This window comes from Bufo gargarizans, chromosome 2 (assembly GCF_014858855.1).
Source record: "Bufo gargarizans isolate SCDJY-AF-19 chromosome 2, ASM1485885v1, whole genome shotgun sequence".
NCBI classification, from domain to species: Eukaryota; Metazoa; Chordata; class Amphibia; order Anura; family Bufonidae; genus Bufo; species Bufo gargarizans.
The window spans coordinates 678861117-678970289 of NC_058081.1; the positions used below are offsets into that span (position 1 = coordinate 678861117).

The 109173-nt window shown below is 45.3% G+C and overlaps 1 protein-coding gene across 3 annotated transcripts; it reads left to right on the forward strand.

Annotated features, from left to right (window-relative positions):
• The first annotated feature begins 20532 nt into the window (after positions 1–20532).
• HOATZ (HOATZ cilia and flagella associated protein) lies at positions 20533–84021 on the forward strand. 3 transcript variants are annotated; one of them, XM_044278470.1, is made up of 6 exons: positions 20533–20728; positions 36644–36679; positions 41080–41150; positions 68650–68709; positions 73715–73767; positions 83523–84021. In XM_044278470.1, exons 1-6 carry the CDS (start codon positions 20557–20559, stop codon positions 83581–83583), a joined length of 453 nt encoding a protein of 150 aa, XP_044134405.1. In that variant the 5' UTR covers positions 20533–20556; the 3' UTR covers positions 83584–84021. The 3 variants fall into 3 exon arrangements, with proteins under 3 accessions (XP_044134405.1, XP_044134407.1, XP_044134406.1); XM_044278472.1 differs by lacking the exon at positions 68650–68709; XM_044278471.1 differs by lacking the exon at positions 36644–36679.
• Positions 84022–109173: the final 25152 nt, after the last annotated feature.

Below are 109173 nucleotides of genomic sequence, written 5' to 3' on the forward strand. Positions count from 1 at the left end.
CAAAACAGAGAGGTTTATATGATCTTACTTGAAAATTATGTTCAAAGGCCATATTAAAACAAATTGTGGACGACACTATTATGGGGGATCTGTGGACGACACTATTATGGGGGATCTGTGGACGACACTATTATGGGGGATCTGTGGACGACACTATTATGGGGGATCTGTGGACGACACTATTATGGGGGATCTGTGGACGACACTATTATGGGGGATCTGTGGACGACACTATTATGGGGGATCTGTGGACGACACTTATGGGGGATCTGTGGACGACACTATTATGGGGGATCTGTGGACGACACTTATGGGGGATCTGTGGACGACACTTATGGGGGATCTGTGGACGACACTTATGGGGGATCTGTGGACGACACTATTATGGGGGATCTGTGGACGACACTATTATGGGGGATCTGTGGACGACACTATTATGGGGGATCTGTGGACGACACTATTATGGGGGATCTGTGGACGACACTATTATGGGGGATCTGTGGACGACACTATTATGGGGGATCTGTGGACGACACTATTATGGGGGATCTGTGGACGACACTATTATGGGGGATCTGTGGACGACACTATTATGGGGGATCTGTGGACGACACTATTATGGGGGATCTGTGGACGACACTATTATGGGGGATCTGTGGACGACACTATTATGGGGGATCTGTGGACGACACTATTATGGGGGATCTGTGGACGACACTATTATGGGGGATCTGTGGACGACACTATTATGGGGGATCTGTGGACGACACTATTATGGGGGATCTGTGGACGACACTATTATGGGGGATCTGTGGACGACACTATTATGGGGGATCTGTGGACGACACTATTATGGGGGATCTGTGGACGACACTATTATGGGGGATCTGTGGACGACACTATTATGGGGGATCTGTGGACGACACTATTATGGGGGATCTGTGGACGACACTATTATGGGGGATCTGTGGACGACACTATTATGGGGGATCTGTGGACGGCGTAGTTATGGAGAGGGGGATCTGTGGACGGCGTAGTTATGGAGAGGGGGATCTGTGGACGGCGTAGTTATGGAGAGGGGGATCTGTGGACGGCGTAGTTATGGAGAGGGGGATCTGTGGACGGCGTAGTTATGGAGAGGGGGATATGTGCACTGTTATGGGCATAACAGTGCACAGATCCCTTTCCTCATAACAGTGCACAGACCCCCCTTCCCATAGCAGTGCCATACACAGACCCCCCCTCCTCCCCATAGCAGTGCCATAGACAGATCCTCCCCCCTCCCCATAGCAGTGCTATACACAGAACCCCCTTCCCATAGCAGTGCCATAGACAGATCCCCCCTCCCCCTTCCCCCTAACAGCCCCGGCCCCGATGCTTGCATCTTTATTTTACCTTTTTACAATGACGCTCCCGCTCCTGTAACAGCCAGGCAGAGCGGACGGCGGCGTAACGTCACTCAATCACGTGACGCGCCTACTCCGCCCACTTCATGAATGAAGGAGGCGGAGCAGGCGTGTCACGTCACGTGAGTGAGTGACGTTACGCCGCCGTCCGCTCTGCCTGGCTGTTACAGGAGCGGGAGCGTCATTGTAAAAAGGTAAAATAAAGATGCAGCGACCGCCCGCCCGCCCGAATAGCAACGAATCTATAACTCTTTATATATAATCGCTGCATTTTCGGGTCGGCCAAATCGCCATATCGCATTTGCCGATTATCGCGATTCGATTATTTTTTCGATTTATCGTGCAGCCCTAGGACAGATTCTATTATCACAGGGGCTCAGGCTGGATGATACATTTGGGGCATGGCTAAATACTTTTCTCTAACATTATACAACCTATTGGCTTACTTTGCACCAACATTTTGTGCACATTGGGGTGGATTTACTAATTCATTGCACTGTCTAAGAATACGAATCCAATTCTTCTTGTTAGACAAATATACGATTCAGGTGCATGAACCTTTATAACTTTGGGGGGACATTTATTTATGAATTGTAAGCCACTTTTTGGCGTATTATTGTCACAGATTTTGTTGCAATGGTTATTTGTGGCAAAATCTGCAACATTTTGTCGCTTATGCCACGTTTCCTGAGTACTGAGAAATGAGGTGTGACTTGGGAGGGGAAGAGGCAGACAGGTAGGCCCATCTCATTTATCATTTTCCACACCAGTTTTTGGCGTGGAAAATTACTTAAAGAGGACCTTTCACTGGATTTTATTAATTGACCAGCTGAAGGACCCGGCTTCGCTCGGGTATATTTAATCTATTTCATTTAATGTTTGTATGTGTCATTAAAAGATATCAACACTATCCACGATAAGGCCTCTTTCACACTGGGCGAGATTTCCGCGCAGGTGCAATGCGTGAGGTGAACGCATTAAACCCGCACTGAATCCGGACCCATTCATTTCTATGGGGCTGTGCACATGAGCGGTGATTTTCACGCATCACTTGTGCGTTGTGTGAAAATCGCAGCATGCTCTATTTTGGGTGTTTTTCACGTTGCAACGCAGGCCCCATAAAAGTGAATGGGGCTGCGTGAAAATCGCAAGCATCCGCAAGCAAGTGCGGATGCGGTGCAATTTTCACGGATGGTTGCTAGGAGATGATCGGAATGGGGACCCGATCTTTATTATTTTCCCTTATAACATGGTTATAAGCGGGACCTAGAAGTTAATTTTTAATTTCATTTTTTCAATCTCATTCGGCTGAGTGGGAGGAGGCGTGGCCTAACCAGATCGGGGGCGTGCCCTTTTGAACAGCTCAGCACTGTGCTGTCTGAGTGTAAGCTGCAGGGAGAAAGTCACTCTGCCTCCCACCCCTGCAGCTGATAGAAGTTGATTTTTACCTTCATTTTTTCAATCCCCGTTGGCTCAGGAGTGGGAGGGGCGTGGCCTAACCAGATTATGGGCGTTGCTTAGCGGGACCTGGGGGCGTGATTTTAAGTCTTTTGAGGGTGGACACATTGTGGCAGGGGGCGTGTCTGGGCTCCTTCCTGCAAGAGTGACGCCCCTCTGGGCACCTTACTGGCTCATTTGTATACCAAATAAACAGGATTTTTTTAGGATAAAAACATCTATTGCTTGAACAAATGCATATCTTGAAAAAGGTACTAAGTGCTGTTAGGCCATGGCTTTACTTCAATAGCGATTATCCTGGTGAAAGATTTCCTTAAAGCTTTCCCACAGCAGTGAAGAAAAATGCTGGGTTGTTATGGAAACCTTGGGTAAAACTGTGTATGTGGCGACTGGAGGACCTGCAAGCTTCTATTGGCTGATAAGAGTCATGTGACCAAGCTTCTATTGGCTAATGCATTTTTTGGGAACATCTCAGGAACGGTACGTCCTAGAGAGCTGAGACCCGGTCTAAAACCTTCCCGGACACCTGATGTACCTGTGTGCTGAATTTTGTGATTGTAAATGCGACGGTGCGGATTCCTTTAGCGGACATACACACACATACACTTAGCTTTATATATTAGATAAGTACATTTACTTGCAGCTGATGCTGCCACCTTGCCTGTTTTGTTAAAATAGCGCTCCTACGCCGCGCTGTGCCCCCCTGGTATTTTCCCCACTCAAAGCAATGGGGAGGACACGTAGTCTGTCTCTGTAGAAGTCTCCTTCTCCCCTGGCTGTAGCGCTGTCCAATCACAGCGCAGAGTGTCACAGCTAGGGAGGTGTACTTATCTCAATTAATAAAATCTGCTGAAAGGTCCTCTTTAAAGGGGTTATCCAATAGTAGAAATACCCCCGCACAATGCCTAAGCCCTTCCTATAGACATACCCGGTTCCCTGCACGTCCGCAGCTGCATCTCTCTGTCACACGGATCAAAACATGCAGCTACAGGGGGAGCAGCCAATAGCAGGCTGCGATGGGGGCGACCCTCCCTAGCGTCACCAGCAATGCTAGGGAGGCTGGTCACTGTTGTGTTCATCAGCGGATGTTTCGTCTATAGGAGGGGCCCGGGCATTGTGCAGGGGTATTTCTACTATTGGATAGGCTCTTTAAATCTACGCAAGCAAGGGAGCTGGCGTAGATATAAGTATGTTGCATGGTCTGCTGGAAGAAGCGCCATAGTCATGTAGAGACTTGCATCTCCACGTATAGTAGCTTTGGTGCATCCACCGGCAGTGCAGAGGGACTAAATCGCCGGTCTTAATAAATGTCCCCCTTGGTGTGTGTATCACCCCAGAGTTGTGTTACTAAACTCTTTTACCCCGCTACAATCTGTTAAAAGCATTAACCTTGTCACCTGATGTAATTTTACATTATATCCTCACAACTGTGCATTAAAAACCACGTTAAATGTATAGTGCTGTAATTTCCATGTTCACCAGCGGGTGGCAGCAATGTGTTGGTAAGGAGCTAGGTTTAGTTTAATACATCTAGGCTGGAAGTTCATTCCAGCTTAGCTCCCCCCTCTGTGAGCAGAGTGGGCTGTGCCCACATCCTGTAGCATGGGGAGAGAAGGAAGTTAGAGTGAGTGTAGCCCACCCCCTGCTAGGGGTAGGGTGTGCATGTTAGGAGCTCCCAGATATAGGGAACCAAACCAGGATCTTGTCTCGGCTGAGACATTGATCATCATCCCCAGCCTGAGCCTTGCAGCCTCGGCTGGATGAAGCAAGCAGACAAAGTCCAGAATTACAGGAAGAAAGCATAACCTGTGAAGATAACTGTGAGTACAGTCCAGAGACCCAGGGAAAGCCATATTCCTCCTCAGCTAGTCAGTCCCCATACAGCAGAAGATAGAAAGTGCAGAAGCCAAATTCCTGCCACAGTATAGAGCTAACAAGCAGCTGTCCTGCGAGCTCCAGGTTGATAGAGCAGAAGATAAATTCCTGCCATCCATTGCCAATACCTGCTGGGACCTAAGACTAAAGCTGTATCTTGTTTGGATGAAAGTTACCCCAGTAAAGACAAGTTTGAATTGCATCTAAAGGTCTAGATCTCAATTTCTGCTGCAAAAACCCTCTATTACTACTAGCACTACACAAAATTTATTGCAAGTGAGCCAGGAGTCGAAGCCGTACCCAGGTAGGAGACACCGTTGACACCATTACCACTACCATACAGAGACATTACACCACTCTGGCATTCCTAACCTGGGGCGTGAGTTATAACACCTTAAAAGGGCCCTGTGACAATACCCTGCACATGCTGCAATTGGCGCCACGACCAAAACCATAGACTATCACCTACACCTTACCCAGCCATTGCATAAATTGGCGTCAGAGTGCATACCCCGGTCTGGCTCATTGCATGTATAGTTAATCCAGAGCCAGATTTATGTCAGAATTCTGTCCAGGTTTCTGAAATGTGGTATTTTTGCCACTAGCTGAGGAGACTGGGGAAGTCAGTGCGGTGATAACTCATACCGCCTAAGAGTAAGACAGTCTTAAACTACGCCAGATTTATCACAGTGACTGATGCTGGATGATAAATCTGTTGCATCTTTAGAATATACTTTTATGTCACCTATAATATGGCTTAGTTTTACTCCAAAAATGCACCTAAATCAGAGGTGCATTGAAGCCATGTCCCATCTCCTGTAAAGCCATGCAAGCCTTTCACTAAACCCTGCCTTCTTGTCAGATAGGGCATAAAAATGCATCAAAAACTGGTGTATTTTCAATCGTAAAATCTGCTCCACTGTCAAGCTTCATAAATGTCCTGAAAGGTGTGTGGGTCCTCTGCTATACTGCAGTATACGTCCAAATTCATACACAGGTGGACAGTTTCTCTCCCCTGACACCGGTATCAAAATTTCAGAACCATAAACAAGATAAACAACTTGGTTGTACAAATTCCACATGGTACAGACATGAGCGGCTCCAGATTGTGCCCTATCGAGCAGTGGTTACGATGCAGCTACAGGGAGGTGTATGAAGGTCGCACCAGCACAAGTAAGACCGCGGCACAGGGACCGAACACAGTGATTGTGCTGGTAAAAGGCAAGAGGTGCTGCCAACACATAGGGCATGCTGCAAATATGAAATTGATTTAATTTCTGCCACTTGTGATTGTGGTTCTGGAAAATCCTAATTACTAGCACTGCACTGTAATCTGTATCATATCCACCACATCTAAACGTGACCCTAGAATTTTACAGAAGGGCCTCATTCACACATCCGTCTTCATGACAGCATGGTCCATGTTTTATTTGTTACACTGTCCATGATCCATCTGTGGCTCTGTGATTTTCAGTCCATGTGTCATCTGTGTTTCAATACACTCCTAAGCTGAAAATTGGTCTCCCGAGTATATTCTAGTAACGATCCGTGAAAACCACCAGACACGGTTGGCATGCAGAATATGTCTGTGGTTTTCACCGACACATAGACTCCCATAGCATTGGGGGTGACACTAGGGAGGCTGGTCACTGTTGTGGCTTGCTGTTGACTGTTGCCCCCGTCGCCAGATGTTTTGATCCACCCGACAGGGAGATGGAGCGGTGGCCGTCCGGAGGGACACTGGGACAAGGTAAGTATTGTCTATAGGCATATTGGGGGGTATTTATACTATTAGATAGCCCCTTCATAAATAATTTAAAATAGCAATTTGAACTGGGCATCAGTACTGGCTGGTACCACGGAGCCAATACATTTTAACACTACGGATACAGCATTAAAATGTAAGTATTTGAACTAATCGACTTTGGATCTATGATCTGAAGGTCGATTCGCTCAAGCCTAAGGGCTCATGCACACGACAGTATTTTGCGTTCAGTATACTGGCCGTTTTTTTAGTTCAGTATTCGGTACATATACTGAACCATTCATTTCAATGGTTCAGCAAAAAAAACGGAAGTGTCTCCGTGTGCATTCCGTTTCAGTATTTCCGTTCCGTGAAAAGATAGTCCTATTGTCCGCAAATTACAGTGCTTGGCTCCATTCAAGTCAATGGTTCCGCAAAAAAACGGAACACATACGGAAATGCATCCGTATGTTTTCCGTATCCGTTCCGTTTTTGCTAAACCATCTATTGAAAATGTTATGCCCAGCCCAATTTTTTCTATGTAATTACTGTATATGGCATGCGGAAAAACGGAAATAAAAAAACGGAACAGCGGATCCGTAAAAAACGGACCGCAAAACACTAAAAAAAGATATACTGTCGTGTGCATGAGCCCTAATTGTGAGCGAAAACCAGGAATGAAGCCTACACAGAGATAAGATATAAGGGAAAGAACTGCAACTGTTTGTCTGCAGACAAACTAGTATTCCACGCAGGTGCAATGCATGATGCGAACACATTGCGCCTGCACGGAATACAGACCAATTAATTTCAATGGGGCTGTGTACATGTGCGTTGGTTTTCACGCATCACTTGTGTGCTGCGTGAAAATTGCAGCATGTTCTATATAAAAGTGAATGGAGCTGCGTGAAAATCGCATCCACAAGCAAGTGCGGATGCGGTGCGTTTTTCATGGATGGTTGCTAAGAGATGTTTGTAAATATTCAGTTTTTTATCACGCACGTGCAAAACGCATTGCACCCGCGCGATAAAAACTGAACGCGATCGCAGGCAAAACTAAATGACTTTGCCTGCGAAATCGCGCATTTTTCACTAAACGCATTCGCAACGCATCCGGACCTAATCTGGACACGCCCGTCTGCAAGGGGCCTAACTGATAGAGATCACTGTGTGAATGAGGCATAATAGCAGAGAATGGAGAGGTGGCCATGCGGTGTGCCCTCCTTCACTTTAGATACCCTTGGGGTCATTTATCAAACTGGTGTAAAGTAGAACTGTCTTAGTTGCCCATAGCAACCAATCAGATTCCTTCTTTCATTTTCCAAAGAAGCTGTGTAAAATGAAGGTGGAGTCTGATTGGTTGCTATGGGCAAATAAGCCAGTTCTACTTTACACCAGTTTGATAAATGACCCCACCTGTTCTCTAGATAGGAGTAAGTCTTAGAGGTGGGACCCGCACCTATCGGACATTAATGCCATATTCTAGTAATATGCCATCAACAATAGGCCACCCCCTTTAACAGAACATCCACAAATGATGGGAAAAAATCTGTTACGGATTTTACCCTATGTATTGCAGAGTCAAATCCATGGTGGAGAGCTGCTGAAAGAATGGACATGCTGTGGATTTAAAATCTGCATTGAATGTCAATTTTCGCTCTGACTTTCCCCCCACAGTGTGTGGACGGAACATCACCAGCGTAGTCAAAAACACTAGAGGTAGTCTCAACGACAGACGCATCCAAGCAGGCTGTGCTACAGTGTTTCTGTAGCGCCCATACAAGTCCCTGCAGCACATGAAGCTTCAACCCCCTAATGCAAAATGATGAACATGTACAGACGTGGACAAAATTGTTGGTACCCTTTGGTCAATGAAAGAAAAAGTCACAATGGTCACAGAAATAACTTTAATCTGACAAAAGTAATAATAAATTAAAATTCTATAAATGTTAACCAATGAAAGTCAGACATTGTTTTTCAACCATGCTTCAACAGAATTATGTAAAAAAATAAACTCATGAAACAGGCATGGACAAAAATGATGGTACCCCTAGAAAACACAGAACATAATGTGACCAAAGGGACATGTTAATTCAAGGTGTGTCCACTAATTAGCATCACAGGTGTCTACAACCTTGTAATCAGCCATTGGGCCTATATATATGGCTCCAGGTAATCACTGTGTTGTTTGGTGATATGGTGTGTACCACACTCGACATGGACCAGAGGAAGCAAAGGAAAGAGCTGTCTCAAGAGATCAGAAAGAAAATTATAGACAAGCATGTTAAAGGTAAAGGCTATAAGACCATCTCCAAGCAACTAGATGTTCCTGTGAGTACAGTTGCACATATTATTCATAAGTTTAAGATCCATGGGACTGTAGCCAACCTCCCTGGACGTGGCCGCAGGAGGAAAATTGATGACAAATCTAAGAGACGGATAATCCGAATGGTAACAAAAGAGCCTAGAAAGACTTCTAAAGAGATTCAAGGTGAACTTCATGCTCAAGGAACATCAGTGTCAGATCGCACCATCCGTCGTTGTTTGAGCCAAAGTGGACTACATGGGAGACGACCAAGGAGGACACCATTGTTGAAAACGAATCATAAAAAAGCAAGACTGGAATATGCCAAACTACATGTTGACAAGCCACAAAGCTTCTGGGAGAATGTCCTGTGGACAGATGAGACAAAAATCGAAGTTTTTGCCAAGGCACATCAGCTGTATGTTCACAGACGAAAAAATGAAGCATATCAAGAAAAGAACACTGTCCCTACTGTGAAACATGGAGGAGGCTCTGTTATGTTCTGGGGCTGCTTTGCTGCGTCTGGCACAGGGTGTCTTGAATCTGTGCAGGGTACAATGAAATCTCAAGACTATCAAGGAATTCTAGAGAGAAATGTACTAGCCAGTGTCAGAAAGCTTGGTCTCAGTCGCAGGTCATGGGTCTTGCAACAGGACAATGACCCAAAACACACCGCTAAAAACACCCAAGAATGGCTAAGAGGAAAAAATTGGACTATTCTAAAGTGGCCTTCTATGAGCCCTGACCTCAATCCTATTGAGCATCTTTGGAAGGAGCTGAAACATGCAGTCTGGAAAAGGCACCCTTCAAACCGGACACAACTGGAGCAGTTTGCTCATGAGGAGTGGGCCAAAATACCTGCTGAGAGGTGCAGATGTCTCATTGACAGTTACAGGAAGCGTTTGATTGCAGTGATTGCCTCAAAAGGTTGCACAACAAAATATTAAGTTAGGGGTACCATCATTTTTGTCCATGCCTGTTTCATGAGTTTATTTTTTTACATAATTCTGTTGAAGCATGGTTGAAAAACAATGTCTGACTTTCATTGGTTAACATTTATAGAATTTTAATTTATTATTACTTTTGTCAGATTAAAGTTATTTCTGTGACCATTGTGACTTTTTCTTTCATTGACCAAAGGGTACCAACAATTTTGTCCACGTCTGTATGTCATTGGTGTGGAGTATGTATGAAGCTGAGCCCACTCCATATGCAGGGGGTGCCAGCTCTGTAATACAGCCAACACCCGGCTTCAGTGACTGGGATCGGACGTAAGGCTGAGTTTACACTTCAGTTATTTTGTCAGTTATTTCCATCAATTAGGCCTCTTGCACACGACCGTATGTATTTTGCGGTCTGCAAAAAAAGGATTAGCAAAAACTACGGATGACATCCGTGTGCATTCCGTATTTTGCGGAAAAGCTGGCCCCTAATAGAACAGTCCTATCCTTGTCTGTAATGCGGACAATAATAGAACATGTTCTATTTTTTTGCGGAAAAGAAACGGAATACACACGGAGTACCTTACTTTTTTTTGCGGACCTATTGAAACCCTGGAACGGACACGGAATGAAAATGCGTTCGTGTGCAAGAGGCCTTATTGTGATCCTAAGGCCTCTTTCACACTACCGTATGGCTATTTCAGTGTTTTGCGGTCCGTTTTTCACTGATCCGTTTTTTTGTTTCCGTTCCGTTGTTCCGTTCTGTTTTTCCGTATGGCATATACAATATACAGTAAATACATAGAAAAAATTGGGCTGGGCATAACATTTTCAATAGAGGGTTCAGAGAAAACGGAACGGATACGGAAGACATATGGATGCATTTCCGTATGTGTTCCGTTTTTTTTGCGGACCCATTGACTTGAATGGAGCCACGGAACGTGATTTGCGGGCAATAATAGGACATGTTCTATCTTTCAACGGAACGGAAACGGAATGCATACGGAGTACATTCCGTTTTTTATGCGGAACCATTGAAATGAATGGTTCCGTATACGGACCGCAAAAAACGGAGCGCAAAACGGAAACAAAAAACGGTAGTGTGAAAGAGGCCTAAACCAGTAGTGAAGCCTCTACAGAGATCAGGTGTAATGGAAAGATCTGCTCCTGTTCTGTGTTTTTGACCTGCATCTGGTTTTGGCTCACAATAACTGATGGAAATCACTGATCAAATAACTGAAGTGTGAACTGTGCCTAAGGGCTCATACATACGAACATTGTTCGAGTCCACATGCGAGCTGCACTTTTTTTGTGGCTTGGATGCGAACAGATTCACTTTAAAAAAAATAGAACATGTCCTTTTCCTGTCTGTTTTGTGGACAAGAATAGGCATTTTTATTATGGACGGCCCGTTCCGTTCCACAAATTGCGTAACGCACACAGGCGGCATGAGCACGGTTGTGTACATGAGGCTTAACTTAGATCCTGGACATTTAACGCCTCAGATGATATAGCCAATAGCGACCGCGATATCTGGGACTTCCTCTGTCTTCCTATTAAACAATTTATATATATAAAAAAGGACGTATGTATGTATGTGTTGTAGGAAGGCGCAAGGGGCCGTCGTTGACGGAAGGTATGTGTCACCGAGATTCCTGGCCTCGGTGAGGTAAGAGACGGTAATTTTAAGTGTCAGCGGCAGTTAGTGCTGACTGACACTATTTGTTATTTAGTATGGCTGTAGTGGGTGGCTTCTCCCCACGATCCAGGCCGGGTTTTGGTTAGGGATATAAAAACCCAGCCAGCAGTCTCAGCTGTGAGGATTATCCGCCATTTCACAGTGAATCTGTGGAGATGCTGTGGTTTGAGAGCTGCATGATGTGTGCCGTACTAAAGGGCTGAGAGCCGCATTGCTGGGAAGCAGGCCCTAAAGCCTGTTGGGGACTGCTACTGCCAAAACCGCTGACAAGGTGAATGCTTTTTGTTCTGTGGACTTGCCATGGTGTGAATGAACACCAAGATGACGAACTGTCATTTTTGTTTATGTGTGAATAAACACTGCACTGTTTAAGTCAAAGACTTCGTTTTTGCCTCTGTACTGCGTCCGCTAATCTGCCTACCAGAGTGAAACCCCACAATTTGGTTTCGGATGCGGGCAAACACAGTGAGGCTGGCCTGCCCCGTGTGGATGCCCCGAGTGGATGAGCTTATTGAGAAGTTAGGCCAAGCCCGGTATTTTTCTGTGTTGGACCTTACCAAAGGGTACTGGTAGGTACCCTTAGTGGAGGCTGCCAAGGAAAAAACGGCTTTCATCACACTGGAGGGCTGTATCCGTACAAGGTATTACCCTTTGGTCTACATGCCGCTCCCGCCACATTTCAAAGGCTAATAGACACTGTACTCCGTCCACATCGTTGGTACACTTTAGCGTACCCGGACAATATCGTTGTCCATAGCACCAACTGGGAAAGTCACCTACCTAAAGTACAGGCTGTAGTTGACTGCCTTAGGGAGGCTGGCTTAACTGCTAACCTAAAAAAGTGCACGATAGGGTTAGAAGAGACCAAGTACCGCTGGGGCAGAGATCGCGCTACATTTTTTCTGGAAGAGTAAAAATACTCCTTACCATTTTTGAGGAGTACGAAAGTTACAGTAATTCAAATAGTTAATACGAAGGCCTACATAACATTAAGGGGTTGCTATTTATGCAGGGAAACCATTACTAGTATCTAGAACTGTCTTCCATGCATAAATAGAAAATTTAGACAATTTAAAATTTAGCTGAGGTCACTGTTGCTCTGAGGGGGTCGGCACCACTGAGGTCACTGTTGCACTGATTTTATGAGGTTTAAAGGGTTTGTCCTAAGATTGATATTTATCACCGGTCGTTAAAAAGGACCCCTCACCTCTCCGGATTTGTCTGTTTCGGAAACTACTTGCACCCCCCCATGTAATAACAATCCTGGAGCATCTATTCTTATGACTTTATGTTGCACCATTCCTCTTATTTCTGCTATTAGTTATGAATGACTTGCTAGCAGTTTGCAGTGAAGGTCCAGATTGGCACTGTTCTGGGGGTAATGTGGCTGATGGGGTTATGACTTATGAACTGACTGTGGCTGCTTCCTCTAATTACAGAACAGGCGGTCTCCGGTTGCTATAGGTAACAGCTGTACTGTACTCCTCAGTCCTCATGACGCACGCCGCCTGCACATTAGGAGCTGTACACTACAGATAAGCGCGGGAAACTGAAACGTTGTCGGTGACACAACACTCACCATGCTGCCGGCTGTCACTTATGAATAACCTGTGCGAACTGTGGAGTTACCGAACAGTTACTACTAGCAGGGCTGGTCCCTGACAGGGCGCACACCGCGGACGAGCACCACTATAGTTCACATATCCATATGTGTTCATAGCCGGATTAGCCTCATACAGCATGTGAGGCTTAACAAGTTAAAACAAGGCGCTGCAGCAAGGCCACTTACCCTGCCAGTGACGATCATGCGCCTCCTTCCTTACTTTAGAGCGGTGTGCCATAAGCTCCGGCAGCCCGCTCAAACTGACCAATCACTAAGCTCCTTACTATAAGACGCTTTGTCACTGGTTTTAGGCAGCAGCAGCATCGCTGCGCTGCCCTTGCCATTCACAGCGCTCACTGCGCTGATGAATGGCGGGGAAAAGTCTAAGGTGTATTGGCATGCCTTAGACTTTTTCCAGAGAGTAAAATGGCCTGAACAAGCATCTGCGATGCTTGTACAGGCGTTATTGCGACCTCTGACCTGGGGTATGTAATTGGGTGCGGAATAATCAAGCCTCAGGTGAACAAAATTAAGGCAATTAGGAATTGGCCCCGACCTGTCACTACTCGGCAAGTAAAGTCATTCCTGGGTATGGTGGGGTACTACGAGGTTTGTCCCCAATTTTGCTACAGTTGCCGCACCATTGACAGGCCTTTTGAAGGGACGCAAGTCAGTGACGGTCCAGTGGAATGAGCAGGCGGAAAAGGCTTTCTCCGCTTTAAAGCCAGCCCTGTGTGGGTCCCCGGTGTTGGTGACGCCCGACTTCAAGAGGGAGTTTGTGGTACAGACCGATGCCTCAGAGCTGTACTCTCTCAGGACATCAATGGGGAGGAACATCCCGTTGTTTTCCTGAGCCGAAAGCTTACCCCAGCCGAGACTAGGTACAGTATAGTGGAGAGAGAGCGCCTGGCCATCAAATGGGCCCTCGAGTCTCTCCGCTATTATCTGTTGGGGAGAAAGTTCAGTCTGGTGACCGACCACTCCCTTCTCAAGTGGATGAGCCAAGCCAAAGAGGAATGCTCGGGTCACCGGGTGGCTTTTGTCTTTACAAAACTTAATGTTTTCCGTGGAACATAGGGCAGGCAGGTTACAGGGAAACACAGATGCGCTGTCCCAACTCAAGCACCCAGTGTCTGCAGCCCTTGTGCACAGGGTAGGCCTCTGCCCTCCTCTCCCTGTGGCACTGTCATATAGCAGCACTTCATGTCGCTGCTGCTGCACAGTCACCAGCATTTCTGCAGTTCTCGCACGGTTGTGTCTAAACTCCATACACGCTACGGACCTAGTCCTTACCAGGCATGGGGAAATAGCCGACGCTACATGAGCTGTCCAAGCTCCGTGCATGGTACGGACCTCTCGGCCCCTACTGGACAGGTCCGGAACAGAGCTAGTGTTTAGCCAGCTCACATTGATTTGGCTAAACTCCCATGCATGATACAGACCTGGTCCTTACCAAGTAGGGGGAATAGCCGACTCTGCAGCAGCTATTTCCCATGCCTGGTAGGGACCTCTCATGTCCGGAACTATTATGGGATTTAGCTGATTCACTGTGAATTATCTAAGCTCTATAAATGTAGCAAAGAAAAGATAAATCCAGCACCAAGAGGATGTTTGTGAGTTATTAGTTCCTTTATTCAGCGATAAAATTCATGCAGCGTCTACATCATAGTCTTGTAATCAACCAGATCTACGCGTTTCAAACAAAACTGTTCTTACTCATGACAAACAGGAGATGCCCGAACAACCGAACTTAAAGAGTGAGATCATCTACCTCCCTTCAAGGAGAGGAAAAAAAGTTCAGGTGCAGGCTCTAATTAGGCCGATCCGGGCATCACCCATAAAACTACCCTTATTACATACAAATTAGAATTGAGACAAAATACAACATCCAATAAAAAAAACTGTTAGATATTCAGGGGGATTATGAGACTGGAAAAATATATATAAATCTGACCATATAAGGAAAATATATGGTTGACGTTGTCGGCCTTAAAAAGGCAGAAATCCAATATGCTATAAAAACGCACCGTCTGCACACTACCCTGGAAATAACAATAACTATAGCATATGCACATGGGACATAAAGTAGGTTGAACATGACCAATAATGATAAATTAAACATGACAAATCCAGATAATCTAATAAAAATACATCAACTCTTTAATTAAATTGAGGCCAGCTGGATGTCTGGTTTTCAATCTGAAAATCCAGAAAGCCTCTCTTTGTAATATTAACCTCCCCTTGTGGGGAAGAACACCTTTTCCATTCCATATGCACGGAAAGAGTGTAAGTTCCTATTATGTTTAGTAATGAAGTGTCCGGCTGCGTTAGAAATATTACAAGACACATTGGTAACATAATTGAGATGTTCCAGGATTCTGTTTTTTAATTTCCTAGTAGTATGGTCTGAATCATGGAATGTTTTAGTTCTACAGGCGTGACTACCGCAACGTGTGAATCTCGTGTATTTCAACCACATGCTTCGTTTATTGCCATTGGGAATGGTGATGAATGATGAGGGAGACATGTTTGCCAAGGTAGGAGAGCGTCTAGAAACTAGCCTATGTGCATTTCTAAGTAAATCATATAAAATGTTATCCTCATAGAGGATAGAAATGGCCTGCTGAATCTGTCCAAGTTGTTTGCTGTACGTTAGGACCAGTGTGGGGAGTTCTCTAGAGACCTTTTTATTACTGCTGTTTTCAGAGGTGTCACCAAACAGTAGCTCTTTGTGATTATTATTAGAAGCCATTTTCTCTGCCCTTGTGATCCTCCATTGCGGATACCCTCTGTTTAGCAAACGCATCAAAATTATTTTACATTCCTCGAACAGGTCATCATCAGTACAATTCCTTCTAGCTCTAATCCATTCTCCAACAGGAATGGCTTTAATGGTGTGGATGGGATGGGGGCTGTTTGCTCTAAGGATTGTGTTGCCTGCACTGGATTTGCGATATGTATGTGAACGCACAGTATGATTAGGGACGCCCATCAGAGTTAGATCAAGAAAATGAATGGTGTGGGACATCATATGAACCGACAAACCTCAAATTATAAGGATTGTCGTTGAGAACTGATAAAAGAGGGTATGGCAGGCACATCACCGCTCCAAATAATGATCAAATCGTCGATGTACCTGCCATACCACTCCACAGCCTCCATGAACGGATTAGCAACGGTATAAATATACCGCTCCTCCCAATAACACATAACCAAATTGGCAAACTTGGCCCCCATTGAAACTACCTGTATTTGCAAAAAGAAAAAATTAAAGGAAAAATAATTATGGATTAAAAGAAATTCTGTGACCTCCAAAACATAACTGAGTTTCAGAGAATGCTGACTATATTTGTGTAAATGAAACTCCAGAGCAAGAAGAGCTGTCTGATGGGGAATGGACGGACAAACCGATACCACATCTGTGGTTAACCAAATGAAATTTGTCGACCATTTTCTATCACAGAAACTTCTTAATACATCACCCGTGTCCTTGACGAACCCAGGGACACGTTTGACTAATGGCTGTAAAATCGCATCCAGCCATTCTCCAAGTTTTTCCGTAAGGGAGCCAACGCCGGACACTATGGGGCACAGGGGTGGGGGGTTCAAACCTTTATGAATTTTAGGTAGCGCATGGATGATGGGTGCGACGGGCGATTCCACATTTAAATAGGCAAATTGTTTATGACCCCAAAAAAAATACAAAAAACTGATCTCTGCCTTTATACACAGAAGATCTAAATATTGTTTTGAATACACCTCAATAGGGTTTCGTTCTAATGTTTGATATGTAGAAATGTCCATCACAATATCCATCACTTGCTGTTTGTGGACTGATTTATTCAAAACCACTACTGCGCCCCCCTTGTCCGCCATTTTTATGATGATATCCTCCCTATTTTGCAGCTCATCTAAGGCATCTCTCTGCAATTTAGTTCAAATATGGGATTTACCATCTTTTATTTTTGCTTTATGTATAGAAAAAAGCTCCCTTTCAATGACTTCCTGAAATACTTCTATTCCTGTTGTACGTGATTGAAGGGGATAGAAACGCGGGTTTGCGGTTTTAAAATCTTTCACCACAGAATTAAGGATAAAGCAGGTGAGCTGCACTATTAGGCCTCATGCACACGACCGTTGTGTGCATCCGTGGCCGTTGTGCCGTTTTCCGTTTTTTTTCACGGACCCATTGACTTTCAATGGGTCCGTGGAAAAATCGGAAAATGCACCGTTTGGCAGCCGCATCCGTGAGCCGTGTTTCCTGGCCGTGAAAAAAATATGACCTGTCCTATTTTTTTCACGGCCAACGGTTCACGGGCCCATTCAAGTCAATGGGTCCGTGAAAGAACACGGATGCACACAAGATTGGCATCCGTGTCCGTGATCCGTGGCCGTAGGTTAGTTTCATACAGACGGATCCGAAGATCCGTCTGCATAAAAGCTTTTTCAGAGCTGAGTTTTCACTTCGTGAAAACTCAGATCCGACAGTATATTCTAACACAGAGGCGTTCCCATGGTGATGGGACGCTTCTAGTTAGAATACACTACAAACTGTGTACAAGACTGCCCCCTGCTGCCTGGCACCACCCGATCTCTTACAGGGGGATATGATAGTACAATTAACCCCATCATATCCCCCTGTAAGAGATCAGGGCTGCCAGGCAGCAGGGGGCAGACCCCCCCCCTCCCCAGTTTGAATATCATTGTGCGGCCCCCCCCTCCCCTGTTGTTAACTCGTTGGTGGCCAGTGTGCGCACCCCCCTCCCTCCCTCTATTGTTTTAATACATTGGGGCCAGTGTGCGCGCGCCCCCCCAACCCCCCCTCCCTCCCTCTATTGTTTTAATACATTGGGGCCAGTGTGCGCACCCCCCCAACCCCCCCCCCCCTCCCTCCCTCTATTGTAATCATCATCGGTGGCAGCGGAGTAGAAGATTTTCATACTTACCTGGCTGCTGGCTGCTGCGATGTCTGCGTCCGGCCGGGAGCTCCTCCTACTGGTAAGTGACAGGTCTGTGCGGCGCATTGCTGTCACTTACCAGTAGGAGGAGCTCCCGGCCGGACGCAGACATCGCAGCAGCCAGCAAAGTATGAAAATCTTCTACTCCGCTGCCACCGATGATGATTACAATGGGGGGAGGGAGGGGGGGGGGGGTGCGCACACTGGCCCCAATGTATTAAAACAATAGAGGGAGGGAGGGGGGGTTGGGGGGGCGCGCGCACACTGGCCCCAATGTATTAAAACAATAGAGGGAGGGAGGGGGGGTTGGGGGGGCGCGCGCACACTGGCCCCAATGTATTAAAACAATAGAGGGAGGGAGGGGGTGGGGGCACGCGCACACTGGCCCCAATGTATTAAAACAATAGAGGGAGGGAGGGGGGGTTGGGGGGGCGCGCGCACACTGGCCCCAATGTAATAAAACAATAGAGGGAGGGAGGGGGGGTTGGGGGGCGCGCGCACACTGGCCCCAATGTATTAAAACAATAGAGGGAGGGAGGGAGGGAGGGGGGTGTGCACACTGGCCACCAACGAGTTAACAACAGGGGAGGGGGGCCCACTGGCCACCAATGAGTTAAAAACAGGGGGGGGGGGGTCTGCCCCCTGCTGCCTGGCAGCACCTGCCAGGCAGCAGGGGGCAGTCATGTACACAGTTTTTTTGTATATTCTAACCTGAAGCGTCTCCATCACCATGGGAACGCCTCTGTGTTAGAATATACTGTCGGAAATGAGTTTCACGATGTAGCTCATATTCGACAGTATATTCTAACATAGAGGCGTTCCCATGGTGATGGGGACGCTACAAGTTAAAATATACCATCGGATTGGAGAAAACTCCAATCCGATGGTATAACAGAACTCCAGACTTTACATTGAAAGTCAATGGGGACGGATCCGTTTGAAATGGCACATATTGTGTCAACATCAAACGGATCCGTCCCTATTGACTTGCATTGTAATTCAGGACGGATCCGTTTGGCTCCGCACGGCCAGGCGGACACCAAAATGACTTTTTTTTCATGTCCGTGGATCCTCCAAAAATCAAGGAAGACCCACGGACGGAAAAACGGTCACGGATCACGGACCAACGGAACCCCGTTTTGCGGACCGTAAAAAAAAAACGTCCGTGTGCATGAGGCCTTAGGCCTAAGTTTTTATTAAAAATAGTAAAACCGGCAGCTTTGACTTGTACAGTAGAAACACACACACACACACACACACACACACACACACACACACACACACACACACACCAGCCTGCATAGAAAATTACATGGCAGCAGCACCCCCCTACCCAGTTCCTCCACTTCTGCACACAATATTACATGGCGCCCACCCCTGCACACAATATTACATGGCCCCTGCACACAATATTACATGGCCCCCGCCTCTGCACACAATATTACATGGCCCCCGCACACAATATACATGGCCCCCGCCCCTGCACACAATATTACATGGCCCCCCGCCTCTGCACACAATATTACATGGCCCCCGGCTCTGCACACAATATTACATGGCCCCCGCCTCTGCACACAATATTACATGGCCCCCGCCTCTGCACACAATATTACATGGCTTCCGCCCCTGCAACACAATATACATGGCTTCCGCCCCTGCACACAATATTACATGGCCCCCGCCTCTGCACCAATATTACATGGCCTTCCGCCCCTGCACACATATTACATGGCCCCCGCCCCTGCACACAATATTACATGGCCCCCGCACACAATATTACATGGCCCCCGCCCCTGCACACAATATTACATGGCCCCCGCCTCTGCACACAATATTACATGGCCCCCGTCTCTGCACACAATATTACATGGCCCCCGCCTCTGCACACAATATTACATGGCCCCCGCCTCTGCACACAATATTACATGGCTTCCGCCCCTGCACACAATATTACATGGCTTCCGCCCCTGCACACAATATTACATGGCCCCCGCCTCTGCACACAATATTACATGGCTTCCGCCCCTGCACACAATATTACATGGCCCCCGCCCCTGCACACAATATTACATGGCCCCCGCCCCTGCACACAATATTACATGGCCCCCGCCCCTGCACACAATATTACATGGCCCCCGCCCCTGCACACAATATTACATGGCCCCCGCACACAATATTACATGGCCCCCGCCTCTGCACACAATATTAAATGGCCCCCGCCCCTGCACACAATATTACATGGCCCCCGCACACAATATTACATGGCCCCCGCCCCTGCACACAATATTACATGCCCCCCCTGCATACAGACTGACACACTCTCTCCCCGCGATGAGCGATGAGCAGCCATCCGTGACCTGCTCTGCATACAGCCTGAGCTCTACAGCTTCTGACCCTTCTATTCAAGCTGCCGATTCACGTGACCCGGTGACGTCAGGAGGTCCGGTTCCTGTATGGAGTTTAGCCGCTACCGTTCTCGCACACTTCGCTCTTTCCAATCTCTCTCTCTGCGCACGCGCGGCGTTCTGTTTCCATGGTGACGAACATTTCCAGGTAAACAAGGCAGCATGGAGGAGCCCGGGGACAACGATTACACGGTGTTCGTCGGGTCCTCAGAGCAGGACGTGATGTGCAGTAAGATTTTCTGGAACTCGGTCACCCTGCAGCCGCCGCTGGAGTCCAGGCTGGTGTCCGGGGACGTGGAGCAAAGGCTGAGAGCCGCCGGGGGGGCCAAGCCGCGTGAGTAACAGCCTGTTCACACCTTGCGTTCCTGCCCACTCTGATTACGATTGATAAGATCAGCCAGGAGGAGGCTTTACTGCTCCCCGCCTGCAAGTAGTGTCTGGTGTGGAAGTGATGCTCTGTCCTCCATAGTATGATGGTCCCCTATAAAGCCTCATGTACAGCAGTTACCCCCATAGTGGTCCCCTATAAAGCCTCATGTACAGCAGTTACCCCCATAGTGGTCCTCTATAAAGCCTCATGTACAGCAGTTACCCCCATAGTGGTCCTCTATAAATCCTCATGTACAGCAGTTACCCTCATAGTGGTCCTCTATAAAGCCTCATGTACAGCACAGTTACCCCCCAGAGTGGTCCCTCTATAAAGCCTCATGTACAGCACAGTTACCCCCCCAGGAGTGGTCCTCTATTAAAGCCTCATGTACAGCAGTTACCCCCCATAGTGTCCTCTATAAATCCTCATGTACAGCAGTTACCCTCATAGTGGTCCTCTATAAAGCCTCATGTACAGCACAGTTACCCCCCAGAGTGGTCCTCTATAAAGCCTCATGTACAGCACAGTTACCCCCCAGAGTGGTCCTCTATAAAGCCTCATGTACAGCACAGTTACCCCCCAGAGTGGTCCTCTATAAAGCCTCATGTACAGCAGTTACCCCCATAGTGGTCCTCTGTAACTCCTCATGTACAGCACAGTTACCCCCGTAGTGGTCCTTTGTAAAGCCTCATGTACAGCAGTTACCCCCGTAGTGGTCCTCTATAAATCCTCATGTACAGCAGTTACCCCCATAGTGGTCCCCTATAAAGCCTCATGTACAGCACAGTTACCCCCAGAGTGGTCCTCTATAAAGCCTCATGTACAGCAGTTACCCCCATAGTGGTCCCCTATAAATCCTCATGTACAGCAGTTACCCCCATAGTGGTCCCCTATAAAGCCTCATGTACAGCAGTTACCCCCATAGTGGTCCCCTATAAATCCTCATGTACAGCAGTTACCCCCATAGTGGTCCTCTGTAACTCCTCATGTACAGCACAGTTACCCCCGTAGTGGTCTTTTGTAAAGCCTCATGTGTGGCACAGTTACCCCCATAGTGGTCCCCTATAAATCCTCATGTACAGCAGTTACCCCCATAGTGGTCCCCTATAAATCCTCATGTACAGCAAAGTTACCCCCATAGCGGTCCTCTGTAAATCCTCATGTACAGCACAGTTACCCCCGTAGTGGTCCTCAATAAATCCTCCTGCATGTCACAGTTACCCCCCATAGTGGTCCTCAGTAAATCCTCTTGTATGTCACAGTTACCCCCGTAGTGCTCTGGTGCTTTTCACTGTTGGGTATCTGTAATAATGGGAATGTGAGATGTCCATGCAGGGCCGGGATCGCAAAGCAGCCCTGGCACACAAACCCCAGCAGCCCACATATGATGCCATGTACAGATAGTGGTGCACGATGAATTCTGCTGTAAATGTAGCTTTACTTGGCCAGGCTCCTATGTAATGCATCAATGCAGAAAAGAAAAGACAAGTGCCGGACAGAAATGCCCAATCACATGGTCAGGGACATACCACAGCCACATACCCTGACAAAGCAGAAAACACCTCCTCAGCGGGGTCTGATACCGCTGTGGAGTACAAAATATCTCCCTAAGGGCTCTTTCACACCTGCGTTATTGTCTTCCGGCATAGAGTTCCGTCGTCGGGGCTCTATGCCGGAAGAATCCTGATCAGGCTTATCCTAATGCATTCTGAATGGAGTGAAATCCGTTCAGGATGCATCAGGATGTCTTCAGTTCCGGAACGGAACGTTTTTTGGCCGGAGAAAATACAGCAGCATGCTGCGCTTTTTGCTCCGGCCAAAAAAACTGAAGACTTGCCGCAAGGCCGGATCCGGAATGAATGACCATTGAAAGGCATTGATCCGGATCCAGCCTTAAGCTAAACGTCGTTTCGGCGCATTGCCGGATACGACGTTTAGCTTTTTTAGAGTGGTTACTATGGCTGCCGGGACGCTAAAGTCCCGGCAGCCATGGTAAAGTGTAGCGGGGAGCGGGGGGCAGGGCCGGCCTTTGGGGTGTGCGGGCTGTGCGGCCGCACAGGGCGCCATAGCAACAGGGGCGCTGGGCGGCCGACAGCTCGCAATGTAATATGCGGCAGACGAGGCTGCACTTGTGTTCTCCCTCGGGGCGCCCCCTCCATCTCCTCCTCCCCTGTGTCTGACCTGCCTGCTGCCCCCGCAGCTGCCAATAAGAAGAGACATGGGAGGAGGAGGGGAGGGGCTGAGGCCACTGCGCCACCAATGAAGATAACTGACCTGTAATACAAATACAGGAGGCGGGTGCCCGGAATCAAATAGCCGGCACCCGACCTCTATGACAGGGAGCTGCGATCAGCTGCAGTTGAGTTAACCCTTCAGGTGCGGTACCTGAGGGGTTAACTGCCGCTGATCGCAGCTCCCTGTCACAGAGGTCGGGTGCCGGTGTTCCGGAATTTTCTGCTACCCGGAAAATTTTGCTACCCACGTCACTTCCGGTAGTGACGTGGGAGGTGTGTCACCTACCTCGGCTCCTCATTGGCTCTGCCGGGGGTTGGTGGCGCAGGCGCAGAGGATTCCCAAGTAGCGTGAACGCGCCGAAGGTAGCAGAAAATTCCGGGCCACTGCGCATGCGCGAAAAAGACGGCCGAACGTAGCAGAAAATTCCGGCTTCGCGCGTGCGCAGTGGGCCGGAATTTTCTGCTACCTTCGGCTCCTACTGCGCCTGCGCCGAGCCGTCTTGTTTAGCAAGCAGAAGGTAGCAGAAGATTCCGGTCTACTGCGCATGCACGAAGCCGGAATTTTCAGCTACCTTCGACACCTACTGCGCCTGCGCCCAGGACCAATAACATTTGAACTACTTTAGGCGTGCATGCGCCGTGGCCTGTCATTTTAACCTCAGTACAGAAAGCGAGCCTGTTATACTTGCGCATGGACATGTACAAATTTGCAAACCATTTAATTGACTCGGCGCTACTGCGCCTGCGCCAAGTCGTCTTTTTGGCGCAGGCGCAGTAGCGCCGAGTCAGTTAAATGGTTTGCAAATTTGTACATGTCCATGCGCAAGCGCGAGTATAACAGGCTCGCTTTCTGTACTGAGGTTAAAATGACAGGCCACGGCGCATGCACGCCTAAAGTAGCTCAAATCTTATTGGTCCTGGGCGCAGGCGCAGTAGGGGCCGAAGGTAGCAGAAAATTCCGGCTTCGTGCATGCGCAGTAGACCGGAATCTTCTGCTACCTTCCGCTTGCTAAACAAGATGGTTCGGCGCAGGCGCAGTAGGAGCCGAAGGTAGCAGAAAATTCCGGCCCACTGCGCATGCGCGAAGCCGGAATTTTCTGCTACCTTCGGCGCGTTCACGCTACTTGGGAATCCTCTGCGCCTGCGCCACCAACCCCCGGCAGAGCCAATGAGGAGCCGAGGTAGGTGACACACCTCCCACGTCACTACCGGAAGTGACGTGGGTAGCAAAATTTTCCGGGTAGCAGAAAATTCCGGAACACCGGCTATTTGATTCCGGCACCCGCCTCCTGTATTTGTATAAGAAACGTTGGTGGCACAGTGCGCCCCCCCCCCCTCAACACCCCAGTATAAGAAACATTGGTGGCACAGTGCGGCCCCCTCCCCCCCAACACCCCAGTATAAGAAACGTTGGTGGCACAGTGGGAAGTGCCAATGAGGGTTAAAAAAAAATAAAAAAAAATTAACTCACCTCCTCCAGTTGATCGGGTAGCTGCCGGTCTCCTGTTTCTTCAGGACCTGTGGTGACGTCACTGAGCTCATCACATGGCCCATTACCATGGTGATGGATCATGTGATGGATCATGTGATGCATCATGTGATGAGCACAGTGATGTCACCAAAGGTCCTTTGACAGGTTCTGAAGAAAGAACAGGAGACGATCAATTGGAGGAGGTGAGTTAATTATTTTTTTATTTTTTAACCCTCATTGGCACTGCCCACTGCGCCACCAATGTTTATTATATGGGGGGTGCACTGCGCCACCAATGTTTATTATACTGGGGTGTTGGGGGGGCACACTGAACCACCAATGTTTATTATATTGGGGGGCGCACTGCGCTCATGTTTGTTATATTGGGGGGGCGCACTGCGCTCATGTTTGTTATATTGGGGGGCGCACTGCGCTCATGTTTGTTATATTGGGGGGCGCACTGCGCCCATGTTTGCTATATTGGGGGGGCGCACTGCGCCAATGTTTATTATATTGGGGGGGCGCACTGCGCCACCAATGTTTATTATACTGGGGTGTTGGGGGGGCACACTGAACCACCAATGTTTATTATATTGGGGGGCGCACTGCGCTCATGTTTGTTATATGGGGGGGCGCACTGCGCTCATGTTTGTTATATTGGGGGGGCGCACTGCGCTCATGTTTGTTATATTGGGGGGCGCACTGCGCTCATGTTTGCTATATTGGGGGGGCACACTGCGCCAATGTTTATTATATTGGGGGGGGGCGCACTGCGCCACCAATGTTTATTATACTGGGGTGTTGGGGGGGCGCACTGCGCCACCAATGTTTATTATACTGGGGTGTTGGTAGGGGCGCACTGCGCCACCAATGTTTATTATATTGGGGGGGGGGGGCGCACTGCGCACAACGACGGGTTAGGGAAATTTCACAGCAGAGTGCGCATGCGCTGGGAGCCTCGCCGGCGGTTAGGGTAGGGAAAAATTATGGGCCAGTGCACAGGTGCGGTGATCGGATGGATGTTCTCAGCTGGACACCGGCCGACACTGCGCATGCGCTGGGAGCCTCACCAGCGGTTAGGGTAGGGAAAAAGCACTGGCCCGTACGTAATTTTTCCCTTCCCTAACCGCTGGTGAGGCTCCCGGTGCATGCGCAGTGTCGGCCGGTGTCCAGCTGAGAACATCCATCCGATCACTGCGCCTGCGCACTGGCCCATAGTTTTTCCCTACCCTAACCGCTGGCGAGGCTCCTGGCGCATGCGCACTCTGCTGTGAAATTTCCCTAACCTGTCGTTGTGCGCCTGCGTGGCGCTGCACACCTCCTCACGTCATGTCCGGTGCGACCGGAAGTGACGAGGGTAGGGAGATCTCACGAAGTAGGGAAGTATAACATTACACCGGCCTTTGGGGTGTGCGGGCTGGTAACTACTTGGTTGGATAGTCAGCCAGCCTATGCCATGATGCCAGCAACAAGCAGTGTTTTTTTTTTTGGGGGGGGGGGGGGGGGGCGCCACAAGGTTAGCTCGCACAGGGCGCCTGAACACCTAAGGCCGGCCCTGGGGGGAGCAGCATACTTACCATCCGTGCAGCTCCCGGGGCGCTCCAGAGTGACGTCAGGGCGCCCCAGGCGCATGGATGACCTGATCGCATGGCACGTCATCCATGCGCATGGGGCGCTCTGACGTCATTCTGGAGCGCCCCGGGAGCCGCACGGACGGTAAGTATACCGCTCCCCTGCTCCTACTTGGCAACCAGGACTTTAATAGCGTCCTGGGTGCCATAGTAACACTGAACGCATTTTATTTATTTTTTTTATAAATGTATTTATCATTTTTCATACATCTCTTAAAACTGGAAGCCAAAAAAATCCCCAAGTACACAGGGGGATATACATTGCAAAATACTAAAATATACATCATCATGTATTACATAATTGCTAAATACACTACCTTTGCTAAATACACTCCCCTTATCTAACTTAATTTTGCTTCGCAGAAAAAAATACATCCGAAAGGAAACCATAACCTCGCCCCCCGTTTGACGCGCGTTTGTGTGATTGACTGCAGTGTCCTATGGCCACAAACGCGCGTCAAAACGCCCCAAAGAAGCTCAAGAACTTTTTTAAGCGTAGGGCGTTTTTCATCGCGTTTGAACGCGCTGTAAAACGCTCAAGTGTGAACCAGGGCCATAGGGAAGCATTGGTTTTCATGTGTTGAGCGTTTTACAGCGCGTTTGAATGCGCTGTAAAACGCTCAAGTGTGAACCCAGCCTTATAGACCCTTGAGACTCTATTACCACTACTATCAACATAAGGTCATCTAGAGAAACAGCAGCTTTTTAAAAAAATAATAATTTTCCTTTAGGTATTAGAGCAATCAAATGAAAGTTATGTTTTAACATAAGGGTCAGAAACAGGGTTTTGTTTAGCCTCTTGGTTATTAGTTTTTCTATGTAAGTTCTCTGGATCAATGAGATTTTTTCCCTGTATGGTTTTTATATGGAGAGCAATGTCCAGTGATAACAGAGAGGACTATACTGTATATTGTACGGGATGGTGCAGGGGTTATACTGTATATTGTACGGGATGGTGCAGGGGTTATACTGTATATTGTACGGGATGGTGCAGGGGTTATACTGTATATTGTACGGGATGGTGCAGGGGTTATACTGTATATTGTACGGGATGGTGCAGGGGTTATACTGTATTGTACGGGATGGCGCAGAGGTTTTTATGCTCTTTGATGTGACAATTATCTTAGGTTTTCCTATCGCCCACCTTTGATGGCGCTGTATTCATATTTTTTGGGGAGTGGACATGGGTGCGGGGGGGCCGGGGCGGGTGTCCCTGAATGGCAGTTTGGAAATGTGGTCACCCTACCCCGCAAGCATTAAACCTTTTTCCCATTTCCTTTCACTTTCTTTGTTCACCCCAATTCTTCTAGTGTCTCCCAACACTGCTATACTAATCTCCAGTGGGGCATAATGCCCCGTTGCTCTACTAAGGTCCTGGAATACTTGCATCCAGTAGCCCTGCACAATGGGGCAATACCAAATCAGATGAACAAAATCGGCCCCCTCCTTACTGCAGTTCCAACATTTTGCCTCCCCTGTTTTATACATCTTGCTCAATGCCCAGGGAGTAATATAGGTCCGGTGGAGGATAAAAAACTGCATCAGTCGGAAATTACTAGAAATGTTACTCCTTTTTATATTTTTATAGATTCTTCTCCAGTCCAGAATAGACGGTGCCACCTCTTGTGCCCACGGATCCGTCTTCAAATGCTTTCAGTACACTTGCGTTTTTCCGGATCCGGCGTGTAATTCAGGCAAGTGGAGTACACGCCGAATCCGGACAACGCAAGTGTGAAAGAGGCCTAACAGCACCAAATAAATGCCACCATGCAGCACAAAATACCACACCAAATGGAAAAGGACTTAGGAAAACTAGAGGAATGGTAAAAAATCTGGCAACTAAAATGTAATGTTGATAAGTGCAAGATAATGCACCTGGGGGGGTAAAAGCCCAAGAGCAGAATATAAAATCAGTGATACAGTCCTAACCTCAGTATCTGAGGAAAGGGATTTAGGGATCATTATTTCAGAAGACTTAAAGGTGGGAAGACAATGTAATAGAGCAGCAGGAAATGCTAGCAGAATGCTTGGGTGTATAGGGAGAGGCATTACTAGTAGAAAGAGGGAGGCGCTCATGCCGCTCTACAGAGCACTAGTGAGACCTCATTTGGGGTATTGTGCTCAGTACTGGAGACCATATCTCCAGAAGGATATTGATACTTTGGAGAGAGTTCAGAGAAGAGCTACTAAACTGGTCCATGGATTGCAGGATAAAACTTACCAGGAAAGACTAAAGGACCTTAACATGTATAGCTTGGAAGAAAGACGAGACAGAGGGGATATGATAGAAACTGCTAAATACATAAAGGGAATCAACAAGGTAAAAGAGGAGAGAATATTTAAAAGAAGAAAAACTGCTACAAGAGGACATAGTTTTAAATTAGAGGGACAAAGGTTTAAAAGTAATATCAGGAAGTATTACTTTACTGAGAGAGTAGTGGATGCATGGAATATCCTTCCTGCAGAAGTGGTAGCTGCAAATACAGTGAAGGAGTTTAAGCATGCATGGGATAGGCATAAGGCCATCCTTCATATAAGATAGGGCCAGGGGCTATCCATAGTATTCAGTATATTGGGCAGACTAGATGGGCCAAATGGTTCTTATCTGCCGACACATTCTATGTTTCTATGTGGTAAAAACAATGTTTCCTTCATTCTGCAGGTCAGCAATACCACATTTATATAGTTTTTTTTTTTGTGTGTTTTAATACCTTAAAAAAATATATATATATTTTTCTTTGAATCACCATTTTCTGAGCCTCATACCCTTGGCACTGCTCTGATCATCAGTAGGTTGTGTCTAAACTCCAAGCGCCATAAGGAAGTTGTGATGTCACAGGGTCACATGACATGCTAAAGTCAGGTGGGTTTGAAGCAGCTGCAGGATGTAGCAACAGGGTAGTATCTACATCCCATGGTACCATATTTTTCGCCCCATAAGACGCACTTTTTCTTCCCCCAAAATGGGGGAGAAATGCCCCTGCGTCTTATGGGGCGAATGCTGTCAGTTTTACATCGCAAGCTGCGATGTAGGAGCGAGCGGGGACTCGGGGAGGGACTGGGAGGAGGATCTGGGGGCCGGCAATAGCGGCGGGGCGGTGCAGTCAGTGTAGTATAGCACCACCCCGCCGCTCTGGTATACTAATATACGATGTCATATTCAATTAATAATTATCAAACATGCCCCCTCACTCCTATTACTACCTTACATCCTAATCGCTGCTGTTGAATTCATGCAGGCCGGGCGGGCGGCAGCGTAACTCTTGTCACGTGCCTGCGCCGCCTACTTTATGAATGAAGCAGGCGGCGCAGGCAAGTGACGTCAGTGAGACGCGCCGGCCTCCCTGAAAACAGCAGCGATTAGGATGTAAGGTAGTAATAGGAGACAGTGAGGGGGCATGTTTGATAATTATTAATTGAATATCACATCTTATATTTGTATGGTGGCGGCGACGGCGGCGGCAAGGGGGGGGGGTGCGGCGGCGATCTGTGGATGGCACAGTTATGGGCTGGGGGGTCTGTGGATGGCACTGTTATGGGCTGGGGGTCTGTGGATGGCACATATACAACAGTGCCAGCCACAGATCCCCCCCCCTGTAACAGTGCCAGCCACAGATCCCCCCCTGTAACTGCCAGCCACAGATCCCCCCCCCCCTGTAACAGTGCAAGCCACAGATCCCCCTGTAACAGTGACCGTCATCCACAGATTCCCCCCATAACAGTGACCGTCATCGACAGATCTCCCCCATAACAGTGTCCGTCATCCACAGATCCCCCCCATAACAGTGTCCGTCATCCACAGATCCCCCCCATAACAGTGTCCGTCATCCACAGATCCCCCCCATAACAGTGTCCGTCATCCACAGATCCCCCCCATAACAGTGTCCGTCATCCACAGATCCCCCCCATAACAGTGTCCGTCATCCACAGATCCCCCCCATAACAGTGTCCGTCATCCACAGATCCCCCCCATAACAGTGTCCGTCATCCACAGATCCCCCCATAACAGTGTCCGTCATCCACAGATCCCCCCCATAACAGTGTCCGTCATCCACAGATCCCCCCCATAACAGTGTCCGTCATCCACAGATCCCCCCCATAACAGTGTCCGTCATCCACAGATCCCCCCCATAACAGTGTCCGTCATCCACAGATCCCCCCCATAACAGTGTCCGTCATCCACAGATCCCCCCCATAACAGTGTCAGTCATCCACAGATCCCCAGTAATAGTGCCATCCAAAAACCTAGGTGCGTCTTATGGGCCGGTGTGTCCTATAGGGCGAAAAATACGGTAATAAAGAGTAGTATTATAATACAAGAATAATAATAATATTAATAATTAACCTTAAAGGGAACCTGTCATGTGGATATTTGAATATAATCTAACTAATTATATACAATCATTAACTACTAAAAGGTGCCTTAGATGTATTCACTTACTGGTGTGACAGATGGTTACCTCATAATATACACACAAAGATGCCGCATGCTAATGAGCTGATTCGAATCCAGCGTGATGTCATTGAGTCCAGCATATATTTAATTCAGAGCTATAGCCTCTCCCCCGCCCACCTGCTGCTGATTCATATGGAAACAAACTGTCATTCAGCAGCAGGTGGGCGGGGAGAGTCAGGAGCTCATAAATATTCATGACTCATCATTATCAGCTGGAGCTTTTCTATACAAGATGTTGGCAGATTGACTGGGTCAATTAAAGAAAGTGACCCAGCATTTTGCTAAGAGAATCAGTCACTTATTTATGTTGCCCTTAGTTAGGACACCATAAAACTGGTGACAGGTTCCCTTTAACGATGATGTGGCGCATGGTCACTCTGAAGTTGAGTCTTTGAATGTCACATGATCCTGTGAGATCAGATGGTCCTTATGGTGCGTGGAGTTTAGACAGTACCTATCAGTGCAGTTCCTGTACTCTCAGGGGATTAAGGGTAAAGACAAAAAGACACAGGCCGGAAAAGACCTACATGTCGGCCTGTGTCTTTTTGGTCCCTAAGAAATCTTTTTCAGTTTTTTCATAAATGCCAAAAACAGAAGCCCTGTTCTCCTGATCAGTGAGGCTCTCATTCGTTAGAATATTCTTTTAAAGGGATTCTCCGGGCTTTGGGGAAAATTCTCCTAGTAAGGCCTCATGCACATGACCGTTGTGTGCATCCGTGGCCGTTTTCCGTTTTTTTTCGCGGACCCATTGACTTTCAATGGGTCCGTGGAAAAATCGGAAAATGCACCGTTTGGCAGCCGCATCCGTGATCCGTGTTTCCTGGCCGTGAAAAAAATATGACCTGTCCTATTTTTTTCACGGCCAACGGTTCACGGACCCATTCAAGTCAATGGGTCCGTGAAAAAACACGGATGCACACAAGATTGTCATCCGCGTCCGTGATCCGTGTCCGTTTTTTCCTATCATTTCAATGGCAAACTTGACTTAGATTTTTTTTTCATTTTTCATGTCCGTAGATCCTCCAAAAATCAAGGAAGACCCACGGATGAAAAAACGGTCACGGACCTACGGACCCCGTTTTTGCGGACCTTAAAAATAAACGGTCGTGTGCATGAGGCCTTACGCTGATTAGGGATGAGCTGGCGGTGTAAATGCATCGCAGGTTACCCGATGAACAAGCAAAAACGCATGTTCACCGGGTAATTATATATTTTGCAAAGCACAAAAGATTATTGTTTCCCAGTGGCAGATAGAGCTGTGTAAACAATGAGTCAGTATGAGGAAGAGTGATGGCAGTAGAGATCACTGCATGTAAATGCACCGGTCTCCTCCACCAGGGATCAGCAGATTGTCGGGAAGGAACGGACCCATTGAAGTCATTGGGGCACATTTATAAACACTGGCTTTTACGCTGGTCTTAATTAGGGATCGACCGATTATCGGTTTTACAGATATTATTGGCTGATACTCAGGATTTTCAAATTTATCAGTATCAGCATCTATTTTGCCGATAACGAATTGGGAACAAGGATCGCGCTGCTGTCAGCGCGATCAGTGTTCCCCCAGCAACACAGGGGAGAAGGAAGCAGTGTCTCCCTCCCCCTGTGCCGCTGCCACAAATGAGAGGAGAAGAGGAGGCGAGGGGCTGTGGTCACTGCGCCACCAATGTTAACTCACTCATTCATTCAAATTCAACAGGAGGCGGGAGCTGGCTGCAGAATCATAAAGCCGCACCCGACCTCTATGACAAGTAGCTGCCATCCACAGCAGTTAACCCCTGCCGCCCCTGAGGGGTTAACTGCCGCAGATCGCAGCTACCGCTCATAGAGGTCAGGTGCAGCTATATGATTCTGCAGCCAGCACCCACCTCCTGTATATGAATTAATGGGCGAGTTGTCTTCATTGGTGGCGCAGGTCGCCCCAACCCAAGCCCCCCAGTATTAATCATTGGTGGCAGTGGCCACAGGATCCCCTCCTCCTCATTGGTGGTGCAGTGGCAGCTTCTGATCGGAGCCCCAGCAGTGTAATTGCAGGGCTCTGGTTACCATGGCAGCCAGGACGCTACTGAAGCCCTGGCTGCCATGGTAAGCTCCCTGCTGCTGTGTGCACAGAGCACAGGTAGAGTGTGAAGTCCTATTCACCCTAATAGAGCTCTATCAGGGTGAATAGGACAAGGGTTCTAGCCCCTAAGGGGGCTAAAAGTTAGTAAAAATAAAAATAAAAAAAACACAAACAGCAAAATATTAAGTATAAATGAAAAATAAAGATTTACAAAAATTTTTAAAAAAAGCTACACGTTAACAATAAACATGTTCATTTTCAGCAGATTTGTGTAGGAATTTTTAGTTTTTTCAAAAATGAAAATACACAGAATATCGGCATGAATCTATCGGCCTTAAAAGTTTGCAGATTATCGGTATAGGGTCTAAAAAATCAATATCGTTCCATCCCTAGTCTTAATTGCCCCTCCTGCGCTGCCATAGTACATGGCTAATTTATGACGAGGCACGCGCCTCATCATAAATTAGGTGCGCATATATATATATATATATATATATATATAATATAGCAGTCGGCATTCACTATTGAGAAGGCAGGGAGACACGGAACAGCTGTTCTACACTGTATAGGGACAGTTCTAATATACAGCTTTCCGTATCCTCCTGCCTTCTCCATAGCGAGCGCTCACCGTAGCTGCCGCCCCGGTTACACATCGCTCCCGACATACAGGCTTACACAGGAACGGTACAGAAACAGCAGGGAGCTATGTATGTATATCTATATACATATAGGATAGAGGCAGTGAGGGCAGCAGTCAGCCTGGAGCACGTCTCCACAGTTCAGCAAATAGAAGACGGGGAGCTCTGCTGATGCAAGAAATGGGCCACTTCAGAGCTATTTTTCTAATAGAAATGTACAATTTCAGTAATTAAAGTATATTACAAAAATAGTCAGTATCACTGCCCGTACACATTACAGAAAGAAAAAAGAATGACAGTTACACTTTAACCACCTCAGCTCCCCTAGCTTAAACACCCTTAATGACCAGGCCACTTTTTACACTTCTGCACTACACTACTTTCACCGTTTATTGCTCGGTCATGCAACTTACCACCCAAATGAACTTTACCTCCTTTTCTTCTCACTAATAGAGCTTTCATTTGGTGGTATTTCATTGCTGCTGATATTTTTACTTTTTTTGTTATTAATCGAAATTTTATGAAATTTTTGCAAAAAAATGACATTTTTCACTTGTAAATTTTTTTTTTAAACGACATCCATATATAAATTTTTCTCTAAATTTATTGTTCTACATGTCTTTGATAAAAAAAAAAAAATTTGGGATTAAAAAAAATGGTTTGGGTAAAAGTTATAGCGTTTACAAACTATGGTACAAAAATGTGAATTTCCGCTTTTTGAAGCAGCTCTGACTTTCTGAGCACCTGTCATGTTTCCTGAGGTTCTACAATGCCCAAACAGTAGAAAACCCCCACAAAGTAGTTTGAAATCAAAATGGATTTCACAGGATTTTTTTCACAGACTTTGATTTCAAACTACTTTGCACGCATTTGAGCCCCTAAAATGCCTGGGCAGTATAACTACCCCACAATGGGTTCGTGGACCAATTTGACCGCAATTCATGCTTTTTGGTTAGACCCATGTTGAAAAATTTTAAATTTGGAAACTTGGACGGGTTTTCACCGGAAAGACTGGGCATAATAGCTTCCCGGGTTGGCGGATATAAATTGAGTGGCATACCAATTTGTTTCAGCCACAACTAAGTCTAAGAGCTCCGCAGTCAAGAACAGCTCAAAAAATCCCAGTGCCGAACCGATCTGAGCTGTCTCAACCCAAACTCCAGACTGGGCGGTGAAAGGGGGAACTAATGGTGCGGCTAAAGTTGGGGGACTGCCAATCAGGGTTTGCCAGCACCTCAGGGACTCTAGGGGGTCTACAGGCCTGTCTGTGCGGTGGCTGCGACGGGGTAACTATTGCACGTGCCACCGTACCAGCTTCAACTGCCCTTCTGGTGCTCGCCACTTCACCATGTTGTACGGCAGTGCTGGTACTAGGTCCAGGATAGGCTGCGCTGCTGGTGTATGCCTCACCACGTAATCCGACAGCGCCAGCCCCACTCTGCTGCCTTTGAAGCGGATCCTGCGCAACCTGTGGTCTAGTAACACGGGGCCGGATACGCCTGGTGGTATTAGGGACCTCAACCTCCTCGTCCGAACTTTGGGTCAGACTGCCACTGCTTTCTACAGGCTCATATTGTGACCCGCTAGATTCGTCAGATGAGGGTTCCCATTCCTCATCCGACTGGGTCAGAAGCCTGTAGGCCTCTTCAGAAGAATACCCCCTGTTTGACATTTGGGCAACTAAATTTAGAGGGTATTCCCTGAGACTACCCAAGAAAAAAAGCAAGCCTGTCTTACAAATGGGAGGCTAGCAAAGTACCAGAGGCCGCTGCGGTTGATAAAAAATATCAAAACAGATTTTTTTATCGCCGCAGCGCTTGTAAAGTGATTGTGCAGTGATAAAAAAAATATATATTGTCACTGCGGTGGGGCGGGCGTGGGTGAACGCACGTGTGGGCGACCGATCAGGCCTGATCGGGCAAACACTGCGTTTTGGGTGGAGGGCGAACTAAGGTGACACTAATACTATTATAGATCTGACTGTGATCAGTTTTGATCACTTCCAGATACTATAAAAGTACAAATGCTGATTAGCGATACGCTAATCAGCGAATAACGGACTGCGATGCGGTGGGCTGGGCGCTAACTGATCCCTAAACTACCTAACCAAGGGGCCTAAACTATCCTAAAACTATCAGTCAATACCAGTGAAAAAAAAGTGACACACTGATCACTTTTTTCCCTTTCACTAGGTGATTGACAGGGGCGATCAAAGGGGTGATCAAGGGGTTAATTGGGGTGCAGGGGGTGATCTGGGGCTAAAGTGTAGTGTTTGGTGTACTCACTGTGTAGCCTGCTCCTCTGCTGGATCCAACCAACGAAAAGGACCAGCAGAGGAGCAGGGCAGCCATAGAACACATCATATTTACTAATATAAAGTGTTAGCTTGCTTCTGATTTGATTTTTTTTTTTTAATCGCCAGCCTGCCAGCAACGATCATTGGCTGGCAGGCTGGTGACGAAATACAGCTCAAACTTTTGCTGGCCCGTGATGCGCATGCGCGGGCCGGCTTTGACCGAAATCAGGCCGGCGCGTCCAGGAGGAATTACAGGGCTGCCGCCAGGACGCGATCCTGCGCGGTCCTGTAGCGGTTAAAATAGTCACCAAAAGCCCTTTGGGACTATTTTTACACCAGCCAAACATAATAAATGACCCTCCAATGAGTCCGCAAAAAAATATGCGGACAGCACACGGACTACTTCTGTATTTTCAGGATCCACTGTTTCCCGACCACAAAATGTTTAGTGTCATATACATGAGACCTAATAAGAAAAAGAGACCGGCACTCACTTCTGGATTGCAGTGTATCTTCAGCCATCCAGAAGTGAGTGGCGGTGCCTTTTTTCTTATTTGTTGGGGGACGCGATCACCACACCAGCCAAAAAACCGGAGTGCCGACTTATTTATATACATATGACAGCCGTACATTTGCAAGTAAAGTCTGGGCACTGTAGACTTTTCAGTTTAAAGTATTGATTCCCTGTCCAATATGAACATGAGGTGCGGTGTATGCCGAGGTCCACCTGTCTAGCCGCACTGTATGCAGACCTTGTGTAGGCCTCGTCGGGCCATAAATCCTCTAATCGCCACATTAAATAGGCCCTGAGTTCATGAAAATGACACTTGAGCAGAAACCGCCTTGTCAGGAATACATAATTAAAGGGATCAATACACATTTGCTTTTACTCATTGATCACATATCATTAATTATTGTAAATGAAAAGTCCAGTCATTATGATGAGAAATGGTTTATGAGAACGGAGAGATCCTGGTACCTGCATAGTCATTATGGGGGGGGGGGCTTGGCTGATGTATCGCTGATGGGGGATTATTGTGTTCAGTGCGTCTGGGGCAATAGTTACCAGTATTTCTCATTTTCATTGCTAGGCAAGAATTACACAGGACAAGAACTGGAGGATCTCAGTAAGTATGAAACACGAGCATTATTACTGTGTACAGGATGAGTGACCATAATGCAATATATACACTTATTGGCAAAAAAAATAACGCACGAGAAGGAGTTGTTGGCTTTGAATGAAATCGTGCATGTTCCCGCAACGCACCCGCACCTTTTCCCGCAACGCCCGTCTGAAAGAGGCCTAATAGTTACCCCACATGGGTCTACATAGAAGCTGTGGACATAACAAAAGAGGAAATTTTCACTGGCTTCATATAAAAAAAAATGAAATAAAAAATATATGGCAAACATGTAGATGGCATATAAGGTTATGTTACTAATACAGTGTAAGGACAAATCACATGTATTTTCAGAAACCTACGGAAAACATCTCAACTTATTTACTTGAGGGGTTGTCCCACGAAAATTACTCAACATTTTTTGAACCAGCAATTGGATTTAAATAGTTTTGTAATTGCATGTAGTGAAAAATGTTGTATACTATGCTTAACCACTGAGTTATTTAACCCCTTGGGGACACTTTTCACCAAGTTGCTACGGACGTGATAATATCAAATATGTCTACTTTTATATATATTTTTTTTTTTGTTTCAGCTTTACACGATAAAGCATTTTTTCTGAAAACAATAATTTTGTATTTTTCTGCCGATTTTCACTTTATGTTGTATCCCTCCAAACCTTAAAGTGTTCCATTGGGGGTTCAACCTGCAGCACGAACACTGTCCGCACCTGCGGCTTCCTTTAGGTCCGCAATTCTCCAGCCATGTAATAGGTTTCTTCTCTAGAAATCTGCTGCGGACTAACTTGTCCCTCAGGGTGTGACATCTCCTGAAAGCTATAATGGGTGCCATCAAGGACAACTGGTCCATACTTGAAAGAGACGAATCAATAAAGGAGATAAAAAATGTGGCACCCATTATAGCTTTCAGGAGATGTCACACCCTGAGGGACAAGTTAGTCCGCAGCAGATTTCTAGAAAAGAAACCTATTACATGGCTGGAGAATTGGAGACCTAAGGGAAACCGCAGGTGCGGACATTGTTCGTGCTGCAGGTTGAACCCCCAATGGAACACTTTAAGGTTTGGAGGGATACAACATAAAGTCAATACCCTCATTACCTGTAAAAGTAATAGCGTGGTGTACCTTATTAAGTGTGTATGCGGCAGGTTCTATATGGGCAAAACGATCAGGTGTCTCCAGGAGAGGATCAGGGAACATATAAACTCACTGTCCACGGGAAAAGGCTGCACACGGCTGATAGATCATGTGAGGGAGGAGCACACAGGTAACCATCTCACCCTTAGCTTTGCTGGTATAGAGGTAGTACAGAGTTTACCGCAAGGGGGCGATAGACACAAGGAGCTTCTCAGAGAAAGCAAGTGGATCCTACGTGCGGACGCAATGGGACCCCTGGGCCTAAACGATAAGATCGATGTGGGTGTGTTCCTATAGGGACCCGATCTCTCTCATTAACATGTTGCATATATAACTGTAAGATTATGGTACTATTTAAAAGTTTTGTTTTTTTGTATGTCTTTCACTATGACGCGATTTACTCTGACGCACAGGGGCAGGCGCCGGTCCGGTGCAGTACCTGTTGGGCGCAGGTAATACCACGTCATAGTCTGAATCTCTTTAAGAGCAGGTGAAGGGCTTCACTTGATTAAGGGCCAGATGAAGCACTAAGGTGCGTAACGGCCGTCGCCTAATTCAGCTGGAACACACTCATATATGTTGTCCGCTTTCTACCGAGAATAAAATAATTTGCGTTACAGCGCAAAGTGGTGAGTGCCGTCCTTTTGTCTGTACCTGTATATATAATTATCGAAGCGTACCCGCCTGGTTACATGTGGGACAGAGCACCGCCGGCAGCGCTCACCATGCAAGTTTGGCCTCATGCACACGACATTGACTTTCAATGGGTCCGTGGAAAAATCGGAAAATGCACCGTTTGGCAGCCGCATCCGTGATCCGTGTTTCCTGGCCGTGAAAAAAATATGACCTGTCCTATTTTTTTCACGGCCAACGGTTCACGGACCCATTCAAGTCAATGGGTCCGTGAAAAATCACGGATGCACACAAGATTTTCATCCGTGTCCGTGATCCGTGTCCGTTTTTTCCTATCATTTCAATGGCAAACTTGACTTAGATTTTTTTTTCATTTTTCATGTCCGTGGATCCTCCAAAAATCAAGGAAGACCCACGGACGAAAAAACGGTCACGGATCACGGACCTACAGACCCTGTTTTTGCGGACCTTAAAAAAAAACGGTTGTGTGCATGAGGCCTTTACCTGCTTAATCCCAAGTTGACGAGGTGCTGACACAAGAAAGGGGTGTTTTTACTCTCATGCAGAGCCACTCTGACTTTTTCTACAGCCATTATTGTTATGGATGCATTGATACCTAATATCATGTTTTTGTGTCTCCATTTTCTGAAAGCCGTTTTTTTTTATTTTTCGGGCGGTTGACTTATGTAGGGGCTCTTTTTTTGCAGTATGAGGTGACGGTTTGATTGGTACTATTTTGGGGCACATACAACTTTTTGTGATGTAAGGAGACAGCTTTTTTTTTGGCAAAGTTTTTATTCTTTTTTTTTTTTTTTTTTTACTGTGTTCACCTGATGGGTAGATATTATAGATACCTAATATATCTGTTAATTTATTTTTTATTTTATTTTTTCTATTTTTTTTTTACAACTTTATATGTGTTTATGATGGGAAAGGGGGCATTCTTTTTTTTTTTTACTTAAAACTTTTTACTTATTTTTTACTTTTTATATTTGTCCCACTGTGGAACTTTAACTTTTGGGGGTCTGATCCCCTATGCAATGTATCTGTATTGTAAAGCATTGCCTGTCAGTGTATTACCAGTGTCATACACTGACAGTTGCCTAGCGCTGCCTTCTCATCCATCGGGTCCCCGTCACTGCAGCGTTGGGACCCGATGGAGATGGAAATGCAGGTGCAGACCCCTGCAAACCCCCTGTTGCCGCAGTCAGCTTTGACTGCGGCATACAAGGGGTTAATCCACCAACATCACTGTTTACAGCAATGCCGGCGGATACAGCAGGGGCCTGGCTGTCAGTGAGTGCCAGACCCCTGCATTGATCGCACCCGTACCGCTCTGGTGCCCACCCAATCATCTTGACGTACTAGTAAGTCAAAGGTCGCCAAGGCACTGGCGGCCATGACATGCTAGTATGTCATGGGTCTCCAAGGGGTTAATAAAGTGTATCGGTTTAGAGCCACCTGCTGTTTTTTTCCTTGTTTCTCTGTCCAGTAAAATTGCTGAGGTGGTCACACATGCTCAGTTTCATCCTTCAACTGCTACCAGCCATATAAGACGCTATGACAGGTACACGAGAGAGCTGCCACACCCCTGAGCTGCCAGTCTAACACCTAGCAGGAGATCTCTGGATCCATGTGAGGTACAGGGCTGGTTCTAGCTCTGTTAGAAAGAGACTGTCATGTACTAAATGATGTCTGATTTTCATTTCTTACATTAATCATGATATAAGCTTTTTGAAAGCAGTGAACAAATACTGTAGGGTACATAGGTAGTAGTGATTAAAGGGCATCTGTCAGCAGTTTTGTACCTATGACACTGGCCGACCTGTTACATGTGCGCTTGGCAGCTCAAGGCATCTGGGTTGGTCCCATGTTCATATGTGCCCACTTGGTACCACTTGGAACTGAACCCGAGTTCAGGAAATGGTTTTTTACAGTCTAAATCAATTTCTGAAGTTATTATGTGAAGTAATAACTTCAGCTCATAGGAGCTAATACTGTACTGAGCGCTCGCTCCGTACAGTATTCAAACGAAGTATTATGCGAATCGACTTCGGATGTTTCATCCAAAGTCAATTCGCTCATCCCTAGTGATCACGTTTACACTGCCCGGTCCTGTCAATCATAGTGCAGAGGGCGCGGCAGTTGCAGAGAGAGAACAGAGCCTCTAGGTGTAACAGTAACGCCCCCGTTGCTCTTAGAGGGCACATATGTACATGGGACCAACACAGATGCCTTCAGCTGCCAAGTGCACATGTAACAGGTCAGCCAGTGTCATAGGTACAGAACTGCTGACAGATGCCGTTTAAACAGCTTAGGTCAGGGGCGTAGCTAAAGGTTCATGGGCCCTGGTGCAAGAGTTAGACTTGGGCCCCCCTTCCCTCAGTGCTTTGTGTGTCTTCTTATGCAGCACAAGGGTATTTGGGCCCCCTCAGGCTCCTGGGCCCGGTAGCGACTGCTACCTCTGCACCCCCTATAGCTACGCCCCTGGCTTAGGTGCCTTTAGTACTTCTTGCCTTTCCTGTTCATAGTGTATTCATACTTTATTTTATGTTAAATGTAAAAATGCCTTGCTCCTGTCTAAGGTCATGTCATAACGCAGATCGTCTTATTTCAGAGACAGAATATTTTTTACTGGAGGCACAGAGACTGCAAGATCTGGAACAACGATCCATTTATATGCAAAAAGTAAGTGCACCCTGATTGTGTATCTTTCTGTATTTCCGTGTAATAGGCTTGAGTGCGAGTGCGCAGTAATCATGAGGATGCAACAGTCTGAGTATCCACGGCCTGAGGGCTGGATTGGGAGAAACCTAAGGAGGAGCTCCGCAAAGCAAGCCATCAGATGCCGGCTTATAGTGATCTATTGGCTTAGGCCACCCAGCTGCCCCAGATCCAGAGCGGACTCCGTGGCCTGTGACACCACATTACTGGCCTGATCGGAAAAGTAAATGTAGAAAATCCACTGCAAACGCCAAGCAAATCTTCCTCTTCTTTGCCCCTATCATGTCTCCTATTGCAATTAAAGGGGTTGTCTCATCATCTATCCACAGGGTAGGGGATGAGCATATGTTCACTGGGGGTCTGATCACCAATCACAAGAGGATTCTGTGTCCACCCCCGTGTGAATGGAGCGGTGGTACACTGCTTCTCCATTCATCTCTATGGGACTGACGAGGATAACCGAATGCTGTACTCGGCCGTCTGCGGCAGTTCCATAGAGGTGAAAGGTGCATCATTAGCACACACGCTGGACCGTCACGCCATTCATATTGGTTAACAGAATCCCTGTTCTCATAATTGGTGGGTGGGGGGCCCACCGACAAGACACTTATGACCTATCCTGTGCATAGGTGAGAAGTTTACATTTTGGGATAATCCTTTTAAATATTACAAATATGCAGATAATTTTGTTATAGGCGATCCAGGAAATCACCCATTTCCCTCTTAATGAATGACAGCAAGCAGTGATCTTGAAAACAAGAATATAGAAAGTATACTGGAAATTGATACAATTACTATACAATTATTTTTTATTCCTGAAACCAGAGCAGCCCTTTAGCTGTAGCCCCTCACTCCCCCTGAGGCCCTTGTAGTTGTCCGCCGGCTTGTCTCATTTATCATTTTTGGCATGAAAGTGACTTAAAGGGATGCTGTCACCTTAAAAACGCATATAAAACGGCCATCATTACCTCATAGTAGCCCCCAGTCTGTTATTAATCATGTGTTTGATCCGGTAATCTGATGCTCCATACATGACAAAAACGATGTTTGAAGCGCCATCAGCGCTATCTTGCCGGTCAGCCTGAAGTCAAGGGGCAGCGGCTTCCTTGCTTCGAGTCAAGGTAAGCACGCCCCCTAACCGTCCCCTCCTGTGTGTGATTGACAGCTGGCAGTGCAGCCGGGATCGCGTAAGTCTGAGAGCAGGATGCCAGGCCGGAATACCACGGACCGCTCACGGCCGTGGAACACTGCCGTGTGCATTCGGCCTAAGGGCTCATTCAGACAGCCGTACGCTATCCACGGATTGCATTCTGTATTTTTGCAGACCCATAGACATCAATTTGGCTACGTCCTGATTTTCACTGACAAGTATAGGACATGTTTAATTTGTTTTACGGAGCCATAAAAGGAAAGAAAAGGGCCCCATAGAAGTGAATGTGTCTGCATCTAATCCCCAAAAAAAACGGATCTGCATTTTTGCGGACAGCATACGGACATCTGAATGAGCGCTGTTATATGTATGAACTCTGCACATGTTGACGTTTTATATTTAGGAGGAGCGCTCCATATAACTTTCTGCTTGGGTTACAATGTTACATACATAGATCGCCTTTTTAGCAATTCTTATGAAAAATTCACACAATGGGGCACACCTACTAAGGCCTTTTTTTTACGCCGGTCTTAGTTTCCCCATGTACGCTGCCGCTAGATACCTCTAATTTATGATGAGGCGTGCAACTCGTCATAAATTAGTCCATGCGCCTGGAGTAAAAAAAAACGCCAGCCCCTGTAAGTAAATTTGCCGGGGCCGGGGTCCCCGCCTCAGCATGGTCCCAGACATTCCCCTGTCACGATCATCTGGCATACAAGGCGCAAAACTGGCTGTGCGCCAAAATTGTGTTGCACAGCTGGACAGAAAAGGTGACTTGCGACACTTTTTACAAGTCCAGTAGTAAATGTGCCCACTGTGTCTGCAAATATAAGAGCTGAGAGGCATTGTGACAATGTGCCAAGGTGTATACATTCAGAAAATATATGGGTATCGGGGGAGGGGTTAGTATGATTTTATTTTTTATTTTGTAATTTTAGGTTTTATTTGTACATGGCAAAACTGCAAAATTTTTCTGTCAGAGGTGCAAAATGTCCAGAAACAGCTGGCAGTGAAGGGGTTAATATTATAAATGGCAGAAACATTTCTGCAGTTGTGAAAATCTGAAATCCTTCTCATTCCCTAATACTGTACGGCGATAGATTAGGGGATTTATGGCGGCGGTGTCTTTCGTTAATAGAGTTCTCTCTGTAGGAGACGGCGGGGTTGGCACTGGTCCTCCATGTGCTGGCAGCTTTCCGTCTCTGCCAGGGATATGGGGGGTGGGGTGTTAGGGCTCATGCACACAAACATTTTCTTTCCGCGTCTATTCATTTCAATGGGTCTGCAAAAATAACGGAAGTTACTCCATGTGCATTCCGTTTCTGTATGTCTGTTCCGCAAAACAATAGAACATGTCCTATTATGGACAGGAATGTTCTACTAGGGGACAGCTTTTCCGTTACGCAAAATACGGAATGCACACGGACGTCAACTGTATTTTTTGCGGATCCATGTTTTGCTGACCGCAAAAATACATACAGTCTTGTGCCTGAGCCCTTAAGCTGATAGAAGTATCTGGTTTGTCCAGGTCTCTTCTATATTATAGTGAATTTATAACCTTTATCATGGAGCTATCATTTTATTATGGCCATATATGGTTTACCAAATCCATCACTTCTTATTGGAAATCTTTATGTGCTTACAGTATTTGCCCGTTCCAGGAGCAGCATGCCATAAGTATCTGCCCTTCAGCGTAATCAATGGCAGCCGTAATTACAAGCAGACACTTTCTAGCAGGGCTGAGGCGTGCTATCCTCCCTGCTTGCTGCAGCCCCCATAGGCTTATCCTGCACACGGTGCCCGGTTACTGCAGCACCGCTCTATGTACTGAAGCCGCTGATCGGACCCCCCCACATATGATAAGGCCATGGCATATCCTAGCGATAAGCCACCCTGAACACACCCTCCACTTTATTCTGATTATCTCTAATAGCGTATTATTTAGCTATAATTCGTCTTAGAAATGTAACAGCTTTAAAGGGCAGATTTGTACCTATGACACTGGTCGACCTGTTACATGTGCTCTTGGCAGCTGAAGGCGTCTGTGTTGGTCCCATGTTCATATGTGTCCGCATTGCTGAGAAAAATGATGTCTTAAGGGTAACTGTCATGTTTTCATCAAAAAATCTATTTTAGCATATGTTACTGTTGTAGCAGCATTATACATAAAGCGATCTTTAGTTTCTTCACATACCACTGTTTTCCTAGAGTTTTTTTTCCCTTAGTTTCGGCTGTTTAAACATTTACAATATGAGGACCTTCTCAAGATGGCTCCTCTGAGGCCAAAACTGCTATCTCTCACTTCACATACACACTTGCCGTAGCCAGCAGCTCCCTGCTAGCCATTGAGATTGTGTTACTGAGAGACACGCCTCCTCACTCTGAAGCCTATTGCAGGCATGCAGTGTGAAGGACCGCCCCTCCGTCTTCTGTTTATACTAAAGGGAAGACAGACAAGCCCTAGCAATGGTCTTTTAGGGGAGCAGTGGAAAGGGACAGAGGACATTAATGAAAGCTGTTATTATAAGGTAATTACAGATCTTTTGACAATCATTGACAGACTAACTCAGGTATACACGCCTAGCTCTAATAAACTGGCAAAAAAAAAAAAAGGCAGTTACAAATGAGCCTCTAGTAGCAACGGGGGCGTTACCATTACACCTAGAGGTTCTGCTCTCTCTGCTGAGTCCTCTGCACTTTGATTGGTAAGAACAGGTTGATGTTTACACTGCCGGGCCCTGTCAATCAATGTGCAGAGGGTGCAGCAGTTGCAGAGAGAGCAAAGCCTCTATGTGTAATGGAAACGCCCCCGTTGCTCCTAGAGGCTAATTTGCATATATTAAGACATCATTTTTCTCAGTAATGCGGACACATATGAACATGGGACCAACACAGATGCCTTCAGCTGCCAAGTGCACATGTAACAGGTCAGCCAGTGTCATAGGGACAAATCTGCTGACAGATGCCCTTTAAACGAGCCTATGCACTGAGCAAAATATCTGTCAACATGAGATATCTTTAAACTAGAGCTGGCCGCATGCAGTAGGATGAGAGAGGAGAAAGCCGCTGCCGGACCTCTCTGCCGCCAGCTTATCTCAATGTCAACAAGAGGATCGGGCATGTTGAATTCTTGAACTTTATCGGCACCGACATCTGCCGCTTGCATACAGAAATCTCTGCCTTTTTCCCCCATGATCGTGATTTCAGTCAGCCATACCCAGGGTCAGCACCTAGGACAGGTCTGTTCCGCAGATATATGAACATCCCCAAATATTCCAGTAGCCAATGTCTTCCAGCATGGAGCACGCAGCCGACACGTGGCAGGCCTCTAGTATGTGATTTTATACTCCATTGATGGTGAAGTCTTTGCTTCTTGACTGGTCCTGTTGTTTCCGTGCGGTGTCCTTATACATTCATATTAATTGTACAAACCCAGTTGTAGTTCATCTTCTAGGAAAGAAAATCATTAGACATCGAAACTGGGATGGCGGCATTTGTCTTCTCAGATTGATCGTTGTCAGAGGGATAATGGGATGTGGGGTCCATCTAGTACTGTAAGGGACAAATGTCAGAGGTATGGTAAATAAATTGAGTGGAGTAATTAAACTTAGGCTTTGTAAGATCCCGCTATGTATTTTTCAGTTATTTCTTAGCTATTGATCTCAGTGAAGAACGCTGCAGATATGAGGATTCGTATTGATTTATCATTGTCAATAGTAGTAGTATGTAAAAGGCGTATGTGTGTGTGTGTGTGTGTGTATATATATATATATATATATATATATATATATATAGTATATGTGTGTATATAGGTTGCTGTGATTCAGAAGCAAAGAATTCTCTTCTTAAACTGAATTTTTCACTGTCATTGATTTTTCCATTCATTTGCCCTAAACAGTTAAGTGCAGTCTCGTTCGCAGTTGACATCGCAGAATATTTTTTTCCGGATATATGCAACGTGCTCCGTTATAATACATTTTTGGGAAGAAAATCAAGTCTTTAGCAAAGCTATCAGTATACTAAGGGAGTAACATGGATGAAAGGCTCCCCATGGATTCATACACCCCGGATACTGGTTAGCGCAGTGCTTGTCTCTCTCTTCCTGCCAATTCTAGTATAGAAGAGCAGTGTGATTTTTGGGCTTTTCCCCTCTTCTTATCTGTTTTTTAGTATTCTGGTGCCTATTCAGGTTCTCATTGCTCGTGGTTGTGTGCTTCTACCACTCCACTGTAGCCATTTGGACAGTCTCCATGGCCGGTACACCCCCGACTGCACATGGGACACAAGATTCTTGTTATTATTCAGCCGTGACTTAGGGGCAGATTTATCATTATCACGGAACAGCGGATGTGAACCCACTGTGCCACTGACTAGCAATTCTCCAGAGAGGCGTGACTAAGCAACTACCCGGATTTCACTAGAGCCTCAGATGGTGAGGATAGGCTTGACCGTCAGTAGTTGCAGGGGGCTACTCTGGAGCGTAAACCAGTCAGCGACAGCTGATACCGACAATACAGATGTAGTAAACCAGGCAGGGTCATGACCAGGAGCAACAAGACAGGAACCGGAGGATGATGCAGAGACATAGTCAGGACGAGCAAAGGGTCAAGGCGGGTGGCACAGGAGCAAGGTCAGACAAGCAGGCTGGTATAGGAGATAAACAAAGTCCAAGAACGAAGCACGAAGTCAGAAACACAAGTGGTAATCGAGCTCTTTAGCACAGGATTAGGACCTTGACACTGAGGCGTCTGGCTAGAGGGCTGAGCTACTAAAGTACCTGCAGGATAGGTTAACGAGATCACCTGACACAACTCGGCCCCGCCCAGGAAGTGATGCGTACTGCCACAACCGAAGCCGAGTTCAAGCAGTGTTCAGGTTGAATGGAAGTTGTAGAACAGAATCTTCATAGGTAATACTAACCACACAGGCAGAACCCAAAGCTGCAGCAGCGACAGGGATGGACAGGCCACCATCACAGATGAGCACGGTGCCCGGAACCTCGGCGGTAAGCAGGGAGACAGCGTTGCACAACGGACGCTGTTACAATCATAGGGGGATATTTATCATATCCATACGCCAGTTTTCTGGCGTAAAATGTCACAAAGTCAGTTTTTGCAACGTTTTAAATGCCACGGTGACTAAATTTTGTTGCTACGCCGCCCTCTCCGCTTTCTGAGACGAGAGTGTAGCGAGGGTGAGGCCAGTGAGCCGGTTAGATTTATCTTCTTTTACCCTAGTTTTCTGGCATGAATGAAGACAGAAATCTATGATCGCTGGGAGCCGGCGTATATTTCAGTTTAGGACTGCTGGAGAATGCAGCACCCCACCATAATATAAGCACATCCCCCGACAGTGCAGAGAATATCAAGAAGACCAGCGATGTACCGGCCAGATTGTTGAAGTGCTGCAGAGATGGTTGACCTTCTGTAATATTCTCCCATCTGCACACCGGATCTTTGGAGCTCAGCCAGAGTGACCATTGGATTCTTGGTCGCCTCTTTTACCAAAGCCGTTCTCTCCCGATAACCTAGTGTGGTGGGTTGGCCAGCTCTAGGAAGAGTCCTGGTTGTTCCAAACCTCTTCCACTTTAAGAATTATGGAGTCCTCTGTGTTTTGGGGGCTGTGTTCTTGTTTTTGTCCCTTTCTCCAGATCTTTGCCTCCACACAATCTCTGAGCTCTACAGGCAGTTCTTTCCTCCTCATGGCTCGGTTTTTGCTCTGATGCATTGTCAGCTATGAGACCTTATATAGACGGGGCTGTGTCTTTCCAAATCATGTCCAGTCAACTGAATTTACCACAGGTGGACGCCAATGAAGCTGTAGAAATATCTCAAAGATGATCAAGAGAAATAGGAGGCCCCAGAGCTAAATTTCAAGTATCACAGCAAAGGCTCTGAATACTTATGTCCATGCTAAATTTTTGTTTTTCCTTTTTTAATAAATTTGCAAACATTTTATAAAATTCTGTTTTCACATTCTCATTATGGGGCATTCACTGCAGAATGATGGGGAAACTTTTATTTTTTTTTTGTTTATTTTAGTATAAGGCCCCAACATAACAAAATGTGAAAACCATGAAAGGGTCTGAAGACTTTCCAGATGCATTGTACAGTGTATGTGTGTTCTGTATCCGTATTTCGGTTCACAAACAACGGATCCCAAAAATACAGATGCCTTCCAGGTGCATTCCACCCATTTCTCACTCCCATCAATAGAAAGGACTATTCTCATCCACAATTATGGGCCAGAATAGAACATGTTCTACAATTTGCGCAATGAGCACATAGATCCACAGAAAATATGGATGTGTGCATGCCCCCATAGAAATAAATTGGTCAGTGTGCTATCTGCAAAAAATATGGATCGTACATGAGGCCCTAAAGGGGTTGTCTCACTTTAGCAACTACCATTTATCATGTAGAGGAAGTTAATACAAGACACTTACTAATATAGTGTCTTTGTCTGTATTGCTTCCTTTGCTGGCTGGATCACATTATACGCTGCTCGTTTCCATGGTTATGACCACCCTGCAATCCAGCGGCAGTGGCCGTGCTTGCACAATATAGAAAAAAGCACCAGGCCAGCGCTTTTTCCTCCTATAGTGTGCAAGCATGACCACCACTGATGGATTGCAGGGTGGTCATAACCATGGAAACACACGGTGTATAATGTGATGGAAAAATGAATGCAGCCAGGAAAGGAGGCAATATGGACAATCACAATACATTAGTAAGTGCCTTGTATTAACTTTCTCTACATGATAAATGCCACTTGTTGAAGCGAGACAACCCCTTTAAGCTATTAAAGAGCAGAATAAAGTCATCAGACCTTAATTTGGCAGATTCATTCCCATTGATGTCCTGGTATTAATTGTTATTTTATGGAGATTGAGATTTTTAATTATGTTATTTACAAGAGCCTCTGCAGGAGTGACTGCCATAAGAAGTTTCCCAGAAGATGATACTGGAAGGCTTGTATATTAACTGAGCACGCTCCCCAAGGAGCAATGAGTTCTTAAAGTAACAGATCCCCCGAGAACTTTACATTCCATTGTAAATACATTATCTTGTGTGATAGACTCCGCTCTCTGCTCCCTCTATGAACTTCACTTATTCAGGCTGGAAGGAAGAGGTTATTGCAGAATCTATGAAACTCCCAACTTTGGAGCATTCTCAACGAAGACGTCAATTGTATTAAGAGAGGTTCGGTTATATAATGTCATCAGTGGACCTGCGGTAATAGCCTGAAGGGCAGTCGGTTCCCTACATATGTCCTGCCATTGTTTAGTAGTATCTCTGTCCTAGCCTCATCCTTCTGCAGTCTCTGCCGTAGATTTCTGGCTTCATTTTCACCAGAAAATGACCATGCCCCTTTCCTGCTCTGGCCGTGCCCCATCTTGGAAAAGTGACAAGGGCGGCGTAAAAAGAGATCACATTTAGAAAATTGCAAACGCACAGTGTGCGACTTTATAAAGCCACTTTTCTAATGCAAGAGAGATGATAAATCTACCCCATCGTTCCTTAAAAATGAGAAATTGTGAATGGATATTTTTTTTACAGCCCAGTTATAGGGATTTCTGCGATTGGACCCAGTTATGTGGGGCATTTGTTAGCAGACTGTTGTGTGGGGCGTCTGACCGTGTTACTGTTATATGGGGCATCTGGCTGTTGTACCTACGGTTATATGGGGCATCTGGCTGTTGTACCTACGGTTATATGGGGCATCTGGCTGTTGTACTGTTATATGGGGCATCTGGCTGTTGTACGGTTATATGGGGCATCTGGCTGTTGTACGGTTATATGGGGCATCTGGCTGTTGTACGGTTATATGGGGCATCTGGCTGTTGTACGGTTATATGGGGCATCTGGCTGTTGTATGGTTATATGGGGCATCTGGCTGTTGTACGGTTATATGGGGCATCTGGCTGTTGTACGGTTATATGGGGCATCTGGCTGTTGTACGGTTATATGGGGCATCTGGCTGTTGTACGGTTATATGGGGCATCTGGCTGTTGTACGGTTATATGGGGCATCTGGCTGTTGTACGGTTATATGGGGCATCTGGCTGTTGTACGGTTATATGGGGCATCTGGCTGTTGTACGGTTATATGGGGCATCTGGCTGTTGTACGGTTATATGGGGCATCTGGCTGTTGTACGGTTATATGGGGCATCTGGCTGTTGTACGGTTATATGGGGCATCTGGCTGTTGTACGGTTATATGGGGCATCTGGCTGTTGTACGGTTATATGGGGCATCTGGCTGTTGTACGGTTATATGGCGCCTCTGGCTGTTGTACGGTTATATGGGGCCTCTGGCTGTTGTACGGTTATATGGCGCCTCTGGCTGTTGTACCATTATATGTACCGTTATATGGGCAACATTATGTGGAATAGCTGTGGCCGGTGCATTGTCAGAGAGGTTTTCCCATGAAAAATATTCAGCAATTTTCAAACCAGCACCTGGATCTGATTTATTTTTGTAATTGCATGTAATTAAGCATTTAGTATAGCCTGAGAGCTATTCAATAAATTGTATCTGTACAGCGCCACCTGCTGTTTTTCCCCCCTCTTATTTCTTTGTCCACTTCGCTGAGGGGGACGCACATGCTCAGTTCCATCCTTAAACTACTTCCTGAGCTGTGGTAGAGAGAGAGTGATGCAGCGATGAGGGCACACCCCTAATGTGCAGCAGAAAGGATATACCCCCCGAGCTGAGAAGGTGAAATACATCTCAGAGCAATTGGAGCAATGAATGGGCAGATCTCTGCATCCTTGCGAGGTAAAGGGACGGTTCTAGCTTTGTTAGAAAGAGTGTCATTTTTTACATTAATCATGGCATATAACGCCTTTAAGTGGGGCATCGTGTTGGTGCACTGTCGGGGGCATTGTTATGGGTGGTATTTCTGGCACTGTATAGCTGGCAGCTGTGACTTGGGCATTAAGTTGCATTGGTATAGGGGGAGTCTGTGGCTGTTATGGGGGCATCTTCATGTTGCACTATGAGGAAGGGGCATCCGGGGCTGCTGCCCAGTTATGTGGGGAATCTGTTTGTTTTGCAATTATGGGTGGGCATTTGTGTCTTTATCATTTATAGGGGGCGCTGTGATAAGGGGCATATTTGGCTTTTGTATTGTTATGGTTATGGGCATAAAAACGCACATATATGTCGTATACATGTCTGGGTGTATGTATATTATATTGTATATGTAGTGTACAGTCTGGATGTTAAAGGGGTTAAACTACTGTCGTAATGATCTTCCTAATGTCTGCGTATCTCCATTATAAACCTAACTAATATGGACAGACCCGATTCCCTTAATAATCTCAATTAGATTAAAAATGCATCCCATGAATTTTATATTCAGCAATCCTTTTACCATGCAAGTATTAATGTAGTGTAATGAATTCTTCAGGGTAATGAGATGCTGCTCTGAATCTGGAAGAAGCACGAGGGAGGCGAGTGGTCAAATGTATTTAATTTTACCGTGGACATGCAGGGAATGGAAATTTTCCATTGTAATCCATTTAATAAAGGGCCTTATGAAATCTGCGTACGGCCCTGTCTGCAGACAAAGCGCCGCAGGGAGAACGGGAGAGACGTCGCTGGATCTAATGGGTAAGTAATGCTGCTTTTATTATTTTATGGCATTTCCCACCATTGCACAAAACTGGACAACCCCTTTAAAGGGCAGATTTGTACCTATGACACTGGCTGACCTGTTACATGTGCACTTGGCAGCTGAAGGCGTCTGTGTTGGTCCCATGTTCATATGTGTCTGTATTACTGAGAAAAATGAAGTTTTAATATATGCAAATTAGCCTTTAGGAGCAACAGGGGCGTTGTCATTACACCTAGAGGTTCTGCTCTCTCTACAACTGCCGCGCCCTCTGCACTTTGATTGACAGGACCAGACAGGGAAAATGTCATCACTCCTGGCCCTGTCAATCAAGGTGCAGAGGATGAAGCGGTTGCAGAGACAGTGGAGCCTCGAGGTGTAACCGTAACGCCACCGTTGCTCCTAGAGGCTCATTTGCATATATTAAAACCTCCTATTTCTCAGCAATGCAGGCACATATGAACATGGGACCGACACAGATGTCTTCAGCTGCCAAGCGCCCATGTAACAGCTCAGCCAGTGTCATAGGTGCAGAACTGCTGACAGATGCCCTTATACCACTAAAACGCCAGTGACGGGTTATTTCCATTGTATGTACATTGTATGTCTGAAACTGTCTACAGATTATCTTCCAAACCCACAACGGATTTGCAAATCCTGACTGTGTGAACATGCCCAAACTGCCCCTCCGCCTCACAGGAGCTCAGATAAACTGTTGGGGGTGATTCTGCCCACTAGGTTGGCACCAGTAACTAAATCAGATTTGTGAAAACTGTATTGAAGTCTCAAGAGATTAGTAACGCCAGGTATTTATAAAACGACTTACCTTTTCCTGTAGGTTAGAGTTTCCAGCGTCTACAGACCTGCATGGTGGTATAGGGGCTGATTCCTCCCTGCTCCCGTCCTCTGACCGCTCAGCCCGGGTAACGGGGGTTTAGACATTTCTGTTCATGAATCTGAAAATGGGGACGAGCAGAGCTGTACCACACACCGAACCGCCATACTGTTAAAACCACTGACAGTGACAGTTAACCCCTTAGTGGCCAGCCTGTTTTAGGCCTTAGTTACCAAGCAGTTTTTTTCATCATCACACTCCCAAAGCTATAACTTTTTTTTTTTTTTTTTTTTTTTTTTTTTTAACGACGTAGCCGTAGACAGGGCTTGTTTTTTGTGGGACAAGTTGTAGTTTTTAATGAACCGTTAGGGGGTACACATACCTCATTGATTGTTTTCTTAAAGGGTTTGTCCGGGCTTTTAATATCCTCAGGATAGGTGATCAATATCAGATCGGCAGGGGTCCGACACCTGGCACCCCCACTTATCAGCTGTATGAGAAGACAGCGAGCGCACTGTGCACGTGCTGTGACCCTTCCTATTCAATGCTGCTTTGCCATAGACAGCAGCGGTGAGCAGGAAGAGAGAAGAGAGACGGCACACGCCTTCCCTTCATACAGCCGATAGGCGGAGGTGCCGGGTGTCGGAATAGGTCATCAATATTAAAAGCCCGGACAACCCCTTTAATTCTTTCTGGGGGATATGAAAAGAAAACAGCAATAAAGCCATTGCCTTCTTACATTGTGAATTTGGTGATGTTCACTTTTTGGCAAAAATAACATGATAACTTTACTCTCTGGTTAGTACACTTATAGCGATACCAAATATCTGGTCAGGAGAGTTGGCAGGCCAATTGAGCACAGTAATACCATGGTCAGTAAACCATTTACCAGTGGTTTTGGCACTGTGAGCAGGTGCCAGGTCGTGCTGAAAAATGAAATCTTCATCTCCATAAAGCTTTTCAGCAGATGGAAGCATGAAGTGCTCCAAAATCTCCTGATAGCTAGCTGCACTGACCCTGCCCTTGATAAAACACAGTGAACCAACACCAGCAGCTGACATGGCACCCCAGACCATCACTGACTGTGGGTACTTGGCACTGGACTTCAGGCATTTTGGCATTTCCTTCTCCCCAGTCTTCCTCCAGACTCTGGCACCTTGATTTCCGAATGACATGCAAAATTTGCTTTCATCCGAAAAAAGTACTTTGGACCACTGAGCAACAGTCCAGTGCTGCTTCTCTGTAGCCCAGGTCAGGCGCTTCTGCCGCTGTTTCTGGTTCAAAAGTGGCTTGACCTGGGGAATGCGGCACCTGTAGCCCATTTCCTGCACACGCTTGTACATGGTGGCTCTGGATGTTTCTACTCCAGACTCAGTCCACTGCTTCCACAGGTCCCCCAAGGTCTGGAATCGGTCTTTCTCCACAATCTTCCTCAGGGTCCGGTCACCTCTTCTCGTTGTGCAGCGTTTTCTGCCACACTTTTTCCTTCCCACAGACTTCCCACTGAGGTGCCTTGATACAGCATTCTGGGAACAGCCTATTCGTTCAGAAATTTCTTTCTGTGTCTTACCCTCTTGCTTGAGGGTGTCAATGATGGCCTTCTGGACAGCAGTCAGGTCGGCAGTCTTACCCATGATTGCGGTTTTGAGTAATGAACCAGGCTGGGAGTTTTTAAAAGCCTCAGGAATCTTTTGCAGGTGTTTAGAGTTAATTAGTTGATTCAGATGATTAGGTTAATAGCTCGTTTAGAGAACCTTTTCATGATATGCTAATTTTTTGAGATAGGAATTTTGGGTTTTCATGAGCTGTATGCCAAAATCATCAATATTAAAACAATAAAAGGCTTGAACTACTTCAGTTGGTGTGTAATGAATCTAAAATATATGAAAGTCTAATGTTTATCAGTACATTACAGAAAATAATGAACTTTATCACAATATGCTAATTTTTTTAGAAGGACCTGTACAGGTGTTTTATTCAAATCTCTTTTAAATAAAAAAAAAGAAAGAAGATGTTCTTGCATTGTCGCATCCAAAAACCCATAACTTTTTTTTCTTTTTACAGAGCTGTGTAAGGGCTTGATTTTTGTGGGATGACTTGTAGTTTTCATTAGTATCAATTTGGGGTACATACAACATTTGATCGCTTTTTATTCTATTTTGTGGTGGTGAATTAGCAATTCAGGCATTTTTTTTTTCTGTTTACACTGCTGGATAAACGTCTTGATAATTGTATAATTTGAGTTGTTATAGATGCGTCAATATCAAATATGTGAAGGGGATTTTTTTTTTACTTTACATTTTTTTTTAACCACTTATTAGTCCCTTTGACATGTGACCCTCCAATCGCTTCTATAATACACTGTATTATTTATGGAGTACAGTGTATTATGCTGTCAGTAGGATACTGATAGGCAATCTATTAGGCCATGCGTATGGCATACACAGAGGGCAGACCTGGGGGCCTTTACAGGACTTCAGCAATCTCGTTCACGGCAGTGCCGATGGCTGTCAGTAGGAGCCCCTTCCTCTGAAACCACTTAGGTGCCTTGATCACTATTGACTGCAGGATCTATGGAGTCAAAAAAGCGAGATTGCTGCTTCTGTCAATCCAGGCCATTATAGCAGGAGCCTGGCTATCATAAGAGTTCTTGTTCATCCCTGCACGGGAGAATCATGCCACACTTAGGCTAAGTTGCCATAAAAATACGGTGGCCTAGACTAAGGCCCCCTAGTGCTAAAAAAGGTATATTGGTGGTCACTAAGGGGTTAATAGCATTGATTATCTTGTGACTTGGCACCTGTCATGGGTCAGGAAGTATTAGGCAGCAAGTGAACAGTCAGTTCTTAAAGTGGATGTGGAAACAAGTAAAACAGGAAAACGTAAGGATCTGAGGCGGAACTGTGATGGCTAGATCACTGGGTCAGAGCATTCCTGCAATGGCAGGTGTGTTGTCAGTATACAGTGGTCAGAACTTAGCAAAAGTGGTCCAAGGAAGGACAACTGGTGAACCGGCAACAGACTAACCCATCTGGTATGTTCCCACAGATGACCTACCATAACACAAATTGATGAAAAATGTACTGCTGGCTGTGAGAGAATGGTGTCAAAACACACAGAGCCTCTGTCACACCTTTGACAGGTGTTACAAGGTCTGAAAGACTGACTGCACGTTAGTGATCTGACAGCCTCTTTTGGTTTCACTTTGTCGGTGTGTTGCTGGTATGTCCACACCTCCTGTTCAGGTGTGGAGCATGTGACCTTTACCTCTCCCTATTTAGGGTCCATTCACACGTCAGCAACTCTGTGCCGCATTTTGCGGAACGGAATTTCGGACCTATTCATTTCTATGGGGCCACACTATGTGCTGTCCGGATCCGCACTTCCGGGTCTGTAATTCCGTTCCTGAAAAAAATAGAACGTGTCCTATTCTTGTCCGCAATTGCGGACAAGATTAGGCATTTTCTATTATAGTGCCGGCGATGTGCGGTCCGCAAAATGCGGAACGCATATTGCCAGTGTCTGTGTTTTGCCAGTGTCCGTGGATCCGCAAAACACATACTGATGTGTAAATGGACCCTTAGTCTGACTTTACCCATCACTCCTTGCTCTGGATAGTTTCATTTTGTTTTGGAAGAGCTGGAGTGTGATTCTTGTTGAAGTCCTGTTATCCATCATCCTCAGAAGCTAAGTGTTTTGTCCCCCCCGGTTGTTTACTAGGCCTAAGCGAGACGCTGGTTCCTTCACCAGGGAAGGAATGGGTTGTCTCTGCCCTGTCATTACTTTTTGGGCATCCGAGGATTACCAGGGTTTTCCAGGTTCCTGTCTATGGGCATCTCTACCATCGAGAGGTGCCCATACGGATAGGAGTTAGGGTTTTATAGGTGGTGATCCTTTTCCTTCCCTAGCGGTGAGGCCTAGTGTTCTTTCCTCTTCCTTCTTGTTGTCTTTTGGTGTTCTCCCCTACTACATCCGTGACAGCATCACAGCTTGCTACATATGGGGCTGTGTGGCCGCAGACTAGGCAGAGTGCCCATGATGACCCCTGGTCACTGCCAAAAGCACCAACAATGGGCACATGAACATCAGAAGTGGACCATGATGCAAAGGATGAAGGTGGCCTAGTCAGATGAATCACGTTTTCTTTTACATCATGTGAACAGCCAAGTTCATTTGTATCTCTAAACTTGGTAAGAGATGGTACCAGTATGGCAGGAAGGCAAGCAATGGAGGCAGTACAATGCTCTGGGCAGTGTTCTCCTGAGAAACATTGACCGTCATGCTGTTACTGACACACATATCACCTACCTAAACACTGGCAGATAACAACAGCATCCTTAATGCCAGTCACCTCTTTCAGCAGGATTATGTTCTCTGCCTGCAAAATGGGGTCTAGAATGGTTAAATGACTAAAAGTGGTTGTCTCACTTCAGCAAATAGCATTTATCATATAGAGAAATATACATCATACTAATACCAGACACTAATGTATTGTGATTATCCATATTGCTTCCTTTGCTGCCTTGATTCAGTTTTTCCATCACATTATACACTGCTCGTTTCCATGTTTACGACCACCCTGCAATCCATCAGTGGTGGTCATGCTTGCACACTATAGGAAAAAGCATCCGTCTCTCTGGTGTCCAGGAGCGCACATAGGCACGCATGAGCAGCAGCTCCCATCCTGGCCACCTGATATCTGCGCTGTAGCAGTGGCCGACGTAACCCCTGAATACAAGCATTGCATAATGTGATGGAAAAATGCATCTAGCCACCAAAGGAAGCAATATGGAGAATCACAGTATATTAGTAAGTGCCTTGTATTAACTTTCTCTACATGATAAATGCCACTTGCTGAAGTGACACAACTAGGGGTATCCCAGGATTCTACTCAGGATAGGCCATGAATACAGTACAGACCAAAAGTTTGGACACACCTTCTCATTCAAAGAGTTTTCTTTATGTTCATGACTATGAAAATTGTAGATTCACACTGGAGGCATCAAAACTATGAATTAACACATGTGGAATTATATACATAACAAAAAAGTGTGAAACAACTGAAAATATGTCATATTCTAGGTTCTTCAAAGTAGCCACCTTTTGCTTTGATTACTGCTTTGCACACTCTTGGCATTCTCTTGATGAGCTTCAAGAGGTAGTCACCTGAAATGGTCTACCAACAGTCTGGAAGGACTTCCCAGAGATGCTTAGCACTTGTTGGCCCTTTTGCCTTCACTCTGTGGTCCAGCTCACCCCAAACCATCTCGATTGGGTTCAGATCCAGTGACTGTGGAGGCCAGGTCATCTGGCGCAGCACCCCATCACTCTCCTTCATGGTCAAATAGCCCTTACACAGCCTGGAGGTGTGTTTGGGGTCATTGTCCTGTTGAAAAATAAATGATGGTCCAACTAAACGCAAACCGGATAGAACAGCAGGCTGCTGCAAGATGCTGTGGTAGCCATTCTGGTTCAGTATGCCTTCAATTTTGAATAAATCCCCAACAGTGTCACCAGCAAAGCACCCCCACACCATCACACCTTCTCCTCCATGCTTCACGGTGGGAACCAGGCATGTAGAGTCCATCCATTCACCTTTTCTGCGTTGCACAAAGACACGGTGGTTGGAACCAAAGATCTCAAATTTGGACTCATCACACCAAAGCACAGATTTCCACTGGTCTAATGTCCATTCCTTGTGTTCTTTAGCCCAAACAAGTCTCTTCTGCTTGTTGCCTGTCCTTATCAGTGGTTTCCTAGCAGATATTCTACCATGAAGGCCTGATTCACACAGTCTCCTCTTAACAGTTGTTCTAGAGATGTGTCTGCTGCTAGAACTCTGTGTGGCATTGACCTGGTCTCTAATCTGAGCTGCTGTTAACCTGCGATTTCTGAGGCTGGTGACTTGGATGAACGTATCCTCCGCAGTAGAGGTGACTCTTGGTCTTCCTTTCCTGGGGCGGTCCACATGTGAGCCAGTTTCTTTGTAGCGCTTGATGGTTTTTGTGACTGCACTTGGGGACACTTTCAAAGTTTTCCCAATTTTTCGGACGACTGACCTTCATTTCTTAAAGTAATGATGGCCACTCCTTTTTCTTTACTTAGCTGCTTTTTTCTTGCCATAATACAAATTCAGTCTATTCAGTAGGACTAAGCTGTGTATCCACCTGACTTCTCCATAACGCAACTGATGGTCCCAACCCCATATATAAGGCAAGAAATCCCACTTATTAAACCTGACAGGGCACACCTGTGAAGTGAAAACCATTTCAGGTGACTACCTCTTGAAGCTCATCAAGAGAATGCCAAGAGTGTGCAAAGCAGTAATCAAAGCAAAAGGTGGCTACTTTGAAGAACCTAGAATATGACATATTTTCAGTTGTTTCACACTTTTTTGTTATGTATATAATTCCACATGTGTTAATTCATAGTTTTGATGCCTTCAGTGTGAATCTACAATTTTCATAGTCATGAAAATAAAGAAAACTCTTTGAATGAGAAGGTGTGTCCAAACTTTTGGTCTGTACTGTATATGATAGACGGGGGTGCGACACCATGCACCCCCGATGAGCTGTTGTTGGGGAGACTTCCAGTGCTCTGTCCAATGTGTAGTGGATGGAGCTGATGACTGCAGAGCTGCTCCCATTCACTTTAATTCTCTTCACAATGGACGGAGCTGTGTAGTTCCAGCGCCAGCTTCCCGTGCTGGAGTTACTGGGGAACAGCTGGTCGGCGGGGTGTCAAGGCCCTACCAGTCAGATATTGACGGCCTGGGATAAAACATCAACAGTAAAGTCTTGGAACACCCCTTTAAGTATCTGCTGTTGATGCCTTAGTTCAGGACATCTTCAGGCGTCTTGGGGAGTCCATGCCTCACCAGGTCAGATATGTTTTACTGTGATAAGGCGGACCTGGATAGTCTTGTTGTTATGGCTGCAGTGAGATGACACTGTCACTCCTCCGTTCCAAGGGGTCATTTTGGTGAACAGACGGAATATAAATGACGGATTAAGCCTTACTTCTGTCACCCGATCTTTGCACCTATCAGCGCTGGGTCAGTGAGAAATGGCTGCCCCTGATTAGCACTGATAAGTCCACAGTAATCTGTTTTACGTGCACTGCATGAAACCCCAGCCCAGCAGGGTGCGTCCCATTGGCCACATAACTTCTGCAAACTGGGAAATTTGCTGTCATTCCAGTAAAATCCTGTCCCTTTTTAATATAAAGAGAGTTCATTGAGCGGCTGGGGCCAACGCCAGCCATACAAATCTTTCTAGTATCTCCTGAAGAAGCTGAGCTGTTCAGCAGCTGCATTCTGCAAGTCAGCAAACAGGCGCTTCCAATTAATTGCAGGAGTAGTGCTTCCAGTCCATTAGGAAACATTAAACATTTCTTTCCAAATCGGATCAGCTGAGAAGAGGAGTTGCTGCTGTCCATGTCTTTAACCATTTTTTTACTGTCTACAATTGATGGGATTTCAGATTCTGTATATTCATGGGCGATACACATACAGTACAGACCAAAAGTTTGGACACACCTTCTCATTCAAAGAGTTTTCTTTATTTTCATGACTATGAAAATTGTAGATTCACACTGAAGGCATCAAAACTATGAATTAACACATGTGGAATTATATACATAACAAAAAAGTGTGAAACAACTGAAAATATGTCATATTCTAGGTTCTTCAAAGTAGCCACCTTTTGCTTTGATTACTGCTTTGCACACTCTTGGCATTCTCTTGATGAGCTGTGTTAATTCATAGTTTTAATGCCTTCAGTGTGAATCTACAATTTAAGAAAACTCTTTGAATGAGAAGGTGTGTCCAAACTTTTGGTCTGTACTGTATATTACATGCACGGCGTGGTATATCATGTTGGCAGTTTTGTCGCTTTTGTAAGTAGGTCCACAATTGTGTGCTAAATAATTTCATAGTATAATTTTAGAAGGCCGTATTTAAGATTTAGAGGGGTTGTCCACATTGGAAAAAGATTATTATTTTTAATTATTTTTTTATTATATGCACTTATATAGCTTATAATTCTCCTGAATGATGTAGGAGAGGACTCCCCTGCATAACAGAAACAGGACGGATCCGTTTTGCATTCCGTCATAGAAATGCGTTGTGGTCCGTGGTGCAATTCACCTTTTACCAACAAACTAAGTGGGAACGAATTTCAAAATATGAAATTCGCTCATCTCTACTCACAATCTAAGGTCCCTATCAAGTATGTCTTTGGCGTGTGGGAGGAAACGGGAGAACCCGGAGGAAACCCGCACAAACATGGGGAGAACATACAAACTCCATGCAGATGTTGTCCTTGGTCAGATTCGAACCTAGGACCCGAGAGGAAGGCAGCAGTGCTGAGGAACCATTGATTCCAGGAAGCCATGCAGCTGAAAATGGGTTTTGCTTCATAACATAATACAAGAAACAAGTACAATAACATGAACTTAATGAGTGGTAGACTGGCACATACGGAGAGAAGGTCCTGCCTGTGAGGGGTTGCAATCTCCAGGAAAAGGAGACAGTGGGGGATGTAGAAGCTGCTTAGATACTAGTGTAGTGATAGAAGGGCGTTGTAGGTTGCAGGCTTTTCAGGTTGCTTTTGAAGGGGGGAGCACTCGGCTATCTCCAGAATTCCTATAGAAATTAATGGAGTGGTCGCACTCATGCCCAACTGGCCATTCCGTTCATTTCAGGGGGCTGCAGAGGGTACAGAGTCTCCGTTCTTGTGATCGGTGGGGGTCCCAGCAGCAGGACCTTCACCCATCTAATAGTTATCCCTTGTCCTGTGGATAGGGGATGACGTAAAGGCTAGGTATACCTTTGCAGACAGTTTTTGTTTGCGATTGCATTTTACTAATTTTTGGATAAAAATGATATTATTAATTGGCCTTTTTAAAAAATATTGAGCCGTTCTGTCACAAAGGGTTAACTGTTTTTCTGTGTGATGTGGTACTTTTCACTTTGTGCCGTCATATAATAACGCCTATCTCTAAACTACTGAGAAGTCATAAACACTTATTTAAGCCACATTCCTATCAGTAAGAGAAGAACTGAGCTATAATGAGTGTTTATAATGTCAGAGAGCAGAGATAAGGAGTCGTCAGCTCCTCAACTGACAGAAAAGAGAGAAAATCCAGCTAGTAGAGCATCTGAGCTATGTACACAAAAATAAAGACCAATTGAAAAAATTATTTTTAGCTCAAAATATTACAGGCATACCCCTATTAAAATTACATATGTGAGACAGTGACAGGTCTCGCGCAGGGTAGAGGCAAGGAAAAGGTGGATAGTGCGGTCCACACCCCTATTTCACCAGAGGCGAGACCAACTGGAAGTAATCAGGCTGGCATAAAGCACCTCCCAGGGTGTCAGAAAGGGGGGTGTGTTACCTGTGGACAGAGGCCTGGAGGCTCTGTCAGTGTGGTCGAAGCCAGGAGGGCTGAGAGACCACGATTCCCCAAGAGACACTGGACTGGAGACAGTGGGCGTACTGTGCTCTGTACAGCCTGGAGGCTGTGGGACATTGGCTCAGAAAGCCGGATGTGTTCACAGGGTGCGAACAGGGACTTAGGTGAGTCAGGGCTCTGGTTGTATAGTTAGAGCCCAGCCGGGCGAGTGTTTATTATTTTGTATTGTTTATGTTTATGCGGATGTGCCGCAATAAAGCACCGTGTTTGGACCTTAAACTTGGTGTCCTGAAGATATCTGTGAGAATGACCCCCGAAAGAGAGCGAATTCCCTACACATATTAAAAGTATTTGAAAACTTAGTGACCCTTTAATATCTGAGCAGTGGGGAGTCAGACACCCCACACACCAGTCAATCAACTGTTCCGGGATAGTTCCAGCACTGGAACTACAAATTGTGAGTGGGATCTATCCACTACTCTGTGTGGAGTGTCAAAACCAATGCCGATCAGGTATTGATTGCCTATCCTTAGGAGAGGCCATCATTATTAAAATCATGAAATACTACTTTAGCCCTAGCAGTAATACAGTATGAGCCTATAGAGACTCAACATGCTGCCTTCCTGAGATAAGCTAACCGTGATCCAGAATAACTGATCAGCGGGCGACTGGATGTTATAATATGGTTGACGTTTTTTTTCCCCTTATACAGCTTTTGTGGCACAACAGTACAAGCATCACATACAAGTACAGTAAGACTCAAACAAAAAGAAAGTCATGTTTCCATTCATTCACTGCTGCATGCTGAATTTGTCACCAGTTTTGACAGAGATCTGGATTGAAACGCTTGGTCCCTTACTTTTTCTTTAATCCACTCATTTTCTTAAAATCCCTGGTAAGTCCCAGTATGAGCTGTGCCTCCCTCCTGCAGATGATTGACAGCTCTCCTCTTATACTGTGTGTAGGGAGAAAGCTGTCAATCAGCAGTAGGACTCATGAGCTCATACTTTGCACTGGACTCCAGCGATCAGTTCTGGAGCTGCTCAATAGGAATTTTAAGAACAAAGTGACCCAGTGTAATTTCATCTAGGTTCATATTTTCAGTAGTGCTACAACTCCCATCGTAACACTTCACCCTGCCGCTCCTAACTCTCTGAGAAGGGGAAGTACATAAATAATAGTCCTTAAAGGAATTATCCCATGACTAATGTAAAAAAATGAAAACCAGACATCATATAGTCCATGACAACCTCTTTCTAGCAGAGCTAGACCCAGCCCTGTACCTCACATGGATCCAGAGATCTCCCCATTCATTGCTCTGCTAGATTTATATCAAGCTGACAGCTCAGGGAAGTGTCTTCTCTGCTGCAGGTAAGGGGGCGTGTCCATGCTCTCCCTATCACAGCTCAGGGGGCGTGTCTCATCTCTCCCTATCACAGCTCAGGAGGCAGTTGAAGGATGAAACTGAGCATGTGCGGCCATCTCAGTGAGCAGGACAAGAAAATAAAAAAAAACGAACTACATCTGTTACTCAGTGGCTATACACATTTTTTTTATTTATATGCAATTATAAAAGTGTTCGGACCTAGGTGCTGGTTTTTAAATTGTAGAATATTTTTCATGGGACAACCCCTTTAATGTTACCTTCATTACTCTCTTCAGTTATTGAATACTACAGGCCTATAATCAGACCAGAAACTGAAATGGCGTGGAAGCCTACCCCAAATGTGTTATGGGAGCACAGACTGCCAGTGGTAGTGATCCAGTCATGAGCATTGATGTATCATTGATTAGATTGCCCACTCGTTGGCACTGATTTATAGGATCGTATCTGGTTGAGTCGCCCATGTACCTCTCATTAGTTCTGAGATGTGCAGTGATTTATTCAATGTTGAATCAGAGCCCACTTACTGCATTACAGCCCTCATTGATCTCACCCATCATTTAGCTTAATGAGCTCCACCGCTCGCCTGACAATGCCACAGCGTAGCCTATCATTATAAAAATGGTTGAAACAAAATGTTGCGCGACACATGTCATCAAGTAGCCCTAGCATTAAAGGGGCAGGGCACTGTGGAGGTCACTGTTAAAGGGGCGGGCACTGTGGAGGTCACTGTTAAAGGGGCGGGCACTGTGGAGGTCACTGTTATGGGGCAGGCCGCTGTGGAGGTCACTGTCAAGGGAGTGGGGTGCTGTGAAACTCACTGTTAAAGGGGCGGGCTGCTATGGAGGTCAAAGTTAAGGGGATGGGCTGCTGTGGAGGTCCCATTTTAAAGTAGCGGGGCACTGTGGGGGGGTCAGTGTTAAGGGGTGGGGTACTGTAGAGGTCACTGTTATGGGGGATACTGTCGATATCTTTTAACGACAAACAAACATTAAATGAAATAGATGAAATATACCCGTGCGAAGCCGAGTCCTTCTGCTAGTTACATATAGCAAGGCCCAGACGAAGAAAGATGGTGTGTCCTATCCATGCAGGGAGAGATCAGCTTCTCTGTGGGTAGTAGTATGACATTTGTCTGCTAGGCAAATACTGTATGTACGTTCCTGTCAGACTGACCTGCCTAATGAGAAGAGCATCCAGGCCCCAGTCATGTCAGGGTCCAGGAGAGCCGTAATCTAGTGAAAGGGATGTGCAGTAGCTGGAGGGTGGGCATAAAGGGAAGCTAAACACAGAAAATACACAAAAAGCTTTAGAAAAAATCTCTTCCTTCTGCCATTTAAAACCATCACCCGCCTATGCCAGTCACACCTGGTACAGCATATGTCTCTATAGGCCTCACATGGTAGTAGTGGAGCAGCCCTTATACAGTGCCTTGCAAAAGTATTCACCCCCCCCCCCCCTTGACTTTTTTCATGTTTTGGTGCCTCACAACCTGGAATTAACATGGATTGTTTAAGGATTTGCATCATTTAATGTACAGAACATGCCCACAGCTTTGAAGATGTTTTTTTTTTTTTTTATTGTGAAGCAAACAACAAATTGAACAAAATAACTGAAAAAGTCAATGTGCATAACTATTCACCCCCCTAAAGTCAATACCTTGTAGAGCCACCTTTTGCAGCAATCACAGCTCCAACTAGCTTTGTATAAGTCTCTATGAGCTTGCCACATCTTACCACTGGGATTTTTGCCCATTCCTCCTTGCAAAACTGCTCCAGCTCCTTCAAGTTGGATGGTTTGTGCTTGTGAACAGCAATCTTTAAGTCTGACCACAGATTTTCTATGGGATTGAGATCTGGCCTTTGACTAGGCCATTCCAACACATTTACATGTTTCCCCTTAAACCACTCAAGTGTTGCTTTAGGAGTGTGTTTGGGGTCATTGTCCTGCTGGAAGGTGAACCTCCGTCCTAGTCTCAAATCACGCACAGAGGGGTACAGGTTTTGCTCAAGAATATCCCTGTATTTAGCACCATCCATCTTTCCCTCAACTCTAAACAGTTTCCCAGTTCCATCCCCCCAGCATGATGCTGCCACCACCATGTCTCACTGTGGGGATGGTGTTCTTTGGGTGATGTGATGTGTTGGGTTTGCACCAGACATAGCGTTTTATTTGATGGCCGAAAAGTTCAATTTTAGTCTCATCAGACCAGAGCACCTTCCTCCATACATTTTAGGAGTCTCCCACATGCCTTTTCGCAAACACAACGTGCCTTTCTGTTTTTAGCTGAAAGTAATGGCTTTCTTCTGGCCACTCTGCCATAAAGCCCAACTCTATGGAGCATACGGCTTATTGTACAGATACTCCAGTCTCTGCTGTGGAACTCTACAGCTCCTCCAGGGTTACCTTAGGTCTCTGTGCTGCCTCTCTGATTAATGCCCTCCTTGCCCGGTCCGTGAGTTTTGGTGGGCCGCCGTCTCTTGACAGGTTTGCTGTTGTGCCATGTTTTTTACATTTGGTTATGATAGATTTGATGGTGCTCCTGCGGATCATCAAAGATTTGGATATTTTTTTATAACCTAACCCTGACTTCTACTTCTCAACAACATTGTCCCTTACTTGTTTGGAGAGGTTCCTTGGTCTTTATGGCAGTGTTTGGTTAGTAATGCCTCTTGCTTAGGTGTTGCAGCCTCTGGGGTGTGCCTGGTATTGCAGTTCTGCCCATTCAAACTGAACTGTGAGCCCAGACATAGCCCATAAAGAGATGCGGCCCTGTTTCATGGAAAGGGGTCCAGTGGGCAGTCCTATCAGTGATTGACAGTTTTTCATGTATGGCCATTGAATCTTTTCCTAGAGTAGATATCGATCTGCTCAGCTCCTCCTGCAGATTTGACTGCATTTTCAATGTGACAGGTTCCCTGTAAAGGAAATTATGTTGATACTGCTTGCAGTTCCTCAGCAGTGATGCTGCGCATAGTGTTTGTGATGTTTTCCTTGAGTTCATCATACAGCAGACACCCACCGCTAATGTCCACGATCGTCAGTAATGCTGACCGTGGACATTTTAGCCCTCAAATGCGACCACAGCGTCTGAGAGAGTTAAAACCCAGATATGGGTGCTTCTGGGGCTGGAACGCTTTCCCATGGCGGAGATTGTAAAAAGCGTTCTATGCACGTAATGAGCCTGAGCCTGTACTAGGCTTCCAGACTCATTGTATATTACAATATAGGCCAGCAGGTGGCAGCACTGAATTTTAGTATAGCTGTTTTTGTATAGAATAACAGAGCAAATGCCATTATACTAGACCAGGGATGGGCAAATTGCGGCTCTCCAGCTGTTGTAAAACTATAAATCCCATCATGCCATGCTGTAAGCTGATAGCTGTAGGCACACTGGGCATACTGGGATCTGTAGTTTTACAACAGCTGGAGAGCCGCAGTTTGCCCATCCCTGTACTAGACAAAGTCTATGATTGCAAATTGGGGTCCAAAAAGTTTTGAAAATTAAAAAGAAATATTAAAATTCAAATCACCTCCTTTCCCCAAAATAAAAATAAACAAAAAAAATAACATAATGGCCATCACCATGTGCAAAACGCCTATACTATTAAAACGTATCCCATATGGTGAATGGCATAACGGAAACAAATAAACAAAAATGGGCGATTCGCCATTTCTTCATCACTTCACAAAAAAATGGAATAAAAAGTGATCAAAAAGTCACACACCCAAAATGGTATTGGCAAAAAGTACAGATCATCCCGCAAGAAATAAACCTCTCACACATCTCTGTAGACATAACTATAAAAAAAAGATATGGGGGTCATAATACGGCGATGACAAGTTATTTTTAACGCATAGTGAAAAACAAAACACATAAAACTGTGGCGGAATTGCGTTTTTTTCCAGTTCCCTTTACATTGTAGGCCAAGCCCTCATATGGTTATGTGAATGGAAAAAAAAATAAAAAATTATAGCTCTGGGAAGGCATGGAGCTAAAACGCAAAAATAGAAGATCGCCGCGTCAGGAAGGGGTTAAACATAAAAACTTGATTTAAACAATGAGCCATATTCTCATGACACTTTTCCTGTAAGTAACAATATAGTGGATGATGCTGCACCTCCTGATGGTGTCCTGTACCTCACAATGACGTGGCCCTGATAATTCTATCTACCACATAAAGCCTCATTCACGCGTCAGTGATTTACCACGGTCCGTGGGTCTGTAGTTTTAGCAAGGGTGCATGCTCTATTTTGTCCGTGCTCACGGATCCATCACGCCCATTTATAGTCTATGGGTCCATGAAATTCACAGATGACATCCGTGTTTCACGGATCATTAGGAAGAGATGCTTTGCAAATAATTTTTCTGTGTCACACGGACAGCAAAAAAACGGACACACGGACCCATCATGGACATCTTCACAGAGGCAGCACTGACCACCTTTTCACAGATATAAGCACGGACGCGTGAACGAGGCTTTATACTGTTGTTAGACGCTTCATGAATGACCTGCTGTACCATGAAGTGTAGCAGTGGTAGCAGGAATCCTGGGCCATTACTGGTACTTCCAACCTTAGGGTCCATTCACACGTCCGTGGTGTGTTGCAGATCCGCAAGGCCGGCACCCCCTATAGAAATGCCTATTCTTGTCCGCAGCTGCGGACAACAATAGGACATGTTCTATCTTCTGCGGAGCTGCGGACCGGAAGTTCAGGGCTGAAACCTGGAAGTTCGGGGCCGCGCTCTGCAAATGCGGAAGCGAAGAGCACATAGTGTGCTTTCCGCTTCACGTCCGGGCCCGTAGAGAATGAATGGGTCTGCACCCGTTCCGCAAAATTGCAGAACGAGTGCGGACCCTTTTGCAGACGTGTGAATGGGGCCTTAGGCGTTCCACTGATCCTTGGTGGCCTGACTACAAGACCTCATGATGACTTCACTATCACTTTTCCCCAGTTTACTTCATGGGCACGAGGCAACACTGAAAATCAGCTCCTAAGAGGCCGATATCCTGCGTGTGCCTAAAGGTAACTTTTTATATTTATTTTCTTTTGTGAAGGCTAAAAGAAGGGAAGAAATCATTGACCTGCTGAGAAAGCAAAGAGAAGATCGTGTTAAGGTAGACTTCTGATGTTATTCCGTGAAGGATGAATACTGTTATGCCAGCGCCGCATCTCTCCTCCCAGTCGGCACGGCTGCTGGAACACTCGTCTTATTTTCCCAGCTATTTGTCCCCACCAATTTCTGCCTGTCCCTGCACAGCTGGTATGGCCACTGGGGCAGCACCACTTGGGGCACAGCTGTACATCAACCTTATTACATTGTTATGCCATTGGTCCATGCCCAAAGCCACCTGTCTCCTCCAAGTGGGCATGGCCGCCAGAAGGTTCACCTTGTTTACCTGGTGGTTCGTCCCTACCAGCGTCCTCTGTGCAGCTCTGGTCATTCCACTCAAGCTGAGGCTTGCTCCTCTCCTCCTCTGCCTCTCTCCACCTGTACGTTGCGCACTAGCTCTTAAAGGGCCAGTGTCCATCCACCTTATTTCTTCCCCAGCAAGTGGCTGGCCACATTAGAACATTTCAGGCACCTTCCAGAAAGGGAAGGTTCCTGAGTAATAATAGGTTCTAGTTGTCTAGTTTTTTTTCTACAAAGGTGTGCTGCTTGTCTTGTTCTCTCTCCCATATACTGACTTCTACCTGATCTCTGAATTCGACCCTTCACTGACTGACCCGACCTCTGCCTGATCTTCGTACTGACTCTGGGCTGCTTACCCTAACCTTTTGGACTAACTTTGGATTGCACAAACTCTGCCTGCCCTGACATCAGCTTGTCCCTGACCAATGTTTTTGACTAAACCTTCGCACCTGTGTCTCTAGACCCCCCTTGTGTCCACTGTCTACTGAAGAGACCACTGCAAGCTGCAGCAGCCTGGTGGTTCCCCTGCAGCGGAGTCTAGATCCCTGTATAGCGGTTAAAGGGTCAAGGCCAGGGGGACCGCTTAGATGCTGCCCCTAAGAGCGGCCCAATCTGTTCAGTAGACACAGTGGATCCACAGCTGCTTTGTGACACACACGTACAGGACAGCCCCTAATGGTGGTAACAGCTATTTTAGTGGCAGCAACAAGGAGATTTTATATAAATATGTATGTGGTGCAATGTGGTAGTGCCATAGCCATATCCAGTGTGTTGGGTATATCCTCCAAATAATATATACATCCTATTTATTAGTATATATTGTAATTGGGGATGAGCGAATCAACTTCGGATGCTTGAGCGAGCACTCCATACAGTATTGCAACACAGTTTTATGCAAATCGACTTCCGATGAAGCATCCGAAGTCGATTTGCTCATCCCTAATTGTAATGGTGCAGACAATTTACGGAACATTTTTGTACACTAGCTGCGGACTAATTTCAGAGATTAGGAGAAGGTGTTCCACCTGTATTTTTGGACTGTGCAGTAGGGTTAACAGTAGGGAGGCAGGTGACACTCCATACAGGTAGTGCCCTCGATGGATCCAAACTCATGCCAACCGCTGCACCCCCATGTTTTACTCTCATTTGGTATTAAATGATGCCCCAGCAAAGAATTACAATCTGTTAAGTGTATTCCACATAAAATATTGGTGTTTTTGCAGCGGGCAGAGTGCACACAATCGCTCCATAAATCTGCATGGTAAGTACTGATATGTGCTGACGGCGAGGTGATTTTTCACTCGTTGTAATAAACTGTGCGCATTATATTTAACAAGGAAATGCAATCATCACAGAGTGATACTGCAGCGCGGCGGCGGCGTGGGACGTGGTGCATCCATCTGACAGCGTTACTACAGCTGCTGCCCGTGATTTATGAAGCCATTGCGCTGCCATTTTCTACTGCCATCCTGATCCTTATTGATCTCGCTTTAAATTCTGTATTAATAATACATTGTAGGTTATCCCATTGCTGGACGGCCGCAGCAGTAATTACCGCTCCAGCTTTTCTCTGCTGTTTGCAAACACAATAGAAAACGCCACAAGACATATTGCTTCTCTGGCCAGGCTAGCCGACTGGCGCATACACTGCAGCACTTAGCCGGCATATACACCTTGGCACCTGAAGCTTGGGATGATGCATAAAATGAATTTCCACCCACTGAAGCTTTTATATGATTTATACCAGGCTGCTCAATTTAAAGAGACGGTGTCCAATAACTGCACTGAAGTTTTGCTGTGATCCACTGTGTTTTCAGGAGTCCTTAGTCCATCATTGCTGACCCCTTACAATTCCTGCTAGTCCATCAGACGCTGTCTAACTTTCAGCTTTCCAGACTTCTCTGTTTCCGTAAAAACATGTATTCCCCATAAAACAATGTTTCAGAAGCATGATTCTTCATCGTGCCGAACAACGGGGGCTTTGCTATTACACCTAGAGGCTCTCCTCTCTCTGGAAATGCCACAACCTCTGCATTTTGACAGGACCAGGCAGTGAAAATGTGATCACACCTCTAGGTGTAACAACAACGCCCCCGTTTCTCCTAGAGGCTGGTTTGCATATACGAATGCCTGGCAATGCGGGCACATATGAGATGCCTTCAGCTGCCAAGTGCACAGGTAACAGGTCAGCCAGTGTCATAGGGACAAATCTGCTGACGGGTGCCCTTTAAAATGCCGCTGTTATGAGGTCTTGGTGCGTTGGTCTCTTTAAGTCAATACTATCACCCAGTCAGTGGTATTGGGTGCCCTAGGGTCCACCCGCATGTAATTTTCAAAGGGGGTGTGGGGGCAGCGGATAGCTGGATGCTGTTTCAGCTCCTTAGTCATGTTATAGCTGTTTTTAGTCAAGTATGACAGACTCGTGATGGACAGTGACACCTTAAATAAAATGTTCTTTAGCTTAAAGACTTTGAACACCCTTAAGAGCATTTGTTAACTTAAATGCATGTATTTTAGGCTACAAATAACTTTTATAATTGGGCTTTATTATACATTTTTCACCATTTGGCTTCTGCAGCTTCTGTGTTTCACAATACAAGGTGCAGAGTGCTGCTCTCCATCCTCTCTGATGTCTCCATCTCCAGCCCCTCCTGGCTTCTCCTGAGCAATCATATAGGATCAGTTGTGGTCAAATCAGAGGTGAAGGGCTGGGGATTGAGCCGTCAGAGAGACCATTTGATGGATTTGTCTGTGAACAGCGTTCTGCAGCTTCGTATACTGTGATACAAAGAAGCTGCAAACGCCCAAATGTAAAACACAATTGCAAAAATACAATTAGACAAAATCCATGCATTTTAGTAAAAAATAATAAAAAGTCTCCAAAGCATCACACGCTCTTTATAACATGGTCTGCCTCTTTCTGGAGCTGTACTCTCAGCAGCGATGCACAGGGTTACGGTAAGTGCAATATAAATCCAGTGGAATTTCAGTTTCGAGACAGATAAATGCAGTTCAGACGGCCCAGTCCACTCATTTTCCTGTCTGCTTAAAAACAACAGACTGCACTTCATTACTGACTCTTCTTTTATATCTATTTTATTTTTATCTAGAAGCAGTATGGTGTCTGCTTGCTGTAGCTCTGGGCCTCCACTTACTGAGCAGTCCAGGATATATAAGAAAGGCACTTTCTGCATCAAAAATACATATTTGATCTGATAATTTCAAAAATTTTACAAACCTGTCGATGATTGTATTAAGACTGGTGTTTCCTATGAAACACCAGTACTACACAGTCCAGTCACATTATTATTATGACCACCAGCTAATATCCAGAGTAACCTTTGTGTGCAGCACAGGAGGCCGCTAGATGGGCTGGGAGTGACTCAATAAGGTCCAGGTAGGTTGTCACAGGTATGTGGAGCCATGCTGACTGCAGTGCATCCCACAGCTGCTGGAGGGGAAGTGGTGGAGGATACATAGAGCGAACATTACGATCATGGTGGTCTTACAGATGCTCAGTAGGGTTCTATTCTGGGGAATTAGGGGGCCAGGGTAGTACTTGGAAGTCTTGGTCATGCTCTTCCAGTGAATGTTGGACATTTCTAGCCATTTGACATGTCACATTGTCTTGCTAGGAGATTCCATAGGCCCCAGGGAAGACAATCAGCATGTACGGGTGTACGTGATCTGCAAGGATGGAGTCATACCCAAATCTGTTGAGGGTGCCGTCCACATGGATGGGTGGGCCCAGAGAAAGTCATGAAAACATCTCCCAGACCAGATCGCTGCCACCACCAGCCTGTGTTCTTCCAGCAATGGTTGCAGGGTGTTTGTTCTCTGATGTTTCCTGCCTGACACGCCAACATCCATCTGTTTGATGAAGCAGAAAACGTGACTCATTGGAGAGGGCAACCCTTTACCAATCAGAGTAGGTCCATTACTGCTGTGTTCAGTCCGCCATTGAGCACCTTTGTAGCGGACGTTCATCTCTCTCATCAATAGCACGAGGTGCTCCGCAGTTTCCACATCACTTATTCACAGGGTTTGCCATTTGTCCTCTCACCATACACTTTCACCACAGCAGCACGAGATCAGTTCACACTGCGCAGTTTCAGAAATGCCGCCACCCTTGGCCCAAAAGCCAATAATGATCCCTTTTAGCAACTATGATAAATCGCCCTTTTTTTTAACCCATGACAGTAGCGAAGGGTTATTTGTGTGCAGTCAACCTGTCACACACCATATATACCCACCAAGCCAACTCACCACACCATATATACCCACCAAGCCAGCTCACCACACGTGACTTCAAGTAGGAAGTGGTCATAATAATGTGCATGTGCCACACTTATTAAGAGGTACTACACTGTTATACCTTTGGGAGTTTCCTGCACCTAAAAAAGTGTAATGTGCGCCAGTTTTCTGAGGCCCACCCACTCCTGCCCGGGGGGGGGGGGAAGTTGTAAATTTTACAAAGGGGCACTTGGAATTAAACTAAATTAAACCCCTACCCCTTCAACCAGCTGATCGTTTTCTGGGAGTCGGGCCCCTACCGAGCTGATATTGATCCTGAAGATAGGTCATCAATATCGTAGCACTGCACAACCCCTTTAACCACAGCTGGACCTTTAGACAAGGAATGCTGTAGTTATTACACTTAGATTTTTTCTATTGAATTGTATTCACTTGTATTGCTTTCCTCTCTTTAGAAAGAACTAATATTGTTCGGGCATGAACCAAATATCCCAGTAGAAGACAGAAGGTGAGTTACTACATTGTATTTCTGTGTGTAATAATGTGAGTTTTACCACTAAAGCCCAGTACAATTTATCCAAAGGACAGTTCGATAAGTGAGATCCCCACTGATCAGAAGGATAGGTTGGCTGTTTCCATAATTCCCATATTACCTGGAGGGAGTTGTGAGCATGTGCAGCTCCTTGGGATGCAGGGACCAGCAGACGCCTCTTCTGGCAGATCAGGTGTCCCTGATAGGTGGGATATCCAGAGTTACGACTCCCAAGCTAGTAGACATGTATGGCATATCCGAGTAATATTCTGTAAATGTCTATGGTTATCAAATTGACATAACATTAATTTCTCCAATTGTCCTGCCAGATTTATTTCAAGCTGTCAGCTTAGGGGGCATGTCCTTTCTCAGAGGTGTGTCCCTTCTGCTACAGTTGAAGGATGGAACTGAGCATGTGCTTCCACCTCAGTGAGCAGGACAGAGAAATTAGAAAGAGAGCAAACAGCAGGTGGCGCTATACAGGCAGATTTCAGTGAATAACTCAGTAGGTATAATACATTTTTAATTACAAGCAATTACCAAAGTATTCAGATCCAGGTGCTGGTTTGAATATTTTTCATGGGACAACCCCTTTAAGGGAGAAAAAAAAATCTTTCTCTGTTTCTCTGGCAATCAAAAAAAATACTTGGATCAACATCTCACTTCCAAAAATCTAATACCCATGACCTGCAATATTTGTACATTCAAGAAAGCCACCCAGGCCCTTCTTTAAAGGGTTTCTACCACCAGAAATACTGTTATGTAGTGCTGACATTAGCAATGTGCTAATGTCAGCACTACATAACCGTATGTTTTTTACCTTTCTCCCTGCAGCCGTTCTGATAAAAATAAGCACTTTTATAATATGCTAATGAGCCTCTAGGTGCTATGTGGGCGTAAAATCTGCACCTAGAGGCTCCATCTACTTACCATTTATCCCGCCCAGGTCACCTGTTCTGCCCGCCCCTCTTGATTGATCTGAGGATTCGTAGCATCGCTTACGAAATCCCGTGCCTGCGTCGTTCACTTCTGTATTCGGCGCAGTGAGTGAAGGCCACTCTCCTGATGCCGGCTTCCTCACTGTGACGTAGTCAGCTCATGCGCAGTGAGAAATCCGGCACCAGGAGCGCATCATTCACTCACTGCGCCTGCACCGACTACGTCACAGTGAGGAAGCCGGCATCAGGAGAGCCTTGGGATTAATTTATGATGACCCAGATCAGGTCTCGATGGCGGAATCTAAGTTGCGTAATTTAATACAAGGAGAACATACTGCAGAGGCATACTGGGTTGAGTTTAGTAAATGGGCTACGGAGTCTGAGTGGAATGACCCTGCGCTACGTAGTCAGTTTTGTCAGGGGTTGTCTGAGAGATTAAAAGATGCCCTTGCTTTTCATGAGTATCCGGATACGTTGGAGAATGCTATATCTTTAGAAGTACGGTTAGATAGACGCATTAAAGAGAGGTGTAAGGTTCCTACCGCGCAAAGAATCCCTTCTGTGAGTGGTTTTGTCTCACCGGTTCCCCAGGGTAATATGACATGTAATTCTGGGGTAGGTGAGGAACCCATGCAGCTTGGTCAGGTGTCTTTCCGTTCTGGTATTAGGAACTTTAGGAGGTTGCATAAGCTATGTTATTACTGTAGAGAAAGTGGTCATTCTGTTTATGCTTGTCCCTTTTGTTAAACCGCATGTTGATGATAAAGAACCACAAAGAGGTTTACATAAACAAAAAAAAAACATCCCTGACTCTTGGTAGTGTGAATGGGGTGTCAGAGCAAGCAGGTATGCAATCTCCCTGCAATACTCATTTTATCCTTCCAGCTATGGTGGCGCTAGACTCAGGAAAATTTTGAAGTATTCATTGACTGTGTTTCTGGGGTAAACCTTATTGATTTTCTTTTTCTTCAAAATCTGGGCTTAAGTGACGCCGTGCGCTCCTGCTCTCAGGAGGGATCCAGGCCGCGGTTCCATGGCCCGCACACGGCTGTGAAACACGGCCGTGTGCATGGGGCCTAAGGGTGGGTGATTCACATGTTAAGATCATTTCTTGTTTCGTCATGAAGGACTTGCCCGCTCCTATGGTCTTAGGTTAACCGTGGTTGATAAAACATAACCCAACTTTAGATTGGCAGGCAAGACAGATCACTGGTTGGAGTGAATTTTGTTCGGACAATTGTCTTAGTGCATCTATCTCAGGTGTGTCTACTACGGTTCTACCTCAGTATCTCTCAGATTTTGCGGATGTCTTTTCCGAGGGTGGGGCTCAGGAGTTGCCTCCTTATCGTGAATATGATTGTCCGGTTAATCTCATCCTAGGGGCTAAGTTGCCAAAGTCTCGGCTATACAATCTTTCTCAACTCGAAAGAGAGGTCATGCGGAAGTATATTGCCGAGAGTTTGGCAAAGGGTCATATATTGGTCCATCTAAGTCTCCGGTCGCAGTTGGTTTATTCTTTGTAAAGAAAAAGGGTGGATCGCTTAGACCTTGTCTGGATTTCCAGGAATTGAACCGCATTACGGTCCGTGATCCGTATCCCCTTCCTTTTGATTTCTGACCTTTTTGATCAAATTGTTGGAGCCAAGGTGTTCTCCAAGTTAGATTTAAGAGGGGCCTACAATCTGATTAGAATCAAGGAGGGGGATGAGTGGAAAACGGCCTTCAACACGCACGAGGGTCATTTCGAGAATCTGGTTATGCCTTTTTGGTTAACTAACGCGCCAGCGGTGTTTCAGCGATTTGTCAATGACATTTTCCATCATTTTGTGGGAAGGTTAATTGTAATTTACTTGGATGACATACTAATTTACTCTCCTGATCTGAAGACCCATCAGGATCACGTGAAAAATAGAAACATAGAATGTGTCGGCAGATAAGAACCATTTGGCCCATCTAGTCTGCCCAATATACTGAATACTATGAATAGCCCTTGGCCCTATTTTATATGAAGGATGGCCTTATGCCTATCCCATGCATGCTTAAACTCCTTCACTGTATTTGCAGCTACCTCTTCTGCAGGAAGGCTATTTCATGCATCCACTACTCTCTCAGTAAAGTAATACTTCCTGATATTACTTTTAAACCTTTGCCCCTCTAATTTAAAACAATGTCCTCTTTTGTCGATCCTTCGGGAGAATAAATTATATGCTAAATTGGAGAAATGTGTTTTTTCTGTTCAGGAGCTTCCGTTTCTGGGATATCTGCTTTATGACTTTATGGTTTTCGTATGGACCCCAAAAAGGTCCGGGCGGTTCTGGAATGGGACCGACTGGAGAATCAGAAAGCTTTGATGTGTTTTTTGGGGTTTACCAATTATTATCGAAAATTTATCTTGAACTACTCTACCATTGTAAAACCTTTGACCGATATGACTAGGAAAGGCGTCGACTTCTCTGTCTGGTCGGATGAGGCATTGTAGGCCTTTTTCGGCTATTAAGGAATGTTTTGCGTCTGCTCCCATTCTGATGCAGCCCGATGTGTCTCAGCCATTCGTGGTGGAGGTGGATGCATCAGAGGTGGGGGTTGGAGCAGTGTTGTCGCAGGGTTCATCTCCTGGCAAATGGCGTCTGTGTGCTTTTTTTTCCCAAGAAGCTCTCGGTCGCCGAGAGAAATTATGATGTAGGAGATAGTGAATTGCTAGCCATCAAATTGGCCTTTGAGGAATGGCGTCACTGGTTGGAGGGGGCGTCTTATCCCGTTACGGTATATACTGATCATAAGAATTTGAATTACCTGCAATCTGCCAAGCGTCTGAATCCTAGACAGACTAGATGGTCACTGTTCTTTACTAGGTTCAATTTTGTGGTTACTTTTCGCCCGGGGGTTAAAAACATCAAGGCAGATGCATTGTTTCGTAGTTTTCCTGGGGGAAGTGATTCAGAGGATCCTGCTCCAATTTTGGCTGATGGTGTGGTGGTCTCCGCTCTGTACCCCGAGTTGGAGATGGAGGTGTTGGGAGCCCAGGAGGGGGCTCCTGATTCTTGTCCCCCAGGGAGGTTGTTTGTTCCTGCTGGACTGCGATACAAGGTATTCAAGGAACATCACGATACTGTCCTTGCTGGACATCCTGGTGGCAAGTCCACCTTTGATCTTATTTCCCGGAGGTTCTGGTGGCTCGGGTTGCGTAACAGTGTTGAGGGTTACATAGCAGCTTGTGAGACCTGTGCACGGTCAAAGGTTGCTCACCCTCGACCTTCTGGTTCACTTCTTCCTTTGTCTATTCCATCTCGTCCTTGGACGCACTTGTCTATGGACTTTGTTACTGATCTGCCGAGTTCCTCCGGGAAAACTGTGATTTTGGTGGTTGTGGACCACTTTAGTAAAATGGCTCACTTTGTATAGTTAGATGGTCTGCCCAATGCTAAGACTCTTGCTCAGGTTTTTGTTGATCACATCGTGAAATTACATGGCATTCCCGCGAATGTGGTTTCTGATAAGGGGACGCAGTTTGTTTCCAGGTTTTGAAGGGCGTTCTGCTCTCGTCTTGGTATTCAACTTTCGTTCTCTTCGGCTTTTCATCCGCAGTGGAATCAGCAGACAGAGCCTACTAACCAAAACCTACTTGAGGTGTTTTGTGGCTGAGAACCAGGAGGACTGGTCCTTATTCTTATCCCTAGCAGAGTTTGCTTTGAATAACCGTAGGCAGGAGTCCACGGGTAAGTCGCTATTTTTTGGCGCACAAGGTTTTCATCGTGTTTGGTACCTATTCTTGGACTGGTTCCTCTGGGATGCCAGAGGAGGAGAGATTTTCTTCTGCCTTGTCTTCCATTTGGCGGAGGATCCAAGTGAATTTGGAGAAGATGGGTGAGGGGTATAAGTGAAATGCTGACAGATGTATGACTGGTCCGTTCCTGTGTGTAGGTGATCTGGTGTGGTTATCTACTAAAAATATTAAACTGAGAGTACCATCTTGGAAACTGGGTCCAAGATTTATTGGACCTTACAAAATATCTGCGGTTGTCAATCCAGTGGTGTTTCGTCTAGATCTTCCGCAGATCTGGAGGATCCATGATGTATTCCACAGGTCTTTACTGAAGAAATATGTGAAACCGGTGGAACCATCGCCATTGCCTCCTCCCCCTGTTCTGGTTGATGGCAATATAGAGTTCGAGATTTCTAGGGTTCTCGACTCACGTGTTCTTCGGGGTTCCCTTTCAGTACCTGGTACACTGGAGGGGATACGGCCTCGAGGAGAGGATGTGGGTTCCGGCTGTGGATGTTAGTACCAGCTGACTGGTGAGTGCCTTTCACAGGGCCCACCCGGATAAAGTTGGGCCGGGATGTCCGGAGGTCACCCGTAGAAGGTGGGGTACTGTCATGCCCTGCTCAGGTTATGTGCGGAGGTCTGCCAGGTTAGCAGCACGTGTGTAGTTTTTTGTTTGTTTTGGGTTTGGAGTTGAGCTGTATCCGCCTCCCGTCAGGTGCACTGGGTGGGGTCGTTTGTGTGAGTTTAAATTACGCCCCTTCCCAGTGTCCTGTGTGGGTTATAGCTTGTATCTTGCTCTGAGGAAAGGTGGATTTGCTGTTTCTGCTCAGCTACAAGATAAGTTGGTTTTGGTTTCCTTTTTGTGTTCTGTCTAGGCTGTTAGAGAGACACCTGCTTCTTCCAGGTCCTGAGGAAGCAGGCTGCCTCTTTACCCCTTTCCACCATCTTAGGAACTTTTGGGAATCTTCACCCTTAGGCACAAGGGCATGTTGATTCCCACCTTTAGGATCTGAACGTGGGCACAGAAGTCCAGGGAGAGCTGGTCGGGAATTGTCAGGAGGTGACCTTTATCCCCAGCTTCTGGCCTAGACGCTTGTTTTGAGGTTTTCTGTGACAGTTTTACAGATGATGTAGTATGCTTTGGATCATGAGCTGTACCATGCCTTTGCCATACTTTTTTATTTCCATCATTCTGGTAGAGGTTGATCTTGGTTTCATCTGTCCCAAAGAATGTTCTTCCAGAAGTGTACTATTTTGTACAGATGTTTTTTTAGCAAAGTCCAATCTAGCCTTCTTATTCTTGAGGCTTATGAGTGGCTTGCGCCGTGCAGTGAACCCTCTGTATTTACTTTCATGCAGTCTCTTTATGGTAGATTTGGATATTGATACGCCTATATCCTGAAGAGTGTTGGTCACTTGGTTGGCTGTTGTGAAGGGGTTTCTCTTCACCTTGGTAATTATTCTGTGATCATCCACCACTGTTGTCTTGCGTGGGCGTCCAGGTCTTTATGCATTTTGAGGTCACCAGTGCTTTCTTTTTTTACTCAGGATGTACCAAACTGTAGATTTTGCCACTCCTAATAGTGTAGCAATTTCTCGGATGGGTTTTTTCTGTCTTGGCAGATGAAGGATGGCTTGTTTCACCTGCATGGAGAGCTCATTTGACCGCATGTTTACTTCTCAGCAAAATCTTCAATATGCAAGCACCACGCCTCAAATCAACAGGCCTTTTATGTGCTTAATTGAGAATAAAATAATGAAGGAACTGCACACACCTGCCTATGAGCCTTTGAGGCAATTGTCCAATTAGTTCTGGTCCCATTAAAAACAGGGTGATGAAACTTCTAAACCCTTCATCCAATTTTAATGTGGATACCCTTAAATGAAAGCTAAAAGTCTGGAATTTATGTCCATGATATAACTAACTTAAATATGTTTTAGTAAACCGGTAATAAAAACTAAATTTGTGTCTGTCCAAATATATATGGACCTAACTGTATATCATTTTGAGGGAAAAGATTCAGTAAGACTTATATTTTATTAATTTAAATACCTGCTTATTCAGAGCTTAGGAGTCCAGTGGGCGGCTCTGCTTAGTGATTATTAACTATCTCTTACTGCTAATACCACCCACTGGACTCCTTAGTGTATATCTATATATATATATATATATATATATATATATATAATGAGCAGAGATTTAAATGAAGAAATCACATGTTTTATTGCTTGGACTGTGTCTTGTCAGGGTCCCTTTAACATATCTTTTCTGCTCAAAATTCTACTGGTTTCTACATACAGATTCCAAAAAGGAACCAGCACATTTACTTAGGGTGTAAATGGAGAATAAAACAACAGTAGTTCATAGTACAATAAATTAAGGAAATTACAATGTTACTGAAATAGTTTTCTTTTTAATGTTTAGATCCAATTAACTAGAATGTATTGTCCTATTAATTGTCCAGCTTCTTACAAGTGATAGCCACCTCGCCGATCAGCTGTTTTAGATGTAGCTAGAGTGCCTGAGCTACACAGCCCCGTCCACTCTGTAGTTTATGCAGTGGGTTACTGCAGTTTATACTTCAATGGGAGCAGTGCTGCAGTAAATAGTTCTACCCACTACACAGTTGTGTAGTTTCAGCACTGACTTCCATGGCCGGAGCTACACTGAAACTGCTGACTGATGGGACCGCGGGGTGTTGGACCTCCGCTGATCAGATATTGATGTCCTATCCTGAGGTTAGGGTATCACTTGTACATTGCTGGACAATCCTTTTAATTAAAGGGATTGTCCCTTGAAAAATATTCTACAGTTTTTAAACCAGCACCTGGATCGGAAAACCTTTGTGAATTGTTTGTAATTAAACATTTAGTATAGCCACTGAGTTATTCAGTAAAATATATCTGTATAGCGCCACCTGCTGTTTGTATTTTTTCTTATTTATTTGTCCTGCTCACTGAGAAGGCCGCACATGCTCAGTTTAATCCTTCAACTGCCTCCTGAGCTATGATAGGGAGAGCATGGACACGCCTCCTGAGCTGTGATAGGAAGAGCATGGACACGCCCCCTTAGTTGTCAGCTTGATATAAATCTAGCAGAGCAATGAATGAGGAGATATCTGGATCCATGTGAGGTACAGGGCTGGTTCTACCTTTATTAGAAAGAGATTGCCATGTGCTATATGATGTCTGATTAATTTTTTTACATTAGTCATGGGATAACCCCTTTAAGGAAATTGTATATCCATGACTTTTATCATCTCTCATTTGTCTAAATGCTCGTGTTTTATTTCTCAGTATTATCTGAATATAAATTGTGAATATGAATTGAAATGAGACTGGGGTTTACTTGCCTGTAGTGCAGATCAGGGTGATCAGGGCGAGACCTCTGTATTGATTGTGCAGCCATTTAATCAACGCTGAGACAAAGATTTACCAACCCTGCTGTAGGTGTTTCTGTCAATATTAATAACCTCATGTAACAAGAACAGGAATACAAAGCACATTGTATCACTTATGGCAGTATTCAAAGATACATCAGCTACATGCATTATAAAGTCTTGTATAAAGGATTAGTGGTGGGAAATCTATTTCACACGTGCCATAGGTCGGCCAGTTTCACAGGTACAGATCTGCTGACAGATGCCCTTTAAAGGGGTTTTCCAGGACATCAAATAGGTTAATATCAGATCGTTGGGGTTCTATCTCCCAGCCTTCCTGACTATCAGCTGTTTTCATGGACTGCTGATCAGCAGAGGTGTCGGGAGTCAGGATACTGTAGGTCATCAGTAGTTAAAGGGGTTTTACAGAAAAAAAAATTGTTTATGCAAGTGCCCGCAGCCTGCCCCCAAAACAGATGACTCGTACTCACCTTCTCCACACTACTCCAGTCCACGCTGGCCTCGCCGTCTCCATTTTCCAGTCCCTTAGCTGTTTACATCTGGCTAGCTATGGTCACATGTACCACTCCAGCCAACGACTGACTTCAGCAGTGATGCCCATGGCCAGCCGGATGTAGACAGCACAGGGAATGGAAGGTGGAGGCATTGTGGAGGACCGAAGCAGCGTTGAGCCGGTAAGTATGAATCTTCAGTTTCAGGGGGCAGGCTGCGGGCACTTGATAAAAAAAATTATTATCAGAAACCCCTTTTAACACTTCACTATTGAACTTATGAACCCCTTTTAACTTTCTGGGGCATAAAGGAAAGCAGGAGATATGAACCCTTTAGCTGAAAAACAGGGCCCCAAGTCTTTGCATAGCGTGCTATAAAGTGGGTCAGCACACAGAGGTGCACCTAGCCTTTCTGAGGCGAAAACTGAAATAGCACACCTCCCTCCCCAATGCCAATTTCTTAATCTAACCCCATCCCTTCAGCCCATGGACTTTCGGCTGCCCATCTCTTGCACCTACCTGGTGCTGCTTGAGGCGATCGCCTCACCTGGCCGCATTGGTGGTACATCCCTGTCAGCACAGGATTTTGATCTACATGATTTGAATAGTGGAAAACAACCTTGACGCAGTGAGTTGCTTTCGTCTTTAGTCATTAATATAGTCCTGTAAGGAGACCTTTTACATGTGCCAATGATCAGCCCAAAAGAACGCTCATCCCCATTTATTGGCCTGTGTAAGAGGCCCACCACCGGCTGATCATCTCTGTTATACCAGCATGAAAATTATGTTTTGTCGCCACCACATCACCCCATGTAAACAGGGGATGTGCTGCTGACAATATGCAAACTGTATGGGGGACAAATGATCATAGTCAGTCATCCTCCATTTATTTTGGGCCATGTAAAAAAAAAAAACATGTAACCAGCTTGTATATAGGTGATAAAGCCCTTGAAATTGCACCTGTAAAAGGACCCTAAGCAGGCTCCAAAACAAGAAGACAATAACTAGAAGTTTTATTAGGCATTTCAGCTACTCTGGGATCTATTATTATTATTATTATTATAAAAAGGTAGGTAAAACACTACCCCACAGATGGAGTATGCTGCAGTATTTCACTCTACTATTTTTCCTGCAGGTTACCCACACCAGATATGGAAGAGATGGAAGATATAAAGGCTGTAAGGCAGCTTGAATAACTGGAATCTCAACAAAGGGGCACAGATTTCCCCAGTACCTGTTTATTATCCATTTCCATTTTTGGACACAGTGTTTCTTTTATGCTCCCATAACTATAGTTTAAGAAATTGCATAAGTGAATATAAACACTGTAATACAATCTAAGATTAGCGTCCCCACCTATTCCTTGGTTGAACTTGATGGACTTACAGTATGTCTTTTTTTCAACCGTATTAACTATATAACTATGTTATTGGTATATAAAAAAAAATCTGCATATTACACAAATATCTTTTAGTAAATTGGGAACAACTAAAAATGTCACTAAGGCTTCATTCATATGTGCGGCATAGCTCTCCAGCAGAGAATGCCTGGAATCTTTATAGACCAACATGTTCAATTCGTGATTTTTCTGTATATCCATGATTTCACTCGACTGGCCAATATTAAAATATCTTTTCTAATAAAACTGTTTTGAAAAATTCAAGCATACAAGTGCCATGGTAATTTATTTTTTGTGAAGAGTCTTATGCAGATTAGGTAGGGGAACCATGACCTTGTGTCCATGGTGCTTATGAATGTTGTGGGACCTAAATTTCATTTTTACCATGAGACTTCCCAATTTTTATGTAATACACTGGCCAAGTCATTGCAAGCATGATAGCATCTCCCTGTTCTAGGTCAATCATCTGTGCATCACAATAATGCTGATTTAGAAGTAAGTCCATATACTGGCAGGGATTCCTTTACCTACTCAAATTAGCATGTGTATTCCTCCTCTTCAGGCTCCATATCCAATTGTCAGTTTTCCATGAACTACTGATATCTCCCATACACAGCACACAGAGAGAAGAGGAGATCTTGCTCACTTATCTCTATCTCTCACCTACACAAAAACAACAGCAGCATGGACAACATTATACAGCAGTACCGAGCAGTGTAATAATGAATCCAGCTCCGGGTAAGATACTAGAACAGTTCTCCTGTCTATAGAATTTAATTGGCAGCAGCTGTAACCTGATCACTCAGTGAACTGATAATGAACCTAAGGCTACATTCACACGTCAAAAAAAGTCCATTGGTCCATTTTCCCTGATGCCTTTCGGAGAAACAGACGTTAAAAATGTTCTTATTCAGTTCTATGGGGGCTGTCAGTCCGTGACAAAATAGAACATATCCATCACATGTCTGTTTTTCACTGTCGTGTGAAAGCCTTAAGCTGCATTTACTCAGCCCGATCAATGTTCTGGACAATTATCTGGAACATGAGTTCCTACAAATGCTCATTCCCAATAATTGGCCCGTGTAAAGGTGCCACATATCACCCGATAAATGAGCAAAACACTCGTTCATCGTGTAAAATTTCTGAGGTGCAGACACCTCAATCATCATTCCCATAGCAGCAGCCATTACTTGTCCTCATAGTGTAGAGGTGATCACTGCATACATATGCAGAGCTTTACCTCCACCTAATGAGCAGGAACCGTTCCTTCCCAACAATTGGCTGCTACTCGTGGCACCTAAATGCAGATTTAATTTCTGCCTCTCTAAAGACAGATATTATCAGTAAATTAGAAGGGACTGAGCAGTGCTGGGTGCGAACAGGAGTCTGATAAGTGAAGAAAGAAGCATTTTTCTATAATATACACTTGCAACATTCCCTATCTTCACTTGTACTATTGATTTACGTAATGGCAATTGCATTTCTGCTACTCTAGCAGTGTAGATGCTGCTCGTAGTTTGTTGTAGTTCTGAAAGCACAGATTATGAAAGATCATTATATTTTGATTGTTTTGTAGCAGAAAGCACTTTCCCTCTCTATAATATATGAGTTGGCAGGTTAACAAGTAAATAATGTCTAGAGATGCAATATAAAGTGTCCTAATGCAAAACTGGTTAATTTCTGTAGAGTGTGTTCTGCCAGATAGCCATACCTTACTCAGTCAATGTGTAGATTGTTGTAGAAATGGATTACTCTGTGATATCAGCAAATTCTATGGCACGATTCCCGATCTCCATCCTTAAAGGGGTAGTCTAAAATAATTAAAAATCTTTAACAAGTCCTCCACTTGACTAAAAGAAAACATTTTTATACTCACCTCTGTCTTCAGCACCGTTCTCTGCGCCAACAGAAAAAAATATATATAAATGTGGCATTGCTGTAGATGTACTGACCTTGAGAATGAAGGTCACTTATGCTGCACAGGGAACAACGTAAAAACAAAACCCACAAAACTTTGGCAGAATTGCATATTTTCTTTCCATGTCCACCCCATTTGGAATTTATTTTCCAGCTTCCCACTATTGGTGCCATTAAAAAGTACAACTTGTGACCCAGAAAACGAGCCCTCCTTCGGCTATGTGATCGGAAAAAGTTATGGATCTGGGAAGGCAGAGAGAAAAAACGGAAAGGCAAAAATGGAAAATCCTCCAGGGATGAAAAGTGGTTGTCCAGAATTTGAAAAGTGTCTACTTGTTCTCCATAGCACCACTCTTGGCCACGGGCTGTTTCTCGTATTGCACCTTATTCCTATTTATGTGAATAGAGCTGTACTGTAATACCAGATGACGTCTATGGAGGAGAGTGGCACTGCTTCTAGAAATAGACCTTTTTTTTCTAATTTTGGACAACGCCTTGAGCAAATAGGACAATATAGGATGCCTAAAATGGCAAAAGTTCTTTCTGGTAAGACTTCTAAACTTGGTATGTATGGACAGGGGCCACATGGCCCAGCTACTGAGGCCTCCATGAATGCAGTTTGTCCTGAGATGAATAGTGTTAAGAAACTCAACCTCCTGTACCATTAATCGCTCTTGAGGGCTACATTAAGAGGTCTATTAGGCCTATTTGTGAGCCTTGTAAATATGAACTTCCTTTTATGATTATTTCCAAATGGGGACAAATGCAATTTGGTAAATCATCATGCTTAAACTTTTCCCAGAAGACCTTTCTTATTCCTTCACTCCTATTGTCAGGACGGAAAGTGGTAACATTTATGAGCACATAAAATGGCATCTAGAACAGTTTCTACTTTTTATCCTGAGAACATTACTTGGGTGTAGTGTTGAGTTGCATTTAGACCTCCTGAAATATTTCATTAGTGAATCTCAGAAGCTGGAAATTGGCAAATGATCACAAGTAACTCGGAAGCACTTTCTCTCCTGTGTACCCAGTGGATACATTCATCATGTGGGTCCCATTGATCTGCCACCAGTATTTATAATGGAAGTTTTTATTTGTGCCTGGAGTAGGCTTAGAATACATTATGACCTTTGTCTCAGACATTTTTGTTGCACTCATTTTCAGTTTCAGCATGAAATGTAGTGAATATGGTTTGGTAGCTGATAGTGTCATGGCTTGTATTTGTACAGGATCCATGACACATCTATAAAGAGATGTTAGGGTGGCAAAGTATTGGAGTGTGAGCTGGAAATGGAAGCCACATGCACTATTTCATAGAGAACATACTGTAGTTGTTAAAGAAAACACCTGGCTTAGGATGTACAAGCGCTCCCACCCTACCAGGATAACCAGTATGCTAGTTTAATAGGGTTGATCATGATGACAGATTCTTTTCAAAACGTGTTGAATCTGGGTGTATCAGAATTGTTCCGATTAGGGTAAAGAATGGGACTCCTTAAAAAATAAATTTAATATCCTTGCTTAATAAACCACTCAAAAGCCATGCGATGCAAGCCAGGGGAAAAGTCATGATTACAATAAATCATGGAGAGCAGCTTATGTGATAAAGTGGCCACAAGGATGGTGGAGCATTTTTGAGGGGGAAGCCAAATAAAAGGTTCCAGAGTGGTTGGATTAGAGGTGGTTGTCTCTAGATTCCTCTACGGGGTGATAGACTTTCAGGTATATAACATATCAGACATTTGGGTTGAAATGAGTCACATGATAAAAATGTAATAGGAGGGTGTTACCCCCAAGCTCCCTGACAATCTATAAACATATTTTGCCTAATCATATGCTATCCTCTTAAATAAACCTTTTTTTTTTTTAAGTCCCTAATCTAGGGATCATTTCTACAGGTCATCTTTTCAAAGGCAATGCGACCAAGTAAGGAAGTAGGGTCCAAAACACACATACAGAAAAACAAAGAAAATCCCATGATAAAGAATCCAAGACCTTTTTGTAAATCTACAGTTGTGGGATTCACAAAAAGTGCTGCTTCAGTGTTTTTAGATCTTTTTGCCAGATGTTTCTATGACATACTGAAGTACAATTCTAAGTATTCTAGTTTTCAGGTTTTTTAACATCATCTCAGTCGTCCACTCTTAATAAGATGGTGGTGGTGATTACCTAAGTAGCCTCTAAGACTACAGTCTTGGCCGAAAGTTTTGATACAGACACTAATTTTGGTTTTCAAAAAGTTCGCTGCTTCATTGTTTTTAGATCTTCTTTTTTTTTGTCAAGCAGACTGATTAACCAAGAATTGTTTGCCTTCAGTCAGGATTTGGCAAAAAAGCTGTTATCCAGCATGTCAGGGAGAACTGCAAAAGTCTGAAAAAGAAGGCTCAACACTGGAAATATTGAGTCTAGGCATAGACGTGATGTATTGGTCAATGAAAGTTTTTTAAAAACATATGAAATGCTTATAATTTTTTTATACCATAGAATTTCAGTATACCATAGAAACATCTGACAAAAAGATCTAAAAACAATGAAACAGCAAACATTGTGAAAACAAAATTTGTGTCAGTCTCAAAACTTTAGGCCAAAACTGTTGACTTTAAAAGCATGATTGGGTGTCCAATACCACCATTTTATTAAGAGTGGACAACTGAGATGATGTCTGTGGCCATTCTGGTCTGGTCTATATCCTGTTTGGTCTGTGTGTATTTAATTTGGTAAGAAGTTATTAATTCTGAAACTGTCATTAGTTTAAAGGGAACCTGTCACCTTCAAAAGTGATATAAAACTGCCAGCATTACCTTATAGCAGCCCCCAGTCTGTTATTGATCATGTGTGTGAGCCAGAAATTCGATAATCCATACTTGATCTCCATGAGCGCTCTGTTTCCTGTGAGCTTGAAGTCAAGGGGGCAGCAGCCTCCTTGCTTCAAGTCAAGTAAAGCCCGCCAGACTTGAGCCATGCCACGGAATAGAAAATATGTAAATCACAGTCAAGAAGGGACGGGTAAGAGGCGGGCTTTGCTTGACTTGAAGCAAGGAGGCTGCTGCCCCCTTGACTTCAAGCTCACAGGAAACAGAGCGCTCATGGAGATTAAAAAAGCGTTTTTTCTCAAGTATGGATTATCACATTTCTGGCTCACACACATGATCAATAGCAAACTGGGGGCTGCTATAAGGTAATGCTGGCAGTTTTATATCACTTTTGGAGGTGACAGGTTCCCTTTAAGGCTACTTTCACACTAGCGTTCGATCGGATCCGTTCTGAACGGATCCGCTCATATTAATGCAGACGGTGGCTCCGTTCAGAACGGATCCGTCTGCATTATATTGGCAAAAAATGGCTAAGTGTGAAATTAGCCTGAGCGGATCCGTCCAAACTTTTACATTGAAAGTCAATGGGGGACGGATCCGTTTGAAGATTGAGCCATATTGTGGCATCTTCAAACGGATCCGTCCCCATTGACTTACACTGTAAGTCTGGACGGATCCGCACGGCCAGGCGGAACACCCGAACGCTGCAAGCAGCGTTCAGCTGTCCGCCTGTCCGTGCGGAGGCGAGCGGAGCGGAGGCTGAACGCCGCCAGACTGATGCAGTCTGAGCGGATCCGCATCCATTCAGACTGCATCAGGGCTGGACGGAAGCGTTCGGGTCCGCTCGTGAGCCCCTTCAAACGGAGCTCACAAGCGGACAGCCGAACGCTAGTGTGAAACTAGCCTAAGATCTTAGTTAATCAACAATATAGGGTGATCATTTTTTCCGATCACTATGATCCTTAATAAATTTTGTTATGATATGTGAGGAAGCAGTGTGTGGAGTTAGAGCTCTGCCCCCCCTATAGGCATTAAATAGTAGTATTAGATGTGGTGTTAATATTTTCTTATATTTCATACAGTAGGCAGATGAGAACCTGCCAGGGCCTTGAGCCGTATTAGATGGTGATGAGTGTGTTGCCTCTGGGACCTCCTCTGTTGTAAATTCCGAATCCAATATATCTTTGTGCTTCATAGATAATTCTTGAGAAATGCATCGGATAACAAAGTTTGCTTTCTGTGTTAAATTTAGATGGTTAAGCGTATACATTGAGTACAATCTGTGGAATTTATTACGTTTTTAGGCTTTTGGGAAGAACTACCATCAGATAATCTAAGCTTTGGAGGGGTGTTAAACACATAGCCGGTAGCATCCCTGGCTTCTCTCCCTGGGCGCACAGGTAGTAACCAGACTAGCAAATACTTTTCTCAGCCCAACGAGTTAAACATAAACTATGATCTGCTCTGGCTCCCCCTTTCCTTTGTTGGGCCACTCATGGAGAACGTTAGAGATCAATTTAATTGCAGGTTCAGAGTTCTGTAAATGGCTGTTGACTGAAATATCATCTGCCATTCCCTGGTGAGTGCTCAGCCTCTCTCTTTATGTTTCCTGATATCTTTCTTTCATACATGTCCTTTTGTGACTTTCTCTCTTCTGTGGATATGTTTCCGCACAATGATTTATTTTCTCACTGGTTTCAACAACTTCTTTCCCTTGCTTCTACCCGCCCCTATGTTATTGACTTTCAGGGCCTTGCTGCCTGGCTGAACTTTGCAGGGCTTCCTCATATTGTAGTTTTTCACCTTCAGCCATCGGTTTGTCTATCTAGATGTACGCTCATTGACAACAAAAATAATGCACCCAGATAGAAATGTTGGATTACTGCAAAACTCAGCATGCAGATATGTCTCAGGCAGATACGTAAATTAATACAGGTGTGGTCTGGTTAGACATTGGGCCTTGCTACAAGAGTGTAAATGTGTTTCTCTCTCTGCCCTATAAAAAGGCTCTTAGAGGCTACTTTTGGGTAGTGTACCTCTTGGTAAGAGATGGTTGGCTGCTAGACATGCCTCTACAACACACATTAAGTCATTTTACCAAGTTGACAGACTCTGAGAGGGGACTCATCATTGGACTGAAAGAATAAGGCTGTCATCTTGACGAATTGCCTGCCATCTAGGCCATTCTAACCTAGCTGTTGGGAGGTGCTGGGAGCTGTGGTTACATAAGAGCAGACACACACGGTAAACAGACTCAGGGCGGCCCAGAAGGACCACCAGTTGTTTGATCCAACAACAGAACCTGTATGCCTCCATGTCTTGTATCGTGACTAGGACAGCCCAACAATGTCTTAGAGCCTCCTTTACGCTTGTACAGTTTTTCCAATAAACTTATCCTTTTACTCATTTACACATAGAAGGTTTCATGTTATTCCAACAACTCCTTATTGGTGCCTAATTTTTTTTTTTTCATTGAATGTAATTGGCCACAACTATTAAATCACACGTGCAGTTTTTTAGAGCCACAGCTAGGAAGGGTTTCAAAAGGAATGGAATATTTAAAGCAAGACCATATAGTCCTTTTGCTGGATCTATTCTGGATTTGGCTCAAAACTGCATACCAATCTAAGGCTGGAATTACAGTTTTTGTGCAGTTTTGCTAAAGCTAGGAATGGCTCCAAAAAGATGGAAAAGAAAGACTTCCTCTCTTTTGTATCCACACATGTACTTGCCTTAAAACTGCCACAAAATTGCATGTGTGAATTTGGACTTATACTTTGCACAAAATAACTTTACCCAAAGACCAAAATATAATTCTGTATAAATAAATAAATAAAAATAAAATATTACTTCTTTACTGCTCATGTGCTGCATTTTAATAGGTTTGTATGTTGGCATAATCTCTTGGGTTTAGAGGTAGGTATACCTAATCAATTTCTGACAATATGGAGTATTTTTATTATTGCTTTGTTATTGTACATTTAGAACAGAGTACCACAGCTCCCATTGTTAGATCACGCATACTCTAAATATGAGCATAGTTTACTTTTCCCTCTTTAAATAGTATTTATTGTTTGTTTTCATTTCCTATTGTCCGCTTCACAAAAAGAAGCCTCCGGAGCAGGATTTCCTTTCACGTCAAGCAGTGTGGAAGAATAAAAAAACTGGACAGTGGTCAGGAAATTTCTGAGCATCGGTCTTTCTTCACCACACACAAATGAAAACATGGCCAGCAGTCAGAAATCTAGAAGGTGATAATGTGGAGAGACAAGGTATATTTAGCCTAATATAGTGTGCAGGAACAAAAAGGTTACATAATATACAAATTTCTAATTTTATCTGTAATGTTGCAAATTATGAGTGTCATTTACGAACAGATATACACCACTTTTGTGGCGTATATCTGGCGGAGATTCTGTAGCACTCCATGTTGCGGCATAATCTATAACTTATTCCCCTCTCACGCCAGGTCTAAAAAAGGGGCAGGGAAGGGGATGAGCTGGCAGGTTTAGGAGAAGAAAATGGTCTAAACGTAAGACAGCAAGGAAGCTGTCTTACATTTAGATTCCGCGGTGGATACGCTGATCCAGAGCAGGGGATTATTAAAACCGGTGTCTATATCTTTAAAGGGAATCAGACAGTTGGATTAGGATGAGTTCAAACCACCGCTAATCATTCCATTGTTCTGCTCCGTTAGAGGAGCAGAACTGCAAAAGTAATGGAAGTGCCAAATTCAACACATAACTGTCCGAAACAGCACCGAACAGATCCTCCTGACTAAAAATGGATCCATTCAGCTTCTGTTTGGGATCCCAAATTTTTTAAGCACAGAAAAAAATGCATGGAGGACTTTCTCTCTGCTGTTTTTGACAGAGGCCCCAATTAGAACCTCCAATGCCCATGTGAATGAGACCTTAAGGACAATTATCTATATGAGTTGTATGGCAGATAAGGAGTCTGGATTGGTACTTTCTATTTTCATACTATTCTCTGACCCCCTAATGGGCACTGCAAAGCTCTGATTAACTAAAGTGTCGGGAAAACTGAGATCGTGCTTAAGAGGTCCTTTCCTTTATGTGCACAAGCTCAGCAGTCAAGACAAATATTGTACTTCAGAGCAGCTTTGACAGCTCACACCGAAAGAACAGGTGTGGGAGGGGGGAGTACGAGAATGAAAATTAGCAATCCAGACTTCTTTTCTGCAGATCTTGAAAATCCAGACTACTCGTACTCATAGCCCTTAATCTAGCTGGCAGATTTCCTTTAAGTAGGGCAGATTTCCACTTGGTAGACAATTCTAAAGTGTACCTCTAGTAAACCACTTAAAAACCTATTAAGGTGACCATACACATTAGCAGTGGCATACATAGAGAAGTAAGGGCACCATAGCAAGGATTAAACCAGTCCCCCCATACAGGACAAAAAGGTTTCCGTCTGAACCCCTTTCAATGACCCTTCGGCTATTTTTGCCACTGCCTCATTTGCTAAAAGTTGTTCCTTTAGAAGGTAGACTCCCGACCAAGTTTTCGCCCCCAGAAGAGGAGATGATTCCAACTCGGCCCCTTCTTGCCCTGGGCCCCAGCTAGAGATGAGCAAACTTTAAAACATTTGGATTTGTGGGTTTGCCGAATTTTTGGGGAAAAATTTGGTTAGATACGAATTTATTTGCGGCTAATTAAGTTATAAAACGGCAATTTTCTAGCTGCAGAGAGCCTTTATAGTGGTGTAGAACACTGGGCCTTGCAGTAACACGCATAGGGAGTCTGCTGTGGTAGTGAAATAATACTGTGAGTCAGTATGACATGCAGATGATAGGTGTCGCTCTTAGAATCACTGCACACTTCACTTATTTGGGCAGTCACGGGGCCAAAACTGACCAAATAACTCAAGTATGAACTCAACCTTACAGGTCGATGTTAGCACCAAGAAGAAGCGCACTCCTTTTATACCGTCATCAGCTGATTCCACATAGTTGTCTACAGAACCTGTTTTATTATAAGCTTATACAAGTAGAGCCCCCGACAGAGTGCAGAGGGTGTCAGCAGTAAGTTTGTGTTGATGTCACTGATTAATTTGCCCTTCCTCTGATCCGTCAGAACAATAACCCACAAAAAAAGGATCCTGTCTGTGGAGCACCGCCTTCACTCGGTCAGCATTTGGTCAGTAATCCATCAGTATTGCTAATGCCCAAAAAAAAAACAGGAGTGGATCCAAAGCAGAGATGACACAAAATACTGTATTTCACCACTAAGTAATTCGGGCTATACTGCAAAAAGAGGCGTACAATCACCCATACATTGTCCCCAAAAAAGCTTGTGTCACATAAGAAATTTCACCGCAAAAAGGGCTTTACCACATGTAACTGCACCGCTGAACATTAAGTAGGCCCCTAATTTTTTTCAACTTTTACACTACACAAGCCTTTTTAACATATAAGTGCAACGCTGAATGGCAAATATATTTTTCTTTTGCCAGTAGTACACGGCAGACAGGACTGTAGAATATATAACTGCATCGCTGAATGGCAATTAGGCCCTAATTTTTTTCTACTTTTACACTACAAAAAAGGCTTTTTAACAGATAAGTGCAATGCTGAACAGCGAATATATTTTTATTTCGCCACAAATACATGGCAAACGGGGCTGTAGAATATATCACTGCACCACTGAACGGCAATTAGGCTCTATTTTCTTTCTACTTTTAGACTACACAAAAGGCTTTTTTTAACAGATCACTGCACCGCACAAGGGCAAATATATTTTTCTTTTGCCACTAATACACGACAAAAAGGGCTTTACAACATACAACTGCACCGCACAAGGGCAAATAAGACGTACGGTAGAAATATTTCCTGTTAATGGCTGTATGAAACAGCACTTGCACCCCGATAACAAGAATGGTTTTGCTGGAATGACAGAGCTGTATAATGGCTGTCACAACCAGACAGCTGAGAAGCTCTGACAGAGGCCTTTCAGAACCTCCCCCTTGAGTTCTGTGTTGTGGTATTCAGCTCCTCCTCTCGTTAGTCTCTCTCAGCTGTCATGTGTTGGACTAATTGTTTCCCTTTAAATTCTTCCCCAGAATGCTTTTCTGGGCGGCTTATATTTCTTCCTGGAGTATGTGTGCTTGCCCATCTGGTTCTCCTCTCCTCCACAAAGTTAAGTATTACACTGTTATCTGTTATTTTCTGTTTGCTGGATCCCAGGTGACCCTGACTCCCTCCGTGTCTGGTGTAGGGAGCCGGTGGTCGTGTCCCCTCACTATTGTAGGGTGCTCAGGGCTTTATAGTCAAGGTTCGTGGATATGCATACCTCCACCATTCGGATCTATGCATAGGCTGAGCAGCCAGGGAAAGTGCCAGGTCTTCTACAGGGGTCTCCCTTTCGTTCCTTAGCTTTTGGATCCAGCGAGACATTTATGCATGTTGTTTTGCCTTGTTACCTGTACACATTCCGTGACATTATAAGCCGCCAAAACCGTCTTAAGCATGGATCCGGTTTCACTTTTGGCTGAACGCTTCCAGGGTCTTTCATTGGAGGTAGCTGACCTCCGTAAGACTTTTTCTCAGCTTCAAGTGACCGGTTCAGCTTGCGTTCATGGAGCTTGTTCTGAGCCTAAGATCTCGCTCCCGGATACGTTCTCCGGGGGTAGTGAGAATTTTGTGCGTTTTAGAGAGGCTTGCAAACTCCATTTTCGCCTTCTTCCCCATTCTTCTGGTGATGAGGAACGGAGGGTGGGGATCATTATATCGCTGCTCAGGGGTAACGCTCAGTCCTGGGCCTTTTCGCTGCCGGAGGGGGCACGGCCCCTCCGTTCAGTGGATGAATTCTTTTTAGCCCTGGGTCAGATATATGATGATCCGGATCGTATTGCTCTGGCGGAGTCTAGACTACGTCTCCTATGCCAGGGTAAACAATCCGCAGAAATATACTGCTCAGAATTTCGGAGTTGGGCAGCTGATACTGGTTGGAATGATGCTGCACTCCGAAGTCAATTTTGCCATGGTCTTTCAGAGGGATTGAAAGATGCATTTGCCTTTCATGAAAGGCCTATTTCTTTGGACTCTGCTATGTCTCAGGCCGTTCGTATTGACAGGCGTCTTAGAGAGAGAGGAGAGATCTCTCCTTCCTGTCATACTCGGTCCCAGGACTGTGCAGCGGTCCCATTCTCTGTGCAGGGGTCTCAGTCGCTGTCAGCCCCTTCTGAGCAGGAGCCCATGCAGCTGGGGTTGATTGCTTCTGACAATAGAAGATTCAGCCCGCATGGGAGGGTTTGTTTTTGTTGTGGAGGTATTAATCATTTGGCAAATATTTGTCCCTCTAGGAGATTCAGGCAGTTCTCTGGGTATAATAAAGAAACAAAGAGGAAAAAATCTTTGAAAAATGTTCCGTCTGTTACTATTGGCAGGATTGAGGCGGAGATTGAAGATTTTCCGTTTGCTTGTAGTTCCCGTTTTGTCCTGCCGGCTAGGGTGGCGCTAGAGAGCAAGAACATTTTTTGTGAGATTTTTGTGGATAGTGGAGCAGCGGTCAATCTCATTGATAATCACTTTGCGATAACTCATGGTTTCCAGGTGTGCGCTTTGAGAAAGGATATTCCTGTATTTGCTATCGATTCCGCTCCACTTTCTCAGAAATCATTAAAGGGCATAGTTCACAATATCCGTTTAATTGTGAGTGATGCTCATGTTGAGGATGTGTCATGTTTCGTCCTTAGCGGTTTGCCCACCCCGCTGGTGTTGGGGCTGCCCTGGCTCACTAAGCATAACCCCACCATTGATTGGCAAGCGAAGCAAATAAATGGTTGGAGTGACTTTTGCAGAGAGAATTGCCTCATGACATCTGTTTCTGAGGTTGCTACTAAGACTATACCATCTTTTCTCTCTGAATTTTCGGATGTCTTCTCTGAGAGTGGAGTTCAGGATTTGCCCCCGCACAGGGAGTACGATTGCCCTATTAATCTCATCCCAGACGCCAAGCTGCCTAAATCTCGTTTATACAATCTTTCCCAACCTGAGAGGATCGCTATGCGTGCTTATATCTCTGAGAGTCTGAGAAAGGGACACATACGACCCTCGAAGTCACCTGTTGCCGCTGGTTTTTTCTTTGTTAAGAAAAAAGATGGTTCTTTAAGACCTTGTCTGGATTTCAGGGAGCTGAACAATATCACAATTCGTGACCCTTATCCGCTTCCTCTGATCCCGGACCTATTTAACCAGGTTGTTGGGGCTAAAGTCTTTTCCAAATTAGATTTAAGAGGGGCATACAACCTGGTCAGGGTCAGAGAAGGGGACGAATGGAAGACGGCCTTCAATACCCCTGAGGGCCATTTTGAAAACTTGGTTATGCCTTTTGGTTTGATGAATGCCCCAGCCGTTTTCCAGCATTTCGTGAACAGCATTTTTTATCATTTGATGGGAAAATTTGTATTGGTGTATTTGGATGACATTTTGATTTTTTCTCCCGATTTCAAAACTCATAAGGAACATTTACGTCAGGTCTTGCTCATCCTGCGGGAGAATAAATTATATGCGAAACTGGAAAAATGTGTGTTTGCGGTTCCAGAAATTCAATTTCTGGGGTTTCTTCTCTCCGCTTCTGGTTTTCGCATGGACCCAGAGAAGGTCCGCGCTGTGCTTGAGTGGGAGCTTCCTGAGAATCAAAAGGCGCTGATGCGTTTTTTGGGCTTTGCCAATTATTACAGGAAGTTCATCTTGAATTATTCTTCTATTGTTAAACCACTCACTGATATGACCAGAAAGGGGGTAGATTTTTCTTGGTCAGTAGAGGCGCGTAAGGCTTTTTCTGATATCAAGGAGAGTTTTGCTTCCGCTCTCATCTTGGTGCAACCTGATGTTTCATTACCCTTCATAGTTGAGGTTGATGCTTCTGAGGTGGGTGTGGGGGCGGTCTTGTCTCAGGGTTCCTCTCCTGCCAATTGGCGACCGTGTGCCTTTTTCTCAAGAAAACTCTCTTCCGCAGAGAGAAATTACGATGTGGGAGATAGGGAATTGTTGGCCATCAAGTTGGCTTTTGAGGAATGGCGCCATTGGCTAGAGGGAGCCAGACACCCTATTACCGTATTTACTGACCATAAAAATCTGGCCTACTTGGAGTCAGCCAAGCGTCTGAACCCGAGACAGGCCAGATGGTCGTTGTTCTTTTCTAGGTTTAATTTTGTTGTCACGTTCCGCCCTGGAGTTAAGAATGTGAAGGCAGATGCCCTGTCACGTTGTTTTCCGGGAGGCGGGAATTTTGAAGACCCGGGTCCCATTTTGGCTGAAGGTGTGGTGGTCTCTGCTCTTTTTCCTGAATTGGAGGCAGAGGTGCAGGCAGCCCAGTCAGAGGCTCCTGATCTTTGTCCTCCTGGGAGGTTGTTTGTGCCTCTCGCTTTAAGACACAAGATTTTTAAAGAACACCACGATACGGTCCTTGCTGGGCACCCGGGGGTAAGAGCCACACTGGATCTCATCGCTCGGAGATTCTGGTGGCCTGCGCTTCGTAAGTCGGTTGAGGGTTTTGTGGCAGCTTGCGAGACTTGCGCTCGTGCCAAAGTCCCTCATTCACGGCCATCAGGTCCTCTCCTTCCCTTACCCATTCCTTCCCGTCCTTGGACACATCTGTCCATGGACTTTATCACGGACCTGCCTCGTTCCTCGGGGAAGACTGTGATTCTGGTGGTGGTGGACCGTTTTAGCAAAATGGTGCATTTCATCCCTTTTCCTGGTTTGCCCAATGCTAAGACGCTGGCGCAGGCATTTGTTGATCACATTGTCAAATTGCACGGTATTCCTTCAGACATAGTCTCTGATAGGGGCACGCAGTTTGTTTCCAGATTCTGGAAGGCTTTCTGTTCTCGCTTGGGGGTTCGGTTGTCATTCTCTTCTGCTTTCCACCCGCAGTCGAATGGCCAGACAGAGCGCGTCAATCAGAATCTGGAGACATATCTGCGCTGTTTTGTGGCGGAGAATCAAGAGGATTGGTGTTCTTTTTTGTCCCTTGCTGAGTTTGCTTTAAATAACCGTCGTCAGGAGTCCTCTGATAAGTCACCATTTTTTGGTGCATATGGGTTTCATCCACAGTTTGGGACTTTCTCGGGAGAGGGGTCTTCTGGTTTACCTGATGAGGACAGATTCTCCTCGTCTTTGTCATCTATTTGGCAAAAGATTCAAGATAATCTAAAGAGCATGAGTGAGAGATATAATCGTGTGGCTGATAAGAGACGTGTGCTTGGTCCGGACCTGAATGTTGGTGATCTGGTGGGGTTGTCTACCAAGAATATCAAATTGAAGGTTCCCTCCTGGAAGTTGGGTCCTAGGTTTATTGGGCCTTACAAAATCCTGTCTGTCATCAATCCTGTTGCATACCGTCTTGATCTTCCTCAGACTTGGAAGATCCATAATGTTTTTCATAAGTCCTTATTGAAACCTTATGTTCAACCCATTGTACCCTCGCCTTTGCCTCCTCCTCCGATTATGGTTGATGGGAATCTTGAATTTCAGGTCTCTAGGATTGTGGATTCTCGTCTTGTCCGCGGTTCTCTTCAGTACCTTGTTCACTGGGAGGGGTATGGTCCTGAGGAGAGGATGTGGGTCTCAGTGACGGACATTAAAGCCTCTCGTCTCATCAAGGCTTTCCATAGGTCCCATCCTGAGAAGGTGGGTTCTGAGTGTCCGGAGTCCACTCGTAGAGGGAGGGGTACTGTCACAACCAGACAGCTGAGAAGCTCTGACAGAGGCCTTTCAGAACCTCCCCCTTGAGTTCTGTGTTGTGGTATTCAGCTCCTCCTCTCGTTAGTCTCTCTCAGCTGTCATGTGTTGGACTAATTGTTTCCCTTTAAATTCTTCCCCAGAATGCTTTTCTGGGCGGCTTATATTTCTTCCTGGAGTATGTGTGCTTGCCCATCTGGTTCTCCTCTCCTCCACAAAGTTAAGTATTACACTGTTATCTGTTATTTTCTGTTTGCTGGATCCCAGGTGACCCTGACTCCCTCCGTGTCTGGTGTAGGGAGCCGGTGGTCGTGTCCCCTCACTATTGTAGGGTGCTCAGGGCTTTATAGTCAAGGTTCGTGGATATGCATACCTCCACCATTCGGATCTATGCATAGGCTGAGCAGCCAGGGAAAGTGCCAGGTCTTCTACAGGGGTCTCCCTTTCGTTCCTTAGCTTTTGGATCCAGCGAGACATTTATGCATGTTGTTTTGCCTTGTTACCTGTACACATTCCGTGACAATGGCATTTTGGATCCCTAGTTAGTGCAGCAAGGTGTAATAGGATTGTTTCTATTACCTAGGCTGTAACTTCCCCTACTGAACCCTGTTCTACATAAATGCTGTGGAATGATTCCTCCCTATTCTTTCCCTTCACTTATAAATCATTTTTTCACCACAATCAAGTCTTTAATGGCTGTATCAAACAGCACTTGCACCCCAATAACAATAATGGTTTGCTGGAATTACAGAGCTGTATAATGGCAATTTGGATCCCCAGTCAGTGCTGCAAGGTGTAATAGGATTGTTCCTATTAACCAGTCTGTAACTTCCCCTACACAAATGCTGTGGAACGATTCCTCCCTATCCTTTCCCTGCACTTATAAATCGTTTTTTCACCACAATCAAGTCTTTCCTATCACTGTCCCAAGCGCCTGCTGATGTTTCTCCCTGCACTAATTACACTGGTAAATGGCAGAATCTAAGATGGCTGCCGCTATTTATAGGGTTGTGACATCACAGGGCTGGCTGTTCATTGGCTGCTTGCATGGCATTATGGGGAATCCTGACTTCCCAGAGTTCCTTTCTCCATGTCCTCACACATGGAGCAGCCGTTTTAGGAAAGAATGCAATTCGTTACCACGAAGCGCAAGGAAATTCGGATTCAGTGCAAATCGAATTTTTCATAAAATTCGGATCGAATTCCACTTCGTCAGCTTCGATTCACTCAACTCTACCCATAGCAGTCACATGGTCTGCCCCTATGGTAGTTACGCCCCTGCACATTAGCTTAAGGCCTCATGCACACAACAGTATTTTTTCACGGTCCGCAAAACGGGGTTCCGTTGTTCCGTGATCCGTGTCCGTTTTTTCTTCCGTGTGTCTTCCGTGATTTTTGGAGGATCACCAGACATGAAGGAAAGTTAAAAAAAAAGTTGTTTTGGTGTCCGCCTGGCCGTGCGGAGCCAAACGGATCTGTCCTGACTTACAATGCAAGTTAATGGAGACGGATCCGTTTGATGTTGACACAATATGGTGCAATTGCAAACGGATCCGTCCCCCATTGACTTTCAATGTAAAGTCAGGAGTCCCTATCAGAGTTTTCTCCAATCTGATGGTATATTTTAACTTGAAGCGTCCCCATCACCATAGGGACGCCTCTATGTTAGCATATACCATTGGATTTGAGTTACATTGTGAAAACTCAGATCCGACAGTATATTCTAACACAGAGTCGTTCCCATGGTGATGGGGACGCTTGAAGTTAGAATATACTAAGAACTGTGGACATGACTGCCCCCTGCTGCCTGACAGCATCCGATCTCTTACAGGGGGCTGTGATCCGCACAATTAAACCCTCAGGTGCCACACTTGAGGGGTTAATTGAGCGTATCATAGCCCCCTGTAAGAGATCAGTGGCTGTCAGGCAGCAGGGGGCAGACCCCCCTCCCTCCCTCTACTGTATTAATTTCATTGGTGGCCAGTGCGGCCCTCCCGGCCCCCCCTTCCTCCCTCTACTGTATTAATTTCATTGGTGGCCAGTGCGGCCTCCCCTCCCTCCCTCTACTGTATTAATTTCATTGGTGGCCAGTGCGGCCCCCTAAGATCCCCCTCCCTCTTTCTACTGTATTCATTTCATTGGTGGCCAGTGTGGCCCCTCCCCCAGCCCACCCTCTCTCCCTCTACTGTATTAATTTCATTGGTGGCCAGTGCGGCCCCCCCCCCCATCATTGGTGGCAGCGGAGAGTTCCGATCCGAGACCCAGTTTAATCGCTGGGGCTTCGATCGGCAACCATGGCAACCAGGACGCTACTGCAGTCCTGGCTGCCATGGTTAGCAATATTAGAAGCAATATTAGAAGCATTATACTTACCTGCTGCGCTGTCTGTGACCGGCCGGGCGCTCCTCCTACTGGTAAGTGACAGGTCTGTGTGGCGCATTGCTTAAAGCACAGATCTGTCACTTACCAGTAGGAGGAGCGCCCGGCCGGTCACAGACAGCGCAGCAGGTAAGTATACCGGACAGGAAACACAGATCACGGACGCGGTGCATCTTCCGAGTTTTCAACTGACCCATTGAAAGTCAATGGGTCCGCAGAAAATCATGGAAAACGGAACAACGGACACGGATGCACACAACGGTCATGTGCATGAGGCCTAACATTGGCCAAATCTGCAAGCCAGCTGATGTGTATCCTGTTGTCCCAAGCCTCCTCCTGACAGTTGAGCTCCGGGCAAAGAAGATTTGGTGTGTTCAATTTTGTGTGCTGATCCTTTTGTTCTCAAGGAAAATAAGCTGCATCAGAGGTGTCTAGGAGCTTCCTAGTTAATAAGGTCCTATGATCACAGCAGAATCAGCACTGATTTATGCAGTGTTTAGTAGTGAACTGGGAGGGGGAGGCGTGTCTAATGTAAAATGAGAGCTCATTATGCATCCATTTGGATAGACCCCAGGAAATAAATATCAGCACACCAATAGGCCAAAAGCCAAAACATCCCTTTCTAAAGTAACCAATAGCAGTTTAAAACTTAAGCTTTACTAGTTAATCCTTAAAATAAATGTATTCCACATAAAATTATTTTGGTCTATTGGTGTGCTAATGTAAAAACACCTAACAGCCTTGTAGAAATGGAGCCCATGACCAGGCCTCAGCTCTGTAACATAACCACACGGTCAGCTTTCTGCATGTACAGTGCCTTGTAAAAGTATTCACTCCCCATTTACTTTTTTTCGTATTTTGGTGCCTCACAACCTGGAATTAACATGGATTGTTTGAGGATTTGCATCATTTAATTTACAGAACATGCCTACAACTTTAAAGGTTTTTTTATTTTTTATTTTTATTGTAAAGCAAACAACAAATAGGACAAAATAACAGAAAAAGTCAATGTGCATAACTATTCACCCCCCTAAAGTCAATACCTTGTAGAGCCACCTTTTGCGGCAATCACAGCTCCAAGTCGCTTTGGATAAGTCTCTATGAGCTTACCACATCTTACCACTGGGATTTTTGCCCATTCCTCCGTGCAAAACTGCTCCAGCTCCTTCAAGTTGGATGGTTTGTGCTTGTGAACAGCAATCTTTAAGTCTGACCACAGATTTTCTATTGGATTGAGATCTGGGCTTTGACTAAGCCATTCCAAGACATTTATATGTTTCCCCTTAAACCACTCAAGTGTTGCTTTAGCAGTGTGTTTGAGGTCATTGTCCTGCTGGAAGGTGAACCTCCGTCGTAGCCTCAAATCACGCACAGAGTGGTACAGGTTTTGCTAAAGAATATCCCTGTATTTAGCACCATCCATCTTTCCCTCATCTCTGACCAGTTTCCCAGTCCTGGCTGCTGAAAAACATCCCCACAGCATTATGCTGCCACCACCATGTTTCACTGTGGGGATGGTGTTCTTTGGGTGATGTGATAGGTTGGGTTTGCTCCAGACATAGCGTTTTATTTGATGGCTTAAAAGTTTGAATTTTAGTGGCATCAGACCAGAGCACCTTCCTCCATACATTTTGGGAGTCTCCCACATGCCTTTTCGCAAACTCCCAACGTGCTTTTTTTTTAGCTGAAAGTAATGGCTTTCTTCTGGCCACTCTGCCATAAAGCGCAACTCTATGGAGCATACGGCTTATTGTCGTTCTATGTACAGATATTCCAGATATTAATGCTTTCCTTGCCCGGTCCATGAGTTTTGGTGGGCGGCCGTCTCTTGGCAGGTTTGCTGTTGTGCCATGTTCTTACCATTTGGTTATGATAGATTTGATGGTGCTCCTTGGCATCATCAAAGATTTGCATATTTTTTTATAACCTAACCTTGACTTGTACTTCTCAACAACATTGTCCCTTACTTGTTTGGAGAGTTCCTTGGTCTTCATGGCAGTGTTTTGTTAGTGATGCCTCTTGCTTAGGTGTTGCAGCCTTTGGGGCCTTTCAAGAAAGGTGTGTATATGTAATGACACATCATGTGACACTTAGATGACACAACCAGACAGCTGAGAAGCTCTGACAGAAGCCTTTCAGAACCTCCTCCTTGAGTTTTCTTTGTTTTGAATTTCAGTTCCTCATCTCGTTAGCCTCTCTCAGCTGTCATGTAGTTGGACTGATTGCATCCCTTTAAATTCATCCCCATAATGCATTAGTGTGCAGCTTATACAACTTCTTGGAGTGTGTGTGCATGCTGATCCTATTTTCCAGCCTTCTACAAGATAAGTGCTGTACATTTATTTGTGATTTTCTGTTTGCTGGATCCCAGGTGACCCTGACTCCCTCCGTGTCTAGTGTAGGGAGCCGGTGGTCGTGTCCCCTCACTATTGTAGGGTGTTCAGGTGGTATATAGTCGAGGTACGTGGATATGCGATCATCCACCATTGGGATTTTCGCATAGGCTGAGCAGACAGGGAAAGAGCCAGGTCTGATGCAGGGGTCTCCCTTTTGTTCCTTAGTTTTGGATCCAGTGAGTCATATATTCATTTTGCATTGTCTTGTTTCCTGTACACCTTCCGTGACATTATAAGCCGCCAAAACCGTCTCAAGCATGGATCCGGTTTCACTTTTGACTGAACGTTTCCAGGGTCTTTCATTGGAGGTAGCTGATCTCCGTAAAACTCTTTCTCAGTTTCTAGTGACCGGTTCAGCTTGCGTTCATGGAGTTTGTTCTGAGCCTAAGATCTCGCTCCCGGATACGTTCTTCTGGGGGTAGTGAGAATTTTGTGCGTTTCAGAGAGGCTTGCAAACTCAATTTTCGCCTTCTTCCCCATTCCTCTGGTGATGAGGAACGGAGGGTGGGGATCATTATATCGCTGCTCAGGGGTAACGCTCAGTCGTGGGCCTTTTCGCTGCCGGTGGGGGCACGGCCCCTCCGTTCAGTGGATGATTTCTTTTTAGCCCTGGGTCAGATATATGATGATCCGGATCGTGTTGCTTTGGCTGAGTCTAGACTACGTCTGTTATGTCAGGGTAAACAATCCGCAGAGATATACTGCTCAGAATTTCGGAGATGGGCAGCTGATACTGGTTGGAATGATGCTGCACTTCGAAGTCAATTTTGGCATGGTCTTTCAGAGGGATTGAAAGATGCATTTGCCTTTCATGAGAGGCCTATCTCCTTGGACTGTGCTATGTCTCAGGCCGTTCGTATTGACAGGCGTCTTAGAGAGAGAGGAGAGATCTCTCCTTCCTGTCATACTCAGTCCCAGGACAGTGCAGCGGTCTCATTCTATGCGCAGGGGTCTCAGTCGCTGTCAGCCCCTTCTGAGCAGGAGCCCATGCAGCTGGGGTTGATTGCCTCTGACAATAGAAGATTCAGCCCGCATGGGAAGGCTTGTTTTTGTTGTGGAGGTATAAATCATTTGGCAAATGTTTGTCCCTCCAGGAGATTCAGGCAGTTTTCTGGGAGTAATAAAGAAACAAAAAGGAAAAAATCTTTTAAAAATGTTCCATCTGTTACTATTGGCAGGGTTGAGGCGGAAATTGAAGGTTTTCCGTTTGCTTGTAGTTCCCGTTTTGTCCTGTTTGCCAGGGTGGCGCTAGAGAGCAAGAACATTTTTTGTGAGATTTTTGTAGATAGTGGAGCAGCTGTCAATCTCATTGATAATCATTTTGCGATAACTCATGGTTTCCAGGTGTGCACTTTGGGAAAGGATATTCCTGTTTTTGCTATTGATTCCGCTCCACTTTCTCAGAAATCATTAAAGGGCATAGTTCACAATATTCGTTTAATTGTGAGTGATGCTCATGTTGAGGATGTGTCATGTTTCGTCCTTAGCGGATTACCTACTCCTCTTGTGTTGGGGCTACCCAGGCTCACTAAACATAACCCCACCATTGATTGGCAAGCGAGGCAAATAAATGGTTGGAGTGACTTTTGCAGAGAGAATTGCCTCACGACATCTGTTTCTGAGGTTTCTACTAAGACTGTACCATCTTTTCTCTCTGAATTTTCGGATGTCTTCTCTGAGAGTGGAGTTCAGGATTTGCCCCCGCACAGGGAGTACGATTGCCCTATTAATCTCATCCCAGGCACCAAGCTGCCTAAATCTCGTTTATACAACCTCTCCCAACCTGAAAGGGTCGCTATGCGTGCTTATATCTCTGAGAGTCTGAGAAAAGGACACATACGACCCTCGAAGTCACCTGTTGCCGCTGGTTTTTTCTTTGTTAAGAAAAAAGATGGTTCTTTAAGACCTTGTCTGGATTTCAGGGAGCTGAACAGTATCACTATTCGTGACCCTTATCCGCTTCCTCTGATCCCGGACCTGTTTAACCAGATTGTTGGGGCTAAAGTCTTTTCCAAGTTAGATCTAAGAGGGGCATACAACCTGGTCAGGGTCAGAGAAGGAGACGAATGGAAGACGGCCTTCAATACCCCTGAGGGCCATTTTGAGAATTTGGTTATGCCTTATGGTTTGATGAATGCCCCAGCCGTTTTTCAGCATTCGTGAACAGCATTTTTTATCATTTAATGGGAAAATTTGTATTTGGATGACATTTTGATTTTTTCTCCTGATTTCAAAACTCATAAGGAACACTTACGTCAGGTCTTGCTCATCCTGCGGGAGAATAAATTATACGCGAAACTGGAAAAATGTGTGTTTGCGGTTCCAGAAATTCAATTTCTGGGGTTTCTTCTCTCCGCTTCTGGTTTTCGCATGGACCCCGAGAAGGTCCGCGCTGTGCTTGAGTGGGAGCTTCCTGAGAATCAGAAGGCGCTGATGCGTTTTTTGGGCTTTGCCAATTATTACAGAAGTTTATTTTGAATTATTCCTCTATTGTTAAACCACTCACTGATATGACCAGAAAGGGGGTAGATTTTTCTTCCTGGTCGGTAGAGGCGCGTAAGGCCTTTTCTAATATCAAGGAGAGTTTTGCTTCCGCTCCCATCTTGGTACAACCTGATATTTCTCTACCCTTCATAGTTGAGGTTGATGCTTCTGAAGTGGGTGTGGGTGCGGTCTTGTCTCAGGGTTCCTCTCCTGCCAAATGGCGACCGTGTGCCTTTTTCTCGAAGAAACTCTCCTCCGCAGAGAGAAATTACGATGTGGGAGATAGGGAATTGTTGGCCATCAAGTTGGCTTTTGAGGAATGGCGCCATTGGCTAGAGGGAGCCAGACACCCTATTACCGTGTTTACTGACCATAAAAATCTGGCCTACTTGGAGTCAGCCAAGCGTCTGAACCCGAGACAGGCCAGATGGTCTTTGTTCTTTTCAAGGTTTAATTTTGTTGTCACGTTCCGCCCTGGGGTTAAGAATGTAAAGGCAGATGCCCTGTCACGTTGTTTTCCGGGAGGTGGGAATTTTGAAGACCCGGGTCCCATTTTGGCTGAAGGTGTGGTGGTCTCTGCTCTTTTTCCTGAATTGGAGGCAGAGGTGCAGGCAGCCCAGTCAGAGGCTCCTGATCTTTGTCCTCCTGGGAGGTTGTTTGTGCCTCTCGCTTTAAGACACAGATTTTTAAGGAACACCACGATACGGTCCTTGCTGGGCACCCGGGGGCAAGAGCCACAGTGGATCTCATCGCTCGGAGATTCTGGTGGCCTGCGCTTCGTAAGTCAGTTAAGGATTTTGTGGCAGCCTGCAAGACTTGCGCTCATGACAAAGTCCCTCATTCACGGCCATCAGGTCCTCTCCTTCCCTTACCCATTCCTTCCCGTCCTTGTACACATCTGTCCATGGACTTCATAACGGACCTGCCTCGTTCCTCGGGGAAGACTGTGATTCTGGTGGTGGTGAACCGTTTAAGCAAAATGGTGCATTTCATCCCTTTTCCTGGTTTGCCCAATGCTAAGACGCTGGCGCAGGCATTTATTGATCACATTGTCAAATTGCATGGTATTCCTTCAGACATAGTCTCTGATAGGGGCACGCAGTTTGTTTCCAGATTCTGGAAGGCTTTCTGTTCTCGCTTGGGGGTTCGGTTGTCATTCTCTTCTGCTTTCCACCCGCAGTCGAATGGCCAGACAGAGCTCGTCAATGAGAATCTGGAGACATATCTGCGCTGTTTTGTGGCGGAGAATCAGGAGGATTGGTGTTTTTTTTTTTCTCTTGCTGAGTTTGCTTTAAATAACCGTCGTCAGGAGTCCTCTGATAAGTCACCATTTTTTGGTGCATATGGGTTTCATCCGCATATGGGTTTGGGACTTTCTCGGGAGAGGGGTCTTCTGGTTTACCTGATGAGGACAGATTCTCCTCGTCTTTGTCTTCTATTTGGCAAAAGATTCAGGATAATCTAAAGAGCATGAGTGAGAGATATAAGCGTGTGGCAGATAAGAGACGTGTGCCTGGTCCGGACCTGAATGTTGGTGATCTGGTGTGGTTGTCTACCAAGAATATCAAATTGAAGGTTCCCTCCTGGAAGTTGGGTCCTAGGTTTATTGGGCCTTACAAAATCCTGTCTGTCATCAATCCTGTTGCCTACCTTCTTGATCTTCCTCAGACTTGGAAGATCCATAATGTTTTTCATAAGTCCTTATTGAAACCTTATGTTTAACCCATTGTACCCTCGCCTTTGCCTCCTCCTCCGATTATGGTTGATGGTAATCTTGAATTTCGGGTCTCTAGGATTGTGGATTCTCGTCTTGTCCGCGGTTCTCTCCAGTACCTCGTTCATTGGGAGGGTTATGGTCCTGAGGAGAGGATGTGGGTCCCAGTGACGGACATTAAGGCCACTCGTCTCAATGTCAGGGCTTTCCATAGATCCCATCCTGAGAAGGTGGGCTCTGAGTGTTCGGAGTCCACTCGTAGAGGGAGGGGTACTGTCACAACCAGACAGCTGAGAAGCTCTGACAGAAGCCTTTCAGAACCTCCTCCTTGAGTATTCTTTGTTTTGAATTTCAGTTCCTCATCTCGTTAGCCTCTCTCAGCTGTTATGTAGTTGGACTGATTGCATCCCTTTAAATTCCTCCTCATAATGCATTAGTGTGCGGCTTATACAACTTCTTGGAGTGTGTGTGCATGCTGATCCTATTTTCCAGCCTTCTACAAGATAAGTGCTGTACATTTATTTGTGATTTTCTGTTTGCTGGATCCCAGGTGACCCTGACTCCCTCCGTGTCTAGTGTAGGGAGCCGGTGGTCATGTCCCCTCACTATTGTAGGGTGTTCAGGTGGTATATAGTCGAGTCAGAAGCAAAAAAACAAAAAAATATATAGTGGCAATTCTGGAGGAGCTGCCAAACCCCCGACACTGTGGCGTGTCTTCAATTGGGGGAGCAGCCCGACCGCATGTGGACCGCAGTAATCGACTAACCCCAGCAAAATATGCATACAATGGAGGATATCGGCGCGGTCCACATGCACCACAAGAGCAAACTACACAAAATGTAGCAATCATATAATACACGGAGAGAAAAATGCACCAAACAGATATAACACTGACTATGCTGGCAAGACATAAGTAAAGGTATTAAAAGCTGAGACTTTTGCCAATATGTTCCAGTCATGGATATATCGGAGC

Coding starts and splice junctions, on each gene's coding strand:
- HOATZ (XM_044278470.1), top strand. CDS start 20,557: ATGGAGGAGCCCGGGGACAACGATTACACGGTGTTCGTCGGGTCCTCA. Junction 20,729..36,643: donor CGCCGGGGGGGCCAAGCCGC/GTGAGTAACAGC, acceptor TTTCATTGCTAG/GCAAGAATTACACAGGACAA. Junction 36,680..41,079: donor ACAAGAACTGGAGGATCTCA/GTAAGTATGAAA, acceptor GTCTTATTTCAG/AGACAGAATATTTTTTACTG.